This window comes from Linepithema humile, chromosome 2, assembly GCF_040581485.1.
Source record: "Linepithema humile isolate Giens D197 chromosome 2, Lhum_UNIL_v1.0, whole genome shotgun sequence".
NCBI lineage: Eukaryota > Metazoa > Arthropoda > Insecta > Hymenoptera > Formicidae > Linepithema > Linepithema humile.
Window position 1 is genome coordinate 12,789,707 of NC_090129.1, and position 144,179 is coordinate 12,933,885.

Genomic DNA, 144,179 nt, shown 5'->3' on the forward strand with positions numbered 1-144,179 from the left:
TAAGTTATATGTAAGCATTAAATGTAAGTATGTATGAGAGTGAACCCCAAGGGGAAATAAAACACTATTACTATTAGAGTTCATAGCAAAAAAATGGATCTGTGGTTTTAATTGTTTCGTGTCTTATTATGCATGCATTTTTATTTATTGTCACATTAAAACAGTTTGCGATGGATCGGCTTATTTAACCCTTAATCCCGACGGTTCTTTTCGGCACCTTTAATCCCGACTCAGGAGTCGTTTGCGTCTTTGCGTTATTTGGATCAGTAAAAACGCTTTAAAAAATCAGAAAAAATTCATGGAGCTTCTTTCAACCTTCAACTTAAAGTCTCAATCATAATATTTCGATAAAAATTATTTTTTTATATAGTTTGTTATTCAGAAATGGAGGTACTTAAGGAAAAATTAATTGTTCACTTAAAAAATCATAACTTTAAGCCAAATGAAGATATCGAGAAAAATAAAAAAAGAAATTAAAGGTAGGAGGAACACCTTTCATAAAAAAAATAGTACAAAAAATTGTATTAAAAAAAAATGCTTAATTTTTGAACCTCAAAATGGCGAAAATTTGGGTACTAAAATTGCGTGTAAAAATGATTTTAATGAATAAATTTGTTGTAAAGCGGGTAAAAATTAATAACAGAACAATGTTTTAGTGTGTGATGATACGTTTAATTGTGATAACAAGATATACAGCATGAAATGCGTATATCATATATATATATATATATATATATATATATATGTTTGTCCAGAGGCAGTTTTCGGGACATTTTTATACCACCTGATTTTATTATCTTATATTATGCAGAGCATTAATATAAATCTGGTGGTATCTTTTTTTTTTTTTTATATGCCCTATTTTTTTTAGCCAATTAAATTATGTATAGGTGGGCAGTTTTCAGGACTTTTTTTTATTTTGTACATATTACGTTACAATCATACAAAATCACTTTCCATTAATAGAAATATATTTAAGAAAAAGAAACTAATAATTCTAATTGCAAGAGTTTGCGTTCAATAGTTATTAAAAGCAAAAATACAACAATGTCCTGAAATATGCCCTTTTATAGTTACATGACTGTATATAAGTAGGCAGTTTCCAGGGACATTGCTTTATTTTGTATAAATCACTCTACAATTGTACAAAATCGCTTCTCGTTAATAGAAATACGTTTAAAAAAATAATAATAATAATTCTTATTCTGATAAATAGTGTTTAACATTTATTAAATTCAAAAATACAATGATGTCCTGAAATATGCCATTTATTGCTATACAATTTTATGTAAAACCCGGTTTCCAGGACATAATAATATTGTTAATATTTATAACAGTTGAATTATTTCTGACATTTTATAATAATAATTAGGGCGCGGACGTTTGTGTACGATCTCGTGAGTGCGAGTGAGAGCGAGCAACTTGCTAATTCACTTCAGCGAGCACTCGCACGCTGTGATTCTTCACGCGCGACACGGGATCGTGCACGAACGTTCGCGTAATATGCATTAGTGTATTAAGATAAATAAAACAAATCTATAATATTCTCTAATAATGTTAATTAATCGTTTTCCATTTTGGAGTGTCATATTGCAACAAAGACTCAATTCTTCATTATTAGATCTATTGAAAATAAAATTGTCCTGGAAACTGCCATTGTATATGTTAGTTTTCAAAACTGATTAGAAAAGGTATACATAATCAATATCTATGTTTCAAAAACGATCATAAAATTAGAATAATTATTTAAATAATTAATGAATGAATTTGACTATTGCTTTTATTTATTTCAATAATCTAACAAATTTTATAGGTTTGTTCATGTATGTTTCAATAACAGGACGCGATTATTCTTGTCGCGCGGTAAAAGTTAACACGATAGTCAATCGACTGATAACTTTTTCATAAAAACAAAAGACTGATTGGCTACTGTGTCGTGCGACAAGCGGTAAGTCCGTATCAGACTACGCATTGAAAATTGAGATTACAGATTGAAGATTGGAAATTTGACCAATCGGGAAGAAGCACACAAATATTACTTTTTCCTGATTAGTCAAATTCCCAATCTTCGATCTCTAATCTCATTCTTCAATGCGTATAGTGTGACACGGGCTTTACCGCGTTCAGTGTATAGAAGCCATAAAACTACATACCGTACATACTATATACGTTCAAGAATTATTTCATTTGGTATGTAAGAGTCATTTTCGTTATGTATGTACGTACGTATATGACTGAACACTTATGTGAAAAATGTCACGATATATATTATTATTTTGTAATTGTCATAAATATTACGGAACGAATATGAAACACAAAAGGATGAACGTTAAATGTACAGTTAATAGAAATCGTAAGAAAACATGTATTATACGTACAATTGCACAGAACAGTAAGTAACATTATTTTATTTATTTAAAATAATATAAAATATTTTCAGCGCATTGTATACATTCAGCACAACATATAACCTATTATAACCTATTTGACAGAATATAACCTTTTTAATCAAGTTAATAATCAATAAATCAATATAAGCCACAAAGATGTATAGATTTTGCACAGTATCGTTGTTTTAACTTCCTTTTTAGTTAAATTCTTTTTTAATTAAATTCTCGCAGCAACACATTTTGATCAATTGTGTCCAAGTAAATAAAATTTTAAGATACTTTATTTTTACAGAAAATAAAAACAATCTTTCTATAATTGCTAAAAATAATCCACGCATTGTTCTGGAGAAAATAAAATTAATTATTCATGATAACAATAGTAAATATTACAATTTTAAATTCTAAAACTACGTGTGAAACTTACATTGCATTTTTATTTCCTACACTAACAATTTTTCTATTCCTTGCAGTAAATACAGAAATATCACAAGATGTTTGCACTATTAATATGAATACTGATAAGCATGTTAATACCAATAGTATGAACAATGCCATTGATTTTGACAATAATACAGAAATTTTTCTTAATAATGAATATGACCATAATGCAATAAATAATGTTAATAAATAATACACATATTGATTCTGATAATGCCATAATACTTTGCAAAGATTGTGAATTACGCAAACATATTGCTACAACGTGTATTACGTTGAATTTATCTAAAAATGAAGTGGACGATTTGGCGAATTTTATGGGACATCACGAAAAAATTCATAAACGCCACTACCGGCAATCAATACCAGCAGTAGAGATCATTCGTATGACAAAGTTTCTTCAAGCAGCATTAGGTGAAAATATGCAACAAGAATCTAATAATAGTGATTCAGGTATAATTATTTACCTTTATTACTCCATATATTTATATAGTTCTTTTTATAAAATACATTAACTATTGTATAACGTTTTTCTATATTTTTTATTACACATACGTATTTTATCAAAAGACAAAATTAGGTAAAGGCATCTATAATCCGATTCTAAAAATTACAACCGCGGACCGATGTGTAGAAATTGATGGAATCAATAAATAGTATGAATATAACAGTATTTAATAATATATACATAACAAACAGTTATCATAATATTATATTATTAATAATAGAGGAGAAAGTGCAAGATACTAGTGAAGATACATTGAGTGAAGAATCGGAAAGCGATGCCGAAACATGTATGATAAGTTCACGTAAACCTCTTTCAGTACAATCTAAAAACAAATTTTCTAAAACTTGCATAACAGATAAGCAAAAAAAATCAGTAAAAAGCAAAATTATACGTCAAAATCGTACAATTGCGAATAGCGACAGTGATTCTAAAACTTATTCTCCAAAAATGAAAAAACGTCGCAGTAGTAAGTTTATTTTTACTTTTACTTCATACAGTGTCTTTACAAATTTATCAAATAAGAGTGTGTTCTCTTAAATACTATTAGGACCTTGAATAAGTTCTCGCTGTTTTTTTGTTAAAAAAAAACATTAATTTAAAATATAAGGCTTACAATAACTTTACTCAAAGTATTGTCCATCATTAGAGACCACTTTCTCCCATCTTTCTGGCAGTAATTGAATCCCCCGTCGAAAAAACGATTCATCTTTTGACGCAATCCATGAATCGACCCATTTTTCGGTTTCTTCGAAAGAATGGAAGCGCTGCTCGCTCAAACCATGCGCCATCGACCGAAACAAGTGGTAATCCGAGGGGGCTATGTCCGGTGAATACAGCGGGTGAGGTAGAACTTCCCATTGAAGCGTTTCCAGGTAAGTTTTGACTGGTTTTGCCACATGTGGCCGAGCATTGTCATGTAACAAAATGACTTTGTCGTGTCTCTGCCCGTATAGTGGCCGCTTTTCTTTTAGAGCTCGACTCAAACGCATCATCTGAAGTCGATAGCGAGCTCCCGTGATAGTTTCATTAGGTTTAAGCAGCTCATAATAAATTACGCCCTGCTGATCCCACCAAATGCAGAGCAGAAGTTTCGAACCATGAATATTCGGCTTTGCCGACGATGTTGATGCATGGCCGGGCTTACCCCACGATTTTCTACGCTTAGGATTATCGTAGTGTATCCACTTTTCATCTCCAGTGATGATACGGTGCAGAAAACCTTTTCTTTTATGCCGTTGAAGCAGCAATTCACACATGAGAAAACGTCGTTCAACGTCTCTCGGCTTCAACTCATACGGCACCCAATGTCCTTGCTTTTGGATCATTCCTAACGCTTTTAAACGTTTTGAAACTGTTGACGCATCTACTTGCAATGTTTTCCCGAGCTCTACTAGCGTCTGACATGGATCTAGATCAAGCAATGCCTCCAATTCTTCGTCTTCAAACTTTGTCGGTGCTCCAGAACGTTCTTTATCTTCAAGGTCAAAGTAATTATTTTTAAAGCGCCTAAACCAGTCTCTGCATGTCGTATTCGACAGAGCATTGTCACCATATGTTTCAACAAGAATTCTGTGTGCTTCAGCTGCAGATTTCTTTTGAATAAAGCAGTGCAATAAAATTCCCCGCAAAAACACTTTATTTGGCACAAAAGTAGACATTTTCGCAATAGGTAATTAAACACGTGGTTGACACTGTGGTAAACTGTATCTACTAGAATTTGAGGTTACATATAGTACTACTTAGCTGATGCGTTTCCGTACGAAATTCCATGCACAGAGTGCCGCTACGCCATCTTTTAAGAAACAGCGAGAACTTATTCAAGGACCTAATATTTAGTATTGTTTTCATGATTATGTCAATATATTGAGCTCTAATGTATAATGCAATTTGATTCAACAATTTTAATATACATAATAATAATATTTGATTTAAGAAATAATAATAATTCCTTGCTAACTTAATTTAAAAATTTCATTTATTTATATTATTTATTCTTATATTTTCCATTTTTAATTTTTACATTTTCTACATATTTTTATAATTATAATTTGATTTTATTAATAATTAAACAAATTTCTCAGTATTTTAAAGAAAACTTATATAAGTAATCCGAAACTAGTATAAATTAGAATAACATGAAATTAGTAAGAAATACATAAAAATTTAAATTAAGTTCAGGTGAATCATTACTTTTTATATAAAATAGTATTATTGATTATAATATTTTATTTATTTTGTAGCGTCTCCATTTGGTCCAACAAAAAGAAGACGTTGGATAGAAGAAGAACGTAATGTAATAATGAAAGAATTTCTAAATGAAATTAGCGCTTCACAACTACCATCTAACAAGAAAATTTCCCATGTAAAAGAACAAAATAAGTGCTTAGACAATCGATCTGTTGCTCAAATTAAAACATGGATCCATAATTATATATCTGGCAAAATTAAACGCCACTAAATGCATAAATGTTTATTCAAAAATATTTTAATCGTTTATTAAAAAAATACGATAATTATTTTTACTTAAGTTTTTAACAATCGCAGAAACATTAACTGTTTGTGATTATACATGTGCAATATATCATGTTCCATATACTATTATATGTGTTACTACATGTGCACTATGTCATTGTATTGAAAATATTTTAAACTTCTTTATTTTTTGCAAAATCAAATAAAATATCTAATAATTTTAGTTTTGGACACAAATAAAAGTTAACACAATGTTATAAGAATTTCACAAAAAAGAAAGTTAACGAAGCGGTACTGTGCAACCATTCGTTTTTAGGGCATATGTCGATATTAACTGTTTGTGATTACATGTATAATACATTATATGCCATACGCTATTATATATATGTTATTATATATGTTTATATGCACTATGTTATTGTATTGAAAATTTTTAATTACTTTGAATAAATATAAAATAATGATGATACTCTATTTTACGATTGCACATAAAATACATGTTTTTATAATTCTGATTATCCGCACATTTAATGTTTATCCTTCTGTATTTTTTATTTTTTATACATAATATTTATTATAATCATACAAAAATAACATACCTTATATTACAGCTTTCATGCATAATGTAACCGATACGTACAAACGAAACAAATTGAAATGATCCAATGACGCTTATAAGCTTTCTTCAGATAAATTTTTATAGACAAAATCTAACTCAAATCTTAGGAAGACCTTCGCATCAAACATTTCATGGGAAGTAGGGTAATCAATCAGCCATAGACGAGATTAAAGACTCGCTGTTCTTCGAGCAAATCTTCAAGACCACTATGTTGACTCGCTGAGTCCAGGGATAATTGAAGAACACTAATGTTACTAATTGCATCTGTTATTTCACATAAACGATTAGAAATTTAATCTAATTTGTACATTTATGTATACAATATATTATATATATATATTTTTTTTTTCTTTTATATATAATCTAAAATTGTACTTATATTTATATATATAATACCTTATATATTAATCATCACGTCACGTTAAAAATATGACAGAACATGTACAATGAAATCCTGAATAATACGATATATAAGTATTGATTATGTCACATATATATGTATATGTGTCAATACGGCGGTGTTCATAATTTTTTAATAACGGAATTTTTAATACATGTAACAATCATATTACTCTTCACGCCATGCAAAAATTTAACCATTATCGTTATCAATGCATCAAAGTACTTACGTTATAATTCAAATTTCATACCTTTTGCGACACTTCTGTATTTATTTAATTTAATAAATAACATTGGATTATCTAATTCATTAAGAAATTAATTATATTTTTCAAACTAGTTGATAATAATTATTCACAATCCTTCGTAATTAAGCACCATATCGTAATCGATCGCACTAATGTAGTAACAGATATGTTTATATATGTATATAATAATTACATGAAGAGAAAGTTAGATTACGGAACATTAATTTTGACACTATTTATTTAACTTAGATATTAATTTATATATGTTTTCAAAACACGGGCATTGATTATGATTTTTCTGAAGTCCTTAAAACTGCCTCATATTATATAGTGGCAGCTTCCGGGTCATTATCATTTTCAATAGGTATAATATTAAATAATCGAGTCTGTTGCAATTGAAAATTAATTTTTGTAATTGAATAATGACTATTAATATTATTAAAATTATGTTATACATATGTGTGAGGATCAACTATAACAATAAACATGTTTCATTTATTAAAGGCAGTTATGAGAGTATAAAAACATAATATGCAAGCGTGCATTGTAAATTTAATACATGAGTATATATGAAATCATAATCTTTAAGACTGTTTATATAATAATCTACCTATCCCGTAAATTTTAAATATTTCCAAATCTTTGTATTAGGCATTCATCAATGACATGTCAATTGACGTTTTAAGTGTAGAAAAATCTGTTTAATTAAAGATGAAACATATATGAGTTAATATCTAAGTTAAATAAATAGCGTCAAAATTAATGTTTGGTAATCTAACTTTCTCTTCATGTAATTATTATATACATATATAAACATATCTGTTACTACATTAGTGCGATCGATTATGATATGGTGCTTAAGTTTAGTTAAAAATGTAATATTAAATCATAACAAAATAATGAATGCATTAAATTATTCCTCATAACAAAAATATTTAAATTTCTAATTCATACATATATAAATTATCATCTATTATCATCTTTTATATGTAATCTTAAATTGATAATCTCTAAGGGCCTATCCAGACACACTTGTATATAGCGTTTTCGATTGTACACGGTTTGAACGACCCAAGGTTGATTAATCACTATTTTACTATAAATGCAAGTCTATCATTGGTGGAGAGGTTGCAATGATGTCAATAAGGAAATGAACCAATCCATTTCCTGATGTATATGTTTATGCGACTATGCAAGTTTGTCTGGATAGGCCCTTAGAGATTTTCAATTTAAGATTACATATAAAAGATGATAATAGATGATAATTTATATATGTATGAATTAGAAATTTAAATATTTTCGTTATGAGGAATAATTTAATGCATTCATTATTTTGTTATGATTTAACATTACATTTTTAACTAAACTTAAGCACCATATCATAATCGATCGCACTAATGTAGTAACAGATATGTTTATATATGTATATAATAATTACATGAAGAGAAAGTTAGATTACCAAACATTAATTTTGACGCTATTTATTTAACTTAGATATTAACTCATATATGTTTCATCTTTAATTAAACAGATTTTTCTACACTTAAAACACGTCAATTAACATGTCATTGATGAATGCCTAATACAAAGATTTGGAAATATTTAAAATCTTCAGGATAGTTAGATTATTATATAAACAGTCTTAAAGATTATGATTTCATATATACTCATGTATTAAATTTACAATGCACGCTTGCATATTATGTTTTTATACTCTCATAACTGCCTTTAATAAATGAAACATGTTTATTGTTATAGTTGATCCTCACACATATGTATAACATAATTTTAATAATATTAATAGTCATTATTCAATTACAAAAATTAATTTTCAATTGCAACAGACTCGATTATTTAATATTATACCTATTGAAAATGATAATGACCCGGAAGCTGCCACTATATAATATGAGGCAGTTTTAAGGACTTCAGAAAAATCATAATCAATGCCCGTGTTTTGAAAACATATATAAATTAATATCTAAGTTAAATAAATAGTGTCAAAATTAATGTTCCGTAATCTAACTTTCTCTTCATGTAATTATTATATACATATATAAACATATCTGTTACTACATTAGTGCGATCGATTATGATATGGTGCTTAATTACGAAGGATTGTAAATAATTATTATCAACTAGTTTGAAAAATATAATTAATTTCTTAATGAATTAGATAATCCAATGTTATTTATTAAATTAAATAAATACAGAAGTGTCGCAAAAGGTATGAAATTTGAATTATAACGTAAGTACTTAGATGCATTGATAACGATAATGGTTAAATTTTTGCATGGCGTGAAGAGTAATATGATTGTTACATGTATTAAAAATTCCGTTATTAAAAAATTATGAACACCGCCGTATTGACACATATACATATATATGTGACATAATCAATACTTATATATCGTATTATTCAGGATTTCATTGTACATGTTCTGTCATATTTTTAACGTGACGTGATGATTAATATATAAGGTATTATATATATAAATATAAGTACAATTTTAGATTATATATAAAAGAAAAAAAAAATATATATATATAATATATTGTATACATAAATGTACAAATTAGATTAAATTTCTAATCGTTTTTGTGAAATAACAGATGCAATTAGTAACATTAGTGTTCTTCAATTATCCCTGGACTCAGCGAGTCAACATAGTGGTCTTGAAGATTTGCTCGAAGAACAGCGAGTCTTTAATCTCGTCGATGGCTGATCACAATCTAAAAACAAATTTTCTAAAACTTGCATAACAGATAAGCAAAAAAAATCAGTAAAAAGCAAAATTATACGTCAAAATCGTACAATTGCGAATAGCGACAGTGATTCTAAAACTTATTCTCCAAAAATGAAAAAACGTCGCAGTAGTAAGTTTACCCTACTTCACATGAAATGTTTGATGCGAAGGTCTTCCTAAGATTTGAGTTAGATTTTGTCTATAAAAATTTATCTGAAGAAAGCTTATAAGCGTCATTGGATCATTTCAATTTGTTTCGTTTGTACGTATCGGTTACATTATGCATGAAAGCTGTAATATAAGGTATGTTATTTTTGTATGATTATAATAAATATTATGTATAAAAAATAAAAAATACAGAAGGATAAACATTAAATGTGCGGATAATCAGAATTATAAAAACATGTATTTTATGTGCAATCGTAAAATAGAGTATCATCATTATTTTATATTTATTCAAAGTAATTAAAAATTTTCAATACAATAACATAGTGCATATAAACATATATAATAACATATATATAATAGCGTATGGCATATAATGTATTATACATGTAATCACAAACAGTTAATATCGACATATGCCCTAAAAACGAATGGTTGCACAGTACCGCTTCGTTAACTTTCTTTTTTGTGAAATTCTTATAACATTGTGTTAACTTTTATTTGTGTCCAAAACTAAAATTATTAGATATTTTATTTGATTTTGCAAAAAATAAAGAAGTTTAAAATATTTTCAATACAATGACATAGTGCACATGTAGTAACACATATAATAGTATATGGAACATGATATATTGCACATGTATAATCACAAACAGTTAATGTTTCTGCGATTGTTAAAAACTTAAGTAAAAATAATTATCGTATTTTTTTAATAAACGATTAAAATATTTTTGAATAAACATTTATGCATTTAGTGGCGTTTAATTTTGCCAGATATATAATTATGGATCCATGTTTTAATTTGAGCAACAGATCGATTGTCTAAGCACTTATTTTGTTCTTTTACATGGGAAATTTTCTTGTTAGATGGTAGTTGTGAAGCGCTAATTTCATTTAGAAATTCTTTCATTATTACATTACGTTCTTCTTCTATCCAACGTCTTCTTTTTGTTGGACCAAATGGAGACGCTACAAAATAAATAAAATATTATAATCAATAATACTATTTTATATAAAAAGTAATGATTCACCTGAACTTAATTTAAATTTTTATGTATTTCTTACTAATTTCATGTTATTCTAATTTATACTAGTTTCGGATTACTTATATAAGTTTTCTTTAAAATACTGAGAAATTTGTTTAATTATTAATAAAATCAAATTATAATTATAAAAATATGTAGAAAATGTAAAAATTAAAAATGGAAAATATAAGAATAAATAATATAAATAAATGAAATTTTTAAATTAAGTTAGCAAGGAATTATTATTATTTCTTAAATCAAATATTATTATTATGTATATTAAAATTGTTGAATCAAATTGCATTATACATTAGAGCTCAATATATTGACATAATCATGAAAACAATACTAAATAGTATTTAAGAGAACACACTCTTATTTGATAAATTTGTAAAGACACTGTATGAAGTAAAAGTAAAAATAAACTTACTACTGCGACGTTTTTTCATTTTTGGAGAATAAGTTTTAGAATCACTGTCGCTATTCGCAATTGTACGATTTTGACGTATAATTTTGCTTTTTACTGATTTTTTTTGCTTATCTGTTATGCAAGTTTTAGAAAATTTGTTTTTAGATTGTACTGAAAGAGGTTTACGTGAACTTATCATACATGTTTCGGCATCGCTTTCCGATTCTTCACTCAATGTATCTTCACTAGTATCTTGCACTTTCTCCTCTATTATTAATAATATAATATTATGATAACTGTTATGTATATATGTTATATATATTAAAATTGATTCATAAAACTAAGATTTATGTGTGTCACAACTGCGAATATCGATGCACAAAAATTGAGCGGAGCAGGAATGATTACGACAATGAAACGTTTCAATTTAGATTCTCTTCAACAATATGTAAATATATTATATACTATATATATATTATATACTATATATATATATACATATTATATATTACTAATACTTTACATATTCATACTATTTATTGTTATTCCACTCAATTTCTACACATCGACGTCCGCGGTTGTATAACATTATTTTTATTATTAATTTTTTGAATCGGATTATAGATGCCTTTACCTAATTTTGTCTTTTGATAAAATACGTATGTGTAATAAAAAATATAGAAAAACGTTATACAATAGTTAATGTATTTTATAAAAAGAACTATATAAATATATGGAGTAATAAAGGTAAATAATTATACCTGAATCACTATTATTAGATTCTTGTTGCATATTTTCACCTAATGCTGCTTGAAGAAACTTTGTCATACGAATGATCTCTACTGCTGGTATTGATTGCCGGTAGTGGCGTTTATGAATTTTTTCGTGATGTCCCATAAAATTCGCCAAATCGTCTACTTCATTTTCAGATAAATTCAACGTAATACACGTTGTAGCAATATGTTTGCGTAATTCAGTGCCTCTTAATGTATGTGGTATTTGTGCACTACATTTTTTAGAAAAATATCGCATAAGGATACATGCCCTTAAATATTTGAAATAGCGCTTACTGCTATTAGGTATGCCGAATACATATGGATTTTTTTCAGAAACATTTGCATCCTGTCGGTGCTTCAAAATTAATTCAATACATTGAACTAATTCCATGTCTAAAATCACAGGCACTGTGCGTCCTAATTTTCCACGAATTAAGAATCTTACGTATTTATCAGCAACCTACATAAAAAAGTTATAGAAATTTTATTTTGCATTGCATATTAGTTTGTATTTTATTTACACATAAAAAAATAATTTTTACCTGTTGTAAATTGGTTCCTAATGATTTATATAAATCAAAATATGCTTCTTTTGTTATACCTTCGCGAGTATTAAAATCTTCTATAGTAACACGTTCAATTTCTCCTGCTCTTCTCCTGTTAAAAACTTGTGTAGACGTAAGTGTAACTTTTGCAAGTTCCAGCCATGTTTTGTACATAAATTTCTTCTGAAGTTTTGTGTATAATAATTTTCTTTCGTTTTTTAGATATGAGTGTAGCTTTTTTATATCTTCCATAGATGGAAGCGTAATTTTTTTCTGTCTTTTATATTGTGTTATATTTTCTTCCACTGTTTTGTTTATAGAAATCCCATAATCTTCTTGTACTAATTTTAAAAAATTTTCTGTACTATTTTGCTTCTTTATATCATTTGTTTTTATGCACTCTGTTATTAACAAATTGCCAATTTGTTTTAAATTTGTCCCAATATTTGATGCAACTGATGGTGCACCATATTTTTTATTAATGCTATCAAAATGTGCTACTTTATTTACTGCTTTAAGACAATCATCATATATAGAAGGATTATATATATCAGAAAATTCTATTACATCAGGATTATATTCTTTTACTGCGATAAGAAACCGTCCTAATAGTCGAAGTCTAGCACGTATCATATCTTGTTGATGCTGAAGATTGTACTTGATACATAATTTGTTTGCAAATGTTATTAATAATTTATCGTATCTAATACATCGTGTAACATCATCTTCCCTCAAAACTGGGAATAAAACTTTTCTTACTGTCTCACTTGCACATTCATGTATTCTTCCCATCACAGCACGTCCTAAAATTTGTACACTTCTGCCTTTGGATACACCTACACATTGCTTAAAATGATGCCTGATATTATTTTTAGTGAACCATCCTTTACATTTTGCACAGCTCGTAAAATCTCGTACTGTTTTACAACTATTTTTGGCAGGTCTTCGGCAAACAATTAACTCTCCTGTATTTATGGCAGGATCTGTATTAAATATGAAATTTCCTTTTCTTCTAATAGTTTCGATAATTTTTTTCCTCTCTAAATTACCTAAAACAAAAATAATATTGAGAAATGCATATTAATAAAGAAATGCATATTAATAAACTTGTGTAAAATGTATATACATATTAACAAGATTATTAATACTTATTTTATTTATAAAAAATATACAATATTCTATAGAATTAAAATAAAAAAATATGATCACCTTTTGGCAATAACAGAAATTTTTTTACTTCAGGTTCCAATTTATGCACGTTTTCTAAATGGCGTGCAATTTTACTTTGAAACTTTTTACAATAGTAACAAAAATTCTTTTTTTGAAGTCCCTTAGGCTGGGAGAATGGAATATGTAAATTGTCTTCTTTACAACCAAATGTATTTATAAAAGAAATGTCTATCAGTGATTCTGAAGAATTTTTATCATTAGTTGTAGAATTATTATTGTGAATGCTTTCATGTTCTGTAGTTTCGTTTTCAACTGTAATTTCCGATGCTGAAGGTAGATATTCAGAAGTATTTGTTATATTTGCACAAGCAATTTGTGTGTTGCTAATAATGTTATCATCATCACAGGAAAATATTATATTATTATCACTATTATTGTAAATCGTAGAAGTTTTGGCAGTAGTGAGATCATTCAATATACTAGAATTATTGTCATCATCATAGGGAAATATCATGACATTATTGAGAACAACACCAGTTTCAGAATTATTGGCATTGTCATTATCAGAAAATGTCATATTATTATCAGAATTATTACAATTCATAAAATTATTGATATTAATATCTATAGTGTTACAGCCATTGTCATTATCATGAGAAAACATCACATTATTATCAAAACCAACATTATTCATAGAATTGTTGGCATTAATAGTACTATCTACTATAGTATGATTTTTATCATTATCCAAGGAAAATGATATATTATTATGAAGATCATTATCAGTCGTAGAATTATTGGTATTGATATCATCATTTACCGTTTTACAGCCATTGCTATTACTATAAGAAAATATTACGTTATTATCGAAATCAGTATTATTCGTAAAATTGTTGGCATTAATAGCACTATCTACTATGTTATGACCTTTGTCATTATTGCAGGAAAGTGATATTTTATTATTAGGATTATTATCATCCATAGAATTATTGACATTAATGTCATCATCTACTGTATTGTAACTTTTATCGCAGGTAAATGTAACGTTAAGATTTACAGCCTTTACTCTACTATGCTTATTATCACATTTATTGGAAAATACTATGGCATTCTCAGAATCAGCATGTTTCTTAGGATTATTGGCGTAATCTTCAACATTTATTGCATCGTGACCATATTTATTACCATAAGAAAATATCACATTTTTATCAAAATCAGTATCATTCGTAGAATTGTTGGCATTAATAGCTTTATCTGCTATGCTATGATCTTCGTCATTATCACAGGAGAATGATATATTCTTATTAGGATTATTATTATTCATATAATTATTGGTATTAATATCACTATCTACTGTTTTATAATTATTATCGTTATCACGGGAAACTGTTACATTAAGATTTATAGTCTTTACTCTACTATTCTTATTATCTTTGGAAAGTATCATGGCATTATCAGAATCAATATGTGTATTATTGACATTATTTATTGCATTATGGTCATATTCGTTATTAAGAAAAATTTCTGTATTATTGTCAAAATCAGTGGCATTGTTCAAACTATTGGTATTAATATGCTTATTAGTATTCATATTAATAGTGCAAACATCTTGTGATGTTTCTGTATTTACTGCAAAAAATAGAAAAATTTTTAGTGTAGAAAATAAAAATGCAATGTAAATATCACACGTAGTTTCAGAATTTAAAATTGTAATACTTACTATTGTTATCATGAATAATTAATTTTATTTTCTCCAGAACAATGCGTGGATTATTTGTATTTAAATTTTTAGCGATTATAAAAAGATCGTCTTTATTTTCTGTAAAAATAGAATATTTAATTTCATTTATTTGGACACAATTGATCAAAACGTGTTGCTGCGAGAATTTAATTAAAAAAGAATTTAACTAAAAAAGAAGTTAAAATAACGATACTGTGCAAAATCTATACATATTTATGGCTTATATTGATTTATTTATTGATTATTAAGGTTACTTGATTAAAGATTACTTGATTAAAAAGGTTATATTCTGTCAAATAGGTTATAATAGGTTATGCTGAATGTATGCAACATGCGCTGAAAATATTTTAATTATTTTAAGTAAATAAAATAAAAATGAATACTTACTGTTCTGTGCAATTGTACGTATAATACATGTTTTCTTACAATTTCTATTAACTGCACATTTAACGTTCATCCTTTTGTGTTTCATATTTGTTCCGTAATATTTATGACAATTACAAAAAAACAATATATATCGTGACATTTTTTCACATAAGTATTCAGTCGTATATATACATACAAAACGAAAATGACTTTTACATATCAAATGAAATAATTCTTGAACGTATATAGTATGTACGGTATGTAGTTTTATGGCTTCTATACACTGGACGCGGTAACGCTTGTCGTACGACGCAGTAGCCAATCAGTCTTTTGTTTTTATGAAAAAGTTATCAGTTGATTGACTAACTTTTACCGCGCGACAAGAATGATCGCGCGTCCTGTTATTGAAACATACATGAACAAACCTATAAAGTAAAATTTGTTAGATTATTGAAATAAATAAAAGCAATAGTCAATTTCATTCATTATTTAAATAATTATCCTAATTTTATGATCGTTTTTGAAATATAGATATTGACTATGTATATCTTTTCTAATCAGTTTTAAAACTGTAACATATACAATGGCAGTTTCCAGGACAATTTTATTTTCAATAGATCTAATCCCAGCAAACACAATATATAGCTGCCATATAACGTAGAAATAACATGTAACAGATATTACATATAACAAATGTTACACTTTATTTATATTGTGATTATATAATATTTTTTATACATATAATGTAATTGTGTTATAGAATTGTTATTTTGCTTTGTTGCTTACTGGTTATAATAAAGTAAATGGCAATATAACTTGAATGTAACATGTTATATAACAAGTGCTTCGTAAATATTATTTTGATGTTATATATTTATTTATTTGTAATAAACTGAGTGTCGGGAGGAAACAACTGCATACGCATCTTGTTACGTGTGCGCACAGCGGCTACTACGTCGATGATTGGTAGCGAGTGACACTCGCGCAGACGTATGTGTAACACACAGCCATATCATGTCTTGATTGGTTCAGGAGCATGCTGGGAAGCGAGATCATACCGGCACAGGCAGGCACGTTGCAACGTTGAAGCACGTGGGAGACAGTTGCCGAATCGTATCGTAAGTTCTTTTCCCCGGTCCGATCATTATAGATTACGATTAAACGTTACCATTAACTAGCGTTAAAACATTTTACGTAATTAAATCCGGTTTTATATCTACAAACTTTATTAAACCTGATTAATGGTGGCATGTAATCGTACGATTTTATGTGCCTGTCGTACGACAAGCACGCGATGTTGTATGTACATATGTATAAAAGCCAAATCTTTTTTAATACAATTACGTACAAGTGTTCTAATATAAGTGGTCTTATTTATGTTGCAGTGCTTTATGATTTAAGGATTGTCGCTGAAACGTTGCACTTACGCCTGTCGAAAATTGAAATCATTGCATAAGCCGTGTGCAACCCGTTCTCTCGTTCGGATACGAGTTACTTTTATATGTAAGTACAATTATTTTCTCTGCTTTCAAGTAAATACGCACACATACACATATACACATACACACACACCTTCATGCATATTTACGTACATATGTATAAAAGCCAAATCTTTTTTAATACAATTACGTACAAGTGTTCTAATATAAGTGGTCTTATTTATGTTGCAGTGCTTTATGATTTAAGGATTGTCGCTGAAACGTTGCACTTACGCCTGTCGAAAATTGAAATCATTGCATAAGTCGTGTGCAACCCGTTCTCTCGTTCGGATACGAGTTACTTTTATATGTAAGTACAATTATTTTCTCTGCTTTCAAGTAAATACGCACACATACACATATACACATACACACACACCTTCATGCATATTTACGTACATATGTATAAAAGCCAAATCTTTTTTAATACAATTACGTACAAGTGTTCTAATATAAGTGGTCTTATTTATGTTGCAGTGCTTTATGATTTAAGGATTGTCGCTGAAACGTTGCACTTACGCCTGTCGAAAATTGAAATCATTGCATAAGCCGTGTGCAACCCGTTCTCTCGTTCGGATACGAGTTACTTTTATATGTAAGTACAATTGTTTTCTCTGCTTTCAAGTAAATACGCACACATACACATGCTGGATGTTCAAAATGAAGGTTCACTAATTCAATTGGCTATAATTTCTAAAATAAATAAAAAAACAAGATTCTTTTTTTCATCTATTCATTGAATCAAGACAAATTTAACGAATTAGGTGTAGAACACAATGTCGTTCAAATGGCCGCTTCGGACTGATTGTGAGTTACAAATTCGAGCTCTTTTTATAACATTTTGCTTGACACAAAGTCTCACATAAAGTAGTAGAAATTTGAGCTATTTCTGCACAAATGTTATTTTTCAGGTTATCAATTGTTACTGGATGATTCGCATACACTTTTCCTGAGATAGTTCCACAAAAAAAATCTGAAGATCTTGGAGGCCAATCAAAACTGCCAGAACGAGAAATGAAACGATCTGGAAAGATTGTTTGCAATTGTTTTTTTTTTATTTTGTTTTTTATTTTCAACAAGACGGTGCCACCGCACACACATATCGCGAAACAATCGTGCTATTATAAACAATCTTTCCAGATCGTTTTATTTCTCGTTTTGGCAGTTTTGATTGACCTCCAAGATCTCCTGATTTGATGGCTCCAGATTTTTTTTTGTAGAGCTATCTCAAAGGAAAAGTGATGAACAATTGATGAACTGAAAGATAACATTTGTGCAGAAAGAGCTTAAATTTCCACTACTTTATAAGAGACTTTGTGTCATGCAAAATACTATAAAAAGAACTCAAATTTGTGACTCAACCCAAAGCGGCCATTTGAACGACATTTTGTTTCACACCTAATTCGTTATAATTTGTCATGATTCAATTAATAAATAAAAAAAAGAATCTTATTTTTTTATTTATTTTAGAAATTATAGTCAATTAAATTAGTGAACCTTTATTTTGAACACCCTATACATACAATAAAAATAAGAAGAGAAATCTGTGTGTGTATGTATAAGTGTTAATTTATTTTTCTATATATTATCAGTGTAATACAAATATAGAATGTGTTATGCATGAGTTAGATATGTTAATACATTGACGGTGGCGCATTTCACGCAAGTACTCTCATCTACCGTTGTTGTCTCTTATGTAGATTTTACTGTCTGCCATCATGCCAAAGGAATTTCAATATTTATCAAAAAGGCGAAAGAATCAAATAATTAAACGCGAATTGACTTATTATAAATATTCAAAATTATTACATTCAACCAATTCGAATATAGCATCTGATACGATAGAAGCAGAAAATAGTGGTAACAGTAGTTTCACAAATGTCGATGATACATTTAACGAAATTAATATTTTGCCTCACGATTTTGCTAACGAAATAAGTGAATCAAGTGTAGAATCACTATCGGATATAGAAAGTAACAAGGAACATAATGTTGAAGCACAAGATTATATTTCTGATATAAATAATATCTCTGATGGTAGCAATAATATAACGAGTTTACGAGAAGATTTACAAAAATTTATTATTGAACGAAATATTGCACATAATACTGTTAACGAGTTACTTACTATTTTAAGGAAACATGGCTATGTAGATTTGCCTAAAGACGTGAGGGTGTTACTTAAAACACCACGAAATGCGTCTGTAAATATAAAATCTCTGGATAGTGGACGCTACGTTCATTTTGGTCTTTTCTCTACTCTAAAGCGATCCATACAAATATATTCTGAATTTATTACAGGGAATAAAATAAAATTAAATATTAATATTGACGGTTTGCCAATTTCCAAAAGTAGTGGTAGTCAATTTTGGCCAATAATGGCATCTATTGAAGATGTAGATACATATACATTACCTTTTATAATTGGTATTTATCATGGAATGTGCAAACCTAATAATGCTAACGAGTTTTTACTCGACTTTGTTAACGACTTCATTCTCCTTTCTCAAACAGGCATCATTGTTTCTAATATAAAATATACAGTAACTCTTAATGCAATATTATGCGATGCCCCGGCGAAATCATTTATTACCTACACAAAAGGTCATACAGGATATTCCTCTTGCTCGAAATGTATTCAAGAAGGCGATTTCATATGTAACAGAGTAGTTTTTCGAGAAACTAACAGCATGTTACGTACAAATGACACATTTAAAAATCGTATACATGTTGAACATCACACAGGTAATCCCATATTAGAAAAACTCGGTATTGGAATGGTATCACAAATCCCATTAGATTATATGCACCTTGTCTGTTTAGGTGTTGTAAAACGATTGCTGCAACTATGGGTCAGAGGAAACAGAAATATTAGATTATCTAAAGAGGCTGTAAATTCAGTTTCGCGTTATTTAATTGCATTGAAACCCTTCATTCCAGCAGAATTTGTGAGAAAACCTAGAAGTTTAGATGATATTGATAAATGGAAGGCTACAGAATTTCGTCAATTTTTACTTTATACTGGATTTGTTGTTATGAAATCAATATTGCCTACAAATTGCTATAATCACTTTCTTTCTCTTAGCGTTGGTATCAGGATATTAACTGATCAACAACTATGTGTGCCATTCAACGCTTATGCGAATTCGTTGTTATTCTACTTTGTTTCCAATTATGGAAATATTTATGGAGACGAATATTTGTCACATAACGTTCACAATCTTCTACATCTTTCCAATGATGTACAAAGTTTCGGTTCTTTAGATAACTTTAGTTGCTTCAAATTTGAAAATCAAATGCAAAAAATAAAAAAAAAATTGCATCAGTCGGGGGCACCCTTAGAGGAATTTTCTAATCGTACTTTTGAAGAATTACAGCTTCCCATTCGATCATGTAAATTTCAACAATATCCGATTGTTTTTTATAAAAAAAATCACGACATTTCTCATGTTCAATTTAAAAATTTTAAAATTGCAACCAATCAAGCCGATAACTGTGCTATTCTTTATGACAAATCCGTAATATTTATTTTGGATATATTTGAAGAAAATTGTGTTTGCTATATTCGTGCAAAACGTTTTTTGAATCCAAAGTCTTTTTTTTGTGTACCGTGCTCTTCAGAAAGAAGTGGAATATTTATAATATCAAACACTACTAATGCAGATATAATTAAAATTTCCGTAACGCAAATAAAAAGGAAATGTTTCAAAATTAAATGCTTTGATGAAATTGGTTGTTATGTTACAATACCATTGCAAGCCACTAATAATTAGATGTTATAACTTTGGTTGAATATATTTTTATATTTTTCATTTTTGTATGTGTGTTATATGATAAAATTTATGCATCGTAAACATATATTTCTTTTGCCTTTATATTAAATATATTGCAAGTGGAAAATCCTTGCTTAACGGATTTCTAGTTCATGGATAACAACATTTCAATGGTGAGTGTATAGTATTTTACTGTACAAAAGCTTCATGCTGATTTTATATAACCAAGACAAATGAAGAAGAAAAGATTTAGAAGACTGATTGTTTTATCTACATTCTGTTTCACAATTTTCTTTTTTAAAGATCTTTTTTTAATAAATTTGTAATCTATGAACATGAAGGATCAATATTCCTCAAGTTTTATGTATCAAGTATTTATGTAATAAAGTATTAAGAGAAATTTGACAACAAAAATTGATCTCACGACAATAGAGCTGTTTCTATAAAAAATGATGTTATGTATATTATGTTCAACTTTCTTTTGCTTTTAAAATTATTGATGTCATTACAAACTAATTTTTATTTTCAGTTTTTAAAACGTTGGACGTTTTCCATATCACACAAGATGAGCAACGAAAGTAAAAAATATGCGGTGGTAAAATTTTTGTCGGATTCTACATATTCTGAAATTCCAACAGCATGGCTTTTTAAAAAAAATGATATTCAGCAATGTTGGTGGCCACCTCGAACAGCAAACAGTGCAATATTGATAATGAACTGTGAACGTCCTGATTTTTATACATGGAATCATTATGAAGTAAACATTGTAAAATATTGTAGTAAGTACTTGCATTAATATATTACCGGTCTTATTATGGAGAAAAACAATTTTTTACGGAGAAAATACACTACCGCTCATAATTATTCGATTTAAAGAATTAAAAAAATAGAAGATTACATTCGAAGAAAGTAATATTCATTGCTGAAAAGTATTTTACATGGTAAATTTAGAGAGAGACTATAATATTTAATTAAAAGATTATTCGTTAATTCTTATTTAACTAATACTTATTAATATGTGCACTCTCTTTGCTTTGATTACTGCTTTATTAACATTTTGCATTCATTGAACTAATTTCATTGTTGTTTCTTTTGATATTTTATTCCATATAATTTGTTCCTTATGTCCTCTTTGTTTATAGGAAATATAGATTTTAATAAATAAAATAATAATACGGACTAATTGGAGAGAGTTCGATAAACGTTGTTTCAATAATTTATCATTCTTAGTAAATATTAAAAGTATTATGCTAGTCGGTGTACAAAAAACTAAATGTTAATTTTTTTTCTTTATTGCAGCATCTCTTGAGTCAGCCCGAAAGAATGCAGCAGACTCTAATTATGACACAACTGATGAAGAACGACTGGGCCGAGGAAAGAGGTTACATTTGACATATAATCGTTTCAGGAGCGATGAAGAAGATGATTCTCATCAACCTCGAAAATATATTAAAAGTAAAGTATGGTTGATACATATCATAATTCACTATGGCTGTGTACATTTGTTTATGTACTGTATATAATTTCCGTATAATTATCTTGCATTGTTATTGTTCACGATATCGTTGCAATGTAGTATATTTATACGGAGGGACGTAATATTATGGAATAAAATTATTTGGCTGTTTACAGAGAAACAAATCAATAAAAATACTGTTCAGGTAACTCTACCTGAATGTCCTTCGAATTTGGATATAACCAAACAATCCAACGTCTTAACAATTAATAATGCAAGTGGAAACAACATTGTAACTTTGCAAAATGGTATGTTTTTATAATAAAGATATGTGAAGTATGATAATTATTATTGCAATTACAGTTATTATAGTAATTTATACATTTCCAGAAGAAGAAAATGACCCATTGCTGATAACAGATAAGGAGAATGAATATTCTAATCTGTACAATGTACCAATAATATTACAAAGTATGTATTATATTATATAAATATATATTATATAAATTATAATATTAAAATATCACCAAATATTAATTGTAATTACAAACTTTAATGAAATTTTATAGGCAATACTCCACCGATTGAAAACTTAGAAAACATCTCTACTATAAAAGGTAAATTATTTTTGCATATTATTTGTATTCAACTTACAAATTATCACTTTGTGTACATCATTTTTTTATTATATTGCAGATGACATACAACAAATGTTACGTATGCAAGCAGTATCAAACATTACACTGAAAGATATACAGCAACGATTATTAAAGATGGAAACTGCCATTAAAGACCGCGTGTTGAGTCCTGTCGAAATTAATAATGATCTCATTGCACCATTTTTACCGTTAACAACAATTGAAGTCGTGAAAGAGTTTGATGCATTACTGAAAATGTCGGGTGAAGCTGTGATACAGTTCGTAAGTACAAAAATTTTAGCATGATTGGCATATTGATTAGGATACAGAAATTTTCTACTTTTTTAGTAAAATTTTTCATGATTTCCGCATTCTTCTACTTTTAACAGTGTACATTTGCAGTGTACGTTTGCATTTGTTTGGTTGAAAAACATGTCAATAAAATCATTTAATTAGACAAAAATTATTACACAAAACTATTACACATTTCTGTTGCAATATTATTCTATATTATTGCTACGATCAATTTGAATACATGTCATATTATTTATTTACTTATTTCTTTTTCTTTTTTTTATAGAAAGAGTTTTTGTCAAAAACTGGTGGAAATAATGTCAGAGACAATATTCACCGTATCTTAAGAAAAACATTAACAAACGAATGTTCTATGAAGTGTTCCTGGAAAGGACTACGAAACAATTTCAGAATTTCAAACTTACATTTAATAAAAATTATGAAAAGTATGTTGTAGGCGTATTAAACTTACAAATCACAACTTTTTATTATGATGGTTTTATTAATTGTATTATGTCACTTTCTTTTCAGGAGAGATAACATCGCGTTATGCTACATGCACGGAAACAGATTTTGATAACACAGTTGCAGAGTGGTTACGCTTTGCAGCACAGCGAAATAAGAGAGACAGAGCAAAAGAAAATATTGCTGACGGAAATAATGCTGAGGAAAATATTGGTAACGAAAACAACCCTGAAGAAAATAACTAAAACAAGTTGTTTGTGATATAATTATTTTATATGATATATAATATATATATATTTTATGTACACACACATGCACATATGTATATATTATGTGTGTTATATACATAAAAATGATGAACTAAAATAGTTGCAAATAAGGTAAAAGACCCAGTGTTCGGACAGTTAAGGCTGCACTGCAAGAAATAAATATTTACCTTAAATAAGTTCTTAAATATACAAAATTTTTTTATTGTTTTATAAAATAGTTGATTTTAATTTTTTAATATTGCAGAAATGATTAATAATCTTAATATTTCGCTGACAGCCCGAACATTAGGATATGTCCGAACACTGGGTCTTTTACCTTATAAAGTATAAAGATATATATGCAGTTATAAAAGAAGTATAAGGAAGTATGTTACAAACTATAGTAGTGATAATATATAGTTGTATTAATAATAACATACAAATATATTATTGATATAATAAATATGTAAAGTATTTTTTATTTGATTCCTATACAAATTTACAATTAAATAGTAATAATATAATTATTACGAAAATGTCCTTTAGTAAACTCAAATCAGAAATAACAGATTCCTAAATTAATTCTAAATAAAATTCTATATACTTTTATTATAATAAATTTATTATAATAAAAGTATATAGAATTTTATTTAGAATTAATTTAGGAATCTGTTATTTTTGATTTGAGTTTACTAAAGCACATTTTCGTAACAGTTATATTACTATTTCGCAACAAATAAAAGAATAGTTATATAACACAATTACATAATTTATATTCCAGTTACATAACATTCCAATAATCTATATAACTGTTCTATAACATTTCAGTTACTGTTGTAACGGTTATGTAATATTTTAGTAACATGATATATTCATGTATTATAACTGCAATTTTGTATAAGTGGGAAATTACAACTAACATAAATGTTACATGTAACACACACGTTATATTACTTGTTACATTCAGTTTTATTATGGTAATGTTGCGGTTATACAACTGTGTTTGCTGGGATAATAAAGACTTGAGTCTTTGTTGCATGATATTCCAAAATGAAAAACGATTAATTAACATTGTTAGAGAATATGGATTTGTTTTATATATCTTAATAAACTAATGAATAGGACGTGAATTTTCGTGCACGATCCCGTGTCGCGCGCGGAGAACCGCAGCGTGTGAGTGCGAGTGAGAGCGAGCAACTTGCTACCTCACTTTAGCGAGCACTCGCACGCTGTGGTTCTCCGCGCCCGACTCGGGATCGTGCACGAACATCTGCGTCCTAATAATCTCTTATTGTTAATGAAATTAATCTTTAATACAAAAGAAATCTGTTCGCGAAACTAAAGCAAATGCGTATAACAATCGCAAATGCGATGCGTCCATCCACGAAAAAAATCTAACAAAACAGCAGAAATACAACTATGAAACTTTCCGATTTCTATTTGAACTATATAGGCTCTATCAATACAACCTATTTTACAATTTTTTACAGGAATGATTCTGCAAGTACATTTAAAGTCCTCCTAGCAGTAACATTATTGTACAAACAGTTTTAGACACTGCCTTTTTATAAACGTAATGTTTTAAATTCGTTATACACACTTGAGCATATTCTTTACACTTTCACAACTACACTAATGTAAATTGAACCAAGTACACGCTCTTGTCACAACTAAAACAAAACCGTATTGTTTTATCTTTCAAAAAAATTGTTGTATATATTAAACCTATCAAAAAAACCTGTCATATATATTATCAAGAGATATATTAAAACCTTTAAAAAAAAACTTGTATATTAAAATTTTCAAAAAAGCTATTATATATACTTTCTACAAAAAAATATGATATCAGGAAATGGCACCAAGTGGGACTAAAAAACTATGAAAAAAGTTGTACACTATTTCTATAAAACTCTTCTATAAAATTCTATAAAATTAAAAAATTTTTTAATATATTTAAAAAATAAAAATATTTAATTAAAAGATAAAAAAATATAAAAAATTTAATCAAAATAAAAAGATATTTATTAAAAAACGCAAAAAAAACTTGGCGCTGCTACACCACAAAGTATTATAAAGCAATGAAATTAATATGTAGTTTACTGTAGCAGCGCCAAGTTTTTTTGCGTTTTTTAATAAATATCTTTTTATTTTATCTGTGTTATGAACACAGTCAAATTTTAGATATTATTATATATGATCATATGAAATTAATTTATATCATATCATTTTATATAATTACAATCTATTTTTGTTCGGGTAAACACGGTCCAGTTGCTCGTGCGCCGCTCACGCATATACTTGCTATCTATTATTGTATTATTGTAATCAATATTTTTTTCTGTAATGTGTGCGTGAAGTATGTTTTTGATATATACATCATTATTAAAAATAATAACGGTTTTAATATTTCAACTTATATAAAGGCACCTTTCGGGACTTAAGTATTTTACTTGTGAGTATATTAATTAAGAAATATATATATAAAGCTTATATTTATTAGAATCATTACTAGAAATACTACTTTGGAAATATATATTATGATTTATGATATATATACATCGGTGTGTATTAATTTCTGGATTTTATTAATAGGTCCTGAAAAATACCATTATACAAATGATTTATATATATAAACATTATATATGAAGAGGTACATTTCAGGACAGTTCTCTTATATATCCAAAGGCAGTTTTCGGGGCGTCCCAAAAACTGCCTTTGGATATATAAATTTTTTCGGGACAGTCCTGAAAACCAACAAAAGTCCTGAAAACTGCTATTGCGTCGCACAAAATGTCCCGAAAACTACCTCTGGACATACATATATATATATATATGATATACGATATATATATATATATATACAGGGTGTCCCAGACTTACCGAATAACCGGTTCAGGGTAGACTCCTGACGTTGTTCTGAGACGAAAGTTCCTCTGGCAAAATGTCGAGGGTGTCGTAATTTCGGCGTTATGAAGGGTAAAAGTTTCCCAATCGATGCGCTGAATTTTCCCGCGCTCAGGGACATCGCACATCAAAGGAGCCCCGTGCATCGCGCAACGATTGACTCGATCGAGCGCGTTCCTCGCGATTGTTCACGCATTTACTGTTCACTGTTTCACAGTACTCCACAGGAAAAGTGGAGTCAGATCCGCCGGAGACCTCGCCGGCCAGTGCACGGGCGCACTCCGCGTACGATTTATCTATCCGCGTATCTCGCATTTAACACGCGACGCGTTTTCGCGCACGTGTGTGGCGAGGCTATCGTCGCGTCACTTTTCGACACTTTCTTCGACATTGACATTCGTATGACCGACAAAAAAGGACAGACTGATCGCTCACCGAATTGCACGAAATCACGACACGCGACACGGAACTGTCAAGCACTAGCGTGAAGCGTCGTGCGCTCCCGCGATAGAAAATCGATATGAGCACTGCGAGGTATGACCTACCGCGCCTTACGTCAATACGGAGCAATCGATGTGCACTGGCCGGCGAGGTCTCCGGCGGATCTGACTCCATTTTTCTTGTGGAGTACTGTGAAACAGTGAACAGTGAATGCGTGAACAATCGCGAGAAACGCGCTCGATCGAAACAATCGTTGCGCGATGCACGGGGCTCCTTTGATGTGCGATGTCCCTGAGCGCGGAAAAATTCAGCGCATCGATTGGAGAACTTTTGCTCTTCATAACGCCGAAATTACGACACCCTCGACATTTTGCCAAAGGAACTTTCGTCTCAGAACAACGTCAGGAGTCTACCCTGAACCGGTTATTCGGTAAGCTGGGACACCCTGTATATATATATATATATATATATATATATATATATATATATATATATATATATCGTATATATGAGTCGTCAGATCCAAAATACAGGACATTTTCCCGAGGCCGCAGAATATTCAGAACTTCTTCTGACGTTCTCGATGCCATTTTTTCAAAAAACCACATAAAACAATTTTTTCAATTTTTTTTTGCGTATGCAGACCTTTTTTTTACGATTTTTTGATGATATTAAACGCATAAAAACGAAAAATAGAAAAAAATTTACCTGCTGATTTGGGCAACGTAATCCCGACTCATGGGTTGTTTGCGTCCGCGGTGAGATTGTTATGCTCGCTGTGACGACCTGAGGGTGACTGGCGCGCTGCTATTCCGTAGGCGGGTCCTCGGGGAGCATAACTTTTTTTAGGTACGGGATATGGCGCGTTCCGTACCCGTTTTCAAAAATTACAGCACTTTGAAATTTCGCTTGGGTCGAAAACGACCCATGAGTCGGGATTAAGGGTTAATAATAAAAATAAAAAACTGAAAAATTTTTATCCCCAAATTCAATAAGATTTTAAGATATAAATCGTCGTAATTTGGCCAAATTTTATTGAAATTGTTTGAAATTTGATATACGCATGCAGTATTGAAAATTTGCGGAAATATGCATTTTATAAGAAAACATGCGACACCGGCAATGATAGCTTTGTGAGCGCTGAGCACCATTAGGCAGCATACTCGCCGTTCGGATTTCCAGGACTCGATTTTATAATGATTTTTTAATGGTTATACATTTGAACAATCGCTCACTTCCCACGAAATATCGAAATGATGAACTATTATTTATACGGTTTCTTAATTAAATACTTTTATTATTATTATTTCGAAATATTTCACATACACTCTAGAGACGCGGTTTTTAGGACGATAGTAATTTAACAAATAACAATAGTTAAAGTTGTAAAAAATTATTATAAAATCGAGTCCTGGAAAACCGAACGACGAGTACGCTGCCTGATGGTGCTCAGCGCTCACGAAGCTATCATTGCTGGCGTCGCATGTTTTCTTATAAAATGCATATTTCCGCAAATTTTCAATGAATCGATCTGAAAATTTCCAGAAATCTTCCTTCAGTGGTGAGGAACAAATGTATCACTGGAAGTTGTTCCAAATTTCAAGTTCCCTCGATACTTTTTGTCGGCGAAACTAAAAAAACATGGTTACCGATTGGCCTCAATTTGCAATTAATTATTATTAAACAATAGACGATTTTCAGCTTCTTTATTATTTTGTAGGCATCGCTAGACTATACTGCATGCGTATACCAAATTTCAAACAATTTCAATAAAATTTGGCCAAATTACGACGATTTATATCTTAAAATCTTATTGAATTTGGGGATAAAAATTTTTCAGTTTTTTATTTTTATTATTAAAAATAAGCATCAAACAAAAAAACTGCAAAAAGAAAAAAAGTTCCGTCTCGTCGTTCTCTACAAGTCTATATTAAAAAAAAAATTAATTTTGCGACTTTCAAAATTTTCATGCTCTGAGACGTTTAGACACTACTTTTACACGATTTGAGCGCAGAGCGAGTTCTTTGATCCGCGCCCTCAATTATTATCTCATTTATTATTTGAAAATAAAATAATTATGTTTTGAAAGTACTTTCAAAATATTTACTATTTGTCAATCGTTTTTTATTATTTTATTTTAGGGAATATTAAATTAGAAAAATGGACTGTCAATTCATTTTGTCGTGCTGATCTGTGTGCAGATCATTTAATGCTAACTCATTTAAGGGAGAAGGCAAGAAAACATTAAAACGCGATGCTGTGCCAATTTGATTTAATGATTTGATAAATTTAGAAGAAAAATCTGAGGCAGCTATGGAAATAGGAGAGATGCAAAGAGCAAAAAAAGAACAAAACCAAATAAAAGAAATGGAAGAAGTAGGAAATACATATAATAACGCAATTGCAGGAACATCATTTAATATCGATCATAATGATAAAATAAATAAGCAATTATTAGATCGATTCAAACAAACTTATCTTCCAGCAAAATTAAATTTTAACAAATCATTAGAAGAGGAAGATATTACAGAATGGATGCATTTAGAACCTGTAAGATATGAAAACATTGATAAGTGTGATCTGTTAATGACAAAATTGTGAAAAAGAATATAATCCAGAAAAGATAATTAAAAGTTTAAAACGTGAAAATATTTGTTTGCGGCAGACTATAAAGCGTTTAAAATTGCGTTTACAACGTCGCCAAGTACCTAAGAAAAAAATAAATTAAAAAAATAACAAAAAGAAAATACAAAATTTAATTAATGAACAAAATCTGCATCCCGTTGCAAAAGCAATGATTAATTAACAAGTCTATATTCCACATGCGGCATATACAGAGGAAGAAAAAACTCTTTTGAAATACCTTTTTTATTATTTGGCATCTGCATTGCGTCGTTTACGAAAGGCATGTTGCAACTTTCCTGCAGAACGAACTATTAGAAGATGGCACGAAGAATTTAATATAATGCCAGGATTTTGTGATGTTATATTCCGCAAATTGCAGGAAAAAATTTCAAAGTTGCCTGTAGAACAAAGAGTTTGTGCTTCAAAATGGGATGAAATGTATATAAAATCATATGAAGAATACTCATTTAGTCTGGATCAAATAGAAGGACTCGTTGATCTTGGGCCTTTAGGAAGGAAAAGTAAAAGAACAAAATGCGTATTTGTATTTTGTGTGGATAGTATAAATGCGCTTTATCCATGGCTTCAACCGCTAGCATATTTTCTCCCAGGAAAATGTATGAAAGCGGAAGAAATAGTGATTTTAATGAAAGAATGCTTAGATAGATTGAGCAAAACGGGTGCTGATGTACGACTTATAACGTGCGATCAAGGTCCATCAAAGCGCTTATGCTCAACTTGGTGTGCACTCAGATAAGACATATTTTATACATAATGAAAAAAATATTACGCATTATTTGATTTTCCACATTTGGTAAAAAGATTGGCAAGTTTGTTAAGAAAACATAAATATTTGTATTGCGATGGAAAAATAATAGCATCATATCCCGATTATGAAATAACATGGCCGGGAAAGCTTCCCGGCTTAGCCACTCGCGCCCTGATATTTTTTCTCTCTTCCTTTCTTTCTAATAATTCCTATCAGTACATACTGATTCTCCATATGTGAGAACAATGTACTAAAATTTTCATACACTTTAAGTATCTCGAACCAGAAATCGGTGTACAAAGTTAACTGTCTCACGTAGACTAATAAATTAATTTCTTTAAGAAAAATTAAAATTCCGCACTAACATCCCGCGACGGCTCTCAATGCCCTTCTATTATATTATGTGATAGCTATCATTTGAGCCTTTCCTTTATATGTGTTAGATTGTTAATTAAAAAAGTATATCTTTGTTTATTTTACATTAGTCGTAAATTTTCGTAAATTGTACTCTAAAATTCAAGATTACAATTTGCACACTTTCTTGCGACGGTTCATAACTATAGTCTTCTCAAATTATAGATGAAAAGATTGTTTTTACTGTTTAGCTTGCATTCGTGTTTAATATGCGAGTATTTTTGCATCTATTATAGTTTACATGTAAACGCCCAATCCTGGCTTTTACTATTCAAAATAAGTTATTGGTCATTACTGTATGAAATATCTATAAGAGTTTATCATCTTTTTAAATATTGACAAAAATGCAACATTTTATTTACACACGCGCACGCACACACACACACACACACACACACACAAAATTATAGAAGTAATTTATTAAAATAATTTAAATGTACATTTTCAAATTACACAGGTTATTAAAAATAACTGATCTTTTGCTAAATAAACTGTAAATGCAAAAATAAATGCTACAATACATGTATTTACAATACGTGTGTATTTATATTTCAAATCTGATTGATATACATAATCATGTTTTACAAGTATGCATTACCGACACTTTGTAGATATAGCACATATCGGAACCAAAAAGTCGTGGACATAGCACGGAAGAGACCCAAAAGATCGTGGACATTACCTACGGGATTCGTGGACATTGGCTATGTAGTTCAATGTGCACGTTTTGTGCACATAGAAGCGCTAGCCCACAGAAACACGAAAAATGCGGGCATGTCCACTCTCAGTCTTCTCTCTGCCATGACAAACAGAACTTTGGAAATCGGAATCTCGGAAAAGTACTAGAGAGGTATCAACCAATCAGAATCATGTAAGATTCCGACTTTTTCGTTGGCTGGGTTCCCCATGGAGTGACTTTTACGGAAAACGGAACGGTATTCTAACCTCAAATTATCTTTTAATTTAGAAAATGTCTTGATTATTTTATATTATAATGAAAAATATATGTAAATTTTATTTTTTTATGTATTTTTTTATAATTATTTTTTTTTTTTTAAACAATAACAATAAATTTTTTAATTTTACAGAATTCCGGAAATATATTAGTGCATGGGGAAGCCAGCAATAAAAATTCCGTACCGACTTGTGACATCCAATGTAACACGACACACACATACACACGCACACACACACACGCACACACACACACACAAGCACATAAGTTTTAAACAATTTTTTTTTCAACTTTTTTTAAACATTTTAAAATGTTTATATATATATATATAATATATATATATTATTATTATTTTAGTGAAATACAAAAGATTATTGAGATCGTAGTTTTATTAAACATTTATTGTTAATGAATAATTATTTGGTAAGTAATAAAATTATTAATAATAATTGACTTATTAATAATTAATTTTTATTTTTTATATTAATTTTATTTTGTAGATCATTATAAAATCGAAAAAAATTAAAATACTCTTAACGAGAGAAATTATTAAATGGCAACGCAGTTCACAATCATCAATAATAATTAAAAAAAAAATGCGACAAAAATTATTGAAATTATATTTGTTGTATAGAAGATTGAAAAAAAAGAAAGTATTAAAGGAAATTTTGGGTTCATCCCATATTTACTATAAGACAAAGAATGTTGCAAGGTGCAAGCAACAATCTCATTAAAGAAATGAAAGAGTCTGATCCAGATAAATTTGTTGAATATCTGAGAATGGATACACCAGTATTTAATGAATTATTAAATATAGGTAAATCAAAAATCGAAAAACAACATGCAATAAAACAAATTTATTAATAAAAATTATTTAAAATTGACCAATTAGACTGCCAAAAATTCACACTTTTAAAAACATCGAAAGTATTCTCAGATATTATTTTAATTATTAATATTGATATCCAACCCTGGTAGAAATTGCCAGGTTAACGCCAAGACAGAAGTATGGGCCTCACTTGTTTGCCAAGACGTAATCTATCTAAAAAAATTTAGAAGGGCTATAGTATGGTCCAGAATGATATTTAGTCTGGCGCTATGTTTAATCTGTAGCGTTTGCCAGTCTTTGCTGCCAGAAAAAAAAAAGTTTGGGCCTTACTTGTTTACCAAATCATAACCTATCTAAAAAAATTAGAAGGGATAGATAGATAGATAGTGCCAATCCACAGCCCCAGTCGCCCCAGTATTGCGGTGAATTTGTGGCGCTGGCACAGCCATTTATGACGATTTCGTGTGTGGCCCCGACTAATTCGCCAGTATCACGCCCGAGTTGGTGACTGACAAGCTAGTCGGGGCCATAATAAGGCCCAGAGTGAATTTCTACCAGGGAAATAACACAGTAAATTCGCAAAATATTTTTCAAGTTTTCTTCTTTCCTGAATTGTAATTCTTTAGGAATTCATAGAAGAATACTCTAAGAATGATTCAGGAAGTTACATGCACCATAATTGGAATTCTTGAAAATTTCTTGGACTATTCATATAGTATTTTTATATACCAACAGATATGTATACTTTATGAATTCAAGAGGAATAGTTTTAGAATAGATAAAGGATTACTTTATCTATTCTACAAAATACTTAGTAAACAACTAACAGTAACATTGCACCAATATTATAATTTCACTCAACATCACTCAACAATGTAAGTGCACTATAACATGTTGTATATAACAATTGCATTGTTGAATGGCGAATTATAATATTGATGTAATGTCATTGTTAATCGATATGTTTAGTGGATATGAAACGGTACGTTTGTATGCGCGGAATAACTCGCCGGAATCAGGAGTTCGGTCGGTTGGGGGCACGTGAAAAGAATTGCCCTGTTTGATAATAATAAAATAAGATAACGTTTATTACCATAAAGTTGAGATTTAATATGTACAGCCGTGTGGATACGGAACGTTTTAGTATGTTGCTCGAACGCGTATTATAAATTATAGCGGTGGTGCGAACGGTCCGTAACGGCGGTCGTACAGTGACGCGAAAGCGTCAGCGCAAGCGCGGGTGCCGCAGTTGTCTCTAGATGACTGCGAGCGCGTGGATCGATACGTGCGAGCGGTGTCGATTATCGATCGACTGATTGATAGCTCGGGCGCGTGCGCGGTGACTTGATGATCGCTCGATTCGATTGTTCGCGATTGTCTGCCGGATATAAGGACCCGATTTGAATGGATGAAGACGGGAGCGAGGACGTGCGTATTGCCCGCGCCCTGCAATGACCGGTGATCGGATGTGGAGCCGAGTATTCCCGGCGGTATACGGGTATGCCCGTATATAAGAAGTGAAGCCGAGTGCGCTCGGTAATATACGAGTATGCTCGTATTTAGGAGACGAAACCGAGTATGCTTGTATTTAGGAGACGAAACCGAGTATGCTCGGTAATATACGAGTACGCTCGTATGCGAGGATCGAGGCCGAGTACTCTCGGTGATGTGCGAGTATGCTCGCACGGAGGAACGAAGGACGGTTCCTGGTGGCCGAGTATGCTCGGCAGGAATACGAGTATGCTTGTATCGAGATCTAGAGCCGAGTATGCTCGGCGGGAATACGAATGTTCCCGTAACGTGTGGAAGCGGTTCCTGGAGCCGAGTATGCTCGGTCGGTGCACGAGTATGCTCGTGCTCGTGGGGCTACTGGTTATAGACTTCGAGTATTCTCGAAGGATTACGAGTGCTCTCGCAACAGAATGTTCACTGGCGAGCAGTGAACAGGATCTGGTAAGAAGGCATACAGCCGGGCCTCTTTTATACCCGACTAGCGAAGGATCGGCAAGCATCGGCGGTTTAGCCGGCGGACCCCCACCTGGTAAGTTTCGGAACGGTCGGGTGTGGGGGACCGTCCGGCGATTGACCGTCGGTGTTTATAAGATTCTTTATCGGCGCTCGATGCGCCCTTTTTGGCTACGGACGATGTTCGGTCCGTAGCCGTGACGATGCATGCTGCATCGTTACAGATAGAATAATAACAATTATTAGAAATATATAATAAATAAATCCAATTCAACCGTACTTACCAATCAATAAATTGTTCGTAGATTTTTATAATTGATCGCTTTTTTGCCTTTTATTAAATACCGATATATTGTTTCGCTATAAATTTTCCACAATTTTTCCCAGGTTTTGGTTAAAAAATATCTATCTGTATTTTTTCCTGGATCTGCCCGGGTCCGATCAGAAAAAAACCAGTATTTTTATTCTGAACTTTCAGATTATGTTAACGTTTGTTAAATATTTTACGGCTCAAAATAGTAACACCTTAGAGCATATCAAAGAGTTACGGTTCGAACTAAAAGAAAAAACGGTTTGAAACATATGTGTGTGATCGCATATTCGTGGCTTCTCGTCTACTGTTGAGGACAAAATTAGAAACAAAAATAGCGAACATTGAAACTGAAAGTGACACGTGTGACGAAAGTGACTTGATAAAAAACAAGTATTCGCGATCTAACAGTAATGAAGCTACTGATAGTGCTGCAAATGAGAATGTCTATCATGTACGCGACAAAGAGGAAACTGATGGCCTGGAAATATTTATGGAAAATAACAATTCAGAGCTCGAAGATGATATGTCAGAATCAGAATCGATGAATACAATGAAGGTCACAATAATGAGGACGAAATGGCTGATGAAATGGAAAAATTACGTCAGTGGATTGTAACCAACCAAATTCCATACAATCAAGCAGATGAATATTTTACGACCTAGATTAATGCCACTTTTACCCAAATCTACAAAAACGTTTATAGGAACGTCATCCGCAAAATACAATATCGAACAATCCAGGAGAAAACCCGAGTAAAATAAGGGCACTAGGCGGGATTCCAGTATAATTTCTAGGAAAAACCGTGGAAACAAGCCTGGACCTGGGTACATTTTAGATAATGGATCCGTCCATGCCCGCCGTCTCCCATTACATATGGGTCCAAGTTAGATTTCCCGGACAGATCCAAGCTATACTACGGGGAAAAATATCCAAGACCAGGCTTTCTCCTAGACCAGATTTCTACCTGGGTATATGTATTACATATATCGTTTGTTTATGCAGAAAAAAATATTGCACTTAATGCTGGTAGTACACAGCGTGACACTACACGAGATGGGTCGGAAGATGCGCAGAGCGTTTTGTGTATCACGTATACGATTCTCGCTTGTGTGTGCGGAGGCCGCAGTAAACGAATTTAGCAGCTCTGGTCGGAATCAAAACAAATAAAATACTTTTAATTTTTCATGAATTCTTGAAGTATTCAAAATATTGAGTCGCAAAGTATTCATTATAATGAATTTTTGGGGAATACTTCGAAACGAACTGATTGTAGTTAATTCTTTTGGAATTCTTTAGATATTTATTTTTCTAATTCTGTATGTATTCTTTAAAATGAATTCTCTATAAACTTCTATTCATCTCTGTGCTATCTGGGATATAATTTATGTACTATTATTTAAATAATTTTATATATTTATTTTCTTTATACGCAGATAATAATTCCGACAAATATTGTGGTAATAATATAATAGCTTAAAAATATTTTGGAATATTGATATTAGAACACGATGCGTATCCTTTGTCAAAACTTTCACATATCATAAACAAATTTGGGCACTTTTAACGTATAATACAACATGTCTAAACATACAATTTGATTGGTTCACTTTAAACACTTTCAATTGAAAAACTATTGCAGCTTTGACATCTTGTTATTAAGATTCTCATCTCCAAATAATCTTACAATCAAAAATCTGCCATTAACAGGTGATAGAGTAGGTCTGGGACACCTTGTATATTAAAACAGTTCAGGTTTTTGCTTAGCAGCCTCTGACTAGACTGTGGTGACCATGTATCAATTATAAGTTAACAATTCAAACTATGGTAATATTACATGACAAACCTCATTGCTGTAACTAGAACCAGAAACACTATACAAAACCGGTGCTGGCAAAAGAGATTCATCGTGAACAGAAGCTGCGTACAAGGATACCGCTGTTGTCCTTGCCAACAGAAAACCGAAGGAGAAGCAAAAATAGATCTTCCGTACGATACCGCGTATTGGACTGTTGAAAAAAAAGGATATAATTTTACAAATTTTCTTACTGTAACTCTTTTCTTTTAAATTCAAAGCTATTTTACATTGAAACAAAATTTCTATTAGTACAAAAACAATACTAAGAAAACTTTTACTTAAACTATCTACATTTATAGAAATCGTAGTTTCAGTTAACTGAGCAACTCAGTACTCGAAATTAATTGCACATTTCGAATAATTTCGTATGTCAACATTTACTTTTCCTCCTTATCGCGCACGTTGCAGCTGCTAGGAAGCACCAGCCCTAGCTGTTGTAGCGCGCATAGTTAGAAAAGAAAATACGTGTTGACAAAAACCGTTTGAAATGTGCAATCAATTCCAAGCACTGCAGTGATCGAACAACATGAAAATTGTTTTTAGATAAACATGATGACAGTTATGTCACAGTATAATCAGTATGTTTACTTAACAGATTTCTATCTATATACCTAGATCACTAGGTCTGAGAAAATAAAAATAAAATTTAATGGAGAAGATAGCGGCCATTTTTAATGACTCAAAAATCGTATGACTAAACTATAAACTATAGAGCATTTTACATACTCTTATATACGAGGGTCGAAAGTAATGCCTCCAATTTTTTTTCTTAGAAAATTTAATTCCTATAACAATGGTTTTTCCATGATGTAATCTTTAATCATTAACAAACGTTCAGTTATTTTTCCATAAAGTCACTATTAAGAAAAGTATTTGTGAAGCTCTCAAGAGTCACAGTAAGGAATTTAATGGGTTTGAATACAGCGTCTGATACAAAGATGGCAAAATAGCATATAAAATGATGCTGACTTTGAGAAAATATAACTGAATGTTTGTTGATGACTGAAGATTACATCATGTAAAAACCATAGTTGTAAAAATAAAATTTTCTGAAAACAAAAATTGGAGGCATTACGCGCGATCTCGTAGCGTAACGCCCACGATTTAGCCACACGCAATGCGCTATCATTCAATTCTTTTTAATTAATATTTCAATTATTATCGCGACAATTGCATATCTTTTATAGTTCCTTATAAAAAAAATCAAGCGGTGTTAGATCCGGAGAGCGTGCTGACCAGTTAATTATTAAGTCCTTGCCAATACATTGGTAAATATTCACATAAGGTCAATTTCTTTAAAAGTCAATGACCTTGACATATGTTGTCAAGGACATATCCCCGAGTAACAATCAAAAGATTTTAGTCGTCGCTCATTGTTCATTAAAAAATTATTAACAAAAAATTTATTGTATACATTATCGTACACTTTACACGTGAAACGAGATTCAATCCAAACCTATAGTACAGTCACGTGAGGTGAGGGGGGCTTTTTAAGCAGCCCGTGAGGGGAGACTTGCGCGAAACGGACGAGTTTTCGTCCGACCCAGGTATTTCTATCGCTGGACGGAGTATATATGTAACTCGTTCGTTTTGCGCAGGTCTCCCCTCACGGGACGTTTGAAAAACGTCCTCACTTCACTACTGTTCGTGCAGCTTGTCAATACCAACGCTCTCACCACTTTGGCCGCAATGCTTCTCCTATGCGCAGAAAGAGGCATATTCTCTCGCTGGACAAAGTATAGTTTTTTTGTAGTTGGATCCCCAAGGGGGGTGGGTGGGGAGCGGAACACATCGCTTCCACGCATACACTTTCCACGCGAAGCGAGGTTCCACATGGGTTTGCAACTTTCTACGAAAATACTAAATAATAATTATAATGTGTCATATTAATAACAAAAATATGTGATATTGTATATTACAAATAATAAATAAGAAAAATGTTGATTTTTAACATTCGTTTGTGTAGTCATATTTTTTAAGAATAATTTTTTAACAAACAACGAGCGACGGATAAAACCTTTTAATTGTTACTCGGTGATGTGTCCTTGACAACATATGTCAAGGTCATTAACTTTTGAAGGGGTTGATTTTATGTGAATATTTACATTTTTCTGAAACATGTTGTTTAAGGTATCACGTACTATTGTGTAAGTACCAAGATACGCCAACAGCGTAGAATATGAGACAGCGCATTATTAATGTCTTAAAGAATAGTACTCCACAACCCCTATATACAAATTTTTATAAAACTAAAACAATTTTGAGAAGTTTCATCCGTCATGTTGGATCCGCCATCTGGAATTCTGGAAATCTGATAAGAGATTTATAATCAGCAACCCAAAAAACCTCAGTAAACCCTTTTTTATTGGAAATTCATCAAAAGAAATTGTTGTGCTCGGAATAATTAAAAAAAGCGTCAAAATTATGGCTTTGGACCGCCATATTGGACGTCGCCATTTTAAATTTCAAAATACTCATCCATACATTTTGAAGCTTAGGATCCATGGACGTAAAATTTTCACTTCCCAAAGATATCCTCATTCGATTTTGATGCGAAAATATCTATTGAAAAAAATGTTAGAGTGAAAAAATCCTTTTTTTTTTTAAATAAACAAACGTAACTTCTTTGGATCGCATTTTGGAAAAATTGTGAAGACATTATGTGATCAAACACCACTACAATGATTCATTATTTTTAGTCACGTGATGTCTTCTAACGCTGAAATTGAGCGTCAGCGCCCAGACAGCACACATGTCTAAAATCGGGACATAAGACATCTTAAAGACATCATTAAGACGTCTTTTAGATACCGTGTCTAAAAGGCGTCTTACTGACGTCTTTAAGCTGTCGGGCGTAAAAAGGTATCTTAACTTGATTTTTTATAACAAAAAAATTGCAAAATAAAAATTACCAGAAAAATATTTCAACAACAAAAAAATTATCGGATTTCCCGCTAACCGTTATTTAGGAATTCTTACCGTTAAATCAAAATTAAAATTATCAAATTTAACGGGAAAATCACCAGATTGGCAACACTGATTGTATCTCCCTTTTTGAATCGTACAACTTCTTCCTCAACCATTTTTCCATATTTTTAAAACTAACGAAGTTATTTGAGTTATTTGTAAGCAATAAATGGGACACCCTGTATATGGTAGATTCAACCAGAATCTCTATTTCGTCCAAAATCGAACGGACGTTTTATTGAATCAAACAGAACATTTTTCTCAGTGTATGGGTTACCAGCAAAGCCCGAACGATCGGCAATCCTAAGATTGCCTAGGCAAAGTTAAGATTGTCAAGAGCGTCTTAAGCAATATGTGAAATAAAACTTTATTTTTGAACTTTGTCTGAAAACAACTTAGGTAACTTTAAGATTGCCTAAAGCAATCTTAAAATTTATAAATTTGTAAATTATACATACATATACATATATACATGTCCCGGAACGGTCAAATATCTCGAAAATAAAGCATTTTCGAGAAAAATTTTTCATGTTGGGTTTTAAGTGGTGCATTACATAACAATACTAGTGTGACCTAGACAGCGTTGTTAAGGTCACGTAAAAATTACATTGAAATGTTTAAATGGAAACCCCTATTCTTGATTATATATTCTTGTAGCTGAAACCACGAGAGCTTTTCAAAATACTATAATAAAGATAGGCACTAAATCCTTTGTTTTTATATTATCACTATACTAAAGTTCCTTTCCATTAAGTATTTTCTGAGTTGTTGAAACTTGAGAGGTACATTACCGACAGTATTAGTATTACGATGCGCACCACGAGGAGATTGCCTGGTCGGATTTTGCGCATCTTTAACTGAATCTGATTGTTAAGTCAGAAATACAGTTTGCTTAATTACAGTTGAATTACAGTTTGCTGAACAGTAGACTTGAAATAGGCGGGCGATCAGGAAATGTATTTAATAAAGTAGTCACTGTTTCGTAAGTCCTGATATTGTTTCTGTATCCTCGCATCATAAGAACTGTTATTTTTTCTCTCTCATTTAAATACATTTTTAATTAATTGTATCAAAAAATGTATCAAAATAGTGTAGGAATCAGGGATCGGGAGACGAGTAGCTTCGAACAGCTTCTTAAATAACAACAATATTGTATTTCATAAAAGAAGAAACAAAGTACTACAATTTGCACTGTTGGCTTGTACTCGCTTTTTGTTGTGACGAAAGAACAATAGTGGGCCCACTAAGATGTTTCGCCGAGCGAAGCATGCTGGCATAACAATAACAGCGTTTAATATTCGACCGACAGCCAAACCTCGATTCCAATTGGCTCATTGTAAACAACGACGTGGATTGGTTCTCCGCAGTTTCAGACGATATTATATAAAACGAGCTGTCTGAAGAATTAGTTAGAAACAAAAGTCGAGTCTTGTAAAAATCAAATAGTATAAAGTAAGCCGAGTCTTATACCAGAGGCCGAGTCCTCATTTCTATAACAATAATCATTTAATAAAAATATTTCTCATTTTTATAAACGTAATCAATTAATTAAGTTATTGAAAGAAAATCGAAACAGTGTATGGAGTGACCTTCTACACACTTTGAAACACTTCTCTTAGCTTTATGAGCTCTTTGTAGCCGCAAAGATGCCGGAATGAGGACGCGGCTCACGCGAAAGTCGAATGGAAGAGATGCACACACAGGGAGAAGGTACGTAGGGGTATGCGTGCAAGCGATGCGCAAAATCCGAAAAGGCAACCTCTCCGTGGTGTGCATCGGGTAATACTAATGCTGACGATACTGTACCTCTCAAGTCTCATAAGTCGGAAAATACTTAATGAAAAAGAACTTTAGATTGTTTTAAAAAGCTCTCAAGATTAGTTACAAGAATATGCAATCAAAAATAGAGGTTTCCATTAAAAAATTTCAAAATAATTTTTACGTGACCTTAACAATACAAAGTCACACTAACATTGCTACCTAATGCGTCACTTAAAACCCAACAATTTTCATATGAAAAATTTTTCTCGAAAATGTTTTTTTCGAGATATTTGACCGTTCCGCGACTTTTTGGACACTCTGTATATATGGTTATAAATATATTATATATATAACTTTATATAACTATTTATAACTATATATATGGGGCATTCTTTCTCAACTTTACACCCATGCTGCCCATTTTCTATTTGATCTAAAAATTTTTGAAAAAATCTTAAAACTTACAGAAAAAAAAAAAAAAAAAAAAAAACAGAAAATTTACAGAAAAATGTAAGCTTTCCAATGGCGCGTAGCAAAATTATCAAATTCAATTGGATCATACTTAAAATTTCAGAAAACCAAAAAAAAATAATAAAAACGGTAATTATTCAAGTGTAGCGATTATTCATTCGACGTTTTTCTCTTCCAATTAACACTTTCGAGTACTCTGTTTATCTGTGCACTGTTACATGAATCTAAACTAAAATGGCGGATCTAATATGGCCGCCAAAAATTTAAAAAATTTAAGAAATTAACTGATTTTTATAAAACTTGGTATCAAGGGGTTTTTCGGGTTACTGTATACGAGTCTAAAGTTATCTTTCGAAAATACAAAATGGCAGATCCAATATGGCCACCAAAACATTTTGAAAATTTTTAGAAATTAACGAATTTTTATAATACGTGGTATCAGGGACTTTTTCGGGTTGCTAATAACGAATCTGAAGTCGCATTTCGAAAATTCAAAATGGCGGATCTAATATGGCAACTAAGAATTTGAAAAATTTTTAAAAGTAAGGAAGTTTTATAAAATTTGAACAGAGAGTTTTACGGCCAGCTAAATACAAATCTTAAATCGGATTTCGAAAACTGAAAATGTCAGATCTAATATGAAGACCAAAAATATTTAAAATTTAGGAAATTGACAGATTTTTATAAAACTTGATACTAGAGATACCTCTGATTCTGATGTCGCCTGAGCTCTTACCCCCTACTTTTTGAAATCTTGATATGAAAAAGTCGAACTATTACCAGCATTAGAATATCTCTTAATCACCATTTCTTTGTTGATTGGGACGAAACAGTGATTTCTCAGAATCTCTGGAACTGATGGAGCTACATCAAATCGTTTTTTCAAAAATTTTTTTGTCTTTTGGTGCTCTTTGTCATTATATGACAGTACACTAATGAGGCATTCTTTCTCAACCTTATGTCACGGTCAAGGTCATATTCCGATGTAAAATTTTCCGCTCTTTCTGAATCTACGATGAAAAATGGGGGTTCCTATTTAAAAAAATGGACTTGACCTTCATATGACCTTCAAGGTCACGGTCAAGGTCAAATCCAAGGTCACCATTGAAAAACCAGAGAAATTTCCTAAAACTTTTGTATTTAACATTTTTTCGTAAAATGCCTTCCTCAAAACTTATTCGGGGGTTTCCATACTTTTGCCTCACCCTGTATATAGCCCGGTGCGGCGAGACATGAGCCGGGCGCCGAGCTACAAAATAAGTGCTTTCCCCTCTTGCCTCTCCAACGCGCCATTAGCAGCCAATGTATGATAGACTAGACCGGGCTAGACCTCGAGCGGCTGGAGCGCTTTTCTCGACGCGCTCTCATTAGTCCAAATCAGTGCTCGGAATTAGTCTGAACATTTCAGCCGATTTCCGTGGTATACGCCTCCTTTCCTCTCCTTACCGCGCGCGCCGCAACCGCTAGGGCCAGCGCCGCCGAGCGTTGGAAGCGGCACTATCCGATTATAAGTGGGTTCTTCTCCCTATTTATTAAAATTTAAAAAAATTTATTAAAATTTATTAAAAATAAATTTTTTTTAAATAAATTTATTAAGTGGAAATCTATTAAAATATTTCCATTTAATAAATTTAAAAATAAAAAATTTATTTTTAATAAATTTTAATAAACTGGCCGACATGATTTTTGTTGTTTGAATATAATATACCATTTCCGATGTATTTTTTCACACTGAACACGAATCTTGCCACAAAATTGCTCTATTACGTCAGGTTTTTGAGAAAAGTAAGGTTAAAAGTGTCAAAATTAACATTTTTTGGCATATTTATGATTTTTTCACTGGAAAAGTAAATTTTATTTTTTATTTTTGTTCACGCCATCTTAAAGTACCAACTTTTACCTTTAATCTCGGTTTTTTTGTAATTCTGTATGATTATTTTTCCGCCGTGTTAACCTCTCCACTGTCAGACGAAGATAAACATTTCGTGCCAAAAACGTACTTGGAAAACAAAATTTCAGAACTGGATGATGATTTTTTAATATGAAGGGTTTTGAGGTCGCTCAATTCAAATCTGAAATAAGATTTTCGAAATTCAAAATAGCCGATCCAATATGGCGGACCAAAATTTGTAAAAATATTTGAATATCAATAAAAAGTGGTATATACTGCTTTTTTTTTTACTTCTGGATGGGTTACATTTTGCTTCCCCAAATGAGATTTTGGCATTTTAAATCTTCTGTGTATAATGCACTTTATACGAACAAAAGTTAGTTGTACCTTACTGATACAAACACAGCGAAGAGGTTAACACATTTCTTCACATTTCTGACAGCGGAGAAATTAATTCGGCGAAAAAAAAATCGTACGAAGTGTGGAAACAATCGAGTTTAAAGGTAAAAGTTGGCACTTTAAGACAGCGTGAACGAAAGTAAAAAATAAAATTTACTTTACTAGCGAAAAAATTATAAAAATGCCAAAAACGTCACTTTTGACATTTTTAACCTTACTTTTCTCAAAAACCTAAAGTGATAGAGCAATTTTGTGGCCGGTATCGTGTTCAGCATAAAAAAATACATCGAAAATGATATATTATATTCAAAAAGTCTAAAAATGTCGGTCTGTGTTTAGAAAAAGTCACTCCAAGAACGTTCTAAACTTTAACTAGCTAGCTAATAGAATTATGATCATTAATGATTAAACGATCATAGATGGAGATAGATAGGTGATTGATAGGGTCTGGGTGAGACTCGAATTGCAGACACTTTCACGTGATGAATTTTGGTTTCACTTGTTGAAATTCCCATCAACTGCAAAAATATGATAATTTTCGCAAAAAAAGTCTTAAAAATTATCAATTTTTGACACTCTCTGCAGACTAAACTAGTTAAATTAGCTGTAGTTCCTAAAGAGTTGTGCCCATTGAGTTTTACTTAACATCACATGAACTATAAAATCCTAAACTTTGAACCAAATTCAGTGGAAGACAATTTTCCATAAAGGATATGCGGTATCCTTTGGAAACAGTGATGCGATGTTTCCTACCGGGCTCCCGGCTTCCCAGCGCCACACAAGCGAGAAGCGCGTACATGTGCTGCACAAAGCGTTCTGCGCAAAGCGTTCTGCGCAGCACATGTACGCGCTTCTCGCTTGTGTGGGGCTCGAAAGCCGGTAGCCCGGTAGGAAATATCGCATCCTTGTTTGAAAAGCTATGTTCAACCGATATTTAGCCTATTTAAGTCGGTTTCAACTATGGTTTTTCAATCTCTCTTTTTTGTAGTTATATTACTGACTTACGGATTCTACAGTAACACATTCATAAATTATGTCTAATTGATCCAGTTTGGTTTATTGATTAAAATGATAAATGCGCGAAGCGAGCCTGCGTAACTTATCCTCCCTCCCGCCTATATCGAGTGAACATACTGATTATACTGTGGTTATGTTAATTGATAATAAGATAATTAGCATTTTGCGATGTCACTTATCGGAACACAAAGATAAGTTTTTATTTGTTGATTATTAACATTGCTAATATTATTGCCATCTTATATTGTAACATAAATCGACGATGATTAAGATTCGTATCAGATTACGCATTGGAGATTGAGATTAAAAATTGAAGATTAAAGATTGTCTAATTATATTAGTATTACTTTTAAATTACTTTGTCCTGATTGGTCAAATTCCAATCTTCAGTTCGCAATCTCAATTCCCAATGCGTAGTCTGATACGGGATTTACGCAACTCATATTAGATTACGTAAGCAAAATCATATTTATTATGTATGTATGGAAAATACTTGAAGGAAAACAGCAGTTGAATGCAGATGAAATACAAGTCGGTGGCAAAGGACAGAAGCACGATACTCGAGATGTGAGAATCCACTATGCGCGTTAGGGTCGCCAAGTAATTATAATCGTTTCTAGCCTCAGTCCACCACCAGTCCGGCATTGCCTTAACAACGAAATGATACTAAGAGTTGTTAGTAGTGATGAGTTAATAGCGTTAATAAAAACAATTATTTCAAGTATTTAATATTTTACCTTTTTTTTTATCGCATAAAGACGACTGTTTAATTGCCTGAATTGGTCCACCAAAGCTATGCTGATCAGAATAAGAAAGAGATCGACAAAGTTCCATGAGAATGTACTGAGAATATTTATAACTTCAACCAAAATTCCTCTCCAGAGACTGTAGGAAATTCTTGAGAAAATCTATATAAAATTAACGATTAATAATATATACTGTATAAAGAATGGTAATTAAATTTACATGCTAATTCATTATCACATAAGTCTTTACTTATTGTTAGCAAAGAATTTTCGACTTATTTTAATGAATAGACAAAGATGGAAAAGTAAAAATTTTGTAATTTATTTATATAAAAACATATTAAAATATTTAAAGCACAGTAAAAACTTAAAGGGACTAGGCAGTCAAGTCGCTTAAAAATAAAGATTTTTTGTGCGTCAATTGCAAAGAAATGAAAGCAAACCCAAATTTACATTTTACTCAATGTTTATTGCTATCATACAGATTAAAAAAAAATTAGATGTATATATTAAATATATATACAGGGTGTCATGTAACTGGTGGTACAAGCGGGAAGGTGGTGATTCTACATGAAAAACTGAATCGAAAATATAGAATAAAATTTGTTCATACGAGGTTTCGTTTCCGAGAAAAATAACTTTGAAAGTTTTTCAAATATGCGTGTACTTGATCAAGTCTTAACTCAACGGATTTTACTGTAGACTATCTTGATGTATATAAATACCATCGATGTTATGTTTTTTTTTTTTTAACTGCGGTCGAAGCATTGCCGTTACATGCACTGTCAGTGATGCGATATTTCCTACCGGGCTCTCGGCTCTCGAGCCCCAACACAAGTAAGAAGCGCTTACGACACGCGTCGTGTGCGCTCGGCCGTTCGGCTATAGAGAAAGAGCGGACGTCTCTGTCTTGCTACCATCGAGCCGACGTAAATACATAGCAGACGACAAATTAATACATTAAACGACATTAAATAACGAAATATTAACGTAATTAAGTACATTTACTTGCGATCGAAGCGACATTCCGTTCCGTTTTTGCTACATGGGACTGGTAGAGAAATTTTTTACGGAACGGAACGGACACATGTGTGAAGAAACATAAACTATATTTTGTAACAGTTTTATATTAGACAGTTTTAACCTCAATGCGACTAAAAATATCCTAAATTCATAGAGATAGATGAAAAAACAGTTTTATTAGTCATATTTGGCACTCATTTTGGCTTGTTACTAACACTAACATTGTTCCGGACAGTTCCGGATGTTCTATACAGACAGAAATACGCGTTCCGATTAGAAGAAATAGCAGGATCAAAAATTCACTGGTGAAGAATTCTGGTGAGAAATCCGATCCGTGCTCAATGGGACTGCATCCGAAGAAACAAGCGCTTCTAATCGAATAAGGCAAGTGCCTAGCATATTCGAAGTCCTAGCGTATTCGAGACTTGATTTTCGCAACTTTTTTTTTCTTTTTCCATATTTGTTTCTATTAGTTTTTTGGCTAAAAAATATTATTTCGTATATTAATAATATATTTGCATATGTTAAACTAATAACTAATTATTTTAGAAAGAATACTAATTTACTATTGTAAATAGAAAAATGAAGTCATTTTACAACATACATATTGCAACAAAGTGCAATTTAACATATGCAATTATTATTAATAAATATAAAATAATATTTTTTAGCCAAAAGCATTATCTAATAATTTACTTGATGGTACAGTGCTAGGAACAAATATCGAAAAAGAAAAAAAAAATGTTACAAAAGCATGTTTTCAAACGGAATAAGAATTTTGAGAATTTTTGTCCGCCATGTTGGATCCGCCATCTTGAATTCGAAAAATCTGATAAGAGATTTGTAATCAGCGACTCAAAAAACCTCAGTAGAGGTTTCATTCGGAATTCATCAAAAGAAATTGTTGTGCTTGGAATAATCGGAAAAAGCGTAACATTAATGGCTTTGGACCGCCATATTGGACGTCGCCACCTTTAATTTCAAAATACTCAACTATACATTTTGAAGCTTAGGGTCCATGGACGCAAGATTTTCACTTCCCAGAGATATTTTCATCCGATTTCGATGCAAAAATATTCATTAAAAAAAATGTTGGAGTGAAAAAATCAGGTGTTTTTTAAAATAAACAAATATAACTTTTTCGGATCGCATTTTGGAAAAATTCTGAAGACAAATTCTGAAAGTTTAATAAATTTTACGTCAGAAATGATTGTTTTAGAATTTTTTCCGGACCGGTTTAGTAGAAAAAACAGCCACTGAAAAAAGCCACGAAAAAACGTCCATTTGGGCCTTAATGAGTTAACGTAACTTACGAGCTTCAGAACACTAGGAAAGAAAATTCCAGCGCTCTCGGGATTTCGCGTGGTTACTGGGCATACCTTTAACTAAAAAAAACGTGGACACTCAAGGGTTCCAATCATTTTTCACGAAGTAGCGCCCAGGTGAATAAAAAAAAAGAAAAACGCGTTTTTTAACACGTTTTTACAGTCGATATGTCGAAATAAAAAAAATGTCGGATCAAAATTCTAAAAAGAGCGTCTTATAGGGGAGACTTTGAACTTTCCAAAAAGTCCATGGTAGATGTCGTACGACAATTTGTTCCGGAATTAGATGTTTAAAATTGAAAGTACGAATTTTGCTTTAACCGCCAATAACTCGGTCAAAAAAAAATCGCACAGCATTCACTAAAAAAGCAAATTGTTGAGAATTGTATGAGCTTTAACGTCGTGGAATCGGTTTTTAACAAAAAAAAATTTTCTGGTTTATGCACGTTGCCCAATTTGGGGAAATTTTTTCATTTTTGGATTGGTCCGTTCAATGGAGGAAAACTCAGTTAAAAATGATGATACGGGAGTTTTCTGCAAAAATTCAGAAACTAGAAGATTCAAACTTCAAAACGCTTTTTTTAAAGATTTTTCTCGCCCATTTTTCACGGAGATACAGCCGCTCAAAAAACACCCAAAAATCGGCCCAAAATTTTCTATCCCTTAATTTTGACGCGTAGTGTATAATGTGAATACAAGCTTTCGATTGCGACCAGTTAGAATAAGATTGGTGCGGTCAATCCTAAGATATGATAATAGTATTCTAGAATTGTGACCTTTTAGATAGTCAGGATAAGGTTCAGACTCACGTACGTACGCTCGCACGCACACATGCAAAGCGATTTTGTCACTTCTTTGAAGCTAGCAGGACCAAATCAACAAAATCAATTGCGACCTAGCGCGTTATTTTATACTATTTTGTACCACAAAAAATAATTTTGTACCCCATGCCATTTCAGAAAAAATCGTGGCGTTGCTAGCTTAATATGAAGCTAGCAGGACCAAAGCAAAAAATAATCAAAATGAAAAAAAAGAGCAGATTCTTTTAGTACCGAATTTGTACTATTTTGTACCACCAAAAAAAATCAAAATATTTTATTGAACCCTAAAAACAACTCTTATTTCAACTGCCAAGCAGCGCCATGTTTTTTTAATTAAAAATTTATTTTATATTTAAATTTGTCTTTTTTTTAAATTAAAATTCTTTTTATATTTAAATATGTTCCACTATTTTAATCACGTTGTAATAAAAAATTAAAACAACTATTTTGTACAAGAGTCTTTTGGTTCGAAGATGACAGTGTTTTTGTATTAAAATAACACTATTTTGTATGAGTTAAATTTATTTTAAAAATCAGATTTCTATTAATAAAAATAAAATAAATTTTAATTTTATGGAGAGAATCTATAATGTATAATATTTTTACAAATGTAAGATTGATTTTATAACAAATATTATTTCAAATTACGAATCCTCGCAAATTAAATTGCTTCTATATACTTGTATAATAACTATTGACTTCATATTTAGTTTTAATATAAATATTTTTATAAATAATATTTTTCAGGGTAATATTGTTTAGGGTTATTTTTTAAAATAATTATTATATAATTATTATTTTTTAGAGGTAAATATTTTTTAAATTTTTTATTGCGTACAAGTTCGGATATTTTTTATGTACTTGGCGTATTTGTCTTTTACCTTTGTACTACTTTTTTTTACCTTTGTAAGGTTTTTTTTTGTGTTACTAATACACACCTCGAATCTGTGCGCCGCTCGACCTTTTCGGCTGCCAAATCGGTAATTTTGCGAATTTCGACATCTACCAAGTAGCATTTTATTCAAGAAGGATAGCACTTTTGAAAAATGCAAAAAAAATCGATTTTGACTGCCTAGTCTCCTTAAATTAGATAATTATGTTTATATTTATTTAATACCTTATCTTACCTGAGGAAATTGTGATTGAAAGTAAATACCGATAACGTCTGTATCGTTGCGATATGCTGCACATTCCACTGCACTGATATATGTGGAAACAACAACGGTACTGTGTTCCACTGTATAAGAATATTTAAGATAAATGTAAATGTAGTTATTAATATAAATTCGAGTAAATATAATTCTTATTTCATTTATTGGTAAATGTTTTGAATAAAGCAGTCAGGCTCGATCGTAACCTTGACATATATTATCAAAGCCATTGTCCTGAATAACAAAAAAAGAATTTTAGTCGTCGCTTGTTGTTTATTGAATAATTAGCCAAAGAAAATTGCAAAGTAGAATGTAATTTTTGCATATCATGTACATTTAATAAAATGTACTTTTCGCTGAAGTATTTATTTAATTAAAACGTGACAAATTAAAGCATGGACGAATGAGAATGAACCTTTTACTTAATAAATGTAAATGCATTATAAAAATGTTTTAAACGAAGTTTTACAATTTATTCATCAATAAATAGTATGTAATTCGTTAATAGGTACAAGTAAGCTATTATTTTGACTTCAAATTAATGTTCCTCTTAGTTTTCCTGCCAAGAAATTTTGAAGAGATAGATCGTTATGCTGTTATTATGTATCAAATGTGTTCCTCTTAATTGTTACTGAAGTATTATCGGGTACACAATTTCTGTTGTGAATTTCTAACGTTAACATGTTGCTGTACGAATTTTTACATATAACATATAATGAACAAATTCTCATTAATTATTTGTGTGAGATGCAATGAGCGAATATCAATTTTGTAAAATAATGGCTTTTTTGCATCCTTTAGCTTTTGTATCACTTAATAAATAAATTTTAAGATCGTTGTTCAAAATATTTTCAGAATGCATTTACATTTATTAAGTAATGGATTCCGTCCCTTCTCCTACATCCCACTTAGAAAAACTCTAATCCAACCTATTTATGTTTGAAAATATTATTCGGAGCCCATCTTTTTTCTCATGTATTCAATTTATCATGTTTAAATAAATATTTTTGCGAAGAAAACATTCTGTTAAATATGGTGTCCAAAATTTACGTCCTACTTTGCAAACTTCTTAGGTTAATAATTTATTAATAAATAACGAGCGACAGCTAAAATCTTTAGAACATTATTCAAAACTGTGACTTTGATGATTGAGCCTGACTGCGTTATTTTAAACATTTACCCATTTATTAAGATATAATTTACCTAATGCGAGCAACATGACAACGGCAGTTACAATTTTAAAACGAGTTGCAAGGGTAGTCTTTGAAACTTTTTGGTGTCTGGAAATAAATTCGCGCTCAAGTTTCTCCCAAATTGATGCCAAGCAAGGCCACTGTCTTGCCAACTGCAAGAACATGACGGCAGTCACCAGAGTTGTAGCAAAGAAGACAAAGGATGCTAATATTTAGGACAAGCATAATTCAAAAATGGTTCAATGTGGATGTAATGTTATTGTTATTAAAAGTAACTTACTCATGTTGGTGGAATTTATTCCCATGGAATACAACTGCCACACGTTACAAACTGACACAGTAACTATTCCCAGGAAAACAATCGCTGAATATAGAATTTTTGGACTGCGCCATGTAAATCTGCGAGACATTTGAGATTCGTAAAGTGCGCAAAGTTCCAGTTAAAGACATAGAAAACATTAAAGTTAAAATCGAGAAAATTGTATTATATTACTTTTAAAATAACGACTCACATAAAAAGACAAATAAACTCCGATTTACAAATTAATTCGTTCCTAACTATTAATCGTAAAACGGCAGTTCGTAAAGTAAAGTATTATAACAAAACAAAGGTAGGAATTAGCCATTGTTAACACCATTCTCATGAGAACCCACTCTCAGAAACTGATTGTAAGACACTTGAACGACATACATCATAGGTATAGTATGTATAGTTTTAAAGCTTAAATATTTTTATTCTTAAAATTAAACAATTGTAAATCCAGGGTTTTGTAAAACGGAAGATCGTAAATTGAAGTTTACTTGAAATAAACTCAAGGTATCCCCTTCCAGTATTTTAGACAAAAAGAAAGAAAAAACAATAACCAATAACTGTTTTTAAAAACTAGTATATATCTATGTGTGTTACAATAAATAGGATAAATAAATGACAAAAGAAATAATAAATAGTCAATATTATATCCCATATGCTATCAACTAATAGTAGTATGTTCTTTTTTGCCAAAACTTTTTGTAGTGATATTAATCAATATATTTTTTTTTATTTTGCTTCCATCTTATTTCAAACACTGTTTCCATTTACCGAAGATATGAAGCGTCTGCTCTATTGACACCGCATACCGGAAACATGGAGAAGCATTGAGCCAGCATGATGATCGGTCTAATAGACGCATGTAAACTATCAGTAGCAGGGTTGAAGGTCTCTGACGGGGGTATAGCAGACGACACTAAAAATCATCACAACGACGTAATATAATAATCCACAAAAATCAATTATAAATCACGATGATCAATTTAAATCAAATACAAGACCAAACTTACTTTCGGGTACAACCAAGTCGGTTTTCATGGGATCAAACCTGCTGTTCCGTAGGTTACGCAGGTTATGTTTGTTGGGCGATCTAAAAAGGATTATTCTTATACAGGGTGATTCAAAATAAGTGTATGTCCTTAAAGACACATATTCCTCAGCGCATTCTGAGACAATTTTTCCTTTGGCAAAAATTTTTCCGGAGCTTAGTTTTTAAGATACAAAGGAAAATAGGCAGCGTATCATGAGCCGAGTACAAGAGACAAGCAGGGCCGGCGCATTCACCGAAACGCGGGTGTTTACGTGAGGCGCCTGCTACAATCAGCTGACAGCTGACGATACACAAATTACACACACACACACACACACACACACACACACACACACACACACACACACACACACATACACACACACACACACACATACACACACCCCCCCTTTCTCTCTCTCTCTCTTACGCATACGTACACACACACGCACCGCACACGCACACGCACCGCAGACGCACCACACACACATCACACACACGCACACACCACGCATGCAACAGACAAACAGCACACGCACGTATGCATGTACATTTATTCATGCACTTAAAAATGCGTGAGGGGGAGAGAGAGAGAGAGAGAGAGGGAGAGAGAGAGAGAGAGAGAGAGAGAGAGAGAGAGAGAGAGAGAGAGAGAGAGAGAGAGAGAGAGAGAGAGAGAGAGAGAGAGAGAGAGAGAGAGAGAGAGAGAGAGAGAGAGAGAGAGAGAGAGAGAGAGAGAGAGAGAGAGAGAGATGTATCAAAGAAATTTCAACGTGTTTACTTGCGTATCATTCTGTATAAACAATTGGTTGCTTCCGCGATGAGACAAATCCATATCGAGTAACTGTTTCCTTTTTCTTATTGTTCACATTTCACGTTTCGAAGCACACAACACATTCACATCCCTGTCACTCACTTTATCGATAAAACTAAATATTCAACTAATCACTCAGCGCGAAAATTACTCGAAAAAGAAACACGTCTTCGACGAACACACGACACGTGTTTACTCGACGGTGGCAAGCGGTCGACTGATCTGTTTAGGTTATTTATTGTTACCACAACAACCACGTAACTTTTCGCGGGAAAAATCTTGAGAGCAAACGGAGAGTAATCAATTGAAACTGTCAAATGTGAACGTATGTGTATGATGACTTGAAATCTCAGAACGCGCACAAATAAAAAATAAAAATATTAATTAATATAATTTGTAACGATGCAGCATGCATCGTCACGGCTACGGACCGAACATCGTCCGTAGCCAAAAAGGGCGCATCGCGCGCCGATAAACTTTTCATATAAACACCGACGGTCAATCGCCGGACGGCCCCCCACACCCGACCGTTTTCGAAATTTACCAGGTGGGGGTCCGCCGGCTAAACCGCCGATGCTTGCCGATCCTTCGCCAGTCGGGCGGCAGCCGGGTATAAAAGAGGCCCCGCTTTTCCTCCAGATCCCGTTCACTGCTCGCCAGTGAACGTCCTGTTGCGAGAGCACTCGTAATCCTTCGAGAATACTCGAAGTCTATGTCCAGCAGCCTCACGAGCACGAGCATACTCGTGCACCAACCGAGCATACTCGGCCCCAGGAACCGCTTCCACGTTACGGGCACACCCGTATCCTCGCCGAGCATACTCGGCTCTAGACCGCGATACGAGAATACTCGTATTCCTGCCGAGCATACTCGGCCGCCAGGAACCGTCCTCCGTTCCGTCGTGCGAGCATACTCGCCCGTTACCGAGAATACTCGGTTTCGTCTCCTCGCATACGAGCATACTCGTATATTACCGAGCATACTCGGTTTCGTTTCCTCGCATACGAGCGCACTCGTATTATAACCGAGCATACTCGGTCTCGTTACCTAAATACGAGCACACTCGTATATTACCGAGCACACTCGGCTTCATTCTTACATACGGGCCTACCCGTATACCACCGGGAATACTCGGCTCCACGTTAGAACACCAGCCATTTCGAGACGCGGGCAATACGCGCGTCCTCGCTCCCGTCTTCATCCTTTTAAAATCGGGTCCTCAAATCCGGCAGGCAATCGCGAACTAATCGAACCAGCGGCGAACATCGACACCACCGCGCACGCGGCCGAACATATCGATCAGTCGATCGATCCTCGCCGTCGCTCGAACGCATCGACCCACGCGCTCGCAGTCGCCTAGGGGCCACTGCAACACCCGCGCTTGCGCTGACGCTTTCTCGTCACAATTATTCATCACCGCCGAGATAATTTATAAACCGCGTTCAAACCAACATATTAAAACGCTCTGTATCCACACGGATTTGTAAAGTATAGACTTCATCAGTTAAGAAATAAATCTTGTTTTATTACTTCATTTTATTTATTTCATCCGAGCATTCTTCTGCGTGCCCCCAACCGACCGAACTCCTGACTCCGACGAGTTACTCCGCGCAAAACAACGTACCGTTTCAAATTTGATATTAAAATAATTTATTAAAAAATATTGCAGCTATTATTTATTATTCATTATTTATTAAAAATCGAAAGAAATCATTTTTTTAGTATTTTATTTATCTTTGATTTGTAATAAATTGCGACCTTCGAGAAAATGTTCTTCGAAATAAAATATTTGGTTGCTCTAAAAAAGGCAGATTATTTTTTCTCTTGAAAGAACTTCCTTTGTAACACATTTTTAGTTTTTAATAATTTGCGAACTCGGAGAAAATGTTCTTCGAAACGAAATATTTGGTTGCCCTGAAAAGGGCAGATTATTTTCTTGGAAGAGCTTTTCTTCTTTACAGCAGATGTTCGAAGTGACTACCGTCCATTGTAACGCAAGTTCTCATGCGTCTCAATAAATTTTGTTGCGTCTTCTCCAAAATATCATTATCGATGGACCAAATGGCATAATGGAGTTTGTTGTTTAAATCATCGACATCTTCGGGAAGCCTTCTGTAAATTTTCTCTTTGCAATGTCCCCACAGGAAAAAATCCAAGGGATTAAGATCCGGGGATCTTGCGGGCCAAGATATTGGGCCATACCGGCCCATCCAACGTCCAGGAAATTGCTCGTTCAAGTGATTCGTAACGACTCTGGCGTTGTGTGGTCCAGCACCGTCCTGTTGGAATATGATTTTATTCCTCTCTGCTAATGGCACGTCTTCCAAAAATTCTGGCATATTTTCTGCCAAAAATTCTTTATAAAATGCGCCATTTGAAATATCTGGTAGAATTACTGGACCGAGTATTTTCGTGCCCATTATTCCTGCCCAGACGTTGAGTTTCCATCGAGTTTGAAAATTTCTGTCTCGAGTAACTCGAGGATTCTCGTCGCTCCATACGTGCATATTATGAGAATTAAAAATTCCTTCTCGTGTGAACAGCGATTCATCGCTGAATATCACACGAGAAGGAAATTCTGGATCTTTGTCTACTCTTCTCAAGAAATTTTCACAAAATCTCTTCCTCCGAAGATAATCTTCTTCTCGTAAATTTTGCACGCGGCAATAATGAAATGCGTGCAATTTTTCTTCTTTTAAAACTCTCTGTACTGTAGAGTAAGACAAATCATGCTCTCGAGTAATGACCCGAATACTAGTTTCAGGCTCTTGTTCGATTGCACGAAGAATTGTCTCCTCATTTCGTACGTTTCTTGCGTTGCGTTGTCTACCGCAGTCTTTTTTATTCGGTAAGACGCTTCCGCTCTCGTGTAACCGTTGAGCTGCTCGAAGTATTACGTTGGCCGACCTTACCGAATAAAAAAGACTGCGGTAGACAACGCAACGCAAGAAACGTACGAAATGAGGAGACAATTCTTCGTGCAATCGAACAAGAGCCTGAAACTAGTATTCGGGTCATTACTCGAGAGCATGATTTGTCTTACTCTACAGTACAGAGAGTTTTAAAAGAAGAAAAATTGCACGCATTTCATTATTGCCGCGTGCAAAATTTACGAGAAGAAGATTATCTTCGGAGGAAGAGATTTTGTGAAAATTTCTTGAGAAGAGTAGACAAAGATCCAGAATTTCCTTCTCGTGTGATATTCAGCGATGAATCGCTGTTCACACGAGAAGGAATTTTTAATTCTCATAATATGCACGTATGGAGCGACGAGAATCCTCGAGTTACTCGAGACAGAAATTTTCAAACTCGATGGAAACTCAACGTCTGGGCAGGAATAATGGGCACGAAAATACTCGGTCCAGTAATTCTACCAGATATTTCAAATGGCGCATTTTATAAAGAATTTTTGGCAGAAAATATGCCAGAATTTTTGGAAGACGTGCCATTAGCAGAGAGGAATAAAATCATATTCCAACAGGACGGTGCTGGACCACACAACGCCAGAGTCGTTACGAATCACTTGAACGAGCAATTTCCTGGACGTTGGATGGGCCGGTATGGCCCAATATCTTGGCCCGCAAGATCCCCGGATCTTAATCCCTTGGATTTTTTCCTGTGGGGACATTGCAAAGAGAAAATTTACAGAAGGCTTCCCGAAGATGTCGATGATTTAAACAACAAACTCCATTATGCCATTTGGTCCATCGATAATGATATTTTGGAGAAGACGCAACAAAATTTATTGAGACGCATGAGAACTTGCGTTACAATGGACGGTAGTCACTTCGAACATCTGCTGTAAAGAAGAAAAGCTCTTCCAAGAAAATAATCTGCCCTTTTCAGGGCAACCAAATATTTCGTTTCGAAGAACATTTTCTCCGAGTTCGCAAATTATTAAAAACTAAAAATGTGTTACAAAGGAAGTTCTTTCAAGAGAAAAAATAATCTGCCTTTTTTAGAGCAACCAAATATTTTATTTCGAAGAACATTTTCTCGAAGGTCGCAATTTATTACAAATCAAAGATAAATAAAATACTAAAAAAATGATTTCTTTCGATTTTTAATAAATAATGAATAATAAATAATAGCTGCAATATTTTTTAATAAATTATTTTAATATCAAATTTGAAACGGTACGTTGTTTTGCGCGGAGTAACTCGTCGGAGTCAGGAGTTCGGTCGGTTGGGGGCACGCAGAAGAATGCTCGGATGAAATAAATAAAATGAAGTAATAAAACAAGATTTATTTCTTAACTGATGAAGTCTATACTTTACAAATCCGTGTGGATACAGAGCGTTTTAATATGTTGGTTTGAACGCGGTTTATAAATTATCTCGGCGGTGATGAATAATTGTGACGAGAAAGCGTCAGCGCAAGCGCGGGTGTTGCAGTGGCCCCTAGGCGACTGCGAGCGCGTGGGTCGATGCGTTCGAGCGACGGCGAGGATCGATCGACTGATCGATATGTTCGGCCGCGTGCGCGGTGGTGTCGATGTTCGCCGCTGGTTCGATTAGTTCGCGATTGCCTGCCGGATTTGAGGACCCGATTTTAAAAAGATGAAGACGGGAGCGAGGACGCGCGTATTGCCCGCGTCTCGAAATGGCTGGTGTTCTAACGTGGAGCCGAGTATTCCCGGTGGTATACGGGTAGGCCCGTATGTAAGAATGAAGCCGAGTATGCTCGGCGAGGATACGGGTGTGCCCGTAACGTGGAAGCGGTTCCTGGGGCCGAGTATGCTCGGTTGGTGCACGAGTATGCTCGTGCTCGTGAGGCTGCTGGACATAGACTTCGAGTATTCTCGAAGGATTACGAGTGCTCTCGCAACAGGACGTTCACTGGCGAGCAGTGAACGGGATCTGGAGGAAAAGCGGGGCCTCTTTTATACCCGGCTGCCGCCCGACTGGCGAAGGATCGGCAAGCATCGGCGGTTTAGCCGGCGGACTCCCACCTGGTAAATTTCGAAAACGGTCGGGTGTGGGGGGCCGTCCGGCGATTGACCGTCGGTGTTTATATGAAAAGTTTATCGGCGCGCGATGCGCCCTTTTTGGCTACGGACGATGTTCGGTCCGTAGCCGTGACGATGCATGCTGCATCGTTACAAATTATATTAATTAATATTTTTATTTTTTATTTGTGCGCGTTCTGAGATTTCAAGTCATCATACACATACGTTTACATTTGACAGTTTCAATTGATTACTCTCCGTTTGCTCTCAAGATTTTTCCCGCGAAAAGTTACGTGGTTGTTGTGGTAACAATAAATAACCTAAACAGATCAGTCGACCGCTTGCCACCGTCGAGTAAACACGTGTCGTGTGTTCGTCGAAGACGTGTTTCTTTTTCGAGTAATTTTCGCGCTGAGTGATTAGTTGAATATTTAGTTTTATCGATAAAGTGAGTGACAGGAATGTGAATGTGTTGTGTGCTTCGAAACGTGAAATGTGAACAATAAGAAAAAGGAAACAGTTACTCGATATGGATTTGTCTCATCGCGGAAGCAACCAATTGTTTATACAGAATGATACGCAAGTAAACACGTTGAAATTTCTTTGATACATCTCTCTCCCTCTCTCTCTCTCTCTCTCTCTCTCTCTCTCTCTCTCTCTCTCTCTCTCTCTCTCTCTCTCTCTCTCTCTCTCTCTCTCTCTCTCTCTCTCTCTCTCTCTCTCTCTCTCTCTCTCTCTCTCTCTCTCTCTCTCTCTCTCTCTCTCTCTCTCTCTCTCTCTCTCTCTCTCTCTCTCTCTCTCTCTCTCTCTCTCTCTCTCTCTCTCTCTCTCTCTCTCTCTCTCTCTCTCTCTCTCTCTCTCTCTCTCTCTCTCTCTCTCTCTCTCTCTCTCTCTCTCTCTCTCTCTCTCTCTCTCTCTCTCTCTCTCTCTCTCTCTCTCTCTCTGTCTCTCTCTCTCTCTCTCTCTCTCTCTCCCCCTCACGCATTTTTAAGTGCATGAATAAATGTACATGCATACGTGCGTGTGCTGTTTGTCTGTTGCATGCGTGGTGTGTGCGTGTGTGTGATGTGTGTGTGGTGCGTCTGCGGTGCGTGTGCGTGTGCGGTGCGTGTGTGTGTACGTATGCGTAAGAGAGAGAGAGAGAGAAAGGGGGGGGGGTGTGTGTGTGTGCGCGCGCGCGCGCGCGCGTGTGTGTGTGTGTGTGTGTGTGTGTGTGTGTGTGTGTGTGTAATTTGTGTATCGTCAGCTGTCAGCTGATTGTAGCAGGCGCCTCACGTAAACACCCGCGTTTCGGTGAATGCGCCGGCCCTGCTTGTCTCTTGTACTCGGCTCATGATACGCTGCCTATTTTCCTTTGTATCTTAAAAACTAAGCTCCGGAAAAATTTTTGCCAAAGGAAAAATTGTCTCAGAATGCGCTGAGGAATATGTCTCTTTAAGGACATACACTTATTTTGAATCACCCTGTATACAAAATTTTGGATATATCCGTCAAGCCTGCTTGCTAAATAAATAATCGACATTTAAGGTAAACTAAATACATCTTTAAAAACACGTAAATTTAATAAAAATAAAACACTCATATCCAATTTCCTTTGGTGTTGAATTAAGTATTGCTGTGCATCACTACAAAAAGATCATAGTAATTTTACGATTTAAAATTTTACAACCAGAAACATTTAAATTATTTATTTTAATCTACATATGTATAAGAGATTTTTGGATTACAATAGAATTTGGCAAGTAAAGAATTTTACTTCTATTCCGTTAACTTGTTCTGATATTTATTCACACTACATCAATTGAGCACGAATTTTAAGAATTTTCTCTTGGTTTAGAAATTTTTTATCACTCGCCCTCAAAAACACGTTTTGCGCGAGGCACGCTGTGATTGACGGTGTGCACGGTACACGATCGCATGATACACAGAAGATAGAAGTCGTTATTTCTGAGCTTTATCGTGTGAGGCGGCAGGATGGAGAGTGTTTTATAAACATCAGAGACTCAATAAACGTCCACTTCGAATGGCCAGTGGAAATGCGGGGCTGCTGAGACTTCAGCCGAGATGATGGGCGTGAGAACTCGGATGCGTACACAGCGAGAGAAAAATATATGCCTCGAAGAAAAAAAAATCTGTCATCGTGAATGAATGGTAATAAGAAAAGATTAAGTTCATTTCCCAAAAAACATATTTTATTTTCATGAATTTAGGGAATTTAATTTTGGAGATATAAATCGAATAATTAAAACATTGGTTTTATAAATTACAAAAGCTAATAAATTTTATTTAATTTTTTCTAATATTTTTAAGTTTAAAAAAAAAAAAAAATTTAAGAATGAATTTTATTTTTATTTTTTTTAAGGAAATAATATAGTTTGTTAATAATTAATTCTCTTTCTCTGCTTTCTAAAAAAATCTATTTTTGAGAAATATTATATTACATTCATTTCACGTAGTAAGTAAGTAAACAGTAAATAAAACTATATTCCGCTATATTAATTTTCATATATTTTTTATAGAATAACGTACTGAAAATACGCGCAAAACGCTCATGCAATTGAGATATAATCGTTTAAATAATTAATGTAATGTTATACTTTACAATCGATTACTTCAAACTCCAGAATAAAAATCAGATGACAAGTCATTGCAAGAGAACCTCGACACGGAAAGCTTGTGTACGGCACGAGATAGTTTGCATCGTACAGCGTTTGTATCGACTCGCAATTATAGAATCAAGAGACACGGTAGTGTCTTGCGCTAAGTTCACGCGCAGCGCAAGACCGAACGTGTCAAGAGACACGGTAGTGTCTCGCGCCAAGTTCACGCGCAGCGCAAGACCGAACGTGTATCTTTACGCGAGCCCGAAGAGCCCAGAGAGCCGAAATTATCGGAACTCAATAATGCCTGGGCCGATCGAGTTGATAATGGTCTCAATCAATAGCGCATACCCAAAATATATAATAAAAGTATGCTTGTTTTTGCGTGCTTTATAAATAAATATATAAAAGTCCAAAGTCGAAATGTCAAAAATATTATCTCAATTTCTAGGATGTACAGTCAACATTTTTTACACTAGATGGCTATAGTGATGTTAGTAGTTGGGTTTGTGTTGGTGGCGCTATAGGAAATAGCCGCGAATACCAAATAACCTTACAGAAGATGTGTCAAAAGAATAATATTGAATTCGGCCACTCGCACTACACTGCACTGGTGCACACTCAAGGCTGCTTAATGTTCACCAGTTTTTTATTCGTATTCATCAGAGTAGAGCAGTGTAGTGCGAGTGATCAAATTCAATATAAATGTATTAAATAAAATAAGTGTATATGTATATAGGTTATAAGTATTGTGTTTTAATTTTACATACATTCTGTCAAAAAGCTTTAGTGTATGATCTGTCTAAAATAAATAAAATTAAATATCTCAAAGTTTAATATTTCAATTCTACGTATCCTAAATTAGTTCCAACAATATTTATAATTTTTAGTCAATTTTATATATAAAAAAATATAGCATAAGTCATTTTTTGTGATTATCCTAAATTAGTTCCGATATTTATAACTTCCAGTCAATAATCTTGACTGGAAAATCTTGGAAATCTTGTAATACACAAAATTAAAATTGACCAGAAATTATAAATATTGTTGGAAATAATTTAGGATACATAGAACAGAAATATTAAGCTTTGATATTTAATTTTATTTATTTTAGACAAATCATACACTAAAGTTTCTAAACAATGGTCTTATAAAACATAGTGATGATTGGTATGATTGTATAAATTAATTTTACAATACATTCTGTCAAAAAAGCACATCATTCGAGACTTTAGTGTATGATTTGTCCAAAATAAATAAAATTAAATATCTCAAAGTTTAATATTTCTGTTCTTTATATTTTAAATTAGTTCGAACAATATTTATAATTTCCAGTCAATTTTATATTTTATATATAAAAAAAATATAGCATAAGATACTTTTTGTAGTTATCCTAAATTAGTTCTAATATTTATGATTTCCAGTCAATTTTATGTCCATAGAAAATAAAAAACAAAAATTATAAACAAACTCGACAAGAAATCTTGTAATACACAAAATAAAATTGACTGAAAATTATAAATATTGTTGGAACTAATTTAGGATACATAGAACAGAAATATTAAACTTTGACATTTAATTTTATTTATTTTAGATAAATCATACTAAAATCTTGAAACGTGTGCTTTCTTGACTGATTAAAATTGACTGGAAATTATAAATATTGTTGGAATTAATATAGGATACATAGAACAGAAATATTGAACTTTGGTATTTAATTTTATTTATTTTAGACAAATCATACAAAATTTCTGAAACGTGTGCTTTTTTGACAGATCCTAAATTAGTTTCAACATTTATAATTTTCAGTCAATTTTATCAGAATCAAAACAAAACAGTATTGTTTTACCTTTCAAAAAATTGTCGTACCTATATATTAAATCAAAAAAAGCTGTCGTATATATATTACAAAAAAAGAACTGATACCTATCAAAAAATTACCTTTTTTAAAAAAAGGTAAAAAAAGGCGCCAAGTACACGCTCTTGTCACAACTAAAACAAAACCATATTGTTTTTTCTTTTAAAAAAATTGTCGTATATATTAAACCTTTCAAAAAAACCTGTCATAGATATTAAAACCTTTCAAAAAAAAGTTGTATATAGTAAAATTTTTAAAAAAGCTATTATATATACTTTCTACAAAAAAATATGATATCAGAAAATGGCACCAAGTGGGACTAAAGAACTATGAAAAAAGTTGTACACTATTTCTATAAAACTCTTGTACATAAAGCTGTCGTATATATAATTAACTATATTATATACTATATATATTATAAAAAAATAAATACATAAATAAGAAAACAAAAAATTAAAATTAAAAAATTTGTTAAAAATATTTAATTAAAAAATAAAAAAATATAAAAAATTTAATCAAAATAAAAAGATATTTATTAAAAAACGCAAAAAAACTTGGCGCTGCTACAGTAAACTATATGTTAATTTCATTGCTTTATAATACTTTGTGGTGTAGTAGCGCCAAGTTTTTTTGCGTTTTTTAATAAATATCTTTTTATTTTAATTAAATTTTTTATATTTTTTCATTTTTTAATTAAATATTTTTAAAAAATTTTTTAATTTTAATTTTTTGTTTTCTTATTTATGTATTTATTTTTTTATAATATATATAGTATATAATATAGTTAATTATATATACGACAGCTTTATGTACAAGAGTTTTATAGAAGAGTTTTATAGAAATAGTGTACAACTTTTTTCATAGTTCTTTAGTCCCACTTGGTGCCATTTTCTGATATCATATTTTTTTGTAGAAAGTAGAATATACATAACAATATAATATTAATAGACTCTGATAAAATACAATAAATCTTTAAATTTGTTTTTATCAAAAAAATTACAAAAAATTGAGGCATATATACAGAAACATAACAATATTGAAATTTAAAGATAGCATTTATAAAAATTATAACATAATCAATAATGCAACTAAAATGTATAGCGCGCAAAAAAAATAGTCACAGTTAATTCCAGTGCAGGTTTCACGTATTGTGTGATTGTTACCAGAATGTTCTATCATTAAATTGAAATGGTTGCAAACAACCGCTTTTGTTGGAAAAGGCGTTTATTTGAAAATCATAATTGATAAATCGATTTTTATTATGCAGAATGCTCGTTAGTCAGGTTTGTTCAGTCTTGCTGTTTCAAATTGCTATATTTATTTATTTAAGAAAATTAAATTAAATCCGTTAAATCACCTTTAATTAACAATAAAAGTAGATGGATTACATATTGTTACGCTCGCGCAAGGAAAAACGTCTCCGACTAACACCAACACTCGCGGCACACACGAAACTCGCGAAGCGCGAAATAATAAATTAGACACTGATTTATAAAATAGGAAAACTTTAATAAACACTTCAACACAGAACACACAAACGTTTCTTAATAGAGAGACACAAGATACATCCGAGTGGCTTTACAGTTTCCCGGAGTATAATCTGACAGTCGATGTTTATTAACAACTACGTATCATCATAAAAACATAAATATATCCGCTCTTATTTATACAACAGCCTTTCTTCTGTCAGAATGCCGATCAATAATATCGATCGGATATCATCAATTGACGAACACAACACTGATACGGATGCAACAATATTATATTTGAATATCAAAATATGAAGCATGCCAATTTATGTCAGGATGATTATAATATATAATATATTATTAAATTTATATTAAAAGATTTAAATTTATAAAATAACCAAAAAATATAAACTAATAATGGTAAAGAAATAAATAATGTATATAATATTTAAAAAAAGGTAAAAAAAGGGCGCCAAGTACACGCCTTGTTATATTAAAAAAAAGTTTTCCTCATTAAAAAACCTTTCCAAAAAATTGTTTTTTCAAAAAAAGTTTTTCTCACAAAAAACCTTTCCAAAAAAAGTTGTATATATTATAAAAAACTTTCCAAAAAGATTGTATTTCCAAAAATATATTATAAAAAAATCTTTTTAAAAAAATTATATATATTTATTATAAAAAACCTTACCAAAAAATTGTACTTTTAAAAAAAGTTGTATATACCAAATAAAAATTCGCTACATATTCTGCCTATAAAAGAGGTGATATCAGAAAATGATGCCAAGTTTAAATAAAAAATCTTTCAAAAAAAGTTGCATGTATATCTAGTTATTTATTTAAAAATGATATTTATGTTTATATCTAGTTAATTCTTCTTAAGTATATTTTTTAAAATAATTGCATTTGTATCTAGTTATTTTTTTTATATCTGTATCTAATTAAATAAAAAAATTTTTCAAACTTAATCAAAATAAAAAGGGGCACTGGAAGTTGTAGAAGAGTGGTGTCAGAGGACAGGTTTAGCGGTGAATCCACTGAAAACCGGTTTTACTGTCTTCACTCGCAAATACAAGGTGGGCACCATTTTGGGACCCACTCTTGGAGGAGTAAGGCTAGTTCCGACCGAATCAATGAAATATTTGAGAGTTATCCTGGATAGGAAGCTGCTTTGAGAGGAACACCTTCGTAATCGGAGTAAAAGCTTGTGCCAGTATTTTTGGATGTGTAGAAGGACCTTTGGCCAGACTTGGAGTTTGAAACCGAGTATGATGCAATGGATCTACACAGCCATACTTCGCCCCAGACTCACATACGCAGCCGTAGTATGGTGGACTAGGGTGCAAAAGAAAACAGCCAAAGTTGCGCTGGAGCATGTCAGGGCTCTGATTTTGAGAGGGGCCCTGGGTGCTATGGTTACGACACCAGTGGCGGCGATGGGCGTAATGTTCGGCATCGAACCATTTCATCAGGTGGTGGTGGCTGCGGCAGCAGTGGCGACATACCGTCTAAAATGCGAATTAAAATGGAAGAAGGGAGCCCGGCATACGAGGCTGCCGGAAGACGTTCTGCTGGATCCGATATTCGAGATGCGACAGAACAGAATACCTATTATTCGGGCTTCTGATAGGCGCTTCAAAGTGCATATACCGAGGCCGGAGGAGTGGGAAAAGGAAGGTGGAAACTTAGGGGCTCGAGTGCGTGGAGGAGATGTCTGGTATACGGACGGCTCCAAGACGGACACGGGCTCCGGGGCCGGTTTCTTTGGCAGTCGAGAGGGATGGAAGGAGACATTTCTCTCGACAGTTATGCCACGGTATTCCAAACGGAGATTGTGGCTATCCGAAGCTGTGCTCAGACCATGCGGAGTAGGGTAGAGGCGGGAGGGCACATCAGGATTTGTACGGACAGCCAGGTAGCCATCAAGGCGCTGGGGGCTCCGACAATAACGTCGCGGTTGGTTCGGGAGTGCAGGGGCGTTCTGAACGAACTGGCGAGAGAGAGAGAGAAGTCACCGTTACCTGGGTGCCGGGTCACTCGGGCATCCAGGGTAATGAATGCGCGGACCAGCTGGCAAAAGCGGGTTCAGAAATAACGATGGTAGGACCGGGGCCGGCTCTGGGAATCCCCTTTTGTCTAGGAAGGGGGAGGATCAAAGAATGGCTCCGCAGAGAACATCTAAGACACTGGAGAGTGGAATCTGAGTCCAAATGCAGACAGGCTAGAGCTCTGATGGGAGATACTCCTAATAAGAAACTGGCTTGGAGCATAAAGGCTCTGAGTAGGAGAGATGCCAGGACAGCGGTACACATACTGACGGGTCATGGCACCTTAAACTACCACATGTACAAGCTTAGGCGTAGCGATACATCCAGGTGCAGGGCATGTGGAGACGACGAGGAAACAAGTCTTCATGTACTCAGCGACTGTCCTGCACATGCAGGGTTGAGACACAAGATGCTGGGCTCAGCACTACTTGGGCCCGAGCAGATCAGGAAGCTGCCGGTGAGGGATCTGATTCTCTTTTGGAGAAAAACAGGTCTCTCATGAGTAAGTTTATGAGGGGAGGCACAATGGACAATGTCTGGGTGCCGCGGGCGGCGCTTCGAAAGAGGAACGCCCCCCCCCCCCCGTTATATTATTATTATTATTATTATTAATCAAAATAAAAAAATATTACAAAATTTCGCAAAAAACTTGGCGCTGCTATAAAATAGCCTTAAAATTTCGGCTTAAACAGACTAGAGCGACGGAGCGGCGAGCGGCGACGTTATAGCCAATCAACTTACAATTTTACCGTAAGAACAAGAGTTTAATTGGCTATCGCGTCGCCGTTTGCCGCTCTGGTCAATTTGAGTTATTATAACACTTAATCATGTAAATTGTAAAATTATTGCTCATTTTCATTGCTCTATAATATTTTAAGATGTATAATAATATTTTAAGGCTATTTTATAGCAGCGCCAAGTTTTTTGCGAAATTTTGTAATATTTTTTTATTTTGATTAGGTTTGAAAAAATTTTTTATTTAACTAGATACAGATATAAAAAAAATAACTAGATACAAATGCAATTATTTTAAAAAATATACTTAAGAAGAATTAACTAGATATAAACATAAATATCATTTTTAAATAAATAACTAGATATACATGCAACTTTTTTTGAAAGATTTTTTATTTAAACTTGGCGTCATTTTCTGATATTACCTCTTTTATAGGCAAAATATGTAGCGAATTTTTATTTGGTATATACAACTTTTTTTAAAAGTACAATTTTTTTGAAAAGGTTTTTTATAATAAATATATATAATTTTTTAAAAAAAATTTTTTTATAATATTTTTTTGGAAATACAATCTTTTTGGAAAGTTTTTAATAAAATATACAACTTTTTTGGAAAGGTTTTTTGTGAGAAAAACTTTTTTAATATAATATATTTTTGAAAGTACAGTTTTTTAAAAAGGTTTTTTATGAGGAAAACTTTTTTTGAAAAAACAATTTTTTGGAAAGGTTTTTTTATGAGGAAAACTTTTTTTAATATAACAAGGCGTGTACTTGGCGCCCTTTTTTACCTTTTTTTAAAAAAAAGGTTCTTTTGTGCGATATCATTTCTTTTTTTTAGTAAAAATAATTTTAATAAATATAATTCTTTTTTTAGTAAAAATAATGGTAATAATATCCCACCATCACTTCTGTCATATTTTCAATACGATTATCCTCTTTTTGATTATGGAAATCTTAATTTATACGAACCTAATAATTTTTTTTATACTTCGCAACATGTTTTATAAGAAAATTATTAGTGATCATAAAAATGGTATGAAAAACCATCTGTATTTCTAAGTTATTGCGTTTTTTCATATATAAAAACAGATTACTTTTGATCAAATTTCTGTAAGAATGTGTTTAAAATTATAACGTATTTTTCAAATTTAAGAAGCGCAGATCAATTTGACCCATCGAATATTCAGAGTCAAAATATTATTTCGCTTGTTTTCAATTCCGCGAGCGAGAAGTCGACAAAAACTCGGCTTTGTCTCGAATTCCGGAGCGTGATAGGACAATCGTGAGCGAATCCGATTTCGCCTCTCGTGCCACGCGTCGATCGGATGATCGATCGCCGCCGCAGCTACCGAATTTCTCGAGATCGGAGCAGCAATCTACCCGAGGAGTCCGATCCGATAAGACAACTCCGTATATTAGCAAAAGACAAAAGGAGAGTGTATAGCGCGACGATTAATCGCGAGAGAGCAAAAGCACGCGTTTCGATTCCTGTTCTCGTGTGTCAAGAAATAAAGAGAATATTGGACGAATCAATTTCTATGCCTTTATTTCCAACTGGATCCAGCCTCCTTCGAGATCGCCGAACCGGCAAAATAAAATAAAGAATTTTACCTCTGCGCAAAGAAAAAAAAAATAAAAAAATATATATCGAAGGTTCTCGTACAGAAGTAAAAATGGTCCTTCGAGCCGGATCAAGAAGATAGCGAAGACGATACGGAAAAAAGGTGGAAGGGATTGTCGTGTGACTCTCGTGCGGACAGTGAAAAAAAATTAGCGCGAGCATAAAGGACCAAGTGAATAAATTAAGTGTCGAGTTCGCGCTTAAGCTCTCAAGGAAAATAAACGGGTAGACTCCGATTCACGTCGATCAAACCAATTCGACACGTGAATCGAACAATAATCTCGCGTCGCATCCGCGACATAGTAATAATTTGCGGAGTGCTACGCCGAGTGAAATCAGTAAAGTATCGAGTTTAGCAGGTTTTCTGTTTTTTCTCGTCGCGTTTCGACATAAGATCGTCCGCGAACTCGTGCCGTCGGCGACGCTCACGCCCGGCATAATCAGTAGTCTCGCCCGAGACCATTTCGTCGCGTTTCGACATAAGGTCGTCCGCGAACTCGTGCCGCCGGCGACGCTCGCGTCCGGCATAATCAGTAGTCTTATTAGAGACAGTCTCTTCGCGTTCGATAGAAGATCGTTTGCGAATATTTCCGTCGGCACGCGTGCCAGTGCACTGAAAAATGTCGACTGTGAAGGATTTGTTAATCGCGCAAATAGACACGACCTCTCAATTAAAACGAGTGCTCGTGAATTTCAAGAAGTTGGCAAAGGTCAATGTGACACTGCCAAAAGTCCAAGGCCGATTGGACGAGCTGACGTCGCTCTGGGCATCATGCAGGGAGCTCCACGTCAAACTACTACAATCTACTACTTCTGAGGAAAGGGCGAAGATGGCCTACTTCGTCGATGAAGAGTTCCAGCGAGCTGAGGAGGTCTACCTCGAGGCAGCCGATACGCTCCGTGATACGATAAGTAAATTAAGTGTCGTTCAACCGCCTCCTCTCGATCGTAGTACTGACTCCTCCTTCCGCGATAGTAGTAATAACAATTTTTAGTTGCCGCGTATTACACTTCAGAAATTTTCGGGGAAGTTTTCCGAATGGGAAAGCTTCAAGAACACATTCGAGTCGCTCTTTGCTAATAATTATGCGCTTACTAACACACAAAAGTTAGCTGGTTGAAGTTTGGAACGTTCCTGGAACGATTTTTTAAAAATGATTTGTCGCTTTTGTCCTTTTGCAGGGAGGAAGTTTTGAGACCTAAAAACAAAGTACAAAAGAGACCGATCCGATACATGCGTCGGAAGACACCCTTATACCCAAAAAACCACCCCCAAAATCACTTAAACCATTCTAGCCAAGCTAAAAATGACTTGTCGCTCTTTTCCTTTTGCACGGAGAAAGTTCCGAGACCCTCACACGACATGCAAAAAAGACCGATTTGATACATGCGTCGGAAGACATCCTTATACCCGAAAAACCACCCCCAAAATCACTTAAATCATTCTAGCCAAGCTAAAAATGACTTGTCGCTTTTTTCTTTCTGTACGGAGAAAGTTCCGAGACCCTCACACGACATGCAAAAGAGACCGATCCGATACATGCGTCGGTAGACACCTTTTTGGGGGTGGTTTTTCGGGTAAAAGAGTGTCTTCCGACGCATGTATCGGTTCGGTCTCTTTTGCATGTCGTGTGAGAGCCTCAGAACTTCCTCTATGCGAAAGTAGAAGAGCGACAAATCATTTTTAGTTTGAGGAGAATCGTTTAATTGATTTTGGGGGTGGTTTTTCGAATATAAGAGTGTCTTCCGACGCATGTATCAAATTGGTCTCTTTTGCATGTCGTGTGAGGGCCTCGGAACTTTCTCCGTGCAAAAGAAATAGAGCGACAAGTCATTTTTAGCTTGGCTAGAATGGTTTAAGTGATTTTTCGGGTATAAGGGTGTCTTCCGACGCATGTATCGAATCGGTCTTTTTTGTATGTCGTGTGAGGGCCTCGGAACTTTCTCCGTGCAAAAGGAAAAGTGCGACAAATCATTTTTAGCTTGTTTAGAATTGTTTAAGTTGTAACAGTGCGTATTTTTACGCCTCACGGGCGGTGCGTAATGATGCGGAATTTTCGACGGTATGCGGATTTTCGATGCGGAATTACGACGGTGTGTAGTTTAGCGAAGCGGATTCTTACGACGCGGAATAACTCGTCAGTTTGCCAGAATTCGTTCGTGTGGTTTATCGGGAGACTCCAAATTAACAGAAATGACTTAAAGAAAATAAATATTTATTTTATGAGAGCACTTGGATCAATAATATAAAAGAAAAATAGTAACAACGAGTACATGAGTATTTTGGTTTCGGACTAATATCTCAACGGTTATAAATATCGGCAGTAAATAATATAATTCCTTATCGGTTAGATGAGTTAATGTTTCGACGGTATGTCATGTGTATAATTCTAATTGTGAACGGAGAATAAACAGTGTAAATCTAAACAAACTAAATTATTTAATCGGTCGGTTTCGTACGGTACGGAGCAAAGTAATAAAAAATAAGTGATACCGCGTATATCCGAGCCTTGCTGAGTCGACGACGGTTGCCGGTACGCTGTGTCCTAAGACAGTGAGAGACTTCTCTCGTGCAAGGGGGTATCGGAAGTCGAACGCCGGGAACACCCGACTGAGGCAGAGAACACCCTGCCCCTAGAGCGACGGAGAGTCGGAAGTCGAACGCCGGGAACACCCGACCGAGGCAGAGAACACCCTGCCCCTAGAACGACGGAGAGTCGGAAGTCGAACGCCGAGACACCCGGCCGAGGCAGAGAACGCCCTGCCCCTAGAACGACGGAGAGTCGGAAGTCGAACGCCGAGACACCCGGCCGAGGCAGAGAACGCCCTGCCCCTAGAACGACGGAGAGTCGGAAGTCGAACGCCGAGACACCCGGCCGAGGCAAAGAACGCCCAGCCCCTAGAACGACGAGGTACAGGAAGTCGAACGCCGAGACACCCGGCCGAGGCAGAGAACGCCCTGCCCCTAGAACGACTATCGGGATGGGAGCGAGTACGACCGGAGCTTCAGAGTGCGCCCTGAGGCTTGTCCGAGTCGTACTCGGGGAATGGGCCTCGATCTGTTCCGCGAGCCGGCTTTTATACCGGTCGCGCTACCCCCACTTGGGGTGCTACCCTACCCGGCAGCTGCCCCTTCTCGAGCTTTTACCCTCGAGTTGGGGGATCGGAATGCGGCCCTAAATGGGGGTGCTCACGTGGAGCCCGCGTGACGCTTTAGTAACAGCGCGTGCTGTTACAAAGTGATTTTGGGAGTGGTTTTTCGGGTATAAGGGTGTCTTCCGACGCATGTATCGGATCGGTCTCTTTTGTACTTTGTTTGTGGGTCTCAAAACTTCCTCCCTGCAAAAGGACAAAAGCGACATATCATTTTTAAAAAATCGTTCCAGGAACGTTCCAAACTTCAACCAGCTCAAAAGTTCCATTATTTGAGAACAAGTGTCATCGGAGACGCTGCATTAATAATAAATAACTTAAAGATTTCGGAAGCAAATTACGAATCGGCATGGCAACTTTTACTTGAATAATACGACAATAAAGTAACTTTGATTCATGCTCACTTGCATGCTTTCATGAGCATGCCCCTCATGAAACATGAGAGTGTGGTCGAATTGAGAAAACTGCGCGACACAGTGGCTGCATCGCTGGCTGCACTGACGAATTTAAATCGACCGGTAGTTCAGTGGGATGATATGCTCGTGTATGTTATCTCGCAGAAATTCAGTCAAAAAACGAGAAGTGAGTAGAACTTGAAGTGTTCCTCGATAAATTCAATTCCGTCATACAAAGATATTCATGAATTCCTTACAACTCGCATCCGCGGATTGTCTGACTTCGCGGAAATTTCAAGGGAAAGTATTAATCCAAAGCAAAACAAGCGTTCATCAATGCATAATGTTTCCGCCGTCAAATGTCTATGCTGCTCGGGAAATCATTTCGTAACAAAATGCGAGGATTTTCGCCGAAAATCAGTTGAGCAACGAAATGAGCTCGTTCGAAAAAACAAAGTATGTTTTAATTGTCTACGCTCGGGACATATTTCGCCGAAATACTCGAGCAAACATCGATGCACCCACTGTAGTCGTTCTCATCATACGCTATTACATTCCGATAATTATAACTCGTCGGAAGTTAATAAAAAATCGGAAGCAATTAAGACGTGCGTAAAAGCGAATGCAAACTCCGTTACTTTGGGCGTTTCCGATAACGCTGCCGTAGCCAGTGTTCAAACAATTAAGCCGCCTAACGTTACAACTCCGACCGTTCTCCTCGCGACCGCGTGGGTCGACATCCACACCGCTGAAGGCAGATGCTTTAAGGTTCGTGCGCTATTGGATCAAGGATCCAATTTCAGCTTTATATCGGAATCTTTATGTCAAACGATACGCACAAAGAGACAAAGAACAGATTTACAAATTAAAGGATTCGGAGAAAAATACACAGGTTCTGCGAAATCGCGCGTGTCTTTGCGAATGACACCGTGCGCGAAATCCGATCCGGCGTTTCCAATCACGGTGTACGTGTTTCCAAAAATTACTTTGTACGCGGCTTCGCGGATTCAGCCTGTCGAATCGTGGCCTCACTTGAAGAATCTTTCCCTCGCGGATCCGGATCCGTCGAGCAAGCAGCAAATTCACTTGCTTATTGGAGCCGATGTTTATGGCTCACTATTGATGCGCGACTTAAGACAAGGTCCGCTCGGGACGCCCACGGCTCAATTAACCGCGCTCGGTTGGATTATTTCCGGTCTGACCGGAAATAGTAAACGGGATTCATCGGAAGCAGCCGTTCTAAATTGTGTTCTCGGTCAAGAGATAGATGCTCTTCTCCAGCGATTCTGGACAGACGAAGAGATCTCATCGCCAGTCCCCCTCACGGAAGAAGAAGAAATTTGCGAACGACATTTCGTTTAAACACACAGTCAGTCGTCCGACGGGCGATACGTCGTTCGACTACCATTTAAACGAGATCCACTGATCGGAATCGGGGAGTCTCTCTCCATAGTACGGACGCTGTACAGCCGTATGGAAAACCGATTGAAAAGGCAGTCCGAACTCTGCTCGCAATATAACGACTTTCTCGCTGAGTACGAGTCCCTCGGACATATGACTCGCGTCGACGAGGCCGAGAAAACAGAGTATTTACCAGTCTATATTCCGCATCATCCGGTGATTCGGGAAGATAATTGCACTACTAAATTGCGGGTAGTCTTCAACGCCTCATGCAAGACTAGAAATGGCACGACGTTGAATGACTGTTTGCTAATCGGACCGAAGCTGCAGCAAGATCTACCAGCAGTGTTATCTCGATGGCGACGATGGCGCCACGTTTATACGGCCGACATCGCGAAGATGTTTCGACAAATTCGAGTACATAAAAAAGACGCCGACTTTCAAAGAATTCTTTGGCGTCCTCCGGCGGATGCGGTCGTTCGACACTTTCGCCTGTTAACAGTTACTTACGGTCTTGCTCCAGCTCCGTATTTCGCCATGAGAGTTTTGAAACAACTCGCCCTTGACGAAGGCGTCAATTATCCCGCCGCGGTTCCTATTCTGAATGAGTCAATTTATGTAGACGACACGTTGTTTGATGCGGATGACATAGATTCGTTAATCGATACTCGCGTTCAGTTGATGCAGCTAATGGAAAAAGGAGGATTCCAATTAAGAAAATGGGCATCCAATTCGAGCGAACTTCTCGATGATTTGTCGATTGATAAATCTGAAGTAACCGATCATCTAATCCTGACAGAAAATTCGCTTAAAGTCCTCGGACTTTCGTGGACGTCTATCGAAGATTTGTTTCGCCTAGTCGTGAATTCGAATACCCCCATCGTTCCTACTAAACGATCAATCCTTTCGTTTGTCGCAAAACTGTACGACCCTCTTGATTGGGCCGCTCCGGTCATAATAGTAGCAAAAATAATGCTGCAAAAATTATGGTTATTGCATTGCGACTGGGATGCGCACCTCCCCGGCGAATTAAAATTACGCTGGAACGATTTCGTGTTAGATTTTAATAAGTTAGAAATGATTAAAATTCCGCGATGGACGGGCCAAAGTCCGAACAATCTTGCGCTACACGGCTTCGCTGACGCGTCAAATCGAGCATATGCTGCAGTCGTTTATCTCCGCGTCTATCATTCGCTTTCAGATTTCTCAACAAATTTAATAGCAGCAAAAACAAAGGTCGCGCCGGTAAAAACTGTAAGCATTCCGCAGCTGGAGTTAAACGCGGTCGTATTATTGAGTCGCCTCATAAAATGGACGGCCAATTCGTTGCAGTTATTAGGAACTCCGATCCATTGTTGGACGGACTCCACGATCGCTCTGGCATGGTTGCGCCAACACCCGTCAAAATGGACCACATATGTGGCCAACCGAGTAGCGGAGGTTTAGAATAATTTACCATCTACTCGGTGGAATCACGTACCATCGAGAGAAAACCCGGCAGATTGTGCGTCTCGAGGTTTATCCGCGTCTGAGTTGATATCGCATCAATTGTGGTGGACGGGACCACCATGGCTTCGGCAACCCTCGACAACATGGCCGATCCATGACGTAGCGGTTCCGATATCCGCCAATGAAATACAGAAAATTTCGGTCGAATCGCGAAAAACCAAAGTTCTTCATCTTGAAGGTGATGAAGAGTGGGATCTGCTTTATAAATTTTCAAGTTGGACGAAGCTCGTCAGGGTAACGGCTTACGTACGCAGATTTCTCTCATCAATTCGGAAAGAAAGAGTTAGTAATTCTAACCAACCTTCGTCGCTGAGTGTCGACGAACTCAATAAAGCCGAACACTTCTGGATATCTTATGCTCAGATGAGAGCTTTCGATGGCGAAATCAAAGCATTACTGAAGAATGCCGTAATCTCTAAGAAGAGCCCTCTCCGAACTTTAACTCCATTCTTGGACGAGAACTCAGTACTCCGGCTTGGCAGGCGGTTGCGAAACGCCGCTGTTAGCTACGAGGAGCAACATCCCGTAATCATGCCACAAGGACAACTTGCTTATCTGTTAATAGCACAAGCTCATAAGAGTACCCTTCACGGTGGAGTTCAAATGGTGCTTCGCCCCCTTCGTCAAAAATATTGGCTGTTAGGAGGGCGAAACTCTGTAAAAGGCTATATAAGGCGATGCGTCCCGTGTATACGGCATTCGGCAAAACTCTCGAGTCAACTCATGGGGGATCTCCCTTCCCCCCGAGTCAACCCGTCGTCTCCATTTGCACATACGGGAGTGGACTACGCTGGGCCCTTTTTAATCACGCCTTTCGTGGGCAGAGGCCAAAAAACAAGAAAAAATTATATAGTCCTATTCATCTGCCTCGTCACTAAAGCAATCCACATAGAGCTAGTGGACGACTACTCTAATACTGGATTCCTTGCCGCCTTTCGGCGATTTGTAAGCCGAAGAGGCTTACCGTGCAAAATGTACAGCGACAATGGTACAAATTTCCACGGGGCGGACAAGGAGTTGCACGTCGCGTTCAAGGCTTTGATGGAAGATTCGTCGTTGCAAGACACCCTTGCAAATGACAAGATAGAGTGGAAATTTATTCCGGCCGCGGCTCCTCACTTCGGAGGATTATGGGAGGCGGGCGTAAAAAGTTTTAAGTCGCACTTGAGACGAGTAGCCGGTTCGCGTACTTTGTCGCAGGCTGAATTCGCGACGTTGTTATGTCAGATTGAGGCGTGCTTAAACTCTCGCCCGATCGCGACTTTAAGCGACGACCCAAGTGACCTATCCGCACTCACTCCAGGTCATTTCCTAATCGGGCGCCCGATAGTAGCGATACCGGAGGAGTCAGTACTCGAGATCAACGAGAACCGACTTTCGCGATGGCAGTTAGTCCATTCATTAATAGAACAGATTTGGCATTCTTGGTCGCAAGACTACTTGCATTCGCTGCAACAGCGAAGCAAGTGGTCGGTGGAATCGTCGTGTTTTCGCGTGGGCGAGCTCGCGCTATTGAAAAACCCTCTGCTCTCTCCGAGCAAATGGGACCTCGCGCGAGTCACTCAGATCCATCCCGGATCTGACGGGCTCGTGCGAGTTGTTACTGTGCGAACCGCACGTTCAGTTCTAAAACGACCAATTACGCTATTATGCAGGCTGCCAATCAATCGTGATAATTAAGATTGTAATTGCGTTAATAAAAACCTCTTGTAATACAATGAATTTACTGCGTGAATTATGTATTTAGCTTTTAAGAATTCGCTTCAAGTTTGCAAAATTTATGCGAAGAATTATAAGATAAGAAATATAAGCCGTATTCTCATTTTCGACATGTTCTTCGAGCTATGTATTGTAATTATGACTCTGTTATTCGACTCATCACTTAGTCGGTCGGATTTCTATATATGTTTACGCTCGAAGAATCGAGAGATTCGAATGTTTGCCCGAGTTCGGTGCCTATATTTGTTGTTAAGTATGTCTTTCTTACAATCTAAAGATACTTGATCGAAAATTGTAAAGGTGTTTTCGCCCTCTGATTGTATGCTCTCGCTATTTGATTTCCGAAATTTATTGTATTAATTGTTTGTATTGTGTATCAAGGTCGACTGTTAGCTAGATTTCGCATCCGTTCCCATGCGAGGCGGGCGGTATGTTTAAAATTATAACGTATTTTTCAAATTTAAGAAGCGCAGGTCAATTTGACCCATCGAATATTCAGAGTCAAAATATTATTTCGCTTGTTTTCAATTCCGCGAGCGAGAAGTCGACAAAAACTCGGCTTTGTCTCGAATTCCGGAGCGTGATAGGACAATCGCGAGCGAATCCGATTTCGCTTCTCGTGCCACGCGTCGATCGGATGATCGATCGCCGCCGCAGCTACCAAATTTCTCGAGATCGGAGCAGCAGTCTACCCGAGGAGTCCGATCCGGTAAGACGACTCCGTATATTAGCGAAAGACAAAAGGAGAGTGTATAGCGCGACGATTAATCGCGAGAGAGCGAAAGCACGCGTTTCGATTCCTGTTCTCGTGTGTCAAGAAATAAAGAGAATATTGGACAAATCAATTTCTATGCCTTTATTTCCAACTGGATCCAGCCTCCTTCGAGATCGCCGAACAGGCAAAATAAAATAAAGAATTTTACCTCTGCGCGAAGAAAAAAAAAATAAAAAATATATATCGAAGGTTCTCGTACAGAATGACAAAAACATCTTTAGCACCTCTAGGCCATTGTCTTTTTTTAATTAGCGTATCGTCAGCTTCAATCCAAGTGTTAGACATTTCTTTTCTATAAACATTACATACCTGCCGATTCCACCAATGTGCACAAAGTGCACTTTCTGTTCACTAACTACAGAATACTAACAAGGGAACGTTCACAAGTGTCCCCCCCCCCCGATTTGATTCTCCTTGAAATATGTTGTAAAACATACAATTTGAGGAGACACGTATTTTTTTATAGCGGCCCTAACTCAAATTTAAGGGATAAAACACTCCTTTGAAAAAAAAAACGGTTTTTTTTTTGTATGTAACTATCGCCAAAACCGTAGGAGATAAAAAAATGTTTCAAATAGAAGTTGTATGGCTTGTAATGGGCTTTATAACTGTGTAGTTAAATTTTCAAAAAATGTAATTTTTTTTAATTTACCCGCACCCCTTGTTATTATTTTTTCGAATTTCAAAATTTTTGTAATGACAAAAGTTGTAGCATTTTTTACGCTGAATTCAACCATATATGATTTTATTATGTTTCGAAATCGCATCTTTCAAAAATGAGTCATCAGTATCACATTATATGCGTCGCGCTGCATGACGCATCGTTTATACCGCACTTGTGTTGTGCATAGTCGCAAAATAAATATAAAAATGACATGTTATTACATATTTGAGAAAGAAAAGTTAACTAAAATTGTTGCTAAAGCATCCCTTCCACATTACACTCTTATAGATAATCGCTGCATTTCGTGCGCAGCGCGTTGTCATATGCAAGTTAGCTATCAGCGCATATTACACTTTAAAGTTTTGCTTGCAGTGACCACGGGAAAATAATTTATGAAACGAAAACAGTGAATGAATCAATCTATTCAACATATATATACATATATTCAACATATATCTACCCTGACTCTATCTTCTTGGCCCGACTTGACTGAGAATGAAATAAAATATAAAATTTTGTACAGTTTACTCTTTTTCAATAATTTTAATGTACTGCGATTCTACATGCTATTACATTCCACTAAATTTGTTTCAGTTTTGAGCGATATGAGTGAACTGTATTAACGTAGGATGGACGCGCTCCGAATTTGGTGCGCGAAGGAAAGTGGCAGTTTATGCCAGTGCCGAATCAAAGTTACTACACTTGAATATAACACATTAACAAATTTATTGATTAATTCACTTCACAAGTATAAACAATAAAGATGAGATCGTTGAAGGAATTTTCAAAACATTCCTTTTCTCCTTTTAATACTGATGCGAACAAGATACAAAGTATATAAAAATCGATCTCGCTTGTTATTCACAATCACTAAGTCGAGTCGAAAATCCAAAAGAACCTTCTATAAATATTATTCGTCACATGCAGAGAGTGCCTTCGCAATTGTTTTTTGATCTTGTTTGATCTGAAGGACACCGCTCTCGTGAACGCAAAGTGTACTCTGACACGAGTATTGAATTTTCAAATATCCTTACATGCGATCGAATAATCGGCGTGTAAGAGATAACATTAATTTAACTCACTGACACGTGAATTAAATCTGAAATATGAGTCGCTACTGTTCGTTCACCGACATGTGAAACTAGAACTGATTAAAAGTCGTTACTGTGCGTAATACACTTCAGAGTCTAACAATAGATTACACTTTAACTGAGGGCTCGCTTTATCGATTATTTCGCCGAAATGTTTGCAGCAACTAAATCTCGATAGTACAGCACTCTGTACAATACGGCACTCGTGGTACTTCTAATTCGTGTCGAATGCTCCGACTTAATTAAAATATAACCCGCTAATTGATTATTGCGCTCAACTTTTATCGACTTTTCCTTTGGAGAGATTCTGTGCGACTGCCGACTCATATGCTGTCGAGAAACCCAAAGGAATTTTGTTTACGATTCGCGACTTTTCACGTGTATTATGCGTGATTGACGAAAACAATCACGCCAAATATGCTTGCCGGGAAGTGCTGCCTCTCCGGCTTCACGCGGATTATTATTGATTCCAACTGTATCCGCGGATTATAATTCGATTATCGACTGCTGTCACGAAATCGATTGAATCCGCAACAAAATTACTACGATTTTTTTAAACTATGGTATATAAAATGTATATTATAAGTATAATTATATATATAAATAAGCTTATATATATATATATATATATATATATATATATATATATATATATATATATTGTATATATAAAAGCTTATTTATTGTATATATTATAATTATATTTATGATATACATTTTATATTTCAAGATTTTATATACCATAGTTTAAAAAAATCGTAGTAATTTAATAGAATGTAATAGTATGTAGAATATATCGCAGTATATTAAAATTATTGAAAAAGAGTAAACTGTACAGAATTTTATATTTCAATTCATTGTCAGTCGAGTCGGGCCAAGAGGGTAGAGTCAGGGTGGATATATGTTGAATAGATTGATTTATTCACTGTTTTCATTTCATAAATTATTTTTCCGTGGTCACTACAAGCAAAACTTCAAAGTGTAATTTGCGCTGATAGCTAACTTGTATATGACAACGCGCTGCACACGAAATGCAGCGATTATCTATAAGGGTGCAATGTGGAAGGGATGCTTTAGCAACAATTTTAGTTAACTTTTCTTCCTTAAATATGTGTCATCCTTTAACATGACATTTTTATATTTATTTAACGACTATTACGCAACACAAGTGCGGTATAAACGATGCGTCATGCAGCGCGACGCATATAATGTGATACTGATGACTCATTTTTGAAAGATGCGATTTCGGAACATAATAAAATCATATATGGTTGAATTCAGCGTAAAAAATGCTATAACTTTTGTCATTACAAAAATTTTGAAATTCAAAAAAATAATAACAAGGGGTAGAAGTAAATTAAAAAAATTACATTTTTTGAAAATCCAACTACACAGTTATAAAGCCCATTACAAGCCATATAACTTCTACTTGAAACATTTTTTTATATCTCCTACGGTTTTGGCGATAGTTACACACAAAGAAAAAACTCGTTTTTTTCAAAAGAGTGTTTCACCCCTTAAATTTGAGTTAGGGCCGCTATAAAAAAATACGTGTCTTCTCAAATTGTATGTTTTACAACATATTTCAAGGAGAATCAAATCGGGAGGGGACACTTGTGAACGTTCCCTTTAAAGCCTTGTGTCCACGATGCTAGAACTCAATCCGAGATCTCGGTCCGAGTCCTCGAACAATAATATTTATACTTGGCTGAATATAGTTAGCGTTGTAATCGAGTTACGATTCTTTACGATGATTTTCTGATCTATGTTATAGAAAACTCATATCTTCAAACAACCACCAAGTTGGTTTATAGATATCATCAAGTGATGCACCGCTTGATTTCGAATGTTTTATTTTATTTAGATGGTCCAGATATTGTGATCTTAAATTATTAATTTTTTTTTTTTGCAATTTCAGTTGTTAGTGGTTGTCCTGTTAATTCTTTGTACTGATTACAGATTATCTGTAATTCTTGATCTCGTTTCATACGATTATGATAATCAACACTTTTTGTAACATATAAACAAGGATGTTGTTGATATAACATTAATAAAATTTTAACATTTTCCTTATTATCCATTTTTTATTATAACAGAAGTTTTTACTGAAAATCAATTTTATATATTATTATACTTTTCTTGAAAAATAATATGTATATATAGGTTATAATATATTTTTAATGTCTAATTTAATCTGCATTAAAACTAATAATAACTACTTATGTAAATCTTATTAATTATTAATCTTATTAATTTATTTTATTTAAGAATTATATTTCTCTTATTTTTTCAATTCTATAATTACTTACTAAAATATTATTTATATTATTCACAGTATCTCGTATCACTATAAGTATCTTATTTTTTGTCTTGACAAATAGTAAAAGAAACTAGTAAAATCTAATAACTCGCAATAACTCGTACCGAAAAATGGGACGCAACGCATTTTTTCGTTTGAGCTTCTTATTCGAGTTTTGCATCCAAATTCAGTGTGTACATGATCCGAGTTCTAGTAACTTTCCCTCAGTCCGAGATCTCGGACCGAGTTCTAGTATCGTGGACACAAGGCTTTAGAGTGTTGTCAGCATGTGTGTTGCTACACTTCTGCACTTCAAGATGAGAAAAATTTTTTTTATAAAGAATATTATTTTGATATACGCTATCTCTATTTGTCTCCACAACACGTTACATATACATTTTATGACTGATATTAATTATAATCAATGTGATTAATATCATCAAAGCGAGCTGACAGGTCTGAGCGCCGCCATGTTGGAAAAGGACAGACATCTTTTAGAAAAAGAAAGGAAAGAAAAAAGACGTTCTTATGCGAAAATCGACATTTCACGGGATGTAGAAAAGGACAACCATGTCGCATTTTGATGCTTCTAGTTGACAAAGGACAAACTTATATATTAGAGAAGGATGACGAACAGACGACGACGACGACCAAGGACTTACATAGATTTCGGCATATTTCGACTTTGGTAAACTTTGGCAATTAATATATTTTTTTAGAAAGCATGTACAAAAAAAGTAAAGATACTTTTATTATGTAAATCGCATGTGCTCTATCGATTGAGCCTATTATAAATTCGATCGGTCCACGCATTATTGAGATATGAAAATCTCGACTCCTATCAGCTCATGTGCTCGCGTAAAGATACACGGTCGGTCTTGCGCTGCGCGTGAACTTGGCGCGAGACACTACCGTGTCTCTTGATTAAATAAAACCCAGCTCTTAATCGCTCTGGGTTCACACTCCAATAAATAATTTTAAAAAAAGTTGGAATTAATCTTATCTAAAAAAAAAATAAAAAATTACTATTCTTAAAAAACAAAACAAAAAAAAACTTGTAACAAAACTATAAACAAAAATATTTGTAACAACTTTTTTTTATCTAAACATATAAATATCAACTCCAAAATCCATATTCTTAAAATATTTATAAAAAAAGAATAATTATTAACTCTAAAATAACTCATCATTAAATGAATATAAATCTCTTTAATCTCAATATATATGAATAAATACCGACCAGAACGAGGTGCGTCTTTTATATCAAAATTTCCATCCCGAAATTGGCGAAACCAATTCGCTGCTGTATGTCTAGTCAAAGCATCCTCTCCATAAACATGACAAATTTTTTCTTTGGCTTGTGCAGCGTTTTTTCCTTTTTTATAATAAAAAAGTAAAATGTGTCGAAAATGTTCCTGATTTTCACTTATTTCCAAATTTAATTAAATGCACCAATATCGTTCAAATATATGATAACTCTATTTTAAAATGTTTTATGAAATAACACCTTTCCAAAAATAAATAACCTAATATGTCACAAAATAGCGCTATGTCAAAAATCGATCAGATCTCCATCTATCAGCAATTCGTAAAAAGACTTTTTCCCTAAGCCAAATCTTCTATTTATTGTAGAATTTATTTTCAAATTGTATTACCATAGTAAATACCATAATAAAATAAGAATTAAACAATATATGTACTTGGATATACTTACAATAATAAAATAATATATTTCAATATATAATTTGTATTACTTACTGAACATTAATACTGACAGGTTGCCAAGTTTTCGTAATAGTCCACTGTGAATAAGGCATTTCGGCGATGTCGATGACACATTCCTTATTTTCATTCATTTCTGTTATGTTACAATTTTCTTAACAATAGACGTAGCACGATTTTATTAATATCTTTCTCTATTCTCTTCTAAAGTTCAATCAGCGTATATTTCCACAAACAATTTCGATAACCATGTTTTACATCATATAATTAAATACATCTATTTAATTATCTGATGTAAACAATTTTGATAAACAAAAAATGATTGAAAAATTAATAAAAATTTCTTTACAAAGAAATAGGTTGTAAAGAAAATTATATATTGCAGGAAATAATTGAAAAATCTATTATAAAAATTAATCATAAAATTTATTTACTATCAAATGTCTTGCAAAATATAAATGAATTAAAAAAAATTGACAGAAGTTTGTTCAGCCAAATAAAATTCACAATCTTTAACAAAAATTCTGTAGTTTTTAAAAATCAGTCCTTATTTGAACAATTGCTCGTATATTAAAAATATATAGAAACAAGTTGACTTATACTCTCAAGTCAAAATTAAAAATTGGATGCTTATAAATCTTATTTCCATCTAATAAAAATGAGAAATAGATTGTTTTCGCGTATAATTCCAGCTTATAATATTACAAGATACAATCTTAATAACCTTGTTTTAATACACGTGTTTTTTACAAGTTAGCAAATATAATATACAATCGAAGAATATTCTTGTACGTGAAAAGTGGAACAATCAAACGCGGATTACAGAACAATGTCTTTTGCTGCGGTACACGTTGGATCCACACTGACAATCATGGAAAAAGCCCTCTATAACTTATGCGCTTATTGTTTCTATCCCGCGTCTAATCTTTGCTTGCATAGGCCGGAGAAATAACAGGCAGCGATGTAGACTGTAGTTATTCGCACCTGTGTGCGACGATTTGACACACCTGACACGAACTGCATTCATTGTCGCTCGTAACAAAGGGGTACTCAACTCACGCGTTTACGCCATTTACGATTTATTTACTTGTTGGTGTTTTTTATCTAAAAATAACACGTGTAACATGGATTTTTCATTATTTTTGACTCTTATCATCTGAAATATTAAAATATTATTTAGAATAAAATTTAAGTTTTGTACAATAAAAAATTTGTAAATTAAATAACTGCTATATTTATTTATTTTAATTATGATGTTTTCTGTGACAAAATTGAATGTAAATAATCATAAAAGCGTTAAATAGATTTCTAAATGCGCATTTATATGAGAAAGAAAATGAACGTTTTAGTGACAATTTTTAGCATTAATTGTACACTGAGTACACATGGTTTTAATACTCGATAAAAATTGCACCGGTGATGATAACCGCTTCGAATACGCGAAAGACATCACCTGCCAACTCTCAAGATTAGACGTACATGGGTTTTTGTGCTGTTTACTCAATGCCTAACGAGCTGTTATATATATCAAAGGAGAGCGTTCATCCATCATACTTTTCACCCTTACTTATCAAAGATTCACCTGTAGTTCGCAAAACTGATAAACACTTGATGTCTACGCAAATGTCGCCCATAATTCCGATACGCAAGATCTTTAAAAATGATTCAATAAATCTTGACTATAAATGATAATATTATGATTCGCAGCGTGAAACGTAATTAGTTACTGATTTTTTCGAAATAGAAATAGCTATCAAAAAATCAAATTTATGTTAATTCTAAAAATTGAAAAATAAGATATAACTTTTGTAACTATAATCATTTAGTTAATCAGAAAATTATTAAGAATGATAAAGAAACCGAAATATCCTCATTCATACAAAAAGATTACTTGTATTAAAAAAAAAAAAATTGGAAAATCAAGCTTATTAATACCATAACTTCTTTTTACACAAAATAATTTTGCATTAATGTAATTCAGATTCTACATTTTCACGCAACGATAGTTTTTTTTAATTACAAAAACAATATCCGCAGTAATAGTTATAGTTTCTGCTACATTTCACGGGCGATGTTGAGCCGGGTGATTCTCATCATTAAAATGGATCACCCGGTATGTATGCATGACAGTACTGTGCCATCTTTGTTTCTATCTCTCACAAGCATTTTCCCTTCTCGGGACGATGCACGTGGACTGTCTTGTCTTCCTGACAAGCTGTGCAAACGGAATTTTTCCATTGTTGCGCCATACTTACCACCTTCTGTTCGGTGCATGGCACAGGTATACGCACATACTTTCTGCATGCAAATGCATGCTGCGGTTTGTCTTGCAAACCACGACCTACTTTAAATTCTCTCTTTGTATTATGCAAGTAAAAACCAATAGATTCACGTTTACAGTTACACAATTGCCGTTAAACAATTGTTGTTTAACAATTGTTGTTTAAGAAGGCAACTCATTATAATGTCAACTATATTAAAATGACATATTGGTTGATCATGTTACTATGTTTTATTGGTGGTAAATGATCCATAATAAAAAAAGTCACGAAACGTCTAAAATATGTGTTTTGTATCGAAATTATCAAAAGTTCGAAATTGCATTTTTGTATCTTTACGAATATCCGATTAATCACTAAAATATATTAATGACTACACGTCACCCTTAATCGGGTTTAATAACATCCGTAGTTATGAAACTGGCCAATCACAGTCATTCCATTTTTTAGAGGGATAGCTGTGATTGGCCAGTTTCATAACTATGGATGTTACTACCCAATTAAAATTAACGTGTAAACGTAGTAAATTCATATCGTGAACAGTTGTCATTGCGAAGATTTTAATAGTAAAATGTACATATTTTATATTTCATTGTAATTAAAAATTCTTTTAATGTGTACCGCGCGCTTGTGTGTGTTCAGTCTTCTCTTAAAAAAGGCATGTTACCGATATATTTCGATAGTATCGAGGTTCATTGTTGCCATTTTTCCGCGATGCCAATTGATTTTTTCATTGCACTCAGTTCGTATCATAAGCGTCTGTCAAGTTGCACACTTTGACAGTTCATATTTTAAGGTTAATTAAACGAATTAAAAAAAGTAAACGCGCTACACGCGTAGCTTGTGTGTTAGTATTAGATAAAAAAGCGAATAGAATTGTTTACTTTTTATTACGCTCTCTTACCATTTTACTTTGGTTTGTTTAAAAATTCGTTATTTACAGAAAACTTCTTTCTTTATCGATTTACGTTTTACGTGTAATAATATATATATATATAGAAAATAATTCCCGATGAAAGAATATGATAAAAATATATTTTTTAATATAAAATAAATAAAACACGATAAAAGATACTGAACTAAGTTATTTGTCACTAAAATTAATAATTATTTTATCTCAGTAGACACTTGATTTTTGCCTCCAACATCATTTTGACATAACGCAGTTTCAGATATGATGTGTAATAAATAAAAATTTTATCCTCGAGTTGTAACATAAGAAATTTGCACGTACGAATCAAAATTGTATTGTGTTCTCACAACTAAAAGTAGCATACATTTTTTCACAATCGTGTTTTCACAGTCAATCTTTTCCGCGCATGTACAGATTCTTAAGAGTTACTGCTACAAATGCACAAAGGATAAAATACTCGACCGCATTTTGCGTCGATCGAACTCCATTACTTTTTAACAATAATCGCAGCGGTATCATAGACCGTTTATCAGCGTGTGTAGCCGCAATTGCGAGAGCGCGATCTTGCGTTATCATGTAGAATCGTTGAGATACTCAGACGCATTTACAGTAAAATAGTAATCGCCAACGTGCAGCTATCACTCGAATAAATCAGGTCTATTTCAATTCGCATTTATCTACAAACCTGTCTACATCAAGGACCGTTATCTCAAAAATGTAATTACCATTATTAACTATGAAAAACAAGTATGTACAAAACACATATTCATCGACATTCTTGAATATTGCGAAAGAATATTATCCAAAGAAACAGCTCGTGATTAAGTTTTAAACTAAACTTTGAACAGTCCAATAGCGCAACATAAATTTCTGATTAAAGATCATTATCAATCGTTGCTTATTACATAAATTTCCATTACTCTTAGAATATTCATTGTAAGTTGTAATATTATTTGATAATATAGCCAAAATAAGAGAAGTAATGTTAAGAGAAGTGTATGTTATGATAATAAAAAGATGAATTTAAATTATTTAATTTTATCGTCGTATTTTAGTGAAACAAACGTTTCGTTTGTTTACAAAAATGTGTGAAAATAAATGCTTCGGCATTACTAAGAAAGTGATACATTCGAGTTCAAAAATATATTATTTTACGCGAAAAACATAGCCTATATTCTCACCATACTCGCAGCTAAATCTCTATAATTCTAACCTTATTTATTCAATAAGAACACATTTGAAACATAAACAAATGCAAGATAAGAATTAAAAATACGAGTCTATATATTACAAGGTTTAATATCTACAAGCAGGGTCGGAGACTTCTTTATGGAAGGTGTGGAGTACTCCACACCTCGATTCCTTGAAGGTATGGAATTCCACACTCCGAACATGGTGTATTTAAAATATATTCTCACATAAAATATTTAGACCCGTCTATGACAATAGTTGTCAGTAGAATATAAACAATAATATTGTTCATCATATTATTAATGGCTGCTGAATAAATTTCAGATTGGCCAATTACGGCTTGTAATGCTCGTATCAGATGACGCATTGAAGATTAAGATTAAAATTTGACCATCAGAATAAAGAACTTTTAATTTCTTTTATTTCGATTGGTCAAATTTCAATTTTTAATCTTTAATCTTCAATCTTCAATGCGTCGTCTGATACGGGCTTAACACCAGTTGCGCTTCTCTGATTATCTAGGACTCTATAGTTAATCCTAAAAGATATGTCTACACATTGGCCGGTATTCATAGTCCGTTCTTATATCCAAGATTGTCTTAAGCATGGACTTAAGATGCCATCTACATTCATAATCATAAATTAAGATTTCTTTAAGCATCGCCTTAAGCTTTACCTTCATTAAGGGCGGTATTCATAGTCCGTTCTTATATTCAAAATCGTCTTAAGCACTTATATTTGCTCTCTTCGTCACACATAGATTGTGTCTGACGAAGAGAGCGAATATAAGTTTGTACTTAAGACGATTTTGAATATAAGAACGGACTATGAATACCGGCCTAAGATGATCTTTTTTTGTTATAATTCATAGTAATGTCAGAGAGAAGCCTGAGAGACGCCACGGCCAGGTTTTACGTGATCCGCGAAAGCGATACGCCACCTGTGGACCTAAAATGTGGACATTGGAACTACGTAGCCATGTGCACAATTTTTGGTTTCGTTCCGTGCTATGTCCACGAAAGATCGATAATACAGAGTAATGTGCACATTGATGTATATATAATGTATATAAAATAAATTTTTAGTCTAAACACATGCACATTCATTATTTATTTTTATGTTAAAGCTTTATTTGTAATAAATTGTAAATAAGAACAAAAGTATCAAACGTTGAAGCAATCAGGCACAGATTTAATCAAATAATGCTTTTATTAATTAATTTTTTGTTAAGTATAGTTAAAAATTATCTGATTTATGTCGTGTTTGATGTCATTTTAATCGCAAAATTCTTATTAATTCATAAAAATTATTTTCAAACCGATAAAATGCGAAATAAAGGTTTTACTTTTCACTTTATAAAATGTTTACATTCGTGACTTGAGGGATGGGGAAGTCCATTGTAAGAGAGTTCGGAACTCTTCTTTGATGATAGGTCATCTTGCTCGCTCTTCACTCGCGGTCTCGCTCACGATTCTCCGGCCAGCTTAGACGATAGCAGGAGCGAGCGAGACGATGATGAGTGCGAGCGAGACAATAGCAGGAGCGAGCGAGACGATGATGGGAGCGAGCGAGAGGGAAATAGCAGCGTACAATGAATAGCCAGATCCTCGAGCTTCTTTGCACGCTACTATTTTTATCTCACTTGCTCTTATGATTGTTTCACTCACTCACTCTTATGCTCATCTCGTTCGCTGTCAAGCCCGTCGCTGGCAAGCGGCTGGTGAGAAGACAGTTCATGATAGATAGATAAATGTGATGATAGATAAATTTTTTTAAAGAATATATATTGTATGAGTTAATTATTTTAGAGTTATATATATATAAATTTTTGTTATAGATATTTTTTTTATTTGTTTATGTAATTCTTCGATAATTAATCAAAGGAGTTTGAAATTAAATATTAGGAGTTTTAACTTTATTAATATTAATTATAATGTTTTATTTTTTACCACACACACACACACACACACACACACACACACATGAATAAAATCTTTGATAAATATTATAAGATTGCACTCTTTAAATAAAATATTTTTTAAATTTTTATTAATTATTTTATTTTACTAACATTATTAGGATCGCAATCCATTCCATAATATCCATTTTCTTACATATTTTTAAGACAAGTTTTTTTAAGACAAGTATTTTTAAGACAGTCTTATCTTTAATACATTTTATTTACTCATCTATATCTCTTACTATATCTCATCATTTTTCATTATCAAATACTGACATAATAATATTTATTGTTTACATTAATTTTGTATCACTAATACATTTAGATAACAATTTTACTAATAATAGTTAATATCGAAGAATATATTTTAAAAACAATGTGGAAATAATAATTTTCTATTAGCTCTTATTTAATTTATTGAATGTCTGTCTTAACACAATTTTTTATTATTATTATTATTACCATATAATTTAAAAAGACTAAGTAATTTTTTAATATAAATTTATGAATTTATTATAAAACATATCCACAGTAATAATTTCGTTTCAAAATAATTAAAGTCCAAAAAACATTAACATATTAAACTATTCAAATACCTCAATAAATATTCATCTTATACCTTCAAAAAATAGTTATTTCATATTCCACCATAACAATTAATGCTAATCTTCTAAAATATATTCAAAATTAAAAGCTGAAACAAATTCTGCCACAAATAAATTCTAATTTAAAACATCAAAAATATGTACTATTAATAATATCAATACTATATATAAATACTAAATATCTATCAGAAAGAAAGAAAAGGAATCAAAATAAGGATATATTGGATACAGATCAGAGGTTCCGAAATAATAATACAAATACCCAGCTTGGCAAAAAAATGATTTTTAAAGAAATTGCGCTACTTAGAATATAATCAGAAGAAATAAAAAACTTAATAAATTTTTTTTGCGAAGCCGGGCATTAGTCTCATGTAAAGTTTGTGGACAAAATGTTTATTTAGTTTACTGTAACATTAACATGTTTTCATTTATGCTGTAATATGAAAATTTATATTATTTGGAAAGAACATTTTTTTTAAACAAGAAGGCCATTGTTTTACATGTATGTACACATATTTATTTATATTGAGCAGAATTAAACTTTTGAACGTAGAACTTATTTTCAAAAAATGTTTGAAAGGATAAAAATGATGTTTTAATATAAAAAAGAAATTTTATTTATTTTTACTTATATTGCCGTTAATGAGCATGACGTAAAGACCGCAATCACAGTTGAAATAATTGCATAAATCTTAGACTAACAGGTCTTATCACGGGGAAATCTACGATGTAGGTTTCCTTCTTTTAACTGAAAGTATCAGTTATATTTTTGACGTCTTTTCTTCTATATTTATGTCTCAGGACGTCTGTTTTATTGCGAGTGATTTATAAAAATCACAATCTTACTTGATTAGATTTTGTTATTCTGTGTATATCTGTGTGTATGATACGCATGTGTACCTTATTTTTTAATTGTAGAATACCAAGTGGCAATATATTATTTGCTTACTTAATAAACATATTACAGAATTAAGATACTTCCTAAAATCATTATTGCATTTTGCATCTTATTTCGTATCATTGGTAACAAGAAAATACATGATTTTACAATTTCGTAGCATGACCATATTAAGACTCATTATTAATTCCGTGATAAGACCTGCTAGTCTACGATTTATGCAATTATTTCAACTGTGAATGCGATCTTCTACATGAAATTGAAAAAATCATGTTTCTTTTTCTTATTACTAAAAAGTCATACTCGCTGCAAAGTAACAATTTGCTAACATTTACAACAATCGAGAAATTATGAATATTATGATGCAATATAGCAAAAGTATTTCCATAATAAAGAAACGATAAGATGCAACGGAACAATAATAAATTAAAGGAAGTATATATCCTTAATATTGTTATACAATTAATACGTAAAAAATGTTTAAATTTCTTATTTATAAAAAATTTTCTGCGTTCTACATTGTACTGCTTTGTATTGCTTACCTTTGTTCGCTAATATATTGCTACCTTTTATTTCAACTTTTAACTTTTTATATTGCACTCAATTATTATTTCTTTTATTTTTCCGTTATACATATGATGTTTTTCTTTACTCATATTCTCTTTGTATTTTCTTGAAGAATGGTGCTCAAAATTAACTTCTTTCTGGCTTTCATGCTACAATCATGTTTTCATTTCTTATTTGTTCAATAAATTATTCATTTTTCTGGGATTTTTTTTATATTCCCTCTTTTTGTAGCACGATTGTTATATCTCGTGCGTGAGTACAATTTAACTTTGATCATGTATTTCAACGCTTGCAGCCGATGATTGTAGCATGCATTATTTTTATCTAGCCATTCAGAATATTTTTTATTTGTTGCATTTATACATGCATTTGTTATTTTATCTAAAATTTGTTTAGACGCCCAATAATGTTGCCATATATGATTGAATGTCATTAATTGTATTTGAACTATTTTTATAAACAAATCTGTCGGTCGTACTAATTTCGTTACTCTAGGAGCATTTTCGTCTGCGTTTGGATATTCTCGAAATTCTATATACATTTCATTTTCCGTAGCATTATCCATTGGCGTTTTCATCATACAATTACGGCAATTGTCGCACTTGGTTTTTGCAAAATTTCGTCGTGCTATATATCCAGCAAAAAATGTAATAGCATTTTCATCATATATATTAAGTGTATCATCTTCTTCTCCATCTTCCATATTATCATATTCTTCAAAAATTTGTATATCCTCCATAAATGATTCGTCTTCGGAATTAACATCACATTGCACAACGGTATGACTTGCGTTTAATGAATTTTCTAATTTTTTAACTAGATGAGTCGGTGAATTAATTAGTAATTCAGCTTCTGGGCATTGAACATTGCCTTTATCGCTTATTGTGGGGATGTATCCCGTAGATATTATATGTCTCAAAGAGAGTCGAACCATTCTTGCTGTAGGATTGGGATTAAATCCTCCACGTTGTCTTAATTTAGAGAATAAATGTTCGACTGAGTCTTGATTACATAATCCTGTAGCTAGTTCAAATTCTTCATAGCGTCTTGTAATTTCTTTGTATAATCCAAGAATAGCTTGTACAGTTAAATTGAAGCCTTTCAAACAAGGAATTGTCGATAATCTGTCTGGCGATATAGACCATCTTGAGCATCATTCGACAAAATCTGTTAATAACATTTCTATATCAGGATTTTTGGAGGACAATGGTCGTTTTCCACCATATATGATTTTAAGACTGTAAGAATTGCAAGCATCTATAACTTTATTCAGATTTTCTGTAAAATCAGCCGTTGCATCCCATGTATTTGTTTGTAACAGTTTTCCATGTCCAGCAGTTCTTATTGCGGCTGCAAACGTATGACTGAATAATTGGAAAGCTCTTTTGACATTCATCGTTTCGAAAGTATTGGGATGAATATGTGCTTCCGTAATATGAGATAATAAATTAGAACCTCCTTTAGTAGCGTCATCAATAGACCATGTCAATTCAAAATCGGAAAATGATGCGATTATTTTTCCATCGCGATACAGATGTTTGTGTTTTCTCAGCAAACTCGCCAATCTTTTCACTAAATGTGGAAAATCAAACGATGCATAATATTTCTTTCCATTATGTATAAAAAATGGTTTATCCGAATGCACGCCAAGTTTTACATAAGCACTCTGGTTACTTGAGCCTTGATCGCATGTTACGAATTGCACATCAGCGCCCGTTTTACTCAATCTATCTAAACATTCTTTTAATAAAAATATAATTTCTTTGGCTTTCATACCTGTGCCAGCAAGGAAATATGCTAATGGTTGACGCCATGAATGACGCGCGTTAATGCTGTCCAAACAAAATACAAATACGTGTTTTGCAATCTCATTTTTTTTTCCTAGAGGTCCTAAATCAACAAGCCCTTCTATTTCATCCAATTTTAGTGAATATTCTTCATATGACTTAATCGTCATTTCGTCCCATTTCAAAGCGCATAATCTTTCTTCCACAGGTAGTTTGGAAATTTTCTCTTGTAATTTACGAAATATAAATTCGCAAAATCCTGGCATCATATTATATTCTTCGTGCCATCTTTGAATTGTTCGTTCACCAGGAAAATTGCAACCTGCCTTTCGTAAACCACGCAGTGCAGAAGCTGAATAATAATAAAGTTGCTGTGATATATTTTTTTCCTCTTCCGTATATGATGCATTTGGCGTATGTAATTGCAAATTTATCATTGCCTTCGCAACGGGATGTAATTTATTCTTATCCATCAATTCTTGTATAATCTTTTTATTACTTTTCTTATTAGTATTATTGCGCTTTTTGGGTATTCGTCGAATGTATCTTTGTAAACGGAATTTTAACGTTTTTACCGTTCGACGCAGACGAATATTTTCATTTTTTAAAGAATTAATTATCATTTGTAAGTCATTGTCTTCATTTCTTATTTTTTTATTTGTACTTATTTCTATTCCATTTTCATTCATGTTTTCATTTTCTTTTTCATTAGTTTGCGCTGATCTTTTTTCGCAGATTGGCGGTTCTAACTCTAACCATTCCATAGCATCCTCTTCCGATGTCATTTGAAAATCTAATTGCGGTGACCGATAGGTTCTCAATGGTGGCCATTGAAATAATTGTTTCATCGTTTCATCGTTTCCATCGTTTTCAATATTTTCGAATGTTATTGGCCTTATTGTGTTTTCACATTTTTCTTGTGCTCCCGTTATATTAATTATATTTGCAGAATTTCTTGTTGTGTTAACAGTCATCGCAATAGGCATGCTCTCCATGTCTACATCTTCATTGCTTTCCTTTGGCGAGGCAATATTTCTGAAAGGAAGAGGTACTGAACCGCGTTTTAATACTTTCTTACCTTCCCTTTCTATAAAGGAATCTTCACTGAAGTGATCTGCACACAAACCGGCACGACGGATTGAACTCGCAGACCATTTGTTTAATTTAGTATTTCCTGAAACAGAATCAATGCAAACGATTATTTATAAATCTTTCGAAAGAAAGAAAAAGATAAAATGTTAAGGAGAAAATTTTGCGATGACTGAAAAATTGTCTGGGTTTGTTTGATCTAACATTACTTTTAAAGAGTTATTCTACTTTGATTAGCCTGAAAAGTATTGATTTTTTGAACATACATTACGGAAAAAATAAAATTTCAATTTATTTCAAATTTGACATATTTTTAGAATACATATTAAAATAAATATAATTTCTAAAATAAATTTTTTTAGAAAAACCTCACTTCATACGATTTATGATAACTCATTACAATATCAATATTTTGTTAACAATAAAATGTTATAACATTTTACACATGCGTACTTTAATATGTATTCAAACAATGAGCCAAGTTTTAAATAAATTGCATTTTTATTTTTTCCACAATTTAAGTTTAAAGAAACAATACTTTTCAGGCTGTCAATTCATTTCATTGTAAATTTTAATTTTAATACTTTAATACACAATTTTAATACTTTATACGAATAACATGTGTAATTTGAACAAAAATCACAATTGTAAAACGTATTTGTACGCGTTTCATTAATGATGTTATGTTCAAAAGTATTATAATGCTTGTTTTATTATTCGAAAAATGAATGCACACACATACAAGTCTTGAATAATTTTCAGATACAAAAAAAATTACTTGTTAAGATTACATTACATTATTTTATTTACACAATATTTACATATTATATTTACAAGATGACTTTGTGTGCTCTCTTTCGCAGATTATTATTGGAAATCTCGACTTTAATTGCATCGCAGGTTTCACATAAATTATCAGTTAAAAAGCCTCATACCCGATATCTAATAGACCAAAATTAAAAGAAGCCATAAAAGTTAATCAAAAACATAGATTACTGATAATTTAAAACTCATAATTTAAAAGATGTTTTTTTTAAAATATTTTTTGATTTTGTAACAAATAGATTTGTAACGAAATCACTTGCTTTTACGTGAGAATTTCACGACAAATATAATTTCCATTTTTATTGAAACAGCACTATATAGATATATAAAAAATTACTATATACAGTAAGTATAAGTTAAATTAAAATCAGTGACAGACATCTCGTATAAGGTGACATCGTACTGTCACCTTATAAGCTGATAAAATAGTATTACTGTGTTTCGAATTATAGTCTCCTTTAATTTTTCATGTTTTCATATTTTCCTACAATTATAGCGCGTAACTTTTACAGCGCATTTTATCTTTATAAGATTTTTAAACATGAAAATTTCTCTTACAAATATAATGTTCCAAATAAATGTACACACTATATAAAAATAAATACAAAAAATGTAAGAAACTTACCGCTATTGCATATCCATAGTTTCAGTCTTGCATCCGTGCTCGATGGAAAACGAAATAAATGCGCACCCGTGGAAAATCGATCATTGTGGCAATATCTATACGCGCACTTATCATACACATTTATTTTTTCACGATTCATCGTAGTTTTTATTGTTTTCCGTTAATATATTAATATTTATATTATTACTATATTATATACTTTATTATAATAAAAATTTTTATTCGTGCTTGTAAAAAATATTTTTTATTTAAAAGCAACTTTCCTATCTATGTATAAAGTTTGATTACTAAATATGCAATAAGAATACTAAACTGAAAAATGTGGTAATAATAAACAAGAAAAATAAATAAAAATTAAAATTATTAAAACCACTCTCCAGAAATAAAATAATAAAAATATTTAAACTAATAAAGTGAATTAGCTTAAACTATACGTATTACAAGTACTAATTAAACATAAAATAAAATAAGATTAGAAAAATGAAAAATATGGTAATAAAAACAAAAACGAGAAAAAAAATTAAAGGTTTTTAATACCACTAAAGAAATAAAAAAAAACGTATATTTACTATGCAAATGCATAGAATTATTAATTAGCCGATTATCAATAGTGTAACAATATCATGAATTGATATCAGCTAATTTAATTGAGACAGTGTCTTCGATAATAAAGAATCGAATAAGTTTTTATCACCGAATATTTTATCAGCAATTACACGATTACGTGTAGAATAATTACGCACAGAATCGCAGCGAATCGTACAAGCTGTAGCAAATGCCTCAAATGGAAAGACACTTTCGATTATTGTCATCTATTGCCTCGTAAAATGAGAATGTAAGGAAAAAAAGAGAAGAAAAAACAAAACAAATAGAGACGGACATAAAGGCGCAGAGATGAGCATAGAGATACGCGCATCGATCTAGCCCATGTTGCGATCGATGGGAGGAGCCACTCAAAGAGGGGAAAAGAAGGGGTAGCGACCACGCGACACGGGATCAGTTTAGATTTGGTCAGCGTGAGATGGATACAACAGTAAGTAAAAATATAATTATATAATTATTATTAGAAGTTAATGCGTGATTAATCACACGAAATGTCTGTTCCTCGTTTTAAGATGTTTATGAGTGTGTGATTTTTTTGTGTGTGCATTATTTGTCACACTGGTTAGAAGTATGATGAATGATGTATGATGTATGATATGTGTTCACGTATTAACTTCTAACAATGTTATAAAATTGGCATAGTAAAGTATTTTTTAACAATTTTTCTTTTTCAGCTAGCATCGACAGTACTGACGACGGCGCCGACGATGACAACGACGGCGCCGACGATGACAACGGCGCCGACGACGATAACGACGGCGTCGACATTGACATCGACATCGACATCGACAGCACCGATGGCAACGGCGGCGATGGACACGGCATCGACAGCACCGACGGCAACGACGACTTCGGCGGCGCCGATGGACACGGCAACGACGACTTCGGCGGCGCCGATGGACACGGCAACGACGATTTCGGCGGCGCCGATGGACACGGCAACGACGACGTCGGCGGCGACACCGATGGCAACGGCGATGTCGACAAATATTACATTAAATGTAAGTACAAATTTTGTATTACATATTTAACAAATATTTTACTCTTTATGTTGATATGTTTGTCTTATTAATAATTAATATTTCAGATGGAACAATTGGGACAACTAATAGCGGCTGTTACGGCCAGTGCTGCCAGTCGGGCCGGGTAGCCCCTCCAACGGCTAGGCCGCGCGCACGGTAACCATGGTAACCACAGTAACGTGTTGTGGGTGCAGTTTTGGCACAATCCCAGTGAACAGACAGATACTGGTAAGGTTTTTGGCAGTTTTCCTTACCCTTGCAACAAATGTTGTTATTCTTAATAATTTCTGCCAAATAAAGTATTTCTTTATAATTATACAAGAATGTTTTTTTACAATTATTCTCATCCTATTCCTTTTTTTAAATAATTATTTTTATCCTATCTTATTCTTCATAAATTTAGTCTTCAATCTGTGTTATCAAAAAAATCAAAATTTAGATTTATATTTACTGGGATCCGCACGCTTACAATACGTTACTGGGCATAGCCTGGTTTTTGGAAGGGACTGGAGGGGCAACCCGGCCCGACTGGCAGCACTGGTTACGGCCGCAAGAGGACGAGGAAGAGGAGGAAGAGGAGAAAGAGGAGGAAGAAGAGGAAGAGGAACAAGAGGAGGAAGAGGAAGAGGCCGAGGCAGAGGAAGAGGAGGAGGGAAACAAATAAACTATAATTTTTATACAACTAATTAATTTTGTCATAAAATTATATAATATATATATATATATATATAAAATAAAAAGAATATTAAAAAAATTTCAATTTCAATGTACAAATCCTTTAATACACACACACACAGGCCGCTTATCAGCCTATACGAGCGAAACAATCATAAGAGCGAGTGAGATAAAAATAGTAGCGTGCAAAGAAGCTCGAGGATCTGGCTATTCATTGTACGCTGCTATTTCCCTCTCGCTCGCTCCCATCATCGTCTCGCTCGCTCCTGCTATTGTCTCGCTCGCACTCATCATCGTCTCGCTCGCTCCTGCTATCGTCTAAGCTGGCCGGAGAATCGTGAGCGAGACCGCGAGTGAAGAGCGAGCAAGATGACCTATCATCAAAGAAGAGTTCCGAACTCTCTTACAATGGACTTCCCCATCCCTCAAGTCACGAATGTAAACATTTTATAAAGTGAAAAGTAAAACCTTTATTTCGCATTTTATCGGTTTGAAAATAATTTTTATGAATTAATAAGAATTTTGCGATTAAAATGACATCAAACACGACATAAATCAGATAATTTTTAACTATACTTAACAAAAAATTAATTAATAAAAGCATTATTTGATTAAATCTGTGCCTGATTGCTTCAACGTTTGATACTTTTGTTCTTATTTACAATTTATTACAAATAAAGCTTTAACATAAAAATAAATAATGAATGTGCATGTGTTTAGACTAAAAATTTATTTTATATACATTATATATACATCAATGTGCACATTACTCTGTATTATCGATCTTTCGTGGACATAGCACGGAACGAAACCAAAAATTGTGCACATGGCTACGTAGTTCCAATGTCCACATTTTAGGTCCACAGGTGGCGTATCGCTTTCGCGGATCACGTAAAACCTGGCCGTGGCGTCTCTCAGGCTTCTCTCTGGTAATGTCTTAAGTATGCTTAAAACTAGTTTAAATTCATAATCAAATAAGACAGTCTTATTTGTATCAAATAAGCTCATGTTCAGAGAAAGTAAGGTTATATTTTTAAGTCAACATCGTACATTACTTAAGATAATTTTATTTTTGTAAGTAGTTAATAACCTACTAATATATTTTATTAATAACCTACTAATAATCTAAATATATTATAAATAGAGAGATAATGGAAGAAATTAACGATATAGAAGACATCGAAGATGATTTTGAAAATGTGGAACGTGTACGAAAACGATATATTCGCGATGGACAAAACCCTTTTGAATTCTACAATAATTTGCAATTTAAGAAACGCTATAGATTTAATAAAGATTCTGTTCTGTATGGTATATTACCAAAAATTGAAGAAGGATTACAAAAAATTAATAATCGTGGTCTGCCGATTCCACCAGTAATGCAACTGTTGATATGCTTGAGATATTACGCAACTGCAAGTTTTCAGGTATTTCCAATTAGAATATATTTATTAATATTCTACATTTTATTGTTATTAATAATTAATAAAATAATAAAATAATTATATATATATTTAATATTTTCAGCTTTTTCTCGGTGATACAATGACTGTTTCACAACCAACAACATCAAGAATAGTTTTTCGTGTAAGTTTATTAGTTGCCAGCTTGCTGAAGGAATATATAAAAATGCCACGGAATTCAGAAATACAAAATGAAAATTGGCAGTTATTTAATAATCTTGGAAAAGGGAATGGAGCTATTGGTCTTCCTGATGTGGATGGAGCTATTGATTGTACTCACATAAGATTGGTGGATACAAGATTTCAAAATGTAAATGAAATTTACAGAAATAGAAAAGGATATTTTTCACTTAACGTGCAAGTATGTATTATTATTCTTGTTTATTTTTAATAACTATTTTTTTAATGAATAACATATGTATTTATATACTGTTGTTGGGCCTAAGATTTAAGGAATTTTTGGACATTGTACCAGAGTGGCCTGGTAGCGCACATGACAGTCGAATTTTTCAAAATTTTTTATTATATATACGATACATGGAAAATCAGTTTGATGGTATACTTGTTAGTGATAGAGGATATCCATGTTTATCATTTTTGATGACGCCAATACCAAATCCTAGAACCGATGAAGAAATAAGGTTGAAATTTTCTTTCTCTATTTCTTAATAGTAAAAAATATTTATAATTAAATTGTATTAATTGTATTGAAAAATTGTTATATTGTATTAAAAAATTGTAATTGAACTAAAAAATGTAAATAATTAATGGATAAAAAAATTAGTGTATTATAAATTATTTTATTATTGTAGTTACAATAACATGCAGAGCAGAACAAGACTAATAGTGAAAAGAACTTACGACGTATGGAAAAGACGATTTCCCTGTTTATCACGAGGACTAACAACAAAACTAATTACTTCTACAACAATTGTTGTAGCATGCGCTGTATTACATAATATGTCATTAATTTTTAATGATGTGTTACCGGAAGATAATGATGAATTCCATGAAAATGAAGAAGAAGTACCTGTACGTGAACCTAATAATGGAACGTTAGATGGATTTGCTACTCGCGAAGCATTAATTGCTCGTATGTTTCATTAAAATTATATATGTATATCTATATATTAATAAGATATTGTTGTATAAAGTAAATATAAAAATAAAAGTACGAAATAATTATTATTGTATTTATTACGTTTTATTTATTCATAACATAATAACAAAGCATACAGGTACATTGGCTATAACTTTTATAAATAAAATAAAATACTTTATCTTTTCTAAACGCTTTGTTCTAATGAATAACAGTAAATATAATTTCAATTAAATTTTAAAAATAATACTGAATTATTATAATAGTAATACATAAAACAAAAAAAATTCTTATTGTAATAGAACGACAGCCATAGTAATAAAATAAATTATTCTTTGGTAATACTATTATAATAATAATACATAAAACAAGAAATTCTTATTATAATAGAATGACAGCCATAGTAATAAAACTAAAATAAATTATTCTTTGGTAGTACTCACTATCAAACTAAAAAAAGAAGATCATCTTAAATTTTGTTTTTCTTTAAGTAATAATTCAGATAATTCAGTGGTAGCAGTAGCCGCACGAATTTCTAAAGCATATTTTTCTTTGAGATGATCTATTTCAAGTCTTTGTATTACTTCTTGATGTTGTATCTTTAAATTTGCTATTTGCTCTTTTTGTTCAATTATGTGTTTGATGCGTTCCATTTTTAATTGTTTCTTGTCAACATTTTCTTTATTTTCAAATCCCGATTTTTTAAGTTTATTCTTTGGTGTAAGCACTACATTATAAAGAAAAAAGATTTATCATCACAATTATTACACTTGAAATACAGATATAACGATAAAAATATGACGAATATCTTACCAATGTCTATATCCTCCATTAAACGTTTTCTTGGTACACTTTTTGATGTAGATTCTTTTTTGGCAAAAAAAATATATACATATATTAGTATTGAAGATTATATAATAATGATAAATATATATGTACAATCTCTTATTTTTTAATTTCTTGGATTTATAAACAGAGATTTTATTTTCTAAAAAATTACTAATAAAATTATATTTATAAAATTAATATGAATATAGTAATAAATATAGAGTAATCAATATAGTAGAAATAGCATTGATAAAATTTACCTTTACTGTTAAATATTGCACGTTTTGGATTTAATGCTATCACTTGTGCATTACTTGCTTTTTCAGCATCATCGACTTCACTGCTTGATTCTGTAATATTGAATTGTATTGTGTCATTATTCAATACTAAATATAATTTACAAACAAATATATTAATAGAAAGTATCAGTAAAATTAGTAATTAAACCTTTCATATCAGGTGTTTCAGTAGATTTATTAGTGAAAATAATTTCCCCGAAATCATCAACAAATAAAGATTCGTTATCTTGATTTTCAATCAATAATTCTTCAGGAATACAATCGTCATTTAGAATTCTCTGTTGTCGTTCTAAAAAAATATTATTCGTTACTTTTACTATTTTTTCGATTATTATATTTGTGGTGTATCATAAGGATTCACCGCCGTATACGTCCCTTGCGCGCATCCACTCACTTATTAAAAACGATAATACGAGGATCAAAGAGATCCGCTGATTTAACGCGAGCTAGTTGTTTGTCTGAGCGGCACTATTTATATTTTTATGTTATTCCACTGTCTATGATTCTATTGGTTGCGGTGTAGATCTAGCAACTTACAACTGCCAATCAGAAGAGGATATTGTCCCCAATCGTGACATAAAAATCCTATCACGCTATATATATATGAGGTCGAACGAACACGTTCAGTTATTATTCTGTTCTAAGCTCTCAGCTAGCTCGTATCAGTACACAAAGTCATATATATCAGTAATAATAAATATTTTATTATACGAAACCACAGTGAAGAATTATTTGAATTATTCTTACTGCTACAAAACATATTAATAAAATAAAGATATAGCTACCTTGTAATATTTCATCTGACATATTTGATGAAAATAATGTCGGTGCTGTTGTCAACAAATTGGGTGCTATTGCAGCAATATCAGGATCAATTTCAGTAGATGAAGGTTCAGGACCACCATCTGTTAATAATCGTGCTTGTTTTTCATGTGTAAGGGCATCTCTCTGAGTTGATTTGAGATTACTCCATAATTTTTTGAGTTGTTGAATACTTCTCTGTAATTTATAAAATTATTAAATATTAAGAAGTAAAATATAATCCAAGTAAAATTACCTTAACCTCACATAATGTCACATTAGATTTTTCTCAAATATAATTAATATTTCTATTTTACACAATTAATATAACTAATTAGAAAAAAATATGTAGATTTCTTACCTTGCTTGTAATAATAGATGACATATTATATGAATCACAAATTTCATTCCACGCTTCTTCTTTATCTTTTAGTGTTGTAGCATCGCTTTTTTTTCTTTCAATAATATGTGAATATTTTGTTAAAATTCGTAAAAAAAATTTTTTTTCCGTTTCAGTATAATGTTTTTTACTTGCCATTATTTTTCACTTTTACTTAAACAATATTAAATTATAATATACGATAACAATATACAAAAATTGGAACATGAATAAAACGTATATAGACATGCAACTTGTAGAATTTTTCTACAAGAATCTTTTAATATATCATACATTTTATTGGCTGATACATCAGAAAAATTCCGAAGATTGTCGAACGCTAAATAAGATTATCTTAAGCATTAACTTTATTAAGAAAATCTTAAGCAAAAAGAAGTATCAATTTCTTTACAAAGATTGTCTCATTTTGAAACTATGGGCGGTATTCATAGTCCGTTCTTATATTCAAAATCGTTTTAAGCACGGACTTATATTCGCTCTCTTCGTCACACATAGATTGTGTCTGACGAAGAGAGCGAATATAAGTTCGTGCTTAAGACGATCTTGAATATAAGAACGGACTATGAATACCGGCCTATGAATACGTGATACCTTAAGTTGAGCTTATACAAATAAGACAATCTTAGTCAAGAAAATCTTAAGACGATATTTAAGATTGGACTATGAATACCGCCCATTGATATTTTGAATATAGAAATAAGAACAAAAATAGAACCATTTATTTATCAATCATAACTGAAAACTAATTACATAAAAATGAATATTTATTGAGACTAATTAAATATATATTTATAGACTAGCTCTATCTAAAGCTATCTGAAAAAAGTTATAAAATTATATAAAAATTCTAAACTTTTTTTTTATATAAAGATTCTTAAAAATTTTATAAAAAATTCTAAGAAAAACTCAAATTCTTGTGAAAATTTGTCTCAAAATTTTTCATATTATTTTTCAGAATTTTTATGTAAATTTCAAAGTTTTGAATGCATAAGTATCACGTTAGAATACGCGCATTTTCAACACACGATTAATGCAGTTTCCAAGCCAATGCGATGATACGCGCATTAAAAGCGCGTTGTACGCGCATTGGCGCTTCTCGGGGAGATGAAGCTACGTGTAATAGCAAAGTGACGATCGCCTCCCCACTTCTTGTGGAGACGACTGTCACTTGTCACTTACACATTATCTATGAAAGACTCACACGAAGGATCATAATTCCAAAGGTTAACGTCGTTGCTGGCACGTGCTTTCGATATTTCCCTTTCTCCAACGTACTTATTAGCGATACATCCTTACTGACGATAAGTTACGTCATTGTGTGTGTGTGCGCGCGCGCGCGCGCGCGCGTGTGTGTGTGTGTGTGTGTGTGTGTGTGTGTGTGTTCGGTGTTACAACCGTGCCCGAGATTCAGCTCGAAATTCAGGAACCACGCAAGGAGTTTTAATTTGAATACTTTCATCTCCATGGAAAAGTTTCTTATTAAAAAAAGGAAAAAAAATTTAAACGAAACAGAATTTGAATACCCAACTCCTCCTTCAAATTCAGATGAGAATTCAAATAAAAATTCAAAGGCTATCGATAGATTTTCGATTGATGACGGAAACGAAGAAAAAAACGGTAATAAGTAAATATTTTCTTATCTGATCGTTATCGATATATAATTTTTATATTTATATTTTAATTATTTTTTGCCTGAAAATTTTACTTAAAACATTTACTTAAGATAATCATATTCGATGTATGTCATTTGTTTTTTTGTTTTCACTTTATTCGGCTGTCACGTAAATTTTGCATTACTTATTATTTCCTAATGATATTGCAGAATTGCAGCAACGTCATCAGAACTACCTTACAAAATTGAAATGCACAAGCATAAAAAAAAGCGAAAAATAACCAAAGCAATTTATGTCAGTTACACTTTCTTTCCAGATGCTAAAATGCTATCGTCATTTAGTCGTTGGCAACGTACGTATAACTGGCTAAAACTTAATTCGGCAAAAAAAGCAGTCTGCTTAGTATGTACGGAAGCAGTAATGCTGCAATTACCTTTGTCAGCGACAGCAAACTGTAATGCTTCTCGTGAAGCTTTTGTCGACAATGGTTTTCAATGTTGGAAAAATGCTTCGTCCCGATTCAAAAATCATGAAAGCAGTCAACTTCATCGAGAAGCAATTAAACTATTGGCATCGGTGAAAAAGGAAAGTGTAGTCCAGCAACTTTCAACCGCAAAATTAAAAGAGATGTCAGATAATCGAACAGCCTTACATAAAATCTGCACTACAATTTTAATATTAGCCAGACAAGATTTAGCGTTTCGAGGAGATCAAAATGATAACAATTCAAATTTTATACAATTTTTAAAAATGCGCGCTGAAGACATCCCTGAGTTGAAAAGGCTATTAAATAGAGAAAATTACAGTTTTACATCTCATCATATTGTAGATAAACTTTTGAATATGATGGCTGATGAAGTAGTAAGGCAGCAACTTTTAGTTATAAAAACTGCTCGTTATTATTCAATTCTTTTAGACGAAACAGCGGACATAACTAGATACGAACAAATCTCCATTTCTTTAAGGATTGCCTCGGACGATTTAGAGACACGTGAAACCTTTCTTGGATTTTATCAAACAGAAAACACGAAAGCTGATACGCTTTTAAATATTGTGCAAGATATATTTACTCGATATGATTTAGATATTAAAAAGTTACGAGGGCAGTGTTATGACTGAGCAGCCAACATGAGTGGACATCTATCGGGCCTACAAGCTCGAATAAGAGAGTTAGAACCTCGTGCTTTATTCGTTCACTGTAATGCGCATAATCTAAGCCTCGTCGTTCAAGACAGTATTGAAAATGTTTTACCTATAAAAAACTTTATTGGAGTTCTCAAAGATATGATAAATTTTATACGTGATTCTCCAAAAAGACTGGCAAAATTTAAAAATCTTCAATCGGAAAACAATTCTCAACTATCTCCGTTTTGCCCAACAAGGTTAATTATAATTATGATATAAATATGGTATAATTATGCAATGTCTCGTCCGGATGGATACATGTAGTAGCGTTCCGCTGCACTATCCTCAACAGGATCTTTAAAAGATTATAAAATTCAAAAAAGGCGCGTATCTTAGCGCGCGCCTAGCGACGCCGCGGGTGCACATTGTTTTCCTGTTGTGCGATTCCTCAATAGGTCTTGTAATATTTTTCGTTCATATATAATTTTGGTTTTTTCAGCAATGGGTAAATCAACGCATAAAACGAGGAAAAGGAAAAGATCACCTTCTTCAGATCGTCTCGCAGGTCTTGAGGACAAGATGTCCCGCCTAATTGATATACTAACACAAGGCGAGGTTATGGCGCCCAGTCGCCCCGTTCTGTCCTTATCTTCGGCCGCTTCCCCGGTGCCTAAAGAGGACTGTATCGAGACAGAATCTCACTCTGTGAGTTACCCCGTGGTATCCCTTGCGAGTCAAGCTGGACCAACGGACCCACAAAGTGTGTAGGATATTGCGGATCTGTATTTGCGAAATACAGGCGGCATTTTTACACAACCTTTTCACTCGAAGTATCTACCTTCTTGTTTACAGTGGTAAGTGATACTCTAGGAGAGGATGACACATCCCCTAGTCCACCTAAACAAGTATTCCTAGAGGATAATTCTCTACCCATAATTCTCTGCTACGGAGGATGACTCATCTCTGGCTAGGCAATTGTTCGGTTCCGACCTAGAGGCGGAGGAATCCTCGCCTTGGAACGAACTAGTACTACAGAGATGGCAGGAATTGTCACGTAAAGGGCTTCCTGCGGATCAACGCGAATCCTTGTTAAAGAAATACTCTCCCAACGAGTCGATAGCTTTTTTTAAAGCTCCTATCCTGAACCAGGAATGCAAGGTAGCTTTAAAAAACAACTCCATGGTTAAAAGAGATGAATACGCGTGGAAGAATCAAAATCAGGTGGGCATAGCGTTGTGCGCCCTAGGCGTGACGATTTCAGAACTTCTAGGGCAGTTATTCAGAACTCACTAACCGTTGAGGCCCGCCTTGCTATAACAAAAATTAACGAGGGAGCTAAGATTTTAGCAGACTTATTCTATCAACTATCTCAATCTAGAAGGGCACAGATCACGCCTGCCCTTAACATAATTGCCAAAAACACGGCTGAAACAATCCCGGCCGACGATCTCCTGTTTGGCTCATCCTTTGGAGAGCAAATGAAGAAAGCGGCCTCCATGGAAAAATCTTCTAAGGAAATTGTTAAGACACCACTGACAATATCCAGGAGAGTACAACAGCCAGTCAAGCAGCTTACTCAGGTTATTCCCGCTAGATCGGGAAACGCCCGTGCCCCTGCGAAATATTGGAGATCGGCGACAAGGAGGACAGGGGCAACGAGCAACAATCGCCGATCGTTTCATCGTTCCAGATCACAACCAAAGAGACGCTAGGACGCGAGGAAGTATTTATCGCGGGTAGACTTTCGAGTTTCCTTCCCAAATGGAAGGAAATTACAAAAGATCCAATTATCCTCCAAACCATCACTGGTTATAGGCTGCCGTTCGTACAGCAACCGCCTTCTCAGCCCAACAAAACTCCTAATCATTTATCTAGTTTTGAGAGGAAAGTTTGCGCTCAGGAAATTACTAGACTCCTTCAGAGAGGTGCAATCGAGGAGACAGAGACTTGCAAAGATCAATTCTTATCCTCTTTCTTCATTATTAAGAAACCATCGGGAGGATGGAGGTTTATCCTCAATCTTAAACGCCTCAATCGGTTTATCATTGCACCACACTTCAAACTAGAGGACTGGAAGACCGTTATTCGCCTTATCTCTCCAAACGATTTCCTAGCCTCAATCGATTTGGAAGAGATGTATTTCCTCATTCCCTCCATCAGGATAATAGGAAATTTTTACGATTCAGTTTTCAGGACCAACTTTATCAATTCAGGGCTCTACCCTTTGGGCTAGCATCAGCTCCTTATATTTTCACCAGAATTTTGAAACCGATTATATCCTCTCTCAGGGAAAAAGGTTTCTTTTCGGTGATTTATCTTGATGATTTTCTCCTTATCGCGCCCACACACAATCAGTGTGTGAAGAATGTCGCCGCTACAACGAGCCTTTTATCATCATTAAGCTTTATTATTAATACGCGTAAAAGTGTCCTTAATCCTACAAAGTTTTGTCGTTTTTTAGGATTCAACTTTGACACTAAGCGCTTTGCAATCGCTATTCCATCAGAGAAAAGGAAAGATCTTCTACAAACTACTCTTGCCATGCTTAATAGAACTCATTGCAAGATTCGCCTTTTTGCAAGTTACATCGGCTCTCTAATTTCTATCTGTCCGGCTGTCCAATATGGTATGCTTCATACCAAGATACTAGAAAGAATTAAGTTTTTAGCATTAACTGCCGCAAATGATAATTATGAAGCTCAGATGTCGCTTCCGATTTCTATTAGAGAAGACCTTTTATGGTGGAAGGCTGTATTCACGGACGGGACACAATGTAATCGTATTAGATCGGGTCTTTTTGACCTTGAAATTTTCTCTGATGCTTCCCTAACAGGATGGGGAGCTGCATGCAGAGGTGCCCGGACTCATGGCTTTTGGTCACCAGAGGATAAACAGCAGCACATTAACTATTTGGAGCTCTTGGCTGTTTTCCATGCCCTGAAATGTTTCGCATCTCACCTTCAAGATTCAAATATCCTCTTAAGAGTAGATAATTCCACAGCTCTCTCGTATATTAACCGCATGGGTTCGATTAAATTCCCTAATTTATCCAATCTTTCTCGTGAAATTTGGCAGTGGTGCGCGGATCGTAACACGTTTATTTACGCTTCTTACGTCCCTTCGGCCCAGAACTACGAGGCAGATGCTGAATCTCGCGTCGTATCGGAGGAAACAGAATGGTCTCTTGCGCAAAATTATTTTGAAAAAATTAACTCATGTTTTGGTCCCTTTGAGTTTGATCTGTTTGTCACATCAATTAACACTAAATGTCATCGATTTGTCTCCTGGCTTCCGGACCCGCTAGCATACGCGGTTGATGCTTTCTCGCTCGATTGGAGTAATTTCTACTTTTACGCGTTTCCTCCATTCATTTTAATTTTGAAGATCCTACGAAAAATCATCAATGACAGGGCAGAAGGAGTGGTTGTTGTACCCTGGTGGCCGGCCCAACCGTGGTTTCCTCTTTTTTCAACTTATAATTGAGCAGCCTATCTGTTTTAAACCAGACAGTAACATGCTGTCATCCCCTTTCAGGCGGATACACCCAGCTTGGAACAGAATTTCCCTGGCAGCCGCGAAACTATCAGGCAGGCTTTTTTACTGAGGGGAACACCATTCGCAGCCCTGACAACATTGCTTGCTTCTATTTCAGACGCCACAATAACACAATACACTAAGCCGCTCAAACTATGGTGGTACTTTTGTAAACAAAATAGCGCTAACTGCTTTTCTCCGTCGCCCTCTCTAGTATTAGAATTTTTATCTTCCTCGCTCTCTAAAAGCTCTTATGCTACTCTAAACTCCTACCGCTCGGCTATATTTCTTATCTCCTCTAACGAAATCGGTTCTCATCCGCTAATTAGGAGATTCCTTAAGGGGGTCGCGAATCTAAAGCCTCAACGTTTCCGCTACAATTATATCTGGGACCCATCGCCGGTTATCAAACATCTGGCTACTATGTATCCACATGCGAGTCTCTCGCTGGAGTTATTATCAAGAAAATTAGCCACTCTCCTCGCTCTTACTACTGCCCAAAGAATGCAGATCCTTGCAGCTATCCGGCTTACCAATATTAGTATAGCGAATTCGTTGGTTATAAAAATTCCCGCTAGACTTAAGACTTCCGGGGTGGGTAAACCCTAACCCTTGCTCTCATTCACCCCCTTTTTGGAGAAACCCGAACTATGCGTTGTTTCCTTAATTAAATTTTACATCAGGGTTACCCGCGATTTCCGTCAAGAGAGTTGTGACTCTCTTTTTATATCTGTCCGCGTCCCACACAACCCAGTGACTTCCCAAACCCTGAGTCGGTGGGTCAAAACAGAATTGAACGCTGCAGGAGTTGACACAGGCATTTTCTCGGCACACTCAACTCGTCATGCGTCAACATCCCTTGCAGCAGCTAAGGGCATTAGATGAGATTAGACGTACAGCGGGTTGGTCTAAAACCTCGGACGTTTTTGCAAGGTTTTATAATCGACCTTATTATTAAAGACTCGTCGCTTCATACTGCGGTTCTTAACAGTGCTTAAGTTTATTATTAATTACTTATTTACCAAACCTATATACAGGAACATCCAAACTTGTCAGGGGTTCCTTCTTTTTATTTCAATTTAAACTATCACATCTAGATAAACTGTGATGTTCTACATTTTTCATCCTTATAAGCTTAATCATGGAATATGTTTATTTATTTTTGCATTCAGCATTGATAAGCTGATTTATAAAATACTCTTAAATTCTTATATTCTACGTTCAAATGTATTTTATTTTCTGTATCTCTTGTAGTTACAAGAATCTAACGCATTAAAATGTTCTGTATCTCAGACTAACTAAAGTTCGACATTAATTGCAAATCTGAATGTTAAACATCTACATGTCTCCATCCGGACGAGACGTTGCATAATTGGATAATCAAACGAACTTACAGTGAAGTTCGATTGCAATTATGCTGTCTCGTCCGGATGGAGGATCCCCCCCTCCCACAACCTAAACTCAGATTTGTTTACGTTAAACTTATGAGCACCCGCAGCGTCGCACAGTGGATCGAATCATGCAAAAAGGCGGACATTGACTCAATTTTTTTTTTTTATATATATAATTTGCCAATTATGGATAAGGTTAGAAAAATAGTCAAAAAATCAGAAAATGATATAAATTTCCTAAAATTTTTTCGATTTTTAGAACAAAACTATCTATATAACTTGGGTTCTAAGAATCGCTATTTTTCCATGAACATCGTTGCATTACTTTAATGGATTACATTTTGTACACCTTCAAGATTTTTGGCGACAAATTTTTTTGTGTTGAATAAGATATACTGTAGTATAGAAAAAAATGTTGTGTTTTACAATATAACCCCAGTATGATAATTGTTATTCTCAATTTATGTGTGTGCAATTTTTATCTCCATATCCATATAAGTTCTCGTTAACAAAAAATGTTTAAGTGTGTTAGGATTGAATATAGTCAAATAACTTTTTTAAAAAGTGTTACTATACAAACCAAAAAAGTTTGACTGCCCCAAGTCGCCCATTTCTCAAATAAATTAATTTTTGTAAAAAAACAGAAGTAATGAAGAAAAACACGACTGACTAAGATAATATACTGAAGCGTATAACGATCAAAGTCATAAGATTCTCCTCACGGTCACACAGTAGTGTATTATTTTACTATCTTTATTGTAGTACATGAAAAAAATTAATAGTTAATATAACGAAAAGTAACAAATTAGATATTAAATATAAAAAAGTAAAATAAAAAAATATCAAATATTAACTTATAATAAAATAAAATAAAATATCAAAAATAATAAAATTCTTTCTTGGAATATTATAATATGTTATAGTTTAAGACTTTTCGTCGCAACATAACCCGTAGCACATGTGCCAACAACTGCCACTTATGCTTCTATCGAATTACAAGCTCTCTTGGATCTTACCACTATCAAATTGCTGAAAGTATGTGAAGAAAAATTGCAGTCTTATACAAACTTAAAGTTAATTTGTAAGTGGGGCTTTGATGGATCTTCAAATCAAAGCTCATATAAGCAAGCATTTAAAGACGAAAAAGCATTGGATAATTTTGTCTTTATGACCAGTCTTGTCCCCATCAAGTTGATGAGTGACTGTGATGTTCTATGGACCAATCCAACTCCGTCTTCTACTCGATATTGTCGACCTATTCAATTTCAATTCATAAATGAAAATACAGAAATTATTAAAAAAAAATTCGAAAGAGTGGACACTGAAATAAAGAATCTGGTTGCATTAAAATGGGAAAATGTGACTATTACTTATGAAATGTTATTTACTATGATAGATGGTAAGGTTTGCACCGCTTTATCGGACTTAGCATTGTCCAGCGCAAGTTGCTATTTATGTGGTGCCAAACCGACCGAAATGAACAATATTGATAAAGTTGTGACACGAAACATTGATCAGAATACATGCAATTTTGGGCTGTCAAGTCTCCACGCAAGGATTCGCTGCATGGAGTACTTACTTAACATATCTTATAATCTATCATTTAAAAAATCGATTGTACGAAATCCAGTTTTCAAAGAGCAACGACAAAAGACGAAAAAAAATATTCAAGACAAGTTTAGAAAAGAGCTAGGCCTGCTTATCGATACTGTAAAACAAGGTACAGAGACGACAAATGACGGGAATACAGCCAGACGCTTTTTTACGGAAATAGGTACAACTGCTAAAATCACTGGGTTAAATGAATCGCTCATAAAAAGATTTGCAATAATCTTACAAGCAATCTGCAATGGAGAAGCAGTAGACGCAAAAAAGTTTGGGCATTTTGCTCTAGAAACAGCGAGAGAATGTATTAACATGTACGGATGGTATTACATGCCCTCCTCTGTGCATAAACTTTTGGTGCACGGAGAGGCAATTATTTCGAATTTTTTAATACCTATTGGTCAACTGTCGGAAGAGGCAAGCAAGGCACGAAACAAAGAATTTAGGAAGTATAGAGAGGAGCATACGAGGAAAATAAATAGAGTCGCTCCGAATAAAGACCTCTTGCACCATCTCTTAATTACTTCTGATCCTTATATTTCCAGTCAACGAGCAAAACTTAATGAAGGAAAAAAACAAGAAATGTTTTCAGAGACTCTCGATCTTTTAATGTAATATTTATAAATTAACTACTATTAGTAAAGAAACAGAACTACAGAAAAAAATAATATAAAATTAATTTAAAAAATATAAAATATAAAATATAAAAAAATATAAAATAAATAAAATAAAAAAAAAAAAAAATAAAATTTTTAAAAACGTAAAAAAAAAGAAAAGAAAAAAACGGGATCTACTACTTGACACGTCCTCGCCGTGATCCTGGATTCGACTGAGATCAAGTATTTAATTCTAATTTAATCTAACTTTGAACTTGATAAGAGAAAATAATGGCAAAGTGAAAATTAATACATTCAAGGATGTAGTCACTTTTTTAAGAGATAATCTATGGCTAGTGGGATGGGGGAGGTTGGGGGGGAGAGAATTTCCTATTATCTTCTATTTTTAAAAAAATATTGATTCTGTGCACAAAATGCATAAGATATAAATGATGTATTTCTTTAGAAGCTACAACTTTTACTAGAAATATTTCTTTGTTACAGCAATATTTTTGAAAATAATGTTAAATAAAACGATAATTGTTTAGTTTTTTTTAAGTTTTGACTTTGAAAATGACCTTGTCGCCAATTGGCATAGTTATATTCGTAATAAGCGCGCAAAAATACAATAAAAAGGCATAGTTTGCAGCAAATCGGAGATGTAGGCTTTTCGGAACTTTATCCAATATTTTTATATTGACCTTGACAAAGTTTTTCAACGTTATTTCAAGATCAAATAAATATTATCATCTTTTTTCTCTCTTGAAATCCTACAACTTTTGTTCATTACACTTTTTCATACTTCCTTAATTTCCGAGATATTTATCTGGGGCATTTAAAATGCATCCTGTAGATATTTGAAGGCGATATATTTTACTTGTTCAAATTCATTGCGGCGTTGTCCTAGATTTTCACAAACATGAACATAACTAGTTAAGCTAATGAATAAAATATATTTAATGTACGATTAAGCCTTGTAGATAGGGTCGGAGACTTCCTATCACTTGGGGTGTGGAATTCCAAGTACAAATGGGGAGGGGGGGGGGAGCAAAAAATTTTGCAGATTTGTGCGTATATATGTAGACTACATGTATTTTTTATATATTATAATTAACATTTATTAAATACTATATGTATATATGTAAATCTTATTTAAATCTGTTATTATCGCGTCTCGTGTGATGTCGCAAAAATACTTGCTCTGAGCGTATTTCTTGATATGAATTTATTCATGAGGGTTTCAAGATCTAAATTTGAGGCATCATCCTTATGAACATGCAATATTGCAACACTATTAAGCCGCCTTTGCCCCATTGAATTGCGCAAGTATGTCTTAAGACGTCGCATGGCTAAAAAAGAGCGCTCACATGTACACGTACCGGCACGAATGGTGTCCCTCGCCGGCAACGGTATACGTGTGTGAAACAACCGAAGGCGTCACACGCATTCACACAAACGCGTATTTGACGTGTCGCTTGAAGCGAGGAGCACAGCGAGCAGCAAGGGGAAAAGTAGTAGGGGATATTTTCATCTTGCATCCTTAGCGCAAATCGGACGATCGAGAGAGAAAGCATTACAAGACGTGATGTCAAGTTAGTGGTGTCCCTATAGCTGTCTTCCTCATGCGACCGTCTAATGAAGGAAGTGCGAACGAGACAGTTAGAGCAGCTCGGTGTCCCTATCGATGTCTCGTTCGCTTTAACATATGTGTCGTGCTTTTCTTTCTTTCCTTTAAGAAACGTAGCTGAGCCGCGCGTGCACCGACCGCCGGCATTCATTCTATTAATGGTATTATATCATATAAAGAGGCTTAATTTAATGAAGAATAGAAATTTGTATTGAAATGTTTAATTATACGAATATAAGAATTGTTTGCTTCCGTAACAAAAATACACGCTCGTCCTGATTAATTATTGATTCATTTATGATTGCGTAATTAATAACTTCTTTATTATAAGCAAAATTAGTAATAATGGAACAGGATAAGTTGCTAGGACATACTATCTCCAATAAATGTTCAAATATAAGATTTATTCGAAAATATATATATCATAGAAAAATTGCTTGGTTGCGCGGGAGATATTCTAGACATCCAGTCAGCACAGTTTGTTTCAAGTGGAGGTCTCTTTCCGAGATATGATCACTTCTACTTTTTGAAAGCCGAACCATGGTTTTTTCTAAGTTAATTCCTTTCATCGTTTTGCGTAGAAAAATAATTAAGTTAGAAGTGAATTCTTTACGAGGTATTTTGCATCTTACCCTAATCTTTTTAGCCTGTGACGTGACATTTTTGAGGTCCGTCACAAGGGCGAGAAAGGAGGGAATCCGGGGCCTGATCGAGGAGGAAAATTTGAGGTCGGAAACCCCACCGCGGGGGGCGACGACCTCTCCCTCTTAATTCTCTTTTTGAGCGTTGTAGCGAATTGCGCGAGTCGTAATGAGTGGCCAAACTCCCATTTTGTGACTGAGGTGGAGCAGCCTTCGTGGGACCTGCGAGGGACTCTGCAGACGGGACGACGGAGGCCCGGACGGCGAGCAGACAGATCCGGAACAAGGTCAAGTAAAAATCCCCTTGCCTATACAATTAGACTCCAGACACAGTCGCTACCGCAGATCCAGTTTCAGATTCGGAGCATATCGAGGCCGGTGGACGCACCGAGAAAAATTACGCCCGAGAGGGAAGCGCGCTCTCACACGCCGGAGTGGAGTACCCGAAAAAGGAGCTGCCGTAACGAGCCAGAAAAGGAGAATCAGGTCGGAACCTGGCCAGTTCCCGCCGATTCAAAGAAGGTTCGGATCCGGAAACGGAAAAGGCCGCGAAGGGCGTTAACGGTAGCTGCCAGAAGAGAGAAACCGGGGTCACCTCGGAAAAGCGTCACCGAGGGCCGATATATCGAGGAGCGACGCGAGGATCAAGACCACTAGATAACATCGAAGGATCAAGAATCGCTAATCGATAGCGAGGATCTACATGCGCAGGACGATGCGCGGAATGTCGCCGCTGTCCGGCGAGCCTCGCTGTCGTCACTGTTCGGCGAGTCGGCAACCTGAGCGGAATCTTGAGGACCACAACGGGCGTACCGACGATTTGTAAGGCCACCACTTCGACTTCGCGGTAAGAGCGGTATCAGTAGGCGGCTCGAGCCTCGCGGAAATAAGAACCCGCATATTTTACGTAAGGGGTATTGTATGTACCGAGATGTCTTGCGGTATCATGCGAGGTTAGATTTAGGCCGAGCCCCGCTGACTACCGCTGCTTTAGAATAAGATTCCACCATGCTCTTCCCCTCGGGGCTGCCGAGCCGACGGTCGTTTTGCGTTGAATAATGTCCTTTTATGAGTAATAATTTCGCGTCTATTCATGTATTTACGTACCGAGCGTAAAAATATTTTTGGAGTTAGCCTGTCGCGTATCTCTCGCCTCGGCCTTCTGTCGAGCGTTTCCAATAAGAACTGTTAAGAACCGTATAGAGAAAGAATTCGCGTTGTATGCTAACTTGATATTGAGAGGGATTAAAGTAGAGTGAATCGTAACGACCGTACCTAATGAGATTGTTAAACTTGTACGCCAAACATCTTATACCGTGTGAGACTGAATTACGCGGGTTTCCGCGAGCCGAACATCCAAAATTATAACGCCTTTCACAGAGATAATTTATGTCTCCGCTCCGCGAGATTGTTAAGACGCCTATCACCCGGTGTCAACCTCACTTAATCTACTTGTTATAATTATATGTTATTTGTTACCAAACTTTAATGTGTTCTCAATAATTGCCTTATTTCAGACTCCTCTCTCCAAGTCTTTATTTTGTATCTCTCAAGAACCTCGCCTTTCTGCCATTTGGAGAGCGGGCTAGTCGCGCTTATCGCCGTTGCATTATTAAAGATATTGGTTCTAACCAGTGATGCAAGATCGAGCATCCTGCATCAAGCACCACATGAGGGGAAGAGCCCCCACCATGGCGGCACCACACAAGCGAGCATCGCTAACGTCACGTGTCCGTGTGCGTTCGCCGTTCCAATAGCGTATGAGGGAGCTTTCCATCTAGGAGACACAGATCGACACTGTGTGACACGGTCAAACACCGTACTTGGATACTTGATGGAATGCGTTTAGTTCTAAACTAGACTGCTAGAGTCTGCTTATGTCTTCCCATGATATCTAGTAAGTTCATTTAATTGAAAAATTGGCGTACCAACATACATACCAACATTATTTGTTTCTTTCATAGACTGATTTGCAGTTAACATTTTTTTATTACAATAAAATTTGCTCTATAAACTCAACAAATTCAATTAATTTAACTCAAGCAATACAAGACAGCGTTGAGTTGTCATAAATCATAAAGATTCTAGATGGTTATGTCTATCTCATTTTTCGGTCCTAGTGAAACTAACTCGAACTTGAATTATCGTAAACACCCACAGAGTCTAGTTCATGGCTGCCAATTTTTGGGATGGTATTCTAGAGAATTTTCATTTTATCCATCTGCAAAATATATTTATACTCATCGCAATCGTAAACAATAATTAATGATGGTTATGTTTGATTTGAACGTACTTTAAATATGCCAATATGCTCTTGGTACGCCAATTTTTCAATTAAATGAACTTACTAGATATCATGGGAAGACATAAGCAGACTCTAGCAGTCTAGTTTAGAACTAAACGCATTCCATCAAGTATCCAAGTACGGTGTTTGACCGTGTCACACAGTGTCGATCTGTGTCTCCTAGATGGAAAGCTCCCTCATACGCTATTGGAACGGCGAACGCACACGGACACGTGACGTTAGCGATGCTCGCTTGTGTGGTGCCGCCATGGTGGGGGCTCTTCCCCTCATGTGGTGCTTGATGCAGGATGCTCGATCTTGCATCACTGGTTAGAACCAATATCTTTAATAATGCAACGGCGATAAGCGCGACTAGCCCGCTCTCCAAATGGCAGAAAGGCGAGGTTCTTGAGAGATACAAAATAAAGACTTGGAGAGAGGAGTCTGAAATAAGGCAATTATTGAGAACACATTAAAGTTTGGTAACAAATAACATATAATTATAACAAGTAGATTAAGTGAGGTTGACACCGGGTGATAGGCGTCTTAACAATCTCGCGGAGCGGAGACATAAATTATCTCTGTGAAAGGCGTTATAATTTTGGATGTTCGGCTCGCGGAAACCCGCGTAATTCAGTCTCACACGGTATAAGATGTTTGGCGTACAAGTTTAACAATCTCATTAGGTACGGTCGTTACGATTCACTCTACTTTAATCCCTCTCAATATCAAGTTAGCATACAACGCGAATTCTTTCTCTATACGGTTCTTAACAGTTCTTATTGGAAACGCTCGACAGAAGGCCGAGGCGAGAGATACGCGACAGGCTAACTCCAAAAATATTTTTACGCTCGGTACGTAAATACATGAATAGACGCGAAATTATTACTCATAAAAGGACATTATTCAACGCAAAACGACCGTCGGCTCGGCAGCCCCGAGGGGAAGAGCATGGTGGAATCTTATTCTAAAGCAGCGGTAGTCAGCGGGGCCCGGCCTAAATCTAACCTCGCATGATACCGCAAGACATCTCGGTACATACAATACCCCTTACGTAAAATATGCGGGTTCTTATTTCCGCGAGGCTCGAGCCGCCTACTGATACCGCTCTTACCGCGAAGTCGAAGTGGTGGCCTTACAAATCGTCGGTACGCCCGTTGTGGTCCTCAAGATTCCGCTCAGGTTGCCGACTCGCCGAACAGTGACGACAGCGAGGCTCGCCGGACAGCGGCGACATTCCGCGCATCGTCCTGCGCATGTAGATCCTCGCTATCGATTAGCGATTCTTGATCCTTCGATGTTATCTAGTGGTCTTGATCCTCGCGTCGCTCCTCGATATATCGGCCCTCGGTGACGCTTTTCCGAGGTGACCCCGGTTTCTCTCTTCTGGCAGCTACCGTTAACGCCCTTCGCGGCCTTTTCCGTTTCCGGATCCGAACCTTCTTTGAATCGGCGGGAACTGGCCAGGTTCCGACCTGATTCTCCTTTTCTGGCTCGTTACGGCAGCTCCTTTTTCGGGTACTCCACCCCGGGTCTCCGGCGTGTGAGAGCGCGCTTCCCTCTCGGGCGTCATTTCTTTCGGTGCGTCCACCGGCCTCGATATGCTCCGAATCTGAAACTGGATCTGCGGTAGCGACTGTATCTGGAGTCTAATTGTACAAGCAAGGGTATGTTTACTTGCCCTTGTTCCGGATCTGTCTGCGCGCCGTCCGGGCCTTCGTCGTCCCGCCTGCAGAGTCCCTCGCAGCTCCCACGAAGGCTGCTCCACCTCAGTCACAAAATGGGAGTTTGGCCACTCACTACGACTCGCGCAATTCGCTACAACGCTTAAAAAGAGAATTAAGAGGGAGAGGTCGTCGCCCCCCGCGGTGAGGTTTCCGACCTCAAATTTTCCTCCTCGATCAGGCCCCGGATTCCCTCCTTTCTCGCCCTTGTGACGGACCTCAAAAATGTCACGTCACAGGCTAAAAAGATTAGGGTAAGATGCAAAATACCTCGTAAAGAATTCACTTCTAACTTAATTATTTTTCTACGCAAAACGATGAAAGGAATTAACTTAGAAAAAACCATGGTTCGGCTTTCAAAAAGTAGAAGTGATCATATCTCGGAAAGAGACCTCCACTTGAAACAAACTGTGCTGACTGGATGTCTAGAATATCTCCCGCGCAACCAAGCAATTTTTCTATGATATATATATTTTCGAATAAATCTTATATTTGAACATTTATTGGAGATAGTATGTCCTAGCAACTTATCCTGTTCCATTATTACTAATTTTGCTTATAATAAAGAAGTTATTAATTACGCAATCATAAATGAATCAATAATTAATCAGGACGAGCGTGTATTTTTGTTACGGAAGCAAACAATTCTTATATTCGTATAATTAAACATTTCAATACAAATTTCTATTCTTCATTAAATTAAGCCTCTTTATATGATATAATAATTAATAGAATGAATGCCGGCGGTCGGTGCACGCGGCTCAGCTACGTTTCTTAAAGGAAAGAAAGAAAAGCACGACACATATGTTAAAGCGAACGAGACATCGATAGGGACACCGAGCTGCTCTAACTGTCTCGTTCGCACTTCCTTCATTAGACGGTCGCATGAGGAAGACAGCTATAGGGACACCACTAACTTGACATCACGTCTTGTAATGCTTTCTCTCTCGATCGTCCGATTTGCGCTAAGGATGCAAGATGAAAATATCCCCTACTACTTTTCCCCTTGCTGCTCGCTGTGCTCCTCGCTTCAAGCGACACGTCAAATACGCGTTTGTGTGAATGCGTGTGACGCCTTCGGTTGTTTCACACACGTATACCGTTGCCGGCGAGGGACACCATTCGTGCCGGTACGTGTACATGTGAGCGCTCTTTTTTAGCCATGCGACGTCTTAAGACATACTTGCGCAATTCAATGGGGCAAAGGCGGCTTAATAGTGTTGCAATATTGCATGTTCATAAGGATGATGCCTCAAATTTAGATCTTGAAACCCTCATGAATAAATTCATATCAAGAAATACGCTCAGAGCAAGTATTTTTGCGACATCACACGAGACGCGATAATAACAGATTTAAATAAGATTTACATATATACATATAGTATTTAATAAATGTTAATTATAATATATAAAAAATACATGTAGTCTACATATATACGCACAAATCTGCAAAATTTTTTGCTCCCCCCCCCCTCCCCATTTGTACTTGGAATTCCACACCCCAAGTGATAGGAAGTCTCCGACCCTATCTACAAGGCTTAATCGTACATTAAATATATTTTATTCATTAGCTTAACTAGTTATGTTCATGTTTGTGAAAATCTAGGACAACGCCGCAATGAATTTGAACAAGTAAAATATATCGCCTTCAAATATCTACAGGATGCATTTTAAATGCCCCAGATAAATATCTCGGAAATTAAGGAAGTATGAAAAAGTGTAATGAACAAAAGTTGTAGGATTTCAAGAGAGAAAAAAGATGATAATATTTATTTGATCTTGAAATAACGTTGAAAAACTTTGTCAAGGTCAATATAAAAATATTGGATAAAGTTCCGAAAAGCCTACATCTCCGATTTGCTGCAAACTATGCCTTTTTATTGTATTTTTGCGCGCTTATTACGAATATAACTATGCCAATTGGCGACAAGGTCATTTTCAAAGTCAAAACTTAAAAAAAACTAAACAATTATCGTTTTATTTAACATTATTTTCAAAAATATTGCTGTAACAAAGAAATATTTCTAGTAAAAGTTGTAGCTTCTAAAGAAATACATCATTTATATCTTATGCATTTTGTGCACAGAATCAATATTTTTTTAAAAATAGAAGATAATAGGAAATTCTCTCCCCCCCAACCTCCCCCATCCCACTAGCCTAACCTTAACTTTTCAGCGATGCGCAGAATACAGAGTGCGTTAAATTAATTTGCGAACCCATGCGGAATCTCGTTTCACGTTGTAAAGTGTATGCGTGGATGAAGTGGGTTCCATTCCCTCCTCCCCCCAATTCGGGGGAAACCTCTAGTTTTTTAATCTCAATGTAAATTTTGAACGTAATTGGAAGTGACTACTCTTATTTAGAAATTTTCCCATGTTTTTAATGAATTTAACGCACTCCGTATTCTGCGCATCGTTGAAAAGTTGAAATTAGGCTAGTGCGGGAGAGGGGGTGTCTTTTCTATTATCTCATTTTTTTCGAAAAATATTGGTTCTATGCAAAGAAATGCATAGAACATAAATAATATATATTTTCAATTTTTATTAAAACATCTTTTAGTTACATCAATATTTATCAAAATAATATTTTTGAAAAACGATAATTTTAAAGTTTTTTTAAGTTTTGACTTTGAAAATGACCTTGTCGCCAATCGACATGGTCATATTCGTAATCAGTGCGCAAAAATACAATAGAAAAGCGTAGTCTAGAGCAAATTGGAGGTGTGGGCTTTTCGGAACTACACCCAAAAGATCTGCGAACGGTCGACCTGCTGACAAAGTAACACGACTTTTTCGGACGCTGACTTGTCGCAAGTCCTTATAAACCATTCGGCTCGAGATTAGGCCCTTTCTCACTGATCGCCGAGTGCATTATCTTATCTACCAGGGCGTAACAAAAGATTATGCAAATATAATTTTTTGGCATATGCTTAAAGATAGTATAAAGATTTGATGCTTAAGGATAGTATAAAGGTTTGATCCGAAAATTCAATAAACTTTGATTCGATGTTACAAAGTGAGTATTTAATATAAACAAAAATGCTTTTAGAGATTAATTATACAATGTTTTAGAAAAAGAAAAGTGTCTAGAAAATTGAAAAATATTAAATTTTAAAGCCATTTCAACTTATTTCATCTCTTCATGTAAATCATAGTTTTGCAGCGATTACAATTGATCCATTTGAGATTTTAAAAAAAACAAAGCGCCATTTTCTTCTTAAAATATATTTCTAAAAATTGAACTAAAACAAAAAAAATCTAATAAAAATTAACAAAGTGGCGATAAAAATTTTAAAAATTGTAAAAATTAAGTGCTTTTTATTGCAATAAAAATTTAATAAAAAAGATTTTTTAATGTTTAGTTAGATTTGTAGAAAATTTAATGTTTTTTAATTAAAAAAAAAAGTTTGAATCTTTATCCGTTTTTCAGTTATGTCTCCAAAACGGTCAAAAAACATTGTTTCGAGAAAAACACGTTTAAAATTTTAATACATGTTCAAAACATGTGTTGTACAAATATCGTATTCACTATAAAATGTTAAACCTAAAAAAATTGTGCTTTTTTTCTTTCTTAATTTCAAGTTTTTTTTTAAATTCTAGCTTCTTTTGTGCTAGAAAGTACAATTATTTCTGTTCTTTTAAGGTATTTTTTGTCTTCTGCTTTGCACATCTCAATAGCGTGATGTCCAAGTTTTACTTTTTTTTTTTTTTTTTTTTTTGAAAAGAGAAAAAATCTTTGAAAGACTCCCCGCAACCCGTACTGCGGGGGAGTGCGGGATTCCCTCACGGGTCTCGTCCCGACTGTATGTCAGGAGACCGTGAGGACCTACCTAAAAACCCTCCTTGTGAACCAAACCTGACTATGCGAGGGTGAGACGGAAGACCTTACGGTATAACATCATCTCACCCTCTAGCCCTTCTCCTTTCGGAGACCTTAAAATCGGGCTCTCCACTGGGCCGTATGACCCAGAATGGGCCTTCGATCTTGGTGGATCTTAGATCCCCCAAGCTCGGAACCCATTTCTACCTTGTTTCCCCCTCGCTAGCCTTTAGGAGAATGAGCTATAAAAAGCCCATCTCCGGCCATTGAGGGGGAATAAATTCTCCTCTCTTAGAGGAGAGGTTTGACGGACGAGGATGAGAGGGGAGGAAAGTCCTCCTCTCTTATTCTCGCCCCCACTGATCCTCCCCCTGTTACCTCCCCTACACAGGGAGGCAAAGAGGGCCCACAAGCCTCTTTTGAGGCATCCACGCACCTCTCCCGTGTTGTGGGAGAAGGCTCCTCCTCTTCCCTGGGGTAGTGCATGTAGGCACGTATATTTCCTCTTTCTCTCCTCTTTTTCCATAAGGCATGAGGGTCAGACGCCTCCCAAAGAGAGGGGATAGCCCTCGTGTCTCCAGGCCATGCCTTTTGTTTATCGAGGTTCCTGAGTTTTTTCAGGAACCCGATCACCCTTTCACGCATTTCCCAACTGACCCGCGATAGACGAACGTGTGTTTCAACTCGCTCATCTCGTCCCCTATACCGTCGAACCACAGTTCCGGCCTGTGCATTTCATTGGGACACAATTCCCGCAGATAGCCTGCACACTCTCCCAACACCCACCGCATGTCCTTTTGGAGGGAGCACATCTCCACCTCACCTTCCTGTACTTTTTGGGGGTTCTCGGGCTTTCCCCTGTCGTCAATTCGCGACCGGAGTTTGTCCTTTCCCCCTTCTTCCTCTCCTTCGTTGTAGAAGGGGGAGGGTTCCGCACCCTCTTGTCGGGGATGACCCCCCTTTTCCTCGACCCTGCCACCTTGGGTTGGGGGGGCTTCGTGCTCCCCGCCTTTGGTGGCATGGAGGGAGACGACAGAGGGTGAGTAGGTCCTTCGGTTTTCTCCCTTTTCCTCTCAGGGATGGGGGTTGGAGGCGGGCTTTGAATAGCCCCCCCCCCCCTCTCCCTCATCTCTCTCACCCTTTCCAAGGGGGGGGCATAAGCTCCCCCTTTTTATCCATCCTTGTTGAGTTGGGGGGGACAGTCCTCTCCTCCTCTTTCACCTCCATCATAGGAGGTGACGAGGGGGAATCAGCCCCCGTCTCCTCTATCTTCATCGCCTCCAATGGCGATGAGGGGGGAGGATCCTTCCTCTCCTTTTCTTCCGTCTCCATCATAGGAGATGGTGAGGGGACTTCGATTCCCCCCTTCTCTATTCTTACGGGAGTGGGGTCGAGGTGAGGGATTGGCTCCCCCTTTCCATTCCTCTTCCTCTTACGTCTCCCCCTCGGGGGGACGACCGGGCAGGCGCGTCCACCAATTCGGTGGGCCGCGTTTCTGCCCGCTTCCCTGCACGCAGGGCAGCTCGCCCTCATCTGCGAGCATGCCCCGGCGAGATGGTCGGCGCCCCCGCAGTGGAGGCAGCAATTGCTGCGGTCCACCGCTGAGGGGCACCGCCACCTTTCGTGCCCCCGAAGGAGGCACCTATAACATCGAGGGGGGAGAGTGGTAACATCCTTCCCCCCTTTTTCCTCCTTACGGGCGAGCCTCAGCCCCTCCCTTCTCCGGGTCTGTGTGCGGGCGTCCTGTACGCCCTCCGCAGATCCCACCTCCCGTTTGGAAGGCGAGGGTTCGGGACTCTCTCCTCCGGGGTGTTTACCCCCTCCAAAGAGCGCTTGCGCGCGACCTCCTCCGCGGATCTCCTCGAGGAGGACGAGGAGTATCCGCAATATTCTGTGTGCCTCGGCCCACAGATCTCCATCCGCGGTAGTCCGTTCGCCCAGGGCGCCCGCGTGGCACACCCGGGGTGGCCCGTCGCACGATGACAACGTTGGGGGCACCGGGACCGGATACCCCCCTTGCCGGCCTCTGGGGGTCCGAATCCCCTGAAGCGGTAACGGTGTCTTCCTCGTCGTCATTGTTTTTCATCATATGTAATTTTTTACAGAGTTGTCTTCTCTGGGTTTTTCGTCATGGTTTTCCTTCCATTAGGACGGTTGCCTACCATGGCTGACGAGCCCGTCCTGCCCGGGTTTTATATTCGGAGTTCTTCCTTCTCCTAAGGCGTGCTCTTGGACCTCTGTTGCCTCACCCCAATCCATCCTGGGACCAGCGTCCCGATCCGGAAAGGGAGATCATCGACCCAGGGGAGCCTTGGCACTACGACAAGGTGGCACGCCATCGCCAAGGAAAAAATGTGTTGGTAAGAGTCGTCAAAGACGACCGTGCCTTACCAGTACATATGTGTCCGTCCTTGTCTAGGGGAGTGCTAAACATCTCTCCTTTCATACAACACATGTCCAAGTTCTACTAATAGACTGTTCATTATATGAAGCTATCGTATTGTTACGTCCTGAGTTGGAGAGGTCAGGAGGATAGTAACAGTCGCGTATCGCCAGTCAGCTTTCAAGGGTCTGACCCAATGGCCCGAACGGTTTGTTTATTTGGATCTGAAAAACGGGTCAACGACTGAAAAGCGACTGGAAGGTCGCTCTTACTCCGTTATTCAGTATTGCCGTTCGGATGGTTCCCTTTTTGGTCTGAGATAGAGATCTCAATTACAAGGAACGGAACCAGTACATACCCTTAAAGGAGGGATAAAAACGAGGTGTTGGTAGTAATTAAAATGAAAGTTGCAATGTAAGATTTAAATTACATTTAATCAAAAAGAACATAATTTCTAAGTTTATTGATACATAAGGTAATAAAGCTATAAATACCTAGCTTAATCAAGTTTATTATAATAATTAATTTTTTAAACTTATAAAAATCAATACAAAATTTTGGATATATACTCATAGGTGATTATAACGTAACACAAACGAAAAATATGACTTATCATTAATGTTAACAATCTGATAAATAAAGTTAAACTACAAGCGCGCGCGCGCGCGCGCGCGTGTGTGTGTGTGTGTGTGTGTGTGTGTGTGTGTGTGTGTGTGTCCAATAAGCAAGAAATCATTGATATAACGTTATTTTAACGATATTTAGTAATATGTAACATTGTTAAATATGTAGGTTTTAACGTTCTAATCGACGTCATTATAAACAAACTTTGACACTGATTTTAAGGTTTCAATAATGTTGAAATGGGAGTGTCTTAATATTACGAATAATGTTGTGCAAATGTTTTTTATAATTTTAATATAATGTTTTTCATATAACATTAAATAAATGATTAGATTTAAACTTACTTTTAACCTAATTCATCATTATATCAACATTCAAACAATATTAATATTTTATTATTTATTTTATATTCTTAGTAATACAAAGTAACATAACATCAATGTTATAATTTTCCACTCAATAAAGTTCTTCCTGCAATCACTTGCAAAAATCAAAGATATATGGGATTATAAATGCACGTGCTTGCACACACATCACGAAGCTGCCGAGAAGGATCACACATACGCTGCGTTCCGGAATTCACTGCTGTCAGTGCTGAAATTTAAGGCCGGAGCACAGACTTTTACATAAAGCATAACGCATAAGCATAAGGAAATTGATTGGTCTATATATAAGCATAAGCAAATGCATAAAGAAACGGACCAATCAATTTCCTTATGCTTATGCATTATGCTTTATGCAAAAGTCTGTGCTCCCGCCTTTATAGTTCATATCATGTCACATATCTTATAGATTTTCAGTATTGACAATACTGCACGTTGCGCGTTGCACGTTGTTTATACGAGTTGACGCTTACATTGAGGATAGAGATAGCTATATATAATAGGGCTTTCTTTTGCAAAGAATTTTGACATTACTTTTCTGCAAACTTAATGTTAGTTACATAAATATTAATATCGATTATTTTTACTTTATATAATTCTATAAAATAGTTTTATAATATTTCTTTCTTATAAATTTAATATTAAAATAATATTAAAAAAACATTAAAACAACACAAAATCTTTATCATTATAACGTTATTTTAAACGTAAGATTTCATCAAATTAAAACTATTGTAACTATGTTGAACTTGCAGCAAATAGAAGTGTTAAAATAACATTGAAAACAAAGTTTTAAATAATGTTTTAAAAATACTTCTCTGATATTTAAGAAAACTATATTATAAAATAATATATTTAAAATATGTATACAACATTATATCTAAACATTATAAAAATTTACATAAAATTAATATTTCAAAACGTTGATTTAATGTTTCTTGCTTACTGGGTGTGTGTGTGTGTGCTACTCTTCGTGGGGACTAAAGAAATTTACATAGTACTGATATTCGCGAGAAAGCGGGAAAAGGGGGGAAGGTGGAGTGGAATATTTTATAGATAAATTGCGGCGAGTGGGTATCAAATGAAAGTCTGGAGGGAGGAGTTCGTCAGGAAGATCTATTACCCGATCGACATAATCGGGGAAGGGTTGATTTGGGAATGGAACCCTAGGCTCAGGAGAAACAGGTACAGGCATTATTTGTTCAAGAAACTCTACTGAAGGAGCTGGAGAGATGGACTGGAGTCGAGGTGCGGGGGACGGAGGAGACTGTATGTCATGTCGGTTATTTGTGACTTGTATCGATAATGTGTGTGTATGTGTGATGGGTGTTGCGGAATGACGAGTGGAGCGACGGAGGTGGTTAATTCTAAATCTAAAATACGGTGACGCAAGCGATGTTAATCCGGAGATTAATAACAAATGTCTCAATGTTTGAATTACTCGATATCGAGCAGAGCGTAAACGGCAGACGGGTTGAAAAGTTAAACTCGAATCGTAGTTCACTATAAAGAAGAAAAAAAAACTGAACTGAATCTGGTTGTATAACTCGAGGGGAAGGAAGAATGAACACAATAAAAAAAAAAATTTTTGATAGAGGGACTTACTGGTTGAAGATTTGTAGCGGTTAAAATGAGAACTACTACATATGATAAGGAAAAGATCAAGTTGTATTTTAAGATTTCTATATTTTAACTTGATGTTAATGTTATAATGTACAGATGAGGAGTGTGAAATAAACAAATAAAAATGATTAACGAAATACTAATGTTGTTATAGTAATTAAATAAACTATTTCTATGGCAATTAATCAATAATTTGTTTGTTGCTAATCACAACTCAATGTCAGTAAATAAGATTTTATCTTTGCCGGTAAAGTTAGTTGCGACGATTGCCACAGTACTCCCCCCCGAGCAATGTCCTACGTTGCGAATTGAACCTTCTTTCTCGGACCAGTATATGTTCTGAGTGTTCTGAGTGGCTCGTGAGTAGTAGAAGAAAACGTAGAATCTGTTTGATCTCTATTTGGTTCTCTAGGAAGGAATGCAGGTTTCAGCCGTTCGATAGTGACATTGACATTTTTACCTGCAATTTCTAAAGTAAAAACATTATTATTTATTCTATTTACAACTCGGAATGGACCGGAGTATGGTGGTTGTAACGGTTTTCTGACTGAGTCATTGCGTAACCAAACGTGAGTACAATCAAAAAGATTTTTGTGACAGAAAGGTGTCTTTTTTGTGTGATGTGCTACTGGTTGAGATTTAATTTCTCTCATGTGAATCCTGTGTTTTTCTACAAGGATCAGGAGAAAGATCTTCTTCAATAAAAAATTTTCCAGGAATACGTAATGTTGTTCCATAAAGCATTTCTGCCGATGATGCTTTTAAATCCTCTTTATAACAGGTACGTAAACCCAAAAGAACAGTAGGTAATAATTCTAACCAATTCTTATTTGCATGGCACATAATAGCACTTTTTAATGTACGATGTCATCTTTCCAGAATACCATTCGAGGCTGGATGATACGCAGAAATCCTTATCCGCTCGCAATAAGGTTGGTGAGAGCTTTAAAGAGAGTTGCTTCAAATTGAGGTCCTTGATCCGTTGTGATAGTATTCGGTGATCCATATCTTGCTATCCAATGATTGAAGAAAGCAGTTGCAACATTTTCTGCTGAAATTTCTTTAAGAGGAATAGCTTCTGGTTATCTCGAAAATCTATCGATCATGGTCAGGCAATATCGATAATTCTGACATGGTAATAACGGGCCAACTAAGTCTAAATGAACATGTTGGAAACGATGATCTGGAATGTCTATCTTTTCTGGAATATTTTTCGTATGTCGTTGTATTTTGGCACGTTGACAAGGTAATCACATTCTTGCCCATTCTTTAATGTCTTTATTCATAGAAGACCAAATAAATTTCTGTTGTATCATTTTACAGGTTGATCTTCCACTTGGATGAGATAGATTATGGACTACATCAAAAATTTTTCTCCTTAAACGTTGTGGAATGTACGGACGTATATTTTCAGTCGAACAATCACAAAGAATTGGAGTTGTTGTACCGGTAAGAATTAATTTTTGCAACTTGAGTGAAGGATTTGCTTGAAGTGTTACAAGTTCTTCATCCTCTTTTTGAAATTCTGCTAATTCTTCTAATGAAACAATGACCGGCATAGAAATTGCTTCAATTCGCGATAAAGCATCAGCTACAACATTATCTTTTCCAGAAATATGTTGGATTTCTGTCGAAAATTGAACAATGAAATCAAGTTGACGTATCTGTCGAGGTGACGCTTTGTCCAATTTTTGTCTGAAGGCAAAAACTAGAGGTTTATGGTCTGTTTGAATCAATAGTTGGCGTCCCTCAATTAAATATCTGAAATGTTTAATTGCTGAAAAAATGCTGAGCAATTCTCTATCGTAAGTACTGTAATTACGTTGAGCATTATCAAGTTTCTTTAAAAAGAAAGCAATAGGTTTATTAATTCCATCTATAATTTGTTCTAGAGAAGCACCAATAGCAATGTCTGAAGCATCACATGTAAGAATTAATGGAACTGTTGGAGCAGGATGAGATAATAATGTTGCTTTTAAAAGTTCTTCCTTACAACAATTAAAGGCTTTAATAGCATTCTCTGTCCAAAGAATTGGTCTTTTATCATTCTTCTTGCTATCTTTAAGATAGTCTGTAAGAATTGCTTGCTGTGAAGCAGCGTTTTTCAAACATCGACGGTAAAAATTAATAAACCCTAAAAATCTTCTTAATTCTTGAACTGTTTGAGGTTGTTTGTAATTAATAATTGTTTTTATTTTTTCATTTGTAGGTTTGATTCCTTGTTTGGACACAAGATATCCAAGGAAAGAAATCTCTTCTTTTCCAAAGAGACATTTAGAAACATTAACAGTTAATCCGAACTGTTTTAAACGTGAAAAGATAATACGCAAATGTTTGTGATGTTCTTCAATATTTGATGATGCAACTAATATATCATCAAGATAACAAAAGCAGAAATCAAATCCTGTTAATATTATATTCATGAGCCTTTGAAAAGTTTGAGCTGCATTTCGTAACCCAAATGGCATAACTAAAAATTCGAATAAGCCGAAAGAAGTAGTGACAGCTGTCTTAGGAATATCTTCTTTGGCTACAGGAACTTGATAGTATGCCTTTACTAAATCTATCTTTGAAAATATGGTCTTACCATGGAGACCAGATGTAAAGTCTTGAATGTGTGGAAGAGGATATCTATCTGGAAGTGTCACAGCATTCAAACCTCTGTAATCACCACATAATCTCCATGTGTCTTGTCCATTTTTGGGAACCATATGAATCGGTGCTGCCCATGGACTACTTGAAGAACGACAGATTCCCTGTTCCATCATGTGTTTAAATTCGTTCTTCGCAAACTTTAACTTCTCTGGAGATAAACGACGAGGTGTAGTCGCAACTGGAGAACCTTTTGTAACAATGTGGTGTTCCACTTGATGAATTCTATTTGCTGTAATTGGAGCAAAATGAGTTAATTCTGGAAAATCTGCGAGGATTTTATGGAAAGGTGAATCATGCCATGTTGTACAAATTGTAATCTGGTTAATATTTGTCAATTTTCCTTTTTGTGACAAACCAGTTATTGAATCTAATAATTTTTTGTGTTTCATATCAACTAGAATTCCATAATGACTCAAAAAATCTGCACCAATGATAGGTCGTTGGATATTTGCAATGCAGAATTTCCACTTAAGATCTCTGCGAAGACCAAGATCAAGAGCTACAGTTTCTGTACCGTAAGTATCTATCTTAGTACCGTTTGCAGCAAAAAGTTTTAATGTAGAAATTGAAGATTTCTGAAATATTTTTTTAGGAACAAGAGAAATATCAGCTCCCGTATCAATCAGAAAGTTCAAACTTGAAGTTTTATCGAAGACGATGAGACGATTGTTAGGTGAACCGTTGACTGTCGCCTCTTCCTTCAACGGTAAGCTTAGTTTTCCTGCTTATCTGTCTTCTCAGTAAGTAACTTTGACATTGAACAAGGAATAGTACATTTAAAAGCTTTTTTACCAAATTTCTTGTGATAAAAACAAATTTGTTCATCTTTTTTATCAGTTAATGCATTTTTGTTTCTAGATGATGATCTAAAACGTTTTCTTTCAAAATTTCTAGATTTCGATCTGTCACGGGAACGATTTACTTCTAATGCGGCTATTCTGCGCTCAAGATCAACAAGATTGCCTGATTTAAAATTTGATTCAGCAGACGGAGTAATCGCGGCGACTTGAAGTGATCCAGTGTCCCGGTCAACAATTTTATCCGCTAATTCAGCTAATTTAGCTAACGGACATTCTTCGACAACAGCTAAAGTTGCCTGTACGCGGTATGGTAAACGTTGCAACCAAATTGAATGTAGAACATTGGCCGAAATAGCTCCTCCAGCTAATTGTCTGATCTCGCGAAGTAAATCTGACGGTTTTTTGTCATTAAGTTCAATTCCCGCTAAAACTTGACGCAATCTTTTTTCTTCCGAATCCGTAAAGCGGTTAATTAATGCGTTTTTCAAATGATTATATTTATCTAATTCAGGCGGTCGTTCAATAATTTCAGCTACCGCGACCAATGCTTGTTCATCAAGATGACGAATTACAGTACTGAATTTTATTTCATCTGATTGAATACGGTATATTAAAAATTCACTCTCTAACTGAGCAAACCATAACTTTGGTTGTTTGTGCCAAAAGATCGGTAATTTCAATAATCTGAACTCATTCGCGTGAATCTCAATTGACTCACCTGAATTAGATGGACCGCTATTCAGCATCGTTGCTCTTTCTAATATATTTTGTGTTCCTAATGCTTCTTCTGGATTCGTTGTCATTTTCGGCAATGAAGGAGGTGAATGGTTAATAGGCATCTTCGTATTATGTCGTTCACAATTTAAATTTCCCGCGGCTCTTCAAGTAAATTAGATTTTTCCGATCACGTCGGGGTCACCAATTATGTAGCGGTTAAAATGAGAACTACTACATATGATAAGGAAAAGATCAAGTTGTATTTTAAGATTTCTATATTTTAACTTGATGTTAATGTTATAATGTACAAATGAAGAGTATGAGATAAACAAATAAAAATGATTAACAAAATACTAATGTTGTTATAGTAATTAAATAAACTATTTCTATGGCAATTAATCAATAATTTGTTTGTTGCTAATCACAACTCAATGTCAGTAAATAAGATTTTATCTTTGCCGGTAAAGTTAGTTGCGACGATTGCCACAGATTGTCGCAAAGTCTCGAAAGTCCACGTAACGCTAATCGGTTTAGGCTGGGGAGCCTCTGGCTCCGGAAACAAAATCAGCGATTTTTTAAGTTGTTGCTACTGATGGTAGTTGCACAATTAACTGGCACGATCTGGTTCACATTTTATGTTTTTTCTTTTAGTAATTCTGACAAAACTGAGTATTAACTGCACACTCTGAATTCTACCGATATATTTGTCCTCCGGAAAGAGCTGTCACGAGTTTTTATAATTGTTAATCCTCTCATTTACGTCCCTACTTAATAATTTCGGACGTTGGTCTGATGGAAAAATTAATTGGTCCTTTTGATCTCGGTGGGGCATAAAATCTAACATTTAAAAGAATCTATGCATTCTATTGATGGTATGTGAGTATGGTAGGGTGGTCTTAGTTCTTACGCAATGTAATTTGATCGCACAAGTTTATGATTGACCACGCATTCGCAGTGTGAAATATCCGATCTGACAAACACTCGACCGGTGTCGACTTTTCTGAATGACATTATTTATGTTTGTGCAAAAAATTCTTTTAGCGGAGCTGATGATTTGCTTGGTCTTAGCGTTTAGAGCTGCAGAAAGTTTAAGTTGCGATGATTTAATATTCAATTTATGACGTCAGTTTTGTCAAAAGTTTAGATTCAAATATCGTTCCCGTAAGTTAAATGATAATTTTTATTTGTTTATTGGAAGTAGCGTGAAAGAAGCTTCGTTAAGCTATGTCGACATTATTCAAATAGTTTAAAATTTATTACTTCCCGTGTTTGCCAGATACGGTTTCGTTTCTAATGAAATATAAACTCGTGAGAAAGAAAAGAATTGTGGAGTCCTATCAGGATGTAACAGTATTTTTTCATTTATTGCTATGTATGTAGAAATTGCAACGATATCAGATCTATCAAAAAAATTTTTGGAGCCATTTTCCAAACAATTAAATGGAAACTTTCGTTAGCATTTTGACTATAGCAATGCATCTAGTTAATAACTAGATATTATTAGACAGAGCAACATAAATTGGCTTTATTGCAACTTGGACATCTTTGTGAAGTGCCGGTTAATGCTTATAATATTTTAATATGCCCATCACTTTTGCTTTCTGCCAATTTATAAGGTCATAAAAGGCCTACAGCTACCGACGCTATTTACAAACAGTGGCCTTTGATTTAGGCGACACCGAAGCCGCCGATTCTACCGACGCGATGCGCGAGCGTTAGAGGCAAATAGCGGCTCATCCTTTCTTTTATTATTCTTTAGAAATAACAAAATGCGAACGCGGCCAATCGAGCTCGATGAGCGATGAGTCAGTCTTGAGCTGGCTTCCGTACGAAGCAGTTCTGTTTTTCGTGGCCGGCCGTCAATGTTAATCCACGCAAACATGCAAACGAATTATTAAAACATTTACGTACATTAAGCACGCCCACAATTTATTACGGAAACCCTTACAAATTGCATAAAGAATTTTTTCCTTTGAAGCCAAATTCGTGTTGTGATTTGTCATTCGTGGAACATTAATGATAAAATGGCGCCAGTATAGCATTTTTTATATTGTTTACCGTGTCATTATCTCGTATAATTTTATCATAATATTGTGTTGATTTTTGTCAGAAAGAAAAATAACACACACTGTTGATACAAAAGAATATATTTTGTCCGTACACAGTCGTAGAAGCAAGAAGACTGCACGAACTAACGAAAAGTAATACTGTATGCGCGAGAGCGTGATAAAGCGCAGACTAAAACAAAAGAAAAACGGGCATATCGATGACGACAAAATTTCCCTTCCTCATACACAGCGCTTTAAGCACTAGCGCAAATATATTAATAGAGACTGGAGAAATCAAATCTCCAACACTCCCACCTTTCGAGAGTCTCTATGCATCATACCAATTTTTGCTCTTAGGTTTTTAAAGATGTCTCGACTTAAAGGCTTAGTCAAAATATCAACAAGCTGTTCTTAACTACATACATATTCAATATCAATATCCCTATTAGCATACTTCCCTCGCACGAAGTGATAGCGAATATCAATATGTTTGCTTCTTTTGTGAAATTCTGGATTACGAATAAGCTTAATTGCACTTTGGTTATCTATTTTAATGAGAATTGGTTCGTCATTTTAACAATCGCCATCACGTAATAACTGTCTTAACCACAAAACTTCCTTTACTGCCTCGCAGGCAGCAATGTACACTCAGCCTCCGTTGTGCTGAGCGAAACTGTTCTCTGTCGGAGAGAACTCCAGGTTACTGCACCACCAGCTAAAGTGAATAAATAACCTGTCGTAGAGCGCCTGGTGTCCGGATCACCTGCATAATCTGAGTCCGAGAAACCACACAAATACTTATTCTTATATATTCCATCATACAAGACTCCTACATTAATCGTTCCTTTTAGGTAGCGAAACACATTCTTCACGGCGCACCAATGTTGTGTGTCGAAGCATGTCATGAATCTGCTCAGGTAATTCACAATGTACATTATATCAGGACGCGTGACAATAGAGAGGAACATTAAACTACCTATAGCTTGTCGATATGGCACATCTTTCTTATCTATATCGCACTCATTCGATGACAATAAACATGTACCTAGATCTGCAGAAGTTTCTTTGATCTTTGAATCGATTATGTTAAATCTCCGAAGAATACGCTTTACATACGATGCTTGATAAATTAGAATTGTTTTTGCTTTTATATCACGAACAATTTCCATGTATACGTAACTTCTCGTATCACCTATAGTTATTCTAAAATTTGACTCTAATTCTTTTAAGACTACATCAAGTGCCTTTTGTGACGCCGTCAAAATTAAACCATCATCTACGTATATTATCAAATAAGCTTTGCTAGACTCAAAATCACCTGTGTAAACACATGCATCTGCTACGCTTGGCACAAAATGAAAAAATTTAAGGAATGAATCGAATTTGCAATTCCATGTTCGCGACGCCTGTTTAAGCCCGTACAGTGACTTTCACAGTCTACAGACTTTATTCTTATGTATGGATATTACCCCATCCGGCACTTCCATATAGATTTCTTCCGTTAGATTCCCGTTAAGAAAAGCTGTCTTTACGTCAAACTGTCCGATCTTCATATTTTGCTGCACAGCAAGTGCCAACATCATCCGTATTGAGTCGTATCGGGCAAAAACCTCTTGATAATCCACACCCTGCTTCTGAATGAAACCCTTAGCACATAGGTGAGCTTTGTACTGGTAAGTATTTTCATGTGGATTGTGTTTCCTTTTGAAAACCCACTTGGATCCGATGGACTTTTTACCTTTAGGAAGATCTTCATAAGTCCAAGTGCCATTGAAATCATGAGTCTTTAGTTCCTCGCTGATTGCTTTCTTCCAGCAGTCGGCATCTTCGGCAACTACCGCTTTTTCGTACGACAAAGGCTCGTCACATTCAACTAAAAGACCCCGCACAAACCTTATGGAAAATGGGTCCCGGTGGATTTGGCTGAAACTTTGGAAATTTGTAGTTTACGTGATCCTGATGAAAAGTTCTCATTGCCCCAACTTGATTCATTGAGCCGTTTGAGCTCTAGGGACCGTTGAAAGTAGGAAATAGACGACTGCCACCGCCACCATGTAGGAAATCACCTGATAATGCCTCCCTCTCCTACCCTCCCCCCACTCCTCTCTCTCTCTCTCTTCCTCTCCCCCTTCCTTCTCCGTGTGCGTGTGAGGCGTGTGTGCGTGCGCGCGCGCGCGCGTGTGTGCGTTACAGCAGAGATGTGGACCATACGGTTCGTCATTTCCGCAAATGTATCATTCTGTCGTTAATGCCGGAAAATCATTCTACTTCGTAGACAAAACTGAAAACGGATCTACGATTCTCAGATCCAATATTTAGGAATCTATAAAAGATACCATCTATGATACCATATACGTTGTGTTTCTGTATTGTTGCCCCCGAGTTATTCCATAGTTATTCGATATATCCAATTTTCAGATTGGCACATGTATATTTTTGTTTTCTCTTATCCTGCATAGCTAATATTAAAGGCATTTTTATTTGGTGACTTTATTTTTTGAATGTACATCATCAACAAAAGGAAACATTGATAATCTGGTTTAGTCGATACAAACATTTTCTTCCTAGCGTATTTCAATAGCTAACTATGGCTTGGAGAAATCGTTTGAATTGTTACATTTGCAACAGAAATTTTGTACGGAATCAAATGAGTCGAATAGATACAGATGAAAATGCAAACAAACGTGAGATTGCTATCCGTAGACGTGATGATTTCCAGAGGCCACCTCTCGCCGTGACAAATCTTACGAGGATTTGTATCACATGTAATCAATCTATTCGCAATGAAATAACAGAAATGGAACGAGATAATACTTGTCTGCGACTCAATGTATTGACACAAACTGCGAATCGTACTTGTGTGATTTGTAATGCTGATGCCGATGTCCACAGGATTACACTTGAATGTAGAGTAAACGTTTTTGTTTTACGAGATATTTTCATTCCTGAAGATGTCAGATCATGTCAACATCATCTGGATGATAAAGGTTTTTTTCTTCAGGCTTTGCTACCTGGCTTGCGATCCATTAACAGACCTTACGTCATCAAAGGACTGCAACTTCAAATGTTCCTACAAGGACTCCGAAATGTGGCAAGGGATCAAAGAAGATTCGTTGATGAGAACAGTTTTACAGATGCTGAATTCGAATCCTTTTTTCCAGTAACCAAACAGCAGTTTCTGGAACTATTTGATTATTGCGATAGGGTGTCTTGTCCAGGCGGCTATAGATATGTTTCTAAGAAAGACTTGTTAATGTTCTTATGCAAAATGCGACAAGGACTTTCTGATGATTTTCTTAAAGTTATCTTCGAGTACCCGAGCAGACAAGCAACGAGTTTAGCCATTTACACTGTCCGACAATTTTTGATGCAACGTTTTGTTCCGACGAACATCGGTTTGAATGCAATCACGAGAGGAGATTATATCCAAAGACATGTAACTGATTTCGCTAATGAATTATATAATCCCGAACCACATATTCGTCGTGTAATCGCGTACATTGACGGTACTTATAGCTACATTCCTAAAAGTAGCAATTTTCGTATTCTCCGACAGTCATTTTGTCTTCATAAAGGACGACATTTACTCAAACCTGTGCTGATAGTCGCACCCGATGGCTACATACTCGATATTCAAGGTCCATATTTTTCAGACAGTTGAAATAATGATGCTGCAATCCTTCAGAATGAATTTTATAGGGATGTTGAAAGAATGCGAGAATGGTTCCAAGAAAGAGATTTAATGATAGTAAATAGAGGATATCGAGATGCTACAGAGCTACTCACTCGCCTTGGGATTCGGTGGAGGATGCCAGCACTTCTCGAACGAGGACAAAGTCAACTCCTTACAAATGAAGCTAATGATTCACGGATAATCACTAAGACGAGATGGATCGTGGAGGCCAGGAATGGCTATCAAATCTATCTTTAAATTCTTCCAGCAAACAATATCGATTCCTTATCTTCCTAATTTGAGTGATTTCTATTGTATTGCTGGTGCGATAATCAATAGGTATCATCCTTCTGTTCAAATGGAAGGAGCTAATAGAGAGTTGGCTTGTCAATTACTGGAGAAAGCAAATGAAGTGAATGTTGTCCAAGCACTTGTTGAGGCTGAACATCTGAACACTCAAAGACGGATACGTTTGAATGCCCAACATGTTCCTGATTTTTTAATTTTGGATTTACATTTTCTAAGGGATCTTACTGTTGGCATCTACCAAATCCATTTAGCACCATCGTATATACATGACAAGTTACAAAGGGAGGAGTCGGAAGAATTCCAGATTGAAATGTTGAGGGACGTACAGAGGATACCACAACCTGGTTTAATAAGAGTTAGAGTGTATTCTCGATTTCGCAATGCAGCGAAATACCAATTATGGATATCATATCGACCGACAAACGATCATGATATGGATGATGGAATGGATGTTCAGGACGGCCCTCACATCCAAGGTTACTACTGCACTTGCAAATCCGGTGCTCGAACTCTGGGTACATGTGCACACATTGCGAGTGTTTTATGGTTCATTGGATACGCACGACACGAACATGTTCGGTATCCTTCGTCGAGACTCCTTTATACTATTTGCGATGCAGCGAATAGGCCACCGCAAGAAAATCTTAATAATGTATCAAATGTTATTGATGTTTGAACATTAGTTTATTGTTCTACACACACACGCACGCACACACGCGCGCGCGCGCGCACACACACACACACACACACACACACACACGCACGCACGCACGCACGCGGAAAAGGGAGAGGGAGAGGAAAAGAGAGAAAGAGGAGTGGGGGGAGGATAGGAGAGGGAGGCATTATCAGGTGATTTCTTACAGGTAGCGGTGGCATTCGCCTATTTTTTACTTTCAACGGTCCCTAGAGCTCAAACGGCTCAATGAATCAAGTTGGGACAATGAGAACTTTTCATCAGGATCACGTAAGCTACAAATTTCCAAAGTTTCAGCCAAATCCACCGGGACCCATTTTCCATAAGGTTTGTGCGGGGTCCTTTAAATGGCTTTCCTACTCTAAGGCAAAAGATGCAGCATTTTGCAAATATTGTGTTATTTTTGGGCCTAAATCTGTTGGAAAAGGCAACCAAGATCTGAAGCAGTTGGTGAAACAGCTTTTTTGCAATTGGAAAAAAAGTTTAGAAAACTTTAAAAATCATCAGAATTTACAGTACCATAAGAAATCCTCGTTTGATTATAAATCTGCTTCACTAATTACTAAGAAAAAACAAGAAACGATATTTGTTCAAATTAATAAACAAAGAAAAGAAGAAATAGAAAGAAATCGAAAATATTTAAAACCGATAATAGAGACAATTCTATTATGTGAACGACAAGGCTTATCTTTAAGAGATCATCGAGATGATGTTAGAATTGATCTACAGATAGATCCGAAACATAAAGACGGAAATTTTAGAGCACTCTTAAGATTTAAGATTAGAGACGATAAGGAATTGTGTCATTTATTTCAGACTTAAGACAAAACTATTTTATACACTTCTAAAACCACACAAAGTAAAATAATTGAAATTTGCAATTTATAATACTTATTTTGAAAAAGTTGATTTCGAGAATAAAAGATAGCAGTTTTTTTTCGATTTTAATGGATGAAACTACGGATATAGCGAAGAACAAACGTCTTTATGTATTCGAATGTTTAATAACCAAACGATGCACATTGAAGAACTTTTTTTACAATTCTACACTATTCATGACTTAACAGGAGAAGAGTTAGCCAATAACATTTTAAAAGCCGTGACGGAATTAGGGCTTGATCTAATGAAAATTCGAGGACAGGGATACAACGGTGCTGCTTCTATGAGTGGAAATTTTAATGGAGTTAAAACGCATATTTTGAACAAATATCCTTTGGCAAAGTATGTACACTGCACAGCACATGTTCTAAATTTAGCAATTTCTGACTCTTGTAAAATGAGAGAAATTAAACATTGTATGAGAATTATTAGCAAAGTATGCTCCTTTTTTAATTCTCCAAAACAAAATTCGCTATTACAAGAACAAATCAAAGCTGATTTCAGCCGAGAATCTACACATTTTAATTTGAAACAAGATGGTCAGAAAAGCATGATTTGGTCTTTATTTTTTTGGAACTTTTTGATTACATATTAATTGCGTTACACAAAATAAATTCTACTTGGGACCCTTCGAAGACATCTTCTACCGCATTTTGCTTGTTGATATCTGTGAAAAGCATGGAATTTATAATAACTCTCCTAACAGTTAACCGAGTTTTTAATTTTTTAAGTAACCTTTGCAAATATTTACAAAGTCCTAAGATCGATTTATGCTAGGCAATTTCGTATGCAAAAATTGTAATTCAAAGAGTTAACGAAATTAGAGAAAATGCCGACGTTGAATTCGAAATTTTGAATGCAAAAGCTAGTACATATGCAGAGAAACATGACATTGAAATAAAACTTCCTAGGCTTGCCATCCAAAGGTCAACTATTCCGATAACCTATTACAAATCAAATATATTTATAAATTTTCTCGACCATTTCATTATGCAAATAAATGAAAGATTTCTCAATGCTAGGCAATGAGAATGAAGAACTTTTATCCAGTTTTCAGTTTCTATTAGAACCTTCGCCTATAAATCAGCATAATTTGCATCTTTTGGAAAATATTTTTAAAACGTATGAAGCTGATTTACAATGCAACATAGAACAATTGGTGAATGAGTACGAAATCTGGCAAAAAAAAGTGGAAATGTTAAAAAATGTAGAGGATGCCTTAAATAATTGCAATCCGGTTATTTGTGAAAATATTTACGACACTATTTTACGTATTTTCGCTACTTTATCCGTGTCGACTTGTGTTGAGAGAGATACGCGAAATTCCGGCACTGGCGACGTCGAAATATCCCGAGATAGGAAGGTGATTAGAGGAGAACTTGTCGTGTAAATCGATTTATTTCGTTCGAACGCTGAGAGACGACTGCTTCCGTCTGCAGACGGCAAGCCGTGAATTTTGACAAAACAGATATAAGGAGGGGGAACAGTTTCGATAGATTTATGATATCTCAAATACAGATCAAGCGAGAGTATACATATAAATATAGAGGACATATGAGTCCTTTGTAATGCGAACTCGAAGTCGGCGCGAAAACAACAAAAAAAGCGCGCAAATAAGTACGCGGAGAACGGTGTTTATTGAATTTAGCGCGATAACATTTACAAATAATGCTTGCTAGTGATTCGACTTTTCACAACGACCGTTCTCGATGAATTTAAGAAAATTTAACCAAGAATATTATTAACTATAATTTTATTACGTTATTTTGTCGAAACAACTTGTGAAAACGAGAGATCATTTTCGATGTTACGACGTTTGAAAACCTATTTGCAAAGCACAACTTCAGAGAATCGTTTAAATGGATTGGCGATCATGAATCTTTATACGGATTTAATGCCATCTGTTGAAGATGTTTTAGATGAAATAGGTAAAACGAACTCAAGGGGATTCATTTAAATAATAAAGAAAAAAAATAAATACAAGCATAAAATAAAAATGTAATAAAATGTAATAAATAAAAAAAAAATTTTTAATTATAAAAAAATTTTTTAAATTAATTTTTTAAATTAATTTTTAAATTAATTAAAAAAATTTTTTTAAACAAAAAAATTTTTTTTTTAATTTTTTTAAGTGAAAATGGGATCAGAAGTTTCATCACGTCCTCTTGTCGTTGATCCCGGAATAAAAGCTAAGCGTGAAATAAAAAAAATATCAAACTAAATAATTTTGTCAAAATCCCCCTCCCCCCATTATCGACATCAGGATCCACTAGTATATACAGGGTGTCCCAAAGTTCGCGGCCCAACCGTCGTGTACAGATAGAGCGGTCAAACTGAATAAGTAAGTCCTTTACCACTTTGCGAAATTTTCAATAATTAATTAGAAAATAATTAATAAAGATCCGCCAATCCGCGCAAGTATTCCCCGAGCGTCGAGCGCGCGGCGAGTAGGACCCACCCAGCATAGCATAATACAAAGCGCGGCAGAGCGGTGGGAGGGACGCTCTCTTGGCTAGCTATGCACACTACACACGAGCGGCGCGTGACATAGAAAATGGATGAATCCTACTCGCCGCGCGCTCGACGCTCGGGGAATACTTGCGCGGATTGGGGGATCTTTATTAATTATTTTCTAATTAATTATTGAAAATTTCGCAAAGTGGTAAAGGACTTACTTATTCAGTTTGACCCGTTCTATCTGTACACGACGGTTGAGCCGCGAACCTTGGGACACCCTGTATATACAGGGTGGCCCCGAACGTTCCGGCGATATTTTGAGATCTTATAGGAAATTTGATTTTGAATCAAAAATTTCCTATAAACATAGGTCGAAAAATGCTTCCTTAAAAAGTTAGCATCCAAAAACCTCTGAAATCACGGTTATTTTATACATTTTTACAAATATTAGGGAAAGTATGCGTTTTTTAACAAATAGTACCGAAACAAAAGTTGTAGAGAATTAAATTTCAAATGAGATGAAAGCGATTGTAGTACGGTCCATAGGTGTCGAGATAGCCAGTTTCAAATGTACAAAAAAGTGTTTATTCGGATATCAACGCGCGTGGTTTAGCGTGTGGAAGGGATGAAATATTCTACGCGCTAGGGGGATAGAGTGAGGATGGCTTTCTCCCGCACACAA

At 34.7% G+C, this 144,179-nt stretch overlaps 13 protein-coding genes and 1 non-coding gene across 23 annotated transcripts; 8 read left to right on the forward strand and 6 right to left on the reverse strand.

Annotated features, from left to right (window-relative positions):
- The first annotated feature begins 1,954 nt into the window (after nt 1-1,954).
- LOC136998162 (uncharacterized) lies at nt 1,955-6,282 on the forward strand. 3 transcript variants are annotated; one of them, XM_067350538.1, is made up of 4 exons: nt 1,994-2,392; nt 3,063-3,281; nt 3,557-3,622; nt 5,577-6,282. In XM_067350538.1, the coding sequence occupies exons 1-4, from the start codon at nt 2,254-2,256 to the stop codon at nt 5,792-5,794; spliced, it is 642 nt and encodes a 213-aa protein (XP_067206639.1). In that variant the 5' UTR covers nt 1,994-2,253; the 3' UTR covers nt 5,795-6,282. The 3 variants fall into 3 exon arrangements, 1 of the variants encoding a protein (XP_067206639.1); XR_010888795.1 differs by lacking the exon at nt 3,557-3,622 and having other exon boundaries at nt 1,955-2,392; XR_010888794.1 differs by lacking the exon at nt 5,577-6,282 and having other exon boundaries at nt 1,988-2,392; nt 3,126-3,281; nt 3,557-3,681.
- Nucleotides 6,283-10,249: 3,967 nt separating this feature from the next.
- Nucleotides 10,250-16,402, reverse strand: LOC136998159 (uncharacterized). Of its 3 annotated transcripts, none has more exons than XM_067350529.1 (7): nt 16,040-16,402; nt 15,632-15,730; nt 13,951-15,540; nt 12,739-13,790; nt 12,182-12,656; nt 11,622-11,687; nt 10,250-10,955 (listed from the first exon to the last, which is right to left on the reverse strand). In XM_067350529.1, exons 1-7 carry the CDS (start codon nt 16,176-16,178, stop codon nt 10,738-10,740), a joined length of 3,639 nt encoding a protein of 1,212 aa, XP_067206630.1. In that variant the 5' UTR covers nt 16,179-16,402; the 3' UTR covers nt 10,250-10,737. The 3 variants fall into 3 exon arrangements, with proteins under 3 accessions (XP_067206630.1, XP_067206629.1, XP_067206631.1); XM_067350528.1 differs by having other exon boundaries at nt 11,442-11,687; XM_067350530.1 differs by lacking the exon at nt 11,622-11,687.
- Nucleotides 16,403-16,649: 247 nt separating this feature from the next.
- LOC136998160 (uncharacterized) lies at nt 16,650-24,841 on the forward strand. 5 transcript variants are annotated; one of them, XM_067350533.1, is made up of 13 exons: nt 16,677-17,136; nt 17,404-17,521; nt 17,689-17,806; nt 17,974-18,091; nt 21,419-21,442; nt 21,799-22,048; nt 22,569-22,724; nt 22,902-23,033; nt 23,116-23,196; nt 23,295-23,342; nt 23,422-23,645; nt 23,944-24,103; nt 24,189-24,841. In XM_067350533.1, the coding sequence occupies exons 5-13, from the start codon at nt 21,422-21,424 to the stop codon at nt 24,365-24,367; spliced, it is 1,251 nt and encodes a 416-aa protein (XP_067206634.1). In that variant the 5' UTR covers nt 16,677-17,136; nt 17,404-17,521; nt 17,689-17,806; nt 17,974-18,091; nt 21,419-21,421; the 3' UTR covers nt 24,368-24,841. The 5 variants fall into 5 exon arrangements, with proteins under 5 accessions (XP_067206632.1, XP_067206634.1, XP_067206636.1 ...); XM_067350535.1 differs by lacking the exon at nt 21,419-21,442; XM_067350534.1 differs by lacking the exons at nt 16,677-17,136; nt 17,404-17,521; nt 17,689-17,806; nt 17,974-18,091 and having other exon boundaries at nt 21,272-21,442.
- An 11,456-nt stretch (nt 24,842-36,297) lies between these two features.
- On the reverse strand, nt 36,298-54,316 carry LOC105680138 (gustatory receptor for sugar taste 64f-like). The gene is made up of 8 exons (XM_067350536.1): nt 53,527-54,316; nt 53,288-53,432; nt 52,487-52,605; nt 52,217-52,411; nt 50,990-51,099; nt 46,685-46,855; nt 46,441-46,613; nt 36,298-37,592 (listed from the first exon to the last, which is right to left on the reverse strand). Exons 1-8 carry the CDS (start codon nt 53,552-53,554, stop codon nt 37,406-37,408), a joined length of 1,128 nt encoding a protein of 375 aa, XP_067206637.1. The 5' UTR covers nt 53,555-54,316; the 3' UTR covers nt 36,298-37,405.
- An 18,895-nt stretch (nt 54,317-73,211) lies between these two features.
- LOC136997827 (uncharacterized) lies at nt 73,212-74,546 on the forward strand. The gene is made up of 2 exons (XM_067349225.1): nt 73,212-73,333; nt 73,715-74,546. The coding sequence occupies exons 1-2, from the start codon at nt 73,212-73,214 to the stop codon at nt 74,544-74,546; spliced, it is 954 nt and encodes a 317-aa protein (XP_067205326.1).
- Nucleotides 74,547-74,657: 111 nt separating this feature from the next.
- On the forward strand, nt 74,658-76,031 carry LOC136997828 (uncharacterized). Its single transcript, XM_067349226.1, has one exon. It carries the CDS (start codon nt 74,658-74,660, stop codon nt 76,029-76,031), a length of 1,374 nt encoding a protein of 457 aa, XP_067205327.1.
- Nucleotides 76,032-76,457: 426 nt separating this feature from the next.
- On the forward strand, nt 76,458-77,774 carry LOC136997829 (uncharacterized). Its single transcript, XM_067349227.1, has one exon. The coding sequence runs from the start codon at nt 76,458-76,460 to the stop codon at nt 77,772-77,774; it is 1,317 nt and encodes a 438-aa protein (XP_067205328.1).
- A 15,069-nt stretch (nt 77,775-92,843) lies between these two features.
- On the reverse strand, nt 92,844-94,033 carry LOC136997624 (uncharacterized). Its single transcript, XM_067348497.1, has one exon. It carries the CDS (start codon nt 93,709-93,711, stop codon nt 92,968-92,970), a length of 744 nt encoding a protein of 247 aa, XP_067204598.1. The 5' UTR covers nt 93,712-94,033; the 3' UTR covers nt 92,844-92,967.
- Nucleotides 93,931-95,754, reverse strand: LOC136997830 (uncharacterized; the record flags this gene model as incomplete). Its single annotated transcript, XM_067349228.1, has 1 exon — nt 93,931-95,754. A coding segment is annotated over one exon (1,824 nt), but the record flags the coding sequence as incomplete, so codon positions are not given.
- Nucleotides 95,755-97,439: 1,685 nt separating this feature from the next.
- On the forward strand, nt 97,440-99,052 carry LOC136997626 (uncharacterized). Its single transcript, XM_067348500.1, has 3 exons — nt 97,440-98,136; nt 98,381-98,707; nt 98,794-99,052. The coding sequence occupies exons 1-3, from the start codon at nt 98,125-98,127 to the stop codon at nt 98,854-98,856; spliced, it is 402 nt and encodes a 133-aa protein (XP_067204601.1). The 5' UTR covers nt 97,440-98,124; the 3' UTR covers nt 98,857-99,052.
- A 1,286-nt stretch (nt 99,053-100,338) lies between these two features.
- LOC136997625 (putative nuclease HARBI1) lies at nt 100,339-102,059 on the forward strand. 2 transcript variants are annotated; one of them, XM_067348499.1, is made up of 5 exons: nt 100,339-100,477; nt 100,548-100,830; nt 100,931-101,245; nt 101,320-101,507; nt 101,679-102,059. In XM_067348499.1, the coding sequence occupies exons 1-5, from the start codon at nt 100,410-100,412 to the stop codon at nt 101,971-101,973; spliced, it is 1,149 nt and encodes a 382-aa protein (XP_067204600.1). In that variant the 5' UTR covers nt 100,339-100,409; the 3' UTR covers nt 101,974-102,059. The 2 variants fall into 2 exon arrangements, with proteins under 2 accessions (XP_067204600.1, XP_067204599.1); XM_067348498.1 differs by lacking the exon at nt 101,679-102,059 and having other exon boundaries at nt 100,931-101,227; nt 101,313-101,452.
- On the reverse strand, nt 102,049-104,517 carry LOC136997623 (myb/SANT-like DNA-binding domain-containing protein 3). The gene is made up of 6 exons (XM_067348496.1): nt 104,255-104,517; nt 103,878-104,091; nt 103,241-103,381; nt 103,054-103,143; nt 102,779-102,832; nt 102,049-102,692 (listed from the first exon to the last, which is right to left on the reverse strand). The coding sequence occupies exons 1-6, from the start codon at nt 104,429-104,431 to the stop codon at nt 102,430-102,432; spliced, it is 939 nt and encodes a 312-aa protein (XP_067204597.1). The 5' UTR covers nt 104,432-104,517; the 3' UTR covers nt 102,049-102,429.
- Nucleotides 104,518-126,600: 22,083 nt separating this feature from the next.
- Nucleotides 126,601-126,705, reverse strand: LOC136998296 (U6atac minor spliceosomal RNA). The gene has a single exon (XR_010888890.1). It is a non-coding gene; the product is annotated as a U6atac minor spliceosomal RNA (small nuclear RNA).
- Nucleotides 126,706-138,072: 11,367 nt separating this feature from the next.
- Nucleotides 138,073-139,146, forward strand: LOC136997831 (uncharacterized). The gene has a single exon (XM_067349230.1). The coding sequence runs from the start codon at nt 138,073-138,075 to the stop codon at nt 139,144-139,146; it is 1,074 nt and encodes a 357-aa protein (XP_067205331.1).
- The last annotated feature ends 5,033 nt before the right edge of the window (nt 139,147-144,179 follow it).

Excerpts from the sequence above, each read along its gene's own strand:
- LOC136997831 (XM_067349230.1), top strand. The coding sequence starts at position 138,073 with ATGGCTTGGAGAAATCGTTTGAATTGTTACATTTGCAACAGAAATTTT.
- LOC136997827 (XM_067349225.1), top strand. The coding sequence starts at position 73,212 with ATGCCCCTCATGAAACATGAGAGTGTGGTCGAATTGAGAAAACTGCGC. Across the intron at positions 73,334-73,714 it reads CAGTGGGATGATATGCTCGT|TCGTTCTCATCATACGCTAT; the intron begins GTATGTTATCTC and ends CACCCACTGTAG.
- LOC136998160 (XM_067350531.1), top strand. The coding sequence starts at position 19,215 with ATGCCAAAGGAATTTCAATATTTATCAAAAAGGCGAAAGAATCAAATA.
- LOC136997626 (XM_067348500.1), top strand. Across the intron at positions 98,708-98,793 it reads CGACAAATATTACATTAAAT|ATGGAACAATTGGGACAACT; the intron begins GTAAGTACAAAT and ends TTAATATTTCAG.
- LOC136998159 (XM_067350528.1), bottom strand. The coding sequence starts at position 16,178 with ATGTCACGATATATATTGTTTTTTTGTAATTGTCATAAATATTACGGA. Across the intron at positions 13,791-13,950 it reads ATTTCTGTTATTGCCAAAAG|GTAATTTAGAGAGGAAAAAA; the intron begins GTGATCATATTT and ends TTTTTGTTTTAG. Across the intron at positions 12,657-12,738 it reads TAGGAACCAATTTACAACAG|GTTGCTGATAAATACGTAAG; the intron begins GTAAAAATTATT and ends TTTTTTATGTAG.
- LOC136997623 (XM_067348496.1), bottom strand. The coding sequence starts at position 104,431 with ATGGCAAGTAAAAAACATTATACTGAAACGGAAAAAAAATTTTTTTTA. Across the intron at positions 104,092-104,254 it reads CATCTATTATTACAAGCAAG|AGAAGTATTCAACAACTCAA; the intron begins GTAAGAAATCTA and ends TATAAATTACAG. Across the intron at positions 103,144-103,240 it reads TGAAACACCTGATATGAAAG|AATCAAGCAGTGAAGTCGAT; the intron begins GTTTAATTACTA and ends TCAATATTACAG.
- LOC136997624 (XM_067348497.1), bottom strand. The coding sequence starts at position 93,711 with ATGGTTCGACTCTCTTTGAGACATATAATATCTACGGGATACATCCCC.
- LOC136997828 (XM_067349226.1), top strand. The coding sequence starts at position 74,658 with ATGGAAAACCGATTGAAAAGGCAGTCCGAACTCTGCTCGCAATATAAC.
- LOC136998162 (XM_067350538.1), top strand. The coding sequence starts at position 2,254 with ATGTCACGATATATATTATTATTTTGTAATTGTCATAAATATTACGGA. Across the intron at positions 2,393-3,062 it reads ACGTACAATTGCACAGAACA|ATTGTGAATTACGCAAACAT; the intron begins GTAAGTAACATT and ends TACTTTGCAAAG. Across the intron at positions 3,282-3,556 it reads ATCTAATAATAGTGATTCAG|AGGAGAAAGTGCAAGATACT; the intron begins GTATAATTATTT and ends TATTAATAATAG.
- LOC136997829 (XM_067349227.1), top strand. The coding sequence starts at position 76,458 with ATGAGAGCTTTCGATGGCGAAATCAAAGCATTACTGAAGAATGCCGTA.
- LOC136997625 (XM_067348499.1), top strand. The coding sequence starts at position 100,410 with ATGTTCAGAGAAAGTAAGGTTATATTTTTAAGTCAACATCGTACATTA. Across the intron at positions 100,831-100,930 it reads ACGCAACTGCAAGTTTTCAG|CTTTTTCTCGGTGATACAAT; the intron begins GTATTTCCAATT and ends TAATATTTTCAG. Across the intron at positions 101,508-101,678 it reads AGAACCGATGAAGAAATAAG|TTACAATAACATGCAGAGCA; the intron begins GTTGAAATTTTC and ends TTATTATTGTAG.
- LOC105680138 (XM_067350536.1), bottom strand. The coding sequence starts at position 53,554 with ATGAAAACCGACTTGGTTGTACCCGAAA. Across the intron at positions 53,433-53,526 it reads CGACTTGGTTGTACCCGAAA|TGTCGTCTGCTATACCCCCG; the intron begins GTAAGTTTGGTC and ends GATGATTTTTAG. Across the intron at positions 46,614-46,684 it reads TTTATGCGATAAAAAAAAAG|TATCATTTCGTTGTTAAGGC; the intron begins GTAAAATATTAA and ends AACAACTCTTAG.